Source organism: Portunus trituberculatus, chromosome 37 (assembly GCF_017591435.1).
Source record: "Portunus trituberculatus isolate SZX2019 chromosome 37, ASM1759143v1, whole genome shotgun sequence".
NCBI classification, from domain to species: Eukaryota; Metazoa; Arthropoda; class Malacostraca; order Decapoda; family Portunidae; genus Portunus; species Portunus trituberculatus.
In genome coordinates, this window is record NC_059291.1 from 19,092,706 (window position 1) to 19,201,817 (window position 109,112).

The following is a 109,112-nucleotide window of genomic DNA, read 5'->3' on the forward strand; positions in this document are numbered from 1 at the left end:
TGAACTTGGCGTGAAATAAAATGTGGCCAGAATGCGCGCATGACTTCCCAGGCTTCGCTGAAGATGACATCGGTGTGATCAGAAATGACAGTAAATCTGTGCCATAGGGCTGGCTTCGATGAAGTTGATGATGATGATGTTCAAGATCTTTTGGAAAGCCATACTGAATCTCTCTTAAATGATGAACTTATAGAGCTAGACAAGGCATCACAGGAGTCAGAAGAGGGAAACGAGGAAGAAAAACCTGTGCGTGGCCTGGACATCAAAACTCTTAGAGAATGTCTCGGTGGTATCGAAAAAGCTCTGGAAACTCTGAAGGAACGTGACCCAAATCCTGCCAGGAGTAGCAAAGTGGCTCATGACGTAGAGAAAAGTGTCAAGATTTATCAAGAAATCTATGATGAAAAAACAAGAAAAATTAAACAGTCCTCCATCTACTCGTTCTTCAAGCCAGTCAGACATGCCGTCCCAGTCACAGCTGCCGACCCTGCTACAGCTGGCCCTTCCTCAATATCCTCTTTCTTCAAACCATTGAAACGTGCCGATCCTGCTACAGCTGGCCCTTCTATATCTGCTTCCGACAGTGCAGACCACAACGTCTTGTCCTTGTCTGCCCACTCGGCGGAAGATGAGTAGGGGCTGAAATCCCTACTGTCCCTTAGCCTCGGGAAGGACATCATCTGATAGAATACATGGCGATTGAAAGGTAAATAAAAACATTTTCTGTTTATTTCTTTTGCGCAGTACTTTACTTTTTTATGATTATTTTCATGTATTTTCATTTCTGTAGGGGTAACTGAGTGATAGTGAATTACTAATGAAATACCGTGGTATTTCATTAGTAATTCACTATCACTCACTGCCACGGAGTCGAGGTTATCCTCATGGCATGAGCGTATATGAATACTAAGATATAATATCCATTATAGCAGACAATAGAGGAGTGGAAACAAATACCGTGGTGAAAGACAACACGCAAGCTAAAAGGGTCACAAGAAGAAGAAGCGGCCGAGTCGCCGCGAGTCTCCGCCTCGTCTGTGGGCGATCTCATCTCTGCTCTATTTTTTGTTATTCCATGTAAGATTTCACTTTATGCATTACAAAACAATCCTTTCTTGGGGGAAAGGTTTGTAAAAAGCTAATAGAAATGTTGTTTTGTGAACACAAATGCACATATAAGACAGTAACATTACCTGGAGAGGTGGGGTTACCAGCAACCTGAGAGCCATTTCACGGCAGGAGGTTGCTCTGACGTTATTAAAGTTTCTTGGATCCAGCTCCTGGCAGCCAATGAGCACTTTTAGGCAGGCTACCAACCTTCACCCGCCAACAGCAACGAATCTTTGTGGATATTATTTTACGAAGGTTGGTATGTGAGCAGGAGGTTAATATGGAGCTTGTCTGAACCAACATAGACAACCTGCTTCTTGGATCCGGCCTCAGAGCTCCCACCTATCGGCCAGCTGCAGAACTCTCTGGCACATAGTTTGAAATTGCGTATGGTGCTCAGTTTGAAAATGCGGTTGGGCTGAATCGCATATTAGCAAACGGATCGCGCAAATTGAACTAATTATATTTTTTTCGGTCGCATCATAACAAAAAACGCGTAAATCAAACACGCGCAAATCGAGTTACCTGTATATATATATATATATATATATATATATATATATATATATATATATATATATATATATATATATATATATATATATATATAATTATGGGAATGTGGAAAGCTATTTGGAACAATGTTAAATTTTCAGTGCATACAAAAGTAAAAATTTATAAGATTTAGGGCAATATTAATACTGTATATGGGCATGAATCTGGGTATAGTACAATAAATTCGGATAATAAATTTTTGGTGTTCAAGAATAAGGCCTTGGGAAGGATACTGGGATTTAATCGTGGCAAAAAGTTTCCAATGAGAGAATTAAGGAAATCATGAGAGTACAACCTGTGGATGAGTATATTAGAATATCACAATGGAAATGGTTAGGCCACGTCTTCTAAAAGGAAGGGATAGGATAACACATGGATGGGAGGCAATAGGAAGGAGAGTGAGAGGTATACCATGAGAAACGTGGCTAAGATCAATGAGACGATAGGTGGAAGAAGAATACTGGGAAGAGCTGGAGGAAATGGCTTAAGATAGATGCTGGTGGAGAAAATTCATAGAGGCCCTATGCATTCTGGTGGGTGCAACAGGAATAGATTGATTTGTAGCATTCACTCTAGCCAGGACATGGATGGATAAGTAAACCAAGGTTGTTTGTAGTCTGCTCTTTATTACAATACATGTCGAGGAGCAGTGGCAGGATGAGCTAACGTGTAGGCCACAGCCACCCATTGTTTCCTCTGAAATTCCCTACATCAATTTCTATGACAGCTTTCTAGCTGCTGCACATACCACTTTATGTATCTAATGCAGCATCTTTTCCACTCCTTACGTTTTTTCTTGCTGCACCTTTATCACTTTTTTCGTGATGATACATCCTCAAAGTATTTGGCAGAATATTCTACCAACTTATCTTTTGGTTTGCAAATGTTCAACACAGTTTGATTGGCCATACCATTCTCCTCACAAACACTCATAACACTAGCTTCTTTCTCTAATTTTCTTATTTTCTTCTTTTAAGTCACAACTACGGCCATTCACTTATTCCTAACACCCTAGGGAAACATGAATTAAGAGTTCTGAGATACTGAAAAATGCACAAACTCGCTTGCTGATACCAGACAATACACAGTGTTCATTTACGTTGACTGGACTTGGTTACAACAGCCTGCTGCAACGGCGCTGTCATCTGTTGGTCGTTTCTAGAAGTATGCGAGGTGCACATTATTTGAATTATTTGTTGGCCGTCTTAACTCAAATTATTAAGTTATTAATTGGACACTGTTTGGATTAACCAAAATCCGAATAAGTGAGGCTCAGATAAACAAGGGTCAAATATATATATATATATATATATATATATATATATATATATATATATATATATATATATATATATATATATATATATATATATATATATATATATATATATATATATATATATATATATATATATATATATATATATATATATATATATATATACAGTTGGAGCCAAAGGTACTGGCGGCAAAATCATGCACCAATATTTCTACATATGACGAATTGTTAAGGACCCTTTGTAGTCACCTAAGGGAAACGACAATGGTATTGGCATGTGAACATAAGACAGAGTGGGCAGAACGCTAGTTCCACAGAAAGAAAGGTCTCAGGTGCCCACTGTGTTTCATGGTGAACGCACCTTTTTCTTTTGTCACATGGCCCATGTGTTTTTTCTGACGTTTTTTGCAGTGTTTTTTTGCACATTGTGGGAAAATGGCATGAAGTCCAGAGCTGACAATGGAGTAAATTGCTGCAATATCATCACTCTGTGTGGCAGGAAAGTGCAACAATGATAACTCAATCCAGACTGGCATAGCACTATACACTGTCCAGAGATGGACAAAGAAATGTAGGGCTATGGGAGGTGATGACCTGCCACTTCAAGTCAAGAGGATTGGACTGGTTAAGAAGAGTCTAAGAGGACTCTTAATTAAGATGCTTCAGTGACTGGTGAAAGCTGAAGCTAGAATGACAGCTATGGAACTAAAAGAATCCTCAACTCCTGCAACAGGTATGTTAGGACAATCCAACACTGCCTCAAAGACGACCTTTGCTATAAGCATCGGGTGCCACGACATAAAACCATTTTAACATAGACACAGAAGCAAAAACATGTGCAATTTTTTAGGAAATATCTGAAGTGGGACAGTAAGAAGTGGAAGAGGTGTTGTGGAGTGACAAAGTTACATTTAATGTTACTGAAAACCACGGAGGTAAGGTGAGACTATGACCAAGTGCAGATCTGTACTATTCCCAAGTCACAGGGAACAGTCAAGTACCCTGATAGTGTCATGGTATGGGATGCCTTTATGTACCATGGTAGGAGTAAGCTAGTGGCATTGCCTGAAAACATTACAATCAATGAGGAATGTTATTTGGAACTGTTTTGTGACAACTGGAGGATTGTTTTGATACATGCAAAAGTGAGATGTTCATGCATGACAGTGTCCCCCAACACACAGCAAAATTAATCAAGGAATGGTTTGAGTTTGTTGGGGTGGACTACATACAGGATGGGCCTGGCAATAGTCCAGACTTTAATCCCATTGAAAATCTTTATGGAGACTGATAAATCAACGTCTACGAGTGTAACATCGCAACTGTGCCAAAGTTCGTTAAGGAGATTTAGAACATCTGGGACAACTTAGAACCCTCTATGCTGCAAAGACTTGCTGAATCTGTTTTTTTTTTTTTTTTATCCATGAAGAGAAAAGGATTCCTTAAAAAGTATTAGGGGCTACTAAGCACCCCGTAAATTATTTGTTAATTATTTATTTTTTAATGTTACAGAAGAAAAAGATACCGCGCCAATACCTACGATAACGGCTGTACATACATGCATGCATACATACATACATACATACATACATACATATATATATATATATATATATATATATATATATATATATATATATATATATATATATATATATATATATATATATATATATATATACAGTCAAAACCTCGTCGAACACGAATTCGCCGAACACGAATCCCTCGTATACACGAATCGGTAAAATATACCATATTTCGCCGAGCACGGCTTTGACTCGCGATTTGGTCTCCATTTGAATCTCCCGCTGGTCCTGTGTTATTGTCTTATATATGCATATATGTTCACAAAACAACATTTCTATTAGCTTTTTACAAGCCTTGCCCCCAAGAAAGGATTGTTTTGTAATGCATAAAGTGAAATCTTAATGGAATACCAAAAAATAAAGCAGAGATGAGATGAGCCACAGACAAAGCGGGAGACTCGCGGCCACTCGGCCGCTTCTTCTTCTTCTTGTGACCCTTGTAGCTTGCGTGTTAATTTCATCATGATATTTATGTTTCCACTCCTCTATTGCCTGCTATAATGGATATCATATCTTACTATTCATATACGCTCATGCCATGAGGATAACCTGGACTCCGTGGCAGTAAGTGATAGTGAATTACTAATGAAATACCGAGGTATTTCATAAGTAATCCACTATCACTTACTGCCACAGAGTCCAGGTTATCCTCATGGCATGAGCGTATACGATTACTAAGATATGATATCCATTATAGCAGGCAATAGAGGAGTGGAAACAAATGTAATATTATGGTGGTGAAAGAAAACACGCCAAGTTAAAAAGGTCACAAGAAGAAGAAGCGGCAAAGTCGCCGGAGTCTCCTCCGTCTGTGGCCGATCTCATCATCTCTGCATTATTTTTTGGTATTCCATGTAAGATTTCACTTTATGCATTACAAAACAATCCCTTCTTGGGCGCAAGGCTTGTAAAAAGCTAATAGAAATATATATATTTTGTTTTTTTACCCATGTGGTATGTTGAGGACCAGCCCAGAACGCATCCCCCTATTTCCATTATTTCCTATGGGAAAATTACGTCCGTTTAACGAATTTCCACTCTACGAACAGCTTTGACACCCCCTATCCTGTTCATTAAGCGGAGTATTACTGTACTAGTACTGTAGTTAAATAAAATGTGTGTTTGGTACTTCATTTATTGGTTTTTTTTTTTTTAGTCTTTTTGGTAAAAAAAAAATGTTTTTTGGGGAGGATCTGGGAATGTAACCCCTATTTTTCCATGGGGCCTATTATTTGCCCAACACGAATCTAGCCGTGCACGACGAGCTCAGGTACGTAACTGTCGTGTTGGGCGAGGTTTGACTGTGTGTATATATATATATATATATATATATATATATATATATATATATATATATATATATATATATATATATATATATATATATATATATATATATATATATATATATATATATATATATATATATATATATATATATACACACACATGGTGGAGACTCAATACTCGAACGTCTAAATAGTCGAACGCAAAAGTTTGACTTAATACTAAAAAAAAAATACCTATTAGTTGAACGTCCATCCACGTGGCTGTAAACAAAGGGTCTCTCCCTTCCCGCCGCCCCACTGGTCCACCGCTGCACCACAGCAGGGTTGCCAACTGGCAGTTTTCATTACCAGATTTACCACAATCTGGTAATAAAAAACGAGTTTGGTAATGAATTACTGTGTTTTGGCAATCTGGTAATGGGAGTGTAAAAATTTGGTAATAAGTGAATATGTAAAGAAATAGGAATATATATATATATATATATATATATATATATATATATATATATATATATATATATATAGATATATAGAGAGAGAGAGAGAGAGAGAGAGAGAGAGAGAGAGAGAGAGAGAGAGAGAGGCGCTAGACACGTTCAGTTCCAGTATGGGACGGGGCTCTTACAGGCCCACGGACAACACGCCTAACAGCGAGCCAGTCTTCATCCTGCCATCGTATGTGGTGCTTGTGATTTAGGTTTTGGAAGTATAACATTGGTGATACGACATGTCTAAATGGAAAGGCACGTATGACTCTACAAGAACTTATCACAGTGCATGGGAAAAGGAATACCCATGGGTTACTAAAGCAAAGGATGGATCGCAACATGCCTTTTGTAAAGTGTGTAATAAAAATCTGCAACCACGAAAGGCCACGCTTAAGGTGCACGAAGAATCGAAAGATCATAAACAACAGGTTAATGCTGTTTCATCAACAAGAGCAAATGTTTTTCAGACAAGTAGACAAAATCTTCAGAAAAGTGAATCTCTCAAGAAAACTGAGTTGCAGTTGGCAGTTGCAGTGAGTTGTCATGCTCCTGTTGTGTGTATAGATCACTTTAGTGAAATAATGAAGGAAAATAGTAGTGCTGGAAGTTTGTTTGCAAATTTAAGGCTTCACCGTACCAAATGTTCAATGCTAATTACCAATGTTGTTTCACCAAGCCTTGAAGAGGATTTACACAAGAGAGTGATACATGCAAAGTATTACTGCATTCTAGTTGATGAGTCCACTGACATATCTGCTGACAAGAACATCTGTGTGTGTTTAAGATTTTTTGATGAAACAGTAAATGAGGTAGTATCTGCTTTTTTGGGACTGGTACCCATTACTGAGGCCACAGGTGAAGCTTTATTTAAAGCAATTAGTGATCTTTTGCTCAAGTGTGGTATTGCCATTGAAAACTGCATTGGCTTCTCCAGTGATGGCGCCAGCAACATGATCGGAGAAAATAATTCCTTATGGTCTCGCATTAAGGTACAGGCTCCACATTGTATAAAAATGCAGTGCACTTGCCATAGTTTAGCTTTGTGCATACAAAAAGGATTTGATAAACTTCCCTCTAACCTTGGTTTCATGTTACAAGAAGTACCAAAGTGGTTCAGAAAAAGTACATTAAGGCGTGAGATGTACAAGATGCTGTTTGAGACCATGAATACTGGTGAAGAAAGGCATGGCATACCTCTTCCATTTCTAACCCTTTCCACAACACGATGGCTAGTCAGAGGAAAAGTGCTATTCAACATTTTAGTTAACTGGATGGAATTGAAAGCTTACTTTCATTGTGCCAGCATCCATGGAGCACAAGATGTAAGGTACAAGGCTCGTCTTTTGTGGGAAATGTTTTGCGACGACTCCAACTACTTGTACTTTGTCTTCAGTTCACCCTTGGTTACAGAATTTGAAAGAGTGAATGCACTCTTCCAGTCTAACAATGCCAGTCCATCCTCTTTGCTTCTTGAATTGGATATACATTATAAATCTCTTCACAACAGAATCTACAGTGAGCAAGGCACGTTACTACCACTGAATAAAACTGATTTTGGAGCCAAATTTTCCATGGAATGCAACAGATTTCTTTCCAGCAAAATATGGCCTCTCGTCTGGAAAGCATACAACAACGGTGCCAGGAAATGCTTGTTGAACTTGTGTCTCAAGTCAAGATGAGGCTACCAGAGAATAGAGGACTGTTTGACAAATTAAGCAAGTTATCCCACATAATGTCCTTACCCAGCTAAACAGACCAAAATTCAATGAACTTCCATTTCCTCACCTCCAAGAATCTCTTGAACTTTGTGAAGAACAATACAGAAAAATTCTTTATCATCCCTGGAATAATGAAGAGGTCTTCAGCTCTGGAATCCCAGAAGATCCATTTAACTTTTGGGCTTCAATAAAGAAATATGAAGAAGGTGGTAGAAAGCCATATGAAGCTCTGGCCAGATATGCTTTGGCAGCATTGACAACGCCAGTGAGCAACGCACTTGTTGAGAGGATTTTTCCCATGTTAATGCTGTGAAGACAAAAGTGCGAAATCGAATGAAACATAAGATGTTGGAGGCTATTTTGAGGATACGCACAACCTTGATTATGTCTGGAAAATGTTGTAAAGATCTAATAATTACTGAAAGCATGTTAGAGAAATTCAATGTTGGTATGTATGAACATACAAGAAGTCAAGATTGTCAGAGTAGTAAGGATGATGGCCTTAATGCTCTGTACGAATAACTCCCAACTCTTGCCTCTGGATCCACTCACCAGCTGATCTGTCCCATGGCATCTCTCACAGTAAGTTTATTTCTTATCACAGTTTTCTTATCCCAGTCAGTAGCATTATTCGTGTAACTTGTATGTACATTGGATTTATAATTAGCAATAATTAAAAAGTTTGGTAATGAAATGACGAATCTGGTAATAACTGGAGTCGAACTTGGTAATGCCTGTCGTACAAGAGTTGGCAACCCTGCGTGACCACAGCCAGTTTATCCTTTGCTGTCGTAAGAATAACATTGTTCTGTGCTTTCTCTTCATATTTTTTTTCTTTGCATTTAGAAGCTTACAATGGCACCGAAGAGGCTTGTTAGTGGTGAAAATAAGCATACAAGAAAGAATGTAGTGACAACAATTGAAAGGAAAAAGGAAATTATTGATAAATACGAGAAAGGAGGAAGAATAACCGATCTTACAGCTGAGTACTGTATGGCAAAATCTACAATAGCCACAATACTGAAGACGAGCTCATTAAAAGAGCTAATGTGGCGATTGGTGTGAAAAGGCAATTTAAGCAAAGAAATAGAAGAATTGTTGATTGGATAAACCAAAGGCAGATGGCTGGTGATTCTTTGTCAGAGGCTAGGCTGCTGGATCGTGCTTTTATTTCTGATACTACATCTGACTCCAATGATGATTTTAAAGCAAGTAAAGGGTGGTTTGTGAATTTCAAGAAAAGAACTGGAATTCAGGCATGGCGAGCCCCAAAAGTCAGGAGTAAACATAATGCTATACGTCACTGTGTCATCAACTCCCACGATGGATGGTGGGAGTGACAGTGATTTCAGTGCCCGATTCCGCCACCTCTCCTGCGCACCTTACTTCTACACCTCGAGTCTGTCGCAATGTTGCAGGGAGACAACTTTTGAATGAGAGTGGTATCAGAAGGGCTTTTGGAATTAACAGTTTATACATTAATAGAGAGCGACGATAGTGATGTTCTGGGTTCTAATACGGATATAGGAGGTTCAACCACCGAGGGGGGAGGACATTCCACCACCACCACCACCAGAAACTCCTATTGTATGTATTTTATATGATTTTGCAAAAAAATATACAAATTAGATCACTTTGCGAACATTTTGATTGAGAGAGAGAGAGAGAGAGAGAGAGAGAGAGAGAGAGAGATAGAAGGGCCTGTGTTCTATCGCTCTAGCCAAGGCCGCTGGACCCGATCGGACGCAAGGCCACATACACCATTGATACCATCTCATTCAACCTGTGAAAATTTGGTAACCATAGCATCTAGAGACTTCTGGTTTTTTGCATTGCAAAGAGGAAAAAATGCTTGTGGGCAGAACACCATTTGTTCTCACTCATTTATTGAATTTCCAAGTATAATCAGTATGTGAATTTAGGCTATTTTGTGTTTCTCGCCAAACCTCCCGAATTAGGGCGAGCTAAAAATCCCAACATCCCCTAGTTTTAGGGGTTAATTGTGATGACACTGGCCTGCTTTGGAAAGAGAAAAAAAAAAACTACCAAACATGATCTATAAAACAAAGAATGAGAAGTGTTTGCCAGGAAACAAGCTCATGAAAGACAGGTTAACCCTGCTTCTGTGTGCTTATGCTAGCGGCGACTACAAAATTAAACCGCTGCTTTTTTTCCAAACTTGTGTTTGGCAATGGCTGGAACGAATTACCTGATTTATAGGTATCAATAGTCGAAATTTTTAAAACTCGAATGGCCATTTGGAACGAATTAAGTTAGAGTATTGAGTCTCCACTGTGTGTGTGTGTGTGTGTGTGTTATATATATATATATATATATATATATATATATATATATATATATATATATATATATATATATATATATATATATATATATATATACACACATACAGGCAACCCCGTTCAATGAAGGTTCACACAACGAAATTTCGCTACAACGAAGGTTTTATTTACTATCATCTGCTCGTTTAACGAACACCAAACTCTCTTTAACGAAGTTTTATCCAGGTATTTTTTTTTTTTTTCCAAATTTGAAAGCCCTGCCGTATCATGCAAGCTGACAGGCTTTTGAATATACCAGGAGCTGCCGGTACTAAGGCCTACCTCAGGAGAAATCCTGGGACACCTGTAGAATAAAGATCAAGATCAAGATCAAGCCTCTCGTGGACAATACGCGCACCACTGCTGATCTGACGCTGCGAAGAGAGGACGTGTGTGACTCCGCTACTGCTTTTGAAGTTTTTTTTTTTCCTGGACTTCGCAAGAAGTAAGAACAAGAATGGCTCTGGATGACTGCAAGGTGTGTTTGGAGAGTGTTTCTGCTACGTGCAGTGGTGTGGTGTGCGAGGTGTGTGATCGGTGGCTTCACACAGCCTGTGTGGGGCTGCTGAAGGCGTCTTCCAAGATGCTCAACCAAAAGAACATTGTGTTTTTGTGCGACGAGTGTATAGAGCATGCCAAGGAGAGGATGAAGGACAGGAAGGAGGACAAGACTGATAGGGCAACACAAACGGGGGACAAGTGAGACCAGCAGCAAGGACACAGACCGAGGACGCCCAGGCTGGGGGCACTCAGACTGCACGCCCCGCAACCCCAGCAGGACAAGGTCATGCAGACGGAGAGAGTGAGAGAGCAGCAGCAGCAAAGAAGAGGACCGACTAAGATGATAGTGAAGAAGTCCCCAATCTGCATCATTGGGGACAGTATGATCAAGAATACTGGTGCCCACCTCAGGAGCAAGGTGAGCGGAGCCTCACAGGAGTGCCTGAAGGGAGCCAGGATCCAGGAGATCAAGAAGGTGCATGAGAAGACCCAGACAGTTGAAAACGGCCTGCTGGTGATCCAGGGCGGCGGCAACGACCTGGAGAGGGTCGGGGAAGAAGAGACTGTGAAGGAGATGGTGGAGGCAGTGAAGGCTGCTGAAGCCAAGAAGATGTGTGTGGCAGTGGTGGGTGTGATGCGACGGCCAAGAGAGGGAGAGAGGTATGAGCGGCTGAGAAGGAGGACGAATGCCAAGATTCAGGAAGAAGTGTTAAAGCTGAAGCGGGACTGGTTGAAGAAGAAGACGGGCAACATCAGCTTCATCGACCTGGACCCCGTCTTGAGGGAAGGCATGGACTTCCTGCCGGACGGGGTGCACCTCAATGAGGCCGGCAACAAGAGGATGTGCGGACGGCTGCGTGAGTGGGTGCGCGCAAGGTCTACGGTGTGTGTGGATGCAGCCTGAATGAGGAATGGACGTGCACCGAAGCAAGGAAGAGAGGACAACAAACAGGCAAGGTCATGTATGAAATTTGGTTGTTTGAATGTAAGAGGATGGGGCATTGGTAAATTTCAGGATGTATGCAAAGAGTTGAATGAATGGAGCCTAGATGTGGTAGGTGTTACTGAGACTCACCTGCGGGATGCGGTGCAGATGGAAGGTAATGAGTTTGTGATGTCAGGGAAAGGACGCAAGAAACAGAAGATAGGAGGAGGCGTAGCCTTGCTCCACAGAAAGGTGAGGAATCTGAGAGTGGAAGAGCTGGACATAGAGACAGTGCTGAGAGTGAGGACGTGTTAGCTGTTCGAGTGGAGGGTAGGAATGAGTGGCAGAGCTGAAAGGATAGTCGTAGTGGTAGTGTATATGACAGTGGAAGGTGATAGAGCAGTTAGGGAGAATAGTAGAAATTACAGTGTTTTGAAAAAGATTACAAGAGGTTATGCTGGAGAGAGAGTGATTGTTATGGGAGACATGAATGCTCACGTAGGTATGTTAGGTGAACAAATGAATAGGAATGGTGAGATGCTGGATGAGTTTGTGAATGAGATGAGCTTGGAGAATTTGAATGAGACCCTGGCTGAAGGACGAGTGACTTGGTGTGCGAGGAACCAGGAGTCTGCGATTGACTACATGCTAGTGAATGGGAGAATGCGTGAAATTGTTGACCGTATGTGGATAGATGAAGATGGGATGATTGACATAGTCTCAGACCATAACATGCTGGTGCTAGAATGTAAGTTGAATGGAAGAGACGGAACAAATGCCAAGGTCAAGAGGAAAAAGTGGAGGTTGAGAGATGCAGGATGGGAAAATTTCCAGGTGGACTTGAGCGAGAGAAGATGGGAGGATGAGAGCCTGAATGGTGTGGATGAACTGAATGACAGATTTGTAGAGAATGTGAAGAACGCAGCAGCCAGTCAGATAGGGTATGTAAGAACAAGTGCTAGAAAGCATAAAAGTAGGCCGTGGTGGAATGATGAGATTAGAGATGCTAGGAAGGAAAGGAAGAGACTGAATAGGGTGTGCAGACAGTTAAGAAAGAGGAGACATGAGAGTGAGGAGGCTGAAAGTGAGTACCTGAATGCATGGACAGCGTATGTGAGTCAGCAGCGAGTGACGAAGCGAAAGATAATGAATGCTAAAGTTAAATGTGAGAAAAGTGTGATTCAGTCCCTTAGAGAGAAAGGTGTGGAAGGTGGTCGTGAATGGTACAGATTCCTGAGGGGTGAGGGGATGCCTGACAGTGAGAATGTGGAGAGCCTGAAGGTGAATGGGGCAGAGGTGACTGATAAGGAAGAAATGAGAAGGGCAATAAAAGTTTTGGGAAGAGATTGGAGGTGTGGGTGAGGTCTTTGATGTGGGTGAAGGGCGTGTGACACTGGAGAGAAAGGATGCAGACGAGTTGAATGAAAGGATCAGCAGGGAGGAGGTGGAGAAATGTGTGAAGAAGCAGAAGAATGGGAAGGCAGCAGGGCCGGATGAGATACCTTATGAATTGTACAAAAATGGAGGAGAGGTTGTGATTGATAGGATGACTGAGTTGTTTAACCAGGTGTGGGAGGAGGAGAGAGTGCCGAGAATGTGGAATGAATGCAGGGTGACCTTGCTGCATAAGGGAGGGTACAAGAGTAAGAATGAGTTGAAAACTACAGGCCGATTGCGTTAGTTAACACAGTAGGAAAAGTGTTCAGTGCAGTTTTGAATGAAAGATTGTGTAAATGGATTGAGAGAGCTGGAGTGTTAGGTGAAGAGCAGAATGGATTCCGTGTGGACAGGAGAGCTGAAGACAATATGTTTGTGGTGAATGAATTGATTGAGAGAAAGAAGAAAGATGGTAGTAAGTTATACTTAGGTTTTCTAGACATAGAGAAAGCATATGATAGGGTGAACAGAGAAATGCTAGGTAGAGTCCTAGAAAAGATTGGGCTAAGTGCAAAGATAGTTAACATAAACTAGGAGATGTAGAGACAGATGGGTGAAAAGTGAAAGAGGAGTTAGGCAGGGTTGCATATTATCACAACCCTCTTTACCTTATATACAGAGGAACTGGCTGCTAGATTGAGGAGAATGAATGCAGGTGTAAATGTGGGTAATGATAAGATATGTGTGCTATTTATGCAGATGATGATGTTGTTATGAGTGAGTTGGCAGAAGAGCTTCAGAGTTTGTTTGATGTTGTAGATGGGTCAGAGGATGAAAGGAACTCAGTGTGGAGACTAGGTGAGTACGAGATGCAACAGACAGATGAATACAAGTACCTGGGGATGTGGATGAGTCCGGTTGGCTGCATGGAGACAAAGAATGAGAAGATAAGCATGGTGAGTCAGTGGGTAGGTCGGCTAGGAAGTGCAGCAAGGATGAGAGCGAGTAAATATGACGTGCTGCGAGAAGTTTGAAAGAGCGTGGCTGTTCCGAGGATCATGTATGGTATGGATGTGACTGCATGGAATGAGAGTGAACTAGAAAAGTTAGAAATAGGGCAGAATAGAGTTGCAAGAATGGCACTTAATGCACCTAGATATGCAGCAGTAGAGGCCCTTAGGGGAGACATGGGTTGGAGCACTTTTAGAGAAAGGTATGTAAAAGTGACCCTACGGTATAAGGCTAGGTTAGAGCGAATGAATGATGCTAGAATAGTGAAAAAAAAGTGTTTCTGTGGAATGTCAGGAGTAGCAAGTGGGAGAAAAAGTGTGTCAGGTTGGTGGTGAAGAGTGGTCTAATAGCTAGTTGGGCTTTTCAGCAGGTAGAAGGAAGGCACTTAGAGAATGACTGGAGTATGATTGTTAGAAATGGAGAGGGTAGAGAATGGGGTGGAAGTGGAGGAGTGAGATAGACAGAGTAGTGAAAGGTGTGGGACTGAGTGACTGGAGGAATAGGATTGAGCAAAAGAATACCTTGGAATGGTATAGAGAGAAAGAGGCCCCAATGTATGAAAAGTGGTATGATGGAAGCCTGGGTGGGGATCTTCTCTTCCGAGCTAGGGCACAGTGCATGGATGTGAATGCAAGGAATTATAGATAGTCTGAGTCCCGCAGCAAAGTGTGCCAGATGTGTGACATGGGAGAGGATGAGACGGTGGAGCATGTGGTGCTGGAGTGTGTGAAGTATGCCAGAGACAGGTATGAAATGATGCAAGTGGTGCTGAGGGAGCTGGGGCATGACAGAGTGGAGATGACAGGAAAGGAATGGATGGTGGTGCTGCTGGGACTCTGTGGGGAGACAAACGAAAGAATGATTGAGGCTGTAAAAGAGTTCCTGGAAAGAATGTGGCGTGCTAGATGCAGGAACTAGTGGTGTGAAAGATGGTGATTGTCCTCTTTGTTGTTTGTGTTTTTTCTTATTTTTCCTACAGGCGCTGCCGATACAAAGGCTTGACGCAAAAGAAATCCTGCGTCACCTGTAGCATCAAGATCAAGATCAAGATCACTCCCTAGTCAAAACATAACAGCGTCAGCAGCAGCTCGTCTTTCCCTAGCTCATCTTACCACCAAAACACCCTGCAATGTGGCCTAGCGTTCCTAAGAAGACCAGGAAGTCTCTTACTCTCGAAGTGAAGCTGGATATTATTCACAGACACGAGAGAGGCGAGAAAACTATAGCATTGCTCGCCACCATCTACTGTCTCTACTATTTTCAAGTCAGCAGACTCTATTAAGAAGGCTGGTGAGACTGTATCTTCCTTGCAAGCCAAAAGAACCACCTGAACTCGTGACTCTACAATGGATAAAATGGAAAGCCTTGTGGAAATGTGGTACATAAGTTTTGTATGCGGTACAATGATGCGCACTTTGTTTACATTCCACAGGTTGCCGGGTAGTGTCTTTCCCGTTTTACTCTCCCTCCCTTCATAAATTTAAGATCATCAACATTATAAAGTTATGTACATACATACATTAGTGTACATTATAATGACTTAAATTAAACTACATAAATGTTTAACTTCAGAATTTTTACTTTCATTAAACCTTTTACTGTACTATGATGCACTCTCGCTTTGCTTACTCTCAATGGAAGTTCAAGTCAGGGGTTAAACTTGTATAATCGGTTCGCTTAACGAAGTTTCACGTAACGAAGTGTTTTTTAGGAACGTAACCCCTTCGTTAAGGGGGTTTGCCTGTATATATATATATATATATATATATATATATATATATATATATATATATATATATATATATATATATATATATATACTGTTGACCCTCACTAACTTGGACGAATAGGGGAAAAAGTTGGTCCAACAAACACGAATGTCCAACTTATACGAATTCTTCCCCCTTCCCTTCCACACACACACACTAGAAAAAGTGCAGACTTAAGTGCAGGATTGATTTATTTAATTTTGTGGGGATTTAAAATTTTGGGATTACATTTGTCTCCAAAACCTTCAGGCCCTAAATTACCAGATGGTGTACTTAATTTTTTTTATAATTAAATACCCTTTCCACCAGGAAGCCATTTTTAAATATCTCATGTGGTTCCGTCATAGCCTGACCCACGCCCTACAAAGTACGTGCTCGGGTGTCAGAAATAACGTCCTTATAGGCATAAATTGACTAGGATTAGAATAAAAAACTTCAAGAGAAGACAACAAGAAACAAACAAACAAACGTATTATTGGGAGACAGCTGGACCATGAATCCTTGCCTCCCTTCTCCGATCCGTCATGCGTGTTATTTCCCCCTCCAAGACCCTAGCCTCGCCCCATGCCTCACTGTTACACTCCACCATCTCTCTATATCATAAGGCTGCTATGATCATTTCAAACACTGTTTTTTCTCACTACCTTCATCATCACAACTACACATCACATAACTTTCACAATAATACTACCACAAAAGATCATGCTGAGACAAAGGTATAAAGCTGGACCAGATGAGTAATAAATACTTCATTGAATCATTATCTCACTTTAACACACTAATATTGACTCAGAGTGTGTCCAGTTCAGTAGTAAAACAGCAGATTGCTGTTACGCTACTGATGGCTCCTTCCCAACTTTCACGTACAGTGAATAATATTATCTAGGGACGCAGGGATCTGATGTGCTATCATCTTATCATGCTCCAGGAAGTCCCTATTCTATACACAATCATGTGTGAAAATTTCATGTCAATAAGATGAATACAAATAGCAAAACAAGGACAAAATTATGAAAAATCTGTAGGAGCGAATATCTCAGTGTTTTTTACACTTAAAAAGTTTTCATAAAATTAGTATAAACTCTGATTGACTTTTGTTTGGTATCATTTTAAACAACTAAAATGCAATTTTTAGTTGTAATTAAATTTCTAAATAATGTCAATAGAAAACAAAATATAGGAAGGTGGGGAAAAAAAAAAAAAACTGGGCGGGCAGTTCAACTCAAGACTTTAGCCTCTGGGTCTATCAGACTCCAACTTATTGCAAAATCTGTGTTATCGGGGTCTGAATTATCTAGGTTCAACAGTATATATATATATATATATATATATATATATATATATATATATATATATATATATATATATATATATACACACACACACAATGGAGACTCAATACTCAAACTTAATTCGTTCCAAATGGCTGTTCGAGTATTAAAAAGTTCGACTATTGATACCTATAAATCAGATAATTCGATCTCATCTTAGCAAAACCTCAAGTTTATAAAAATTTCAATGTATTTTTATTTTCATAATTTTGATTTGTATATACCGTAAGTGAAGGCTGATGATAAATAACTTAAAAGAGAAGGGTGGGAAGGAGGGAGGGAGGTTGCCATAGGATGAGTCACCATCCATGGAAATGTCTTTGTAAAGTTTCTGGTGCGATTCCTGTGAATCCACAAATGGAGGGCTGTGGATCACTAACACTTGCACTCTCACCAGATTCCTTATTTTCACGACTAATAAATCTCTTTTGTGCCATCCTAAGTTTCTAAATGAAAACTACCGACAGAACGCAAAAGAATGTTGTTTTTTCTCAAGACTGCGGCAAGACTAAGGATGTGCACTGGCATTGGTACACCGGTTCTACAGTAATAGCAGTATTAACGATATTACCAGTAATATGGTATCAGAATGTTACAGTGGCGGCTGCGAGAAGGGAGATGACAAATGTGCAGCCATTTGATTACCAGATATTTTCACCACTAATAAGACTTTAGTGTTAATGTAAGTTTGTAAACTAAAAACTACAGATAGAATGCGGGAGAATGTTATTCTGATGACCACGTCACCACAAGTCACAACAGGCACAGAGAGAACGGGGATGCCAGGGAGCCTTTGTTTACAACCACGGTTGTGGATGTTCAACTATAAGTTTTTTTTTTTTTTTTTATTAAATAGAACTTCAGCGTTTGAGTATTGAAATTCAGCGTTTGAGTATTGAAAAGTTTGAGTATTTAGACATTCGAGTATGGAGTCTCCACTGTATATACACACACATACATGTGTGTGTGTGTGTGTGTGTGTGTGTGTTTACCTATTTGTGTATTACAGGGCCCAAGCTAAGCTCTCTGTGTCCTGTCTCATTGTCCATTCATGTCATATCTCTCTTTCATCTGATTGACACACACCGCGTCAACGACATCACTGCTCAGTTTATTCCACTTATCAATGCTACGATGCGGGAAACTGTACTTTCTCACGTCATTTAGACAGATGTCTTTTATTAGCTTTTTTCCATGTCCTCAGAGATGATTACTTGTGGTCATCTTTATCAACTCTCTGTCCAGTATGTCAATCTTGTTCACCAATTTATACATAGTTATCATGTCTCCTCTTGTTCTTCTCTCTTCTAATGTGGTCAGCCCCAGTTCCCTCAGTCTTTCCTCATAGTCTAACTCCCTGAGTCCAGGTACCATCCTTGTTGCCAGCCTCTGTAACCTTTCTACCTTCTTCACATTTTTCTTCATATGCGGTGACCAGACACAAGCTGCATATTCTAACTGGGGTCTTATTAAGGTACATAATATCTTCTTCATCATTCCTTCATCTAGGTAGTGGAATGCAAGGCCAATATTTTGAAGCATGTTATATGTTTTCCAAAAAAATCTTGTTAATGTGTTTCTCCGGTGACAAAGTGTTTTGCACGGTTACTCCTAAGTCTTTCTCCTCATTGGTCTCTTTAATTTTCTCATCACCCAGCCTGTAATCCCTGTTTGGTCTGTATCTACTTCTTCCCATTTTCATAACATGGCTCTTGTCTATATTAAATTCCATCTGCCACTCTTTACTCCACTCATATATTTTATCAAGATCTTCCTGTAACTTGTTACAATCTTCCACATTCTTTACTCTCCTCATAATTTTAGTATTGTCCGCAAACATGTTCATGTAACTGTCAATTCCTACTGGCATATCATTAACATAAATCAAAAACATGATGGGACCAAGCACTGACCCTTGTGGAACTCCACTGGTTACCTTCTTCCACTCGGACTTCCTTCCTCTCACCACTGTTCTCATTTCTCTTCCCACTAAGTAATTTTCCATCCATTTTGCTAGTTTATCATTTACTCCTCCAATCTTCTTTAGTTTCCACATCAGTCTATTGTGTGGTACTTTATCAAAGGCCTTTCTCAAGTCCAGATAGATAGAATCCACCCATCCCTCTCTATGTTGTAGTATGTCAGTCACTCTTGAATAAAAACATAATAAATTGGATACGCACGATCTTTCTTTTCACTCAGAATGTTTTCACTTTCTAGATACTCACTCCACTTAGCTTTAATTACTTCTTCACATACCTTGCACAATATACTAGTTCACGATACTGGTCTATAATTTAGCGGTTCCATCCTACTACCATTCTTATATATAGACACAATGTCAGCTCTTTTGCACTCTTTTGGGACTAATCCTGTTCGTATGGAGGTTTCCACAATATCAAATACGGGGTTCAACAATTGATCCTTACATTCATTTAGCAACCTCCCAGATATGCCATCAGGCTCCATTGATTTATTAATATCCAGATTGCTTATAATTTTCCTTACATCTTCCTTAGTAACCATGATGTCCTGCACTTGTTTTATTTCCGTAGGCCTTCCTCCCATAAAATGCTCCTCCTTTGTAAACACTTTGCAAAAGTTGTCGTTCAAAATTTCAGCTATATCTCCAGCATCCTCATATACTTCTTTCCCATTTTTTTACCTTTACTATTGCCTCCCTTATATTTAATTTTCCATTTATGAATTTGTAAAATATTTTGGGGTCACTATCACAGTTTTCCACCACCCTCTGTTCATATTCCTTCTGTGCTGTTCTCCTTACTTCAACATATCTATTCCTTGCTGTTTTGTAAACTTCTCTTGATAATACATCACTGTTTTTCTTAAGTTTCTTCCATGCCTTTTCTTTGTTCTTTTTTGCTTCTTCAGTTTCTATTAAACCACTGTTTATTATTTAAAGTCCTCTTTCTGTAATATGGCACAAACTTTTTCACAGCAAATATATACAAATCCATAAATTTATCGTATTTGAATTGCATATCCCTTTCCTGGTATACCATGGACCAGTCAATTTCATTAAAGAACTCCCTTATATGGTTATAATTTACCCTAATATAATTTAATTTTTCCTCCCTGCGTTCCACAATCTTATTCGTGCTTAATTCCATATCCAGCTCAAAGCTTAGGACATCATGATCACTTCTCCCCAAGGGACATTTATGTTCAATTTCCTCTTTTAGAGAGATGCCCCTGGTAAATACCAAATCCAACCTTGCTGCAACATCTTGTCCCCTGCACCTTGTTGGTGATCTCACCCACTGTGTCATCAAGTTATTTGTTGCTACCTTTAACAATTCCTCTGCCCACTCACCACCATTCACCACTTCGTAGTCTTCGTGTGTGCGTGGCAACCCCCGCTTAATGAAGGGGTTACATTCCTAAAAGACCCGTTAAGCGAAACTTCGTTAAGCGAACCGATTATAACAAGTTTAACCCCTGACTTGAACAACCATTGAGAGTAAACAAAGCGAGAGTGCATCATAGTACAGTGAAAGGTTTAATGAAAGTAAAAATTATGAAGTTAAACATTTAGGCAGTTTAATTTGTCATTATAATGCACATTAATGAATGTATGTACATAACTTTATAATGTTGATGATCTTAATTTATGAAGGGAGGGAGAGTGAAAAGGGAAAGACATTAACTGGCAACCTGTGGAATGTAAACAAAGGGCGCATCATTGTATCACATACAAAACTTATGTACTACATTTCCACAAGGCTTTCCATTTTATCCATTGTAGAGTCACGAGTTCAAGTGGTTCTTTTAGCTTGCAAGGAAGATACGGTCTCACCAGCCTTCTTAATAGAGTCTGCTGACTTGAAAATAGTAGAGACAGTAACTAGATGGAGTCAAAATGGTGGCGAGCAATGCTATTAGTTTTCTCGCCTCTCTCGTGTCTGTGAATAATATCCAGCTTCACTTTGAGAGTAAGAGACTTACTGGTCTTCTTAGCAATGCTAAGCGACATTGCAGGACGTTTTGGTAGTAAATTGAGCTGCAGCTGACGCTGTTATTGTTTTGAACAGGAGCAGTGAGTGGTGTGCGTTTTGTCCACGAGAGGTGTTGGTGTATTCAAAAACCTGTCGGCTTGTGTGATACGGCAGGGCTTTCAAACTTGGAAAAAATTACCTGGATAAAACTTCGTTAAAGTGAGTTTGGTGTTCATTAAACGAACAGATGGTAGTAAAATAAAACCTCCGTTGTATCAAAATTTCGTTGTGTGAACCTTCGTTAAGTGGGGTTTGCCTGTATATATATATATATATATATATATATATATATATATATATATATATATATATATATATATATATATATATATATATATATATACACACACACAGGCAAACCCCGCTTAACAAATGGGTTACGTTCCTAAAAAAACGTTCGTTAAGCAAATTTTTGTTAAGTGAACCAATTATAACAAGTTTAACCCCTGACTTGAACAACCATTGAGAGTAAACAAAGCGAGAGTGCATCATAGTACAGTGAAAGGTTTAATGAAAGTAAAAATTATGAAGCTAAACATTTAGGCAGTTTAATATAAGTCATTATAATGTACACTAATGTATGTATGTAAGTAACTTTATAATGTTGATGATCTTAAATTTATGAAGGGAGGAAGAATGAAGCAGGAAAGGCACTAGCTGGCAACCTGTGGAATGTAAACAAAGGGCGCATCATTGTACTGCATACAAAACTTATGTACCACATTTCCACAAGGCTTTCCATTTTATCCATTGCAGAGTCATGAGTTCAGGTGGTTCTTTTAGCTTGCAAGGAAGATACGGTCTCACCAGCCTTCTTAATAGAGTCTGCTGACTTGAAAATAGTAGACGGTAGATGGAGTCAAGCCATGGTGGCAAGCAATGCTATTAGTTTTCTTGCCTCTCTCTTGTCTGTGAATAATATCCAGCTTCATTTCGAGAGTAAGAGACTTCCTGGTCTTCTTAGCAACCCTAGATGACATTGCAGGGATGGTTGCAGGGTCGCTTAATGAAAATTTGCACAACGAAGTTTTTTTAGGAACATAACCCGTTCATTAAGCGGGGATTGCCTGTACACATACAAAAGAATAATGTTTACTTACATAACAATAGGGTTTCCTTTACTTAGCGATAATGTTTCCTTTATCAAATAAACCTAATAACACATAAAACCCCCAAAACAGGATGAAATATTGTACATGTTATGGTTTAACAACATAATAAATGCATATAAAAAAAATAAAACTCTCACCACTTGCAATTACAGATGATGAATAACTGGATGAGATGATGAAGGGTGTAACTGCATGGCATTAGGAGTCCAGTGCCTGGATTGAGGTTTAGGTAGAACAATAGGGGTAACACCAGGCTTCCTTGTGAAACACATTCTAATTGCCAACTGAGACCATTTCCTCTTCATGTCATCACCATCATTATTTGATATTTCAATTTTCTGAATGTTATGAATTATGTCTACTCACTCATTTTCCGTTGTGCGGGCTCATTTATCAAATTTTTAACCAATCACCAGAATATAAAGAAACCAAGCACACCGCGATAGCATCGCCACCCATGCTGAAGCCGCCACCCATCAACACTCATCATTGTTACAAGTAGAGATAATTAGTGAATAGGATTCTACTCTTTTTTTCTGCTTGTCTTTTGTTTGTCCTCTACAGGAACTGCCGATCCAATGTTCAAGGTTCCAGCATAGCCTTTGCAATGGCGGTGCTGGATAGAATTGTTGTTTCTTTCTTCACTCATAACAATTGGTTCTTTCATCTAAATGTTTTATTTTTCTTTCTTTGGCTGCAGATAATTATGCACTGTTGTATTTAGAAACTTTTTGTCTGAAAGCTGGAAAGCAATTTTTGAGCCACCTGTAGCATCAAGAGATCAGTCTTTCAGACTCGATGCTGAGTGGCACACGCTAACTTAACTGAATTTTAGTACATATGTTTGTACTGCTGGAAACTTGCGAATGTGTGAACCTCATAAAAGTGGAACTCGCAAATGTTGAGGGCCAACTGTACTTACATATAATGGTTGGACAGTGAGCTTGCAGAGGAAGTAAAAAATCATAATGCTTAGCAAACGTGAAATATGAAACCGTAATACATGCAAGCTGGAACAATGTGGTTGGACCAAACATAAAGACGGCATCTGTCTAACTGTTTTGTTGGTTCTTTGTTATGTAAAGTCTAATTTATATATTTTGACATTTGATTATTATTTTTATTGTTAAAACATAATTTCTTAATGTATTTTCATTTATTTTAATGGTTTTTGGCAGAAAACCTTTTTTAGCAAATATATTTTGTTCTCAAAAGTTTTTTTTGCCAAGTGCGCATAAAACCGGAAATGGCGCACAAAAAAGAGGACCTCTGTATAAAGCTGTGATGATAATTTCATTTATGCAAATATCTACATATTCTGTGATTTATTTATTGCACTTGTACATCACTTCTATCAATACAAATTACATATATCTAGAATCTGACTATGGAAAATAAATTGCATTTTTAATACCAGAAGATACACCAAAATGACAAAGCTAGTACACTTTCTATTTTGCTATCCATCTAAATCTGAAGGTTACTCCTAAGAGCTTCCCCAAAAAAGAAGGCTAAGGCAAAATAAATAGCTCATAAATTATATTCAAAAGTGTTTCTTTGATGCATAAATCCTATAAAATAATACATATAGTTCTCTTTATATATTCATCACCTTTAAATAATACATCACCTTACAAACTTTAAAAAATTTAGAGTCCTAAAAAATTTGCTAGCAAGAAGGCAAAACACAGAACAACAGTAGCAAGGATGGCAACAACCCATACTGGCAGCATTCCTGAAATGAGAAAGACAATCTTAGAAATGTTCACAGAATATCTTAATGACGATATAAATGGCAATAAACACACAATATTTAGAATATGGAATAAGATAAGTAAATAAATATTTGAATGAAAAAGATCAAAACATAGTTATTAAATAAGAGAGAACCCAAGCTCCAGTTACAGTTGTCACATTCACCAGATATCATAATATTTCACAGTAAATGCATATTGTATATTTTTAGATATTCTAGTATTACATAAGAAGATATCAAATACCTAAAGTATTTTTAAGCATGTATCTACATGAAAACTTTAATAGTAAAATCATGGTTATGTACATATGTCGTGTTTTTTTCATACTATCTTTATTTATGGAACAAAAAATATTTCATTCCTCAGTTGATAAATCAAAGTACAGTGAACACTTGGACTTGGAACAATTTGAACCTGCAATATAAATTTTAATAATTTTTACCCTCGGAGTTGGAACAAATTTTGGACTCGGAACAGCCTGAAGGCAGCCAAATCCAGCAAATCTGGGTGATGTTATCGCCATTGGTGGGAGATAAACATCAGTTCCCGCTTTGTTTTGATTCCTCGTTGTCCCTTTGCTCTTATTCCCAGCTGGGATCAGGGCATTTGACCAGTTTTTCATTCGACTATAGTTACTTAACCAGGTAGGATGGTTGAATATTATTTCATATAAGTACACCAACATTATAACTAACAAAAATATTTTTAACTATTGTAGTGACAAGGCATTACAGACATGAAACAAAGAATTCACATATGACTAACTGACCATGCTAATGGTAGTACTGCCACCACCCTGTATATTCTTAATACCTAGTTCAGCAAGACTTGCCAAGAAGGTCGCCACCAAAAGGTAAATAATATTGATTTTACATAGATCAATTTATATTTATTTAGGTCAAAATTTGGGGTCTTGGAATGGATTGAAATAATTTACATTGTTTCTTTTGGAGAAAATGGTTTTGGACTTAAAACAATTTGGACATGGAACAGCCTTCTGGAACGAATTATGTTTTAGGTTTAAGGATCCATTGTATATTTTCCTTCTTTTAGTCTAGAAAACTGACTACAAGAAACCATAAACATATGAAGCCCCATGAATGAGTTTATTTTCATAACTCAAAAATCAGTCTGATAGCATTCTTTGGTATAGATATTTTTTGGTGTCATTAAGAACTAATGATATCAACTAATAGATTTTAGATCATTATTAGCTCCCAGTATTTTGCATTTAAAAGCTTTAACATTTGCTAGTAGCATATGCACCAATCTTGTAAGATGTTTATGTAAACATGGCATATGGCATCAGCACTGACTCACTGTGAGAGACTACAGGCCTAATAATCATAATTTTTTTCTTGCATGTATGTAAGATAAGAATGTTAAATGATAAGTACAATTTTAATTGTGTGCAAGTGTGTCTTACCTCAAGGAGTAACAATGTAAAGAATGCAGAGTCTTGCCTGTGTCGGTTGCATTTTTTTTTTTTTTTTTGGTTCATGTGATGTATAGAAATTCTTCCTGACAATTATCATTCTATGTGAATTATCGGTAAGTATGACCTATTATATATTGTTACCTTGAAAGTAAGAGTTGTTTTGTGGTTTAGTACCAATCATAACTTTGTGTACATGTGCGAAGATGTCTGGGGTTTGAATTTATAGTCTCTGCTGCCATAGACTGACCACAAACCACTACCTCAATACTGAATACTGAACCTTGGCCTCATAGGATGTAGGAGCATTTCCTGAGACTTTTTTTGCGTCTTTTCAGCCATCAAATACGGTAACTTATGTGTGATAGTCATAGTCCAGTGTTTCAGTGGCACTGACGTGGTGAGTCAGACATACATGCATATTGAATGCAATTAGGCACATGCTGAGGGTAAATGCCATTTTTACTTTATAATGGTACAATCAAATTCGCATATCAATAATTTCAATGCATATTTTAAAAACAGTTGATAATTGATATTTTGGGAAATAAGCCACATATTGTGAGAAATGGATATTGCAAACATGCATATTAGGGGTACCCACTGTATATGAAAGAATTGTGTAGCAATGGACCAATCAATTTTGTGATGGCGAAGAGGCACCATAGAGATGTCACTGCACTGTCCTCACTGACGCTTCACTCAGCAACCAAGGGTTTTGTTCTTACACTAAATGTGCAGTCAGACATGGGTTTGCATACACTTACTGCTTGCTAACATTCAAGGAAGAGAAAATAATTTCCTTTTTCTTGCTGTTAGTTTACTATGGTATTTATTTATAGTTAATTGAGTTTGTACAAGAAACATCATTTTATGGAACAAAATATAGTCACCTGCTGTACCAAGCTCTTTCATTTAAAAAAACTTTGATAATGTAGCACAAAACCTTAACATACATTTCATTTCATCTCTGCAGAGGTTAATGCTTCACAATGAAAGTGAAGAGCAATTTTTGTTCGGTTTTCTTTATAAGGGAAAAGTAAATTTCTGGCCAAAACCAAAATAGCCCCAGGGTGTTGGAGTACTTTCATCACAATGTTTCTAAGCCGTGTCGTACTATACACTGAACATGGTAACTCATCAGGATGCCCACTATCTATTCTAAATGCATGGGAATCTTCAAATTCTCCAATTCATATTCAGAACTTAACCCTTAAAGTACAGGGAGCTGATTAATTTTACTTTCCATCTGTTAAAGCAGGGAAAAATCACACTTGTCAAAAATGCTGAAAGATTTTTTTCCTTATAAAAACATATTTCTCTGTGTTATTCTAAGTACAACGATGTAGTTTTCAACATGTTATGACCTCTGAGAGCAAAGTTATTGCATATCAAATAATTCTCCCAGAACCCGTGGCAGTACCCGCCGCTAAGAAATACCCACCAAGCTCTGATAACACAGCGTGCATGCTGGATCAAAGATTCTTTAACAACGTCAAAGCAACCTCCTGCCGCGAAATGGCATCCATAAACGCTTGGAGGGACGGTGATGGTGGTTTTTTTTTTTACGGTAAGGCCTATAACGCCTGTAGGCACACTTGAAAAGTGTATGGGAAGCGCTGTTCAGCTTCCGCCCATTAGTGGCGCAGGCAATTTTATTTATAGTGGTACCCATATTAGGGCCCATATCACTGCCCAAGCTCATCTTGAGTGTAACCACCTAGAACCTGGGTATCATGGTGATATGTAGGTAACTTTAAACCACTCGACAAATGGCAAAGTGTTTTAAGGCTGTACGTGGTGGGATTCGAACCTACGCGTGGATGTCTGCCCGATCCCACGCTCACCACCTTATCCACTATGCCACCACTATCAGGTTGCTCTGAGGTTGCTGGGAACACCACCTCTGGAGGTGATGTTACTGTCTTACATATGCATTTATGTTCACAAAACATTTCTATTAGCTTTGTACAAACCTTGCCCCAAGAAAGAATTGTTTTGTAATGCATAAAGTGAAATCTTACATGGAATATCAAAAAATAAAGCAGAGATGAGATTGCCCACAGACGAGGCGGAGATTCATGGCGACTCGGCTGCTTCTTCTTCTTCTTGTGATCATTTACCTTGCATGTTGTCTTTCACCACATTTATGTTTCCACTCCTCTATTGCCTGTTATAATGGATATCATATCTTAGTATTCATATACGCTCATGCCATGAGGATAACCTGGACTCCGTGGCACTGAGTGATAGTGATTTACTAATGAAATACCACGGTATTTCATTAGTAATTCACTATCACTCAGTGCCACAGAGTCGAGGTTATCCTCATGGCATGAGCGTATATGAATACTAAGATATGATATCCATTATAACAGGCAATAGAGGAGTGGAAACATAAATGTGGTGAAAGACAACATGCAAGGTAAAATGGTCACAAGAAGAAGAAGAAGAAGCGGCCGAGTCGCCGTGAGTCTCCGCCTCGTCTGTGGGCGATCTCATCTCTGCTTTATTTTTTGGTATTTCATGCAAGATTTCACTTTATGCATTACAAAACAATGCTTTCTTGGGGGCAAGGTTTGTAAAAACCAAACAAATATATATATTTTTTTTTTCAACCTATGTGGTATGTTGGGGGCCAGCCCAGAACGCATCCCCCTATTTCCATTATTTCCTATGGGAAAATTACATCTGCTTAACAAATTTTCGCTCTATGAACAGCTTTGACACCCCCTATCCTGTTCGTTACGCGGAGTATTGCTGTACTAATTACCCATATGTAATTACATATGCCAGATTCCCAAGTATAGGTGGGAGGGTGTAACAGAACCCCAAAGATAGCAGACACGATCTCCAAAATACCCAAAAACGGAAAAAATAACATATCCGTAAATCTTGCTGCTGACAACAAGAACGAAACTAAACCTGCATCAGTGAACAACCCTCAGTGCTGAAACTATCGGCCCAAGGGAAAAAGTATCTAAATACCTATGAGTAACATCCCTTAGGTAAAAGGAGGCAAAGGAGGTCATACTCTTCCACGTGCTAGCCTTGAGGACCCAGTCCAGACTCTTAACTTTTCTAAGGAGAACACTGGTCACAACAGCCCGAACCTCACGTGCGTTCACTTTCAAAAGGCGCAACTCCTCCTCCAGGACACTCACATAGGGCCTCTGAATTACCTGACAAATCCACTTAGACAAGGTATGAGGGTGGAGAGCTCGTCTGGGATCCAAAACTGTGACCAACAACCTAGAGCAGGATGGCCGACAATCCCTAGTCTTGCGAAGATACTAATGGACCGCCCGAACCAGACAAAATCAAGAAGAGCAGGAATTGTGAATTCGTCGAATGAATGCTGGCCCGGACACTGAGTCTTAGCCAGGAAATCGGGGGCAAAGGAAAAGGTCATGGACGTCCATCCCTTGGAGTGACGCACCTCAGCCGACAGGCCGTGAAGCCCCCTAACCCGACAAGCTGATGCGAGCGCCAGAAGAAACACATTCTTAAGCGAGACATCCCTCAGTGAGGCTGACCGCAAGGTTTCATAAGGAGGACGTAACAAGGATCGAAGGACCAGAGAAAGATCCCAGGCAGGTAACCGAGGCAAACAAGATGGACAAGAGACCACAAAGGAGCGGAACAGAGAAGTAAGGTCTGGATCGGTGGAAAGGCCTATGCCTGACTGACAAAGAACAGGAGCTAGGGCATAACGATAACCCCTAATTGCTGAGACTGACAGGCACTTTGACTCAAAAAGGAAAATGAAAAAGTCTGCCAGCTGCATTACAGAGGCAGAGCATGAATACAAACCCCTCGACTTACACCAACCACAAAAGACTCTCTACTTCGTCTAGTAAACTGAGGCGGAGGACTGCCTGACTGGTCGAGACATGAACTTAGCAGCGCTCGGAAGAGATGCTGGAGAGTCGCTACGCGTGAAGATGGAGCTTTTCGGAGAACCGTGGAAGAGGGGACGCTGAGGTTGTCGAAGGAGAGACCGCCACATGGGAAGAACCCAGGGACTGTCCACAAGCAGGTCCAGCAACAGGGGAAACCAGTCTCCCTGTCATATGCACAGCCTGCGACTCGCAAACCCTCACCAGAACACGGCGGATCAGAGCGAACGGTGGAAAGGCGTATAGATCCAGACCGTCACACGGAAAAGAGAACGCATCCTGTCGCCAGGCTCCCTGATCCGGAAGAGGAGAAACATACAGGGGCAGACGACGAATCAGTGCTGTGGCAAACAGATCTACCAGAGAAGACCCCCACACCTGGAACACTTTCCTGCAAATTTCAGGATGTAGGGTCCACTCTGAACCGACACACTCCCGACTGAGAACATCCACAATTACATTGCGGCATCCTGGAACAAAGACAGGGCACAGAGAGATGGACTGGCTCTCGCACCACCGGAGAACTGTCCCAGCTAAGGCCGACAGAGGTTCAGAACGAGTGTCCTCGGACCTCCTGATGTAGGCAACCACTGTTGAGTTGACGGACATCACAGACACCACCGATCCCGACAAGGCCTGCTGAAAACTCTGGAGAGCCTGAAAGACTGCCAAAAGCTCCAGATGATTTATGTGGAACCCCTGCTCCTCCACAGTCCAGACTCCCGAAGTCAGAGAATCTCCCAGGTGAGCTCCCCACCCAAGCTGGGAAGTATCTGAGAACAGGGTTTGTTCTGGGGGCAGCACTACAAATGGGGCGCTTTTCAGAAGCTGATCCGGAACCAACCACCAAGCAAGGTCTTGCAAACACTGATGACTTGGAGCCACTTGCCGCCAATCTGGGTCGGAAGCAGCCCGCCAATGCCTCTTTAGGCACCACTGCAGAGCCCGCATCTGCAGGAGCCCACCTGGCACTAACCGTGCTAGGGACGCAAGATGTCCCAGCAAAGACCTCCAGAGGGACACTGGTGGAGCCTTGGCTAGCAGAAACTGTTGGGCAACTGCCTTAACCCTTATGTTCCGGTGATTAAACTATTTTCCAATATCCCATGACGGATAAAAATGATAAACCTAGAAATTGTCAGAAGACTGTTTGAATACTAATAATTATTTTCTCTTTGTTATTCTGAATACAATGATGTACTTTCTAGCTCGATGTGACCTCTGAAAGTTTAGTTATTGCCTTATCAAGGATTCCTCCTCCGCCCACTGTGTGATCCGTCAAGCAGAAACAGCTCGGTGAGCGATGACACCGCGCAAACACACACACACACACACACACACACACAGTCTCTCTCTCTCTCTCTCATCTTGGAAGAGAAATTGTACACTTCCAATGAGAGAGAGAGAGAGAGAGAGAGAGAGAGAGAGAGAGAGAGAGAGAGAGAGTATTGTTTCACCCCTTTTCATATCAAGTTTCAAGCAAATAACATGTAGGTATCATATCTCTCTCTCTCTCTCTCTCTCTCTCTCTCTCTCTCTCTCACACACACACGCCCCCTTGATCGTCTTCCCAGAAAACGAGAGGCACGCCTGTGTCTCCGTGAGCCACTCTGGGTTCTCAATACAATGTTTGGAGTCTGTTCTCCATCACCACTATCTCTTGTTTTCTCTCTGTTCTGAGAAAACAGGTGGATCCTCTGAATCATTTTTCGAGTCTTCACTACTGCTGTCTTCGCTTTCTTCAGTTTCTTCCTCATAATCACTTTCACTGTAGTCAGGCTCAGAAGCACTAAATAAAAATGATCTGTCTTGTTCCATAGTGAGTTATGAACTGAGACGTCCCTTCACTCTTATCAGGGTGCTTTCGACATGACAGGTAGCTGGGGTTGCCAAGTGTCGCCCTCAGAATGGGAGAATAGCTTCGTTACCCCTAAATATACAGAGCTAGTGGCAACACTACGGGTGGAAAAAGAAGCCAGATACTTCCACTCGCCATCTGACTCGATAAACCGCGCTTGGAGCTCAAACATGAGGCGCGAAAATTCTTGATTACTGGAACGATCGACGTCGCTACGGACGCACTGATGCAATCGTTCATATACGATCGCCAGAACATAAGGGTTAAATCGGTTGACCCGATCTGGCAACAGAAAGACTCAGGCTCTGACGGTGTCGAGAACCATACCCAAAAACTGCTTCCTCTGGCTGGGAGACAGATCGGATTTGGCCCAGTTGACCTGAATCCCCACTCAAGAACACAGAAGCAGAAGAGACCGGACATTGTTGAGGCATGAAGCCCAAGAAGGACCATAAATCAGCCAATCGTCCAGATAATGACGTAAGGGTATGCTGAGGCGATGGGCCCAAGCCGACACGGGAGCCATCACCTTGGTAAAGACCTGAGGAGACATGGCAAGGCCGAAGCACAGAGTCCAAAACTGGTAAACTCTGCCCTGCCAGACGAACCGCATGTACTTGCGTGACCGGGGTTGGACAAGAACCTGATAGTAAGCATCCCGCAAGTCCAAGGACACTATCCACTCGTCCTCGGCCATTGACTCCAGCACTGACAAAATTGTCTCCATGTGGAAGTGGGTCACCACCAGGAAACGATTTACGACCAAAAGGTCGCATATCAGTCTCCAACATCCTGTGGACTTGGGCACAAGGAAGACGCGAGAATAAAACCCGGCCTGAAGGTCTACCACTGGTTCTATAGCTCCATAGCTGACCATCAAAAAGGTGGGGGCCAACAGGGGAAGACATCAATTGCCATCTCTCCCGATAACTGTAAGTAGTAGGGAGGTTTCTCACCACAGCCTGCCTACGTAACATCATCATCCTCAAATGGAGCATTTCACAGGGCTGCATAATATCTAAATTTGCCCTGGCAAGAGCTCCCAGGCAGTCCAAACCCCTCTGGGGGACAGCACTGGAAAGGCCAGCAAGGGCCCCCGGAACCTGATCTGTCCAGGAAGTGATATCAACCAGAGTACTCAAAATACCCTCTAACTGAGTAGCCATATGCCAGGGAAGACTCACAGACAGATCTTTACTCTCCACCACATGAAGCAGCTCATCATTGAGAGGAGGAGCCCCACAGGAATCTCCTTCTGGAGTGTACCACCTCTCTGCCCTTGAAGCCCACCTCCTGGGCAAGGCAAACTTGGCAGAAGCTGGATTAGAGATCCTCAGGAAAAAGCCCAGCTGGTCCTTGTGAACCTCCAGAGCCAGAGGAGAACGAGGCAGCACCAAGGGATTGGGACCAGGCCGAGAAGTCCCAGAGGTGCACTTAACCCCAGTCTGAAGAGTGGAGGCAAGAGAAAAGGGCATGGGGAGACCCAAGGACTCTCTCACTGAGGTAATAAGCTCATGAAAGGAGGATGCACCCTCCTCATCCGGAGAGCCAGCGTCCCCCCGAGGGAACGTCAAGACAAGACACACAGCGGGAATGCGGCTCTAAAGCCTCGCCCGGCAACCACCTCTTGCATCCAACACAACTCCGAGCGGCCATGGCAACTCAGGGAGAAGTAGAAAAAGAAGCGGCAAAGAAGCGGGCACAAAAGAAAGGCAGGAAGAAGCGAGAAGAGGCACAGGTGAACACCGTGCCGAGCACAGAAAGGATCTGAGGTAGGGTTGGCCAGCTGGGCTGGTGGTTCCCGGTACGCATGCGCACGGAGGTGACGTGGAACTTCTATAGGAACGATCTCTATATATAGAGGTGCTGGTTGATTTTCTGTGCTGAGTGTGGGAATAATGGCATATAGGAATCTGGCATATGTAATTACATATGGATAATTAGTATATGTAACAACAAAACTTGGATTACTAACAAAAAAATCATGCTTTTTGGCATCAGAGGACGAATTTTGCTTTGGAGTGCGAACAATAACAAACGCGGTCAACAGATTCCGCATAGCACTGCGCGATCAGCTGACTGCATGCTGGGGCACCATGCTGCCTCAGTGCCTCAGGAGAGTTGTTTACAGTTGTTTGGTTGTTGTTTCGTAGTGCCTGAGATAATAATATTGTGTTTTTAGTTATTAAGATCATTGCCTAGCGTAGTAGCACACATGGTCAAGAGACATACAGACAGACATATGGAAGATTCTAGAAGATCCGAGGGAAAAAGAGAGTATCCAGCTCATGAATTAAAAGCCTTAACCCTTATAGCCCATCAGGCACAATTGTGGTTTTTACGTTAGAGCCTTTCAGGCATGATCTTGGCGCTTTTCAGAAGCCACGCTCCTTTATGCCGCACAATTTGTTTATGCTTGAGGCTATCTGTCATATATCGAGGCCTATCATTGGCCCATTGTTTTCAAGATGGTGGAAACTTAGCCAATCATGTATCAGCTTTTACAAGGATATGTTTGTGTAGGTGTGAGGGCGCCAAGCGTGAGGATGGTGAGAACACTTATGTCAGTATGCTGCATTTTTATAATTTTTTTTATGTATTTCTTGGTGAGATATAAGATATACATGTATTTCCGTGGATAAGTAAGCAGTTCAGAAGCATATTATGATGCATGACAATATTGGAATTGTTATTGGTTTAGATAAGAGCGCGTAGTGCTGGCTTGATGGAGTCAGCTGAGGAGGATGTGTTGACGCTGGGTCATGGTCAAGACGGCCCCTGACCATGACAGCCCTCTACGACGGCCCCTCCCCAACGGCCCCATGTTTACCACAGCGGCCTCAGTTTGTTTTTTACCCATATGATGGTTTCAAATTATACTTGTTAATAGAGCATCTTATACTAAGACAGATTGTATTAATAAATCAGTCACTTCCCTCTCCCCCACCCCTCCCCATCCTTCCTCACCCAGTGATAGGTATTGTACCACGTAGTACCGTACGTGAATCCTTACTCTTAATCACCACAATAATGTTATCGTGTAATGTTTATCAGTAAATTGCATACTTGTTGATACAATCTGTCTTAAATGTAAGACTGCAAAACATAATATTAAAACATTCGGTATTTAGCCAAGTGGCACCTCTGGCTGCTGCAGCAAGCCAGCAACAGTCCTCGTCACCTCATAAAAAACACAATGGACTATCGCGCACCTCTCAGAAATTTTAAAATCATCTTACGGGTAAACAAAACCTTAAAATGCATATGTGTATATAACATTTTCTTCTTAGAAATGCATGTTCTCTTACCTCTTTCAACATTTACAGAAAGTCGTGTTACACCCTGGATACGTATATTGTATGCACTATATGCCCAAGGTACAGTACACCGGTGTACCAATATGTTATTGTTTATAACACTCCATACTACAAAACACTATCTCAGGAACGCTGAGTTGCCATCCGCGGTTAAAGTGTTAACATAATGAAAGAAATAAAGAGGACAATAATCTAAAATTTGGTGTGGGGTCATCATGGTAAACATGGAGCCGTCGGGGAGGGCTGTCATGGTCAAGGGCCGTCTTGACCAGGATACGTTGATGCTTGTTTCTGACGGCGAAGAAGTTGAATTTTCATATTACAATTTGCTTACTTCCCTGATTTATTTTCCATAATGAATGCAGTATATCAAAGAAAATGTTATTGGCTTATATAAGAGTGTGCGGTGCTGGCTTGATGGAGTCACATGAGGATGTGATGACGCTCGTTTCTGACCACGAGAAGTTGAATTTTCATTATATTACATTTTGCTTACTTTTCTGCTTTATTTTCCTATCTTTTATAGTCATAGCATAATAGCAGTAGTATATATAGTAATAGTATTCAAAAGGTAAGAAATTAGGTGGAAATAGGATTTTTTTGGTCTTGGGACGTGGTTTGGAACGAATTATAATTACTTCCATAAGAATACATGTATTTTGATGCTTTGGAGTAAGAATGTTTTAAAGTAAGAACAAAATTTTGAACGGATTAAGTTCGTATTCCAAGACACCACTGTATTTACCTAGTTGTAGTTTACGGGAGGGCAGCAAGCTCATATTGACCCGTCTTTATACCTTGTTTCGTCCACCTTAGCTTTGAAACTGTGAACACTGACTGCATTTATGATGTCTATATCAAATCCATTCCAGGTGTCCACAGTAAAGATGTACCGATGCATCGGTATCGGTATCGGAATCGGTGGTATCGGCCCATTTTTTGGGTATCGGTATTGGCTTATTTTATGCCGATAATTCCGATTCCTAAAAGGAATTTACTACTTAGTGATATATTCAATATAAGATATTGATGATACCAAATTAATATAATACGGCGTATTAAGTTTCGGTGGTGATTACCGTATGTCATAGAACACTGTTTTCTGTGGTAATAAGCCACAACCTCTAAATTGGACATGTATGAAACACGTATAGGCTGAATTCCAGCATCCTGTCACACGGTCGGTCATGAGTCACCACGCATTCTCACTGTCTCTCAGTCAGACGCTGCTCCTCCACCCACACAAAGTTCACACAGGTGAAAAGCTTATGTTTTTTTTAACTATAATCTAAGAATGTCAAACTTCAGATATTGAGAATCCAACAAAATGATTTGGTATATATATATATATATATATATATATATATATATATATATATATATATATATATATATATATATATATATATATATATATATATATATATATATATATATATATATATATATATATATATATATATATATATATATATACATAGTTAGGCATTTTGCATTATTGTAAATAACAGCATATTCTTATTTGATTTATAATTAACAGTGCTAGTGCTAGCATTTTCCAAGATATCATACTGGAATAGGTGGAAGCTTGAATTATATATGTATATTAATTTTAATGCAAGTTTAATTTTTGAGTTACTTGTGTTAACCTAAGGATGTAAATATTCCATAACTAAGAAAGTGACAATTCTGTTTTGTAATCATGTGCATTGTGTATAATTTGTTGCATATTAATTATTTAAGATCATAGCAATACACTAGAAATTTAGAATAAACTAAACTTTTTCTATTTAATTGAAAAGATTAGGTGAAAGCTCATTTTTCTGAATTGGTCTACTAATGTCTAATGAATTAATATCAAAGGATGTCAGATTTAATTAAAGAGAAACATACACAACAAAATGAGTTTCTTTTGCTAATATTTTGTGTCTGTTTTACAATTTTAATAATTTTAAAAATATTTTTGATCACCAAAATATCGTCAATAAAATTAATAATGAAAATTCAAAATGCACAAAACCAAATGGTCGCTAAAGGAGTAAGAAGTAAGAATTTAAAATAATTGACAAGAATCAGAAGACTGAGAAGATATTCATTCCAATTACTAAGTAATTTACCTTTGCAAATGGCTTCAAAAAGCTTCTAGAATTGCTCCTATTTCACAAACATTCTCAGAAAGACTTACAGCATCCCTCAAAACAAAGCCTCCCATCTGATAATGCTCGCCGTCCACCAACTCATCCTGGTGTCCAGTGCAGTAATCACTATAAGTAGTAGTATCGGTATCGGCCCAATTAGGTGGTATCGGTATCGGTGTCAAAATCGGCCAAAATTTTGGCATCAGAACATCTCTATTCCACAGCTCTATGAGGGAAACTGTACTTCTTAATGTCTCTTATACACTGCACCTTCTTCCATTTCTTCCTATGTCCCCTTGTAGTCCTCATTTCCCGGTTTAAAGTCACCATCCACTTTATCCAGGTTATTCACCATTTTATAAATACCTATCAAGTCTCCCTTTCTCTCCTACTTACAAGTGTTGGAATTTCCAGTTTTCTCAACCGCTCCTCATAAGTCAAATCCTTCAGTTCCGGTACTAACTTGGTGGCTGCCCTTTGCACCCTCTCCAATTTTCTAATATTCTTCTTAGTGTGAGGGGATCACACAATCGCCGCATACTCCAGTCTTGGTCTTATCATAGAACTAATTAACTTTTTCGTCATATCAGCATCAAATATGAGAAGGCCATTTTAATTCTCCTTTAGCAGATTTGTTACTTCTCCCGTGATTTTATTTATATGCCTGTCTGGGGCTAAGCCCTCTGTAATTGTCACCCCTAAATTCACTTCCTCTTTAGACCTTTCCAAACAAAAATTTTCCATTTTGTAATTACTTTTTCCAAATTCCATGACTTTCCACTTATTCAGATTGAATTCCATTTGCCAAGTTCTACTCCATCTACTAATTTCATCAAGGTCCTCTTGCAGTTTCATACAGTCATTTACATTTTTCACTCTCCTCATTATCTTGGCATCATCCGCAAACAAATTGATATGACTCTCAATTCCTTCATGCAGATCATTCACATAAATGCCAAACATGACTGGTCCCAACACTGACCCTTGAGGTACTCCACTAGTGACCTTTAGCCAGGAAGAACTACTATTTCTTATCACTGTTCTCATTTCCCTTCTCACTAAGGTAATCCTTCATCCATTCCAATAATTGTCCTCCAACTTCCCCATTGTTCTTAATCTTCCATAGTAGCCTTTTGTGTGGTACTTGTCAAAAGCTTGTTTTTTTAAATCTAAGTAGACACTGTCTACCCAACCATCCCTTTCCTGTACAGCATCTATTACTTTTGAATAAAACAACAACAAATTTGAGGAGCATGACCTTCCTCTTCTGAAACCAAACTGACAGTTTGTCAACACATTGCTGCTTTCTAGGTGTTCCATCCAGGCGTCTTCTTTAATAATTTTCTCACATAGCTTCCCCACTACACTCGTCAGTGACACTGGTCTATAATTTAAAGGGTCTTCCCTACTACCACCTTTATATATAGGTACAATGTTTGCTCTTTTCCAGTCCTTCGGTACTTTCCCTTGCAACAACGATGTCTTCACCAGGCTATGAATCTTCTCTGCCAACTGTTCCCAACATTCTTTCAGTATCCAATTTGAAATTCCATCTGGACCAGGTGCCTTATTTACATCTAGATTCTCCATCAGTCTCATAACATCCTCCTGATTTACCTCTGATCCAATTAGTTTATATCCATCCAATTCATTATCTGCTAAGTAGGAGTAGGCAGTAGTCACCTGCCGCCCGGTGGAATACTCCAGGAGAGGTACTTACGGGGATGTAGGCAGTGCTGCAGACTGAGTGATTCCCCGTGTCCTCTCTTCCCGGTTCCCTTTGTGGTCTCATTTATACAATTGAGCAGCTGCAGCCTGCCCTCTAAAGACAACTTCTACTACTTCCTACACTACACTACAACACCTTACACTTTTACACTCTCTTCAAATCAAAATTTAATAATGGCTTTACCACGCCCTGCCTCGGAGTCCCCTCTGGGAGGGACCATAAATGTCCCCAGGTCGGACTGCCCTCTGCTGTCGACCTTGGGTGTCTTGACACTTCATCTAATACTTTCACTATCAATTTCTGCAACATTCGTGGCCTTCGTTCTAATTTTCAATCTGTGGAACACCACCTCTCCTCTACTAAACCTCATCTTCTCTTCCTAACCGAAACACAGTTGTCTGTGACTACTGACAGCAGCCCTTTTCTGTTCCCTCCTACTTGCTCTATCCTCATTTTCAATCCAAAGCTGGATGTTGCGCATACGTGCGTAACGACACCACTTGCTCTCGTGCCCACAATCTTGAATCTTCAGAATTTTCTACCATCTGGCTAAGACTTCAATGTCACTCTCTAACTAAATTCATCTGTGCTGTATACCTCTCACCTAATTCCTCTGACTATGTAAAATTCTTTGACTATTTGACTTCCAAGGTGGAGCACATCTTATCTCACTTTCCTTTTGCTGAGATCTCCATTTTAGGGATTTCAATGTTCACCACCAGCTTTGGCTTTCATCTTCTTTCACTGACCAACCTGGTGAACAAACCTTCAACTTTGCTATCCTTCATGACCTAGAGCAGCTAGTGCAGTTCCCTACCCGTATTCCTGACCGCCTTGGAGACACGCCCAACATTCTTGATCTTTTCCTAACCTCCAACCCTTCTGCTTACTCTGTTAAACTTTCCTCTCCGTTGGGCTCCTCCGACCACAATCTAATTTCCGTTACCTGTTCTATCACTCCAGTGCAGCCTCAGGACCCGCCTAAGCGGAGGTGCTTCTGGCATTTTAACTCTGCTAAGTGGGAGGAACTAAGGCAGTACTATTCTGATTTCCTTGGGATGATTATTGTTTTCATGTCAGAGATCCTTCTCTTTGTGCCGAGCGCATAACAGAGGTGATTATCTCTGGCATGGAGCTATACATTCCTCATACTTTCTCTAACCCTAAAGCTAAAAAGCCTTGGTTTAACTCTGCTTGTTCTCGTGCTGTCAATGATAGAGAGGCGGCTCACAAACGGTTCCGTAGCCATCCAACTGCTGAAACTCATGCCCTATATATTTCTGCCCGTAATCATGCCAAATCTATTCTCCAACTTACTAAAAACTCTTTCATCAATAGAAAATGTCAAAGTCTTTCCAATTCTAACTCCTCTCGAGATTTCTGGCATCTAGCCAATAATATCTCTAACAACTTTACTTCTTCGTCTTTCCTCCTTTACTTCATCCAGATGGCTCTACAGCTGTCTCTTCTTTTCTAAAGCTGAACTCTTCGCTCAAACCTTTGCTACCAACTCAACTTTGGATGATTCTGGGCATATTCCTCCTACTCCTCCACCCTCTGACTACTTCATCCCTAAAATTAAAATTCTTTATAAAGACGTTTTCCTGGCCCTCTCTGGCCTTGATTCTCGGAAGGCTTACGGTCCGGATGGAGTCCCTCCTGTTGTTCTCAAAAACTGTGCTTCCGAACTCGCTCACTGCCTGGTCAAACTCTTTCATCTGTGTCTCTCTACTTCTATTTATCCTTCTTGCTGGAAGTTTGCTCACATTCAACCTGTCCCTAAAAAAGGTGACCACTCCAATCCTTCTAACTACCGCCCTATAGCTTTGATTTCCTGCCTTTCTAAAGCCTTTGAGTCTATCCTTAATAGGAAGATAATGAGGCATCTATCAGCTCACAACCTTCTCTCTGATTGCCAGTATGGTTTCCGTAAAGGCAGATCTACTGGTGATCTTCTTACTTTCCTAACTGAATCTTGGTCATCCTCTTTTAGGGACTTCGGTGAAACCTTTGCTGTCGGCCTTGACATATCGAAAGCCTTCGATAGAGTCTGGCACAAATCTTTAATTTCTAAACTACCCTCCTACGGATTCTATCCTTCTCTCTGTACCTTCATCTCCAGTTTCCTTTCCGATCGTTCTATTGCTGCTGTAGTAGACGGTCACTGTTCTTCCCTAAAACTATCAACAGTGGTGTTCCACAGGGTTCTGTCCTATCACCCACTCTCTTTCTATTATTCATCAATGATCTCCTAAATCTGACTCAATGCCCTATCCACTCCTATGCTGATGATACCACCTGCATTATTCAACAGCGTTCAACAGACGCCCAACCCAACAACAATTAAATGACTCAAGGCGAGATGCTATAGGACGCCTAACTTCTGATCTTTCACTTGTTTCTGATTGGGGCAGAGAAAACCTGGTTTTGTTCAATGCCTCAAAAACTCAATTTCTACAACTATCTACTCGACATAACCTTCCAGACAACTATCCTCTCTTCTTCAATAACACTCAACTTCCCCTCTCCTCTACATTAAACACACTCGGTCTATCCTTCACTAAAAATCTAAACTGGAAATTTCACATCTCTACTCTTGCTAAATCAGCTTCCAAGAAGTTAGGTGTCCTGTGGCGTCTTCGTCCATTTTTCTCTCCCTCCCAGCTGCTTGCTCTGTACAAGGGCCTTATCCGCCCGTGTATGGAGTATGGCTCTCATGTCTGGGGATCCACACACAGCTTTACTAAACAAGGTGGAATCTAAAGCTTTTCGTCTTATCAACTCTTCTCCTCTAACTGACTGTCTTGATTCTTTAAGTCACCGCCGCAATGTTGCATCTTTATCTGTCTTCTACCGCTGTTTTCATGCTGTCTGCTCTTCTGAACTTGCTAACTGCATGCCTTCCCCTCCTGCGGCCTCGCTGCACAAGACTCTCTACTTCTTCTCATCCCTATTCTGTCCATCTTCCTAATGCAAGAGTTAACCAGTATCTTCACTCCTTCATTCCCTACACTGGTAAACTCTGGAACTCTCTACCTGTGTCTGTATTTCCACCTGCCTATGACTTAAACTCTTTCAAAAGAGGAGTGTCAAGACACCTCTTACGTTAACTGGACCCTCCTTTTAGATTTTTTGTTTTTCTTTCTCCTACTTTCCTCTTAACAGGGCCTGGCAACCAGCGGGATTTTTTTTTCCAACACTTTGTTTTCCCTTGGCCAGTGCCCTTGTAATGTAAAAAAAAAAAAAAAAAAAAAAAAATAAGTCAAAATCTCCTTCTTCAGTAAAGACTGTTTGAAACCTTTCATTCATCACCTCAGCTTTTTCTTGTACTTCTTCATATAGTTTTCCATCAACCCTCAGGCCAGTTATACCCTCTCGTTTCTTCATTTTTCCATTTATATGTCTATAAAACAGTTTTGGTTACTTTTACATTTGTCCATTATATTCTTCTAATAGTTCTGTTTTTCAACCCTCATAATCCTCACACATTCATTTCTAGCATCGACATAATCTTTCCATCTACTTTGCATTCGCATTTTCCTCCATCTATTCTATGCATTAGCCTTGCACTGTTTAGGCCTTTCACATATAGCATTGTACCACTCCTTCACTTTTTGACAGTTTACTCTTCCCTTTGGTAAATACTTCTCCACTGCAATATTATATATCTTGATAAACTTATTCCATTTCTCCTGCAAATCCTGTGTGAGTGTGTGTGTGTGTAATTCACCTTGGTCGTCTGCTGGTCACCCAGCCAGTCTTCCCCATTACGGAGCGAGCTCAGAGCTCATAGACCGATCTTCGGGTAGGACTGAGACCACAACACACTCCACACACCGGGAAAGCGAGGTCACAACCCCTCGAGTTACATCCCGTACTTATTTACTGCTAGGTGAACAGGGGCCACACATTAAAAGGCTTACCTTTTGCCTCGCCGGGACTCGAACCCGGCCTCTCGATTGTGAGTCTAGCGTGCTAACCACTACACTGTGTGTGTGTGTGTGTGTGTGTGTGTGTGTGTGTGTGTGTGTGTGTGTGTGTGTGTGTGTGTGTGTGTGTGTGTGTGTGTATTTACCTAATTGTATTTACCTAATTGTAACATACGGAAAAGAGCTATGCTCGTGTTGTCCCGTCTCCATATCTATTAATGTCCAGCTTTTTCTTAAAATCATGAATATTCCTTGCGTTGACCACTTCCACGTCTAAACTATTCCATGCTTCCACCCTTCTATGAGGGAAGCTATATTTTTCACATCTCTCCTATAAGTGGCCATTTTAGTTTTTCCCATGCCCTCTCGACATTCTTCCATTCCACATACACAGATCTTCCCTATCCATTTTTCCATGCCAATCATCACTCTGTATATTGCTATCAGGTCTCCCCTTTCTCTTCTGTTTTCCAGGGTTGGAAGTTGCATTCTTTTCAGTCTGTCTTCATAAGTCAAATCTCTTAAGTCAGGCACCATTTTGTTGCAGCCCTCTGTACTTTCTCTAGTTTCCTTATGTGTTTCTTTAAGTTCGAGCCCACTGTATTGTTGCATATTCAAGCCTCGGTCTTATCATTGCAGTAATTATTTTCTTCATCATTTCTTCATCTAGATATACGAACGCCACTCTTATGTTCCTCAATAAGTTCAATACTTCTCCAATTATTTTGTTTATATGTCTCTCTGGCGATAGGTCATTGGTAATTGTCACCCCAAGGTCTTTTTCTTCATGACTGGTTTTATGTCTTCATTTCCTATCTTGTACATACTCCTGATTCTTCTTTCACTCTTGCCAAACTCTATTTTCTTGCATTTTGTCGTGTTGAACTCCATTTGCCATGTACAGCTCCATTTCCATATTCTGTCCAAGTCTTCCTGGAGTAGTTCGCAATCTTTGTCACATCTCACTTTTCGTAACAATTTTGCATCGTCTGCAAATAGGCTCACATAACTGGACACCCCATCCACCATGTCATTTATGTAGACTGCGAACATTACTGGTGCCAACACTGATCCCTGTGGAACTCCACTCTCCACCAATCCCCATTCTGATGGTCTGTCCTTAATTATTGTTCTCATTTCTCTTCCTACCAAAAAGTCTTCCATCCATTTTAGTAAACTGCCATGCACTCCTCCTACCATTTCAAGTTTCCAGATCAGTCTCTGGTGTGGTACCTTATCAAAGGCCTTTTTTAAATCCAGATATATTCCATCAGCCCAACCATCTCTTTCCTGTATTACATCTATCACCCTCGAATAGTAACATATCAGGTTTGTCGTGCATGAACGCCCTTTCCTAAAACCAAATTGACACTCACAAAGTATGTCATTTTTCTCCAAGAAGTCTGTCCATCTAGTCTTCACCACCCTCTCACACATCTTAGCTACCACACTTGTAAGTGACACTGGTCTATAGTTCAATGGGTCTCTCTTGTTACCTGATTTATAGATTGGGACAATGTTAGCTCTTTTCCAGTCTTGGGGCACTACGCCTTCCCTTAATGAGGCATCAATTACTTCACAAACTTTTTCTGCCAATTGCTCCTGCATTCTCTTAAAATCCATCCTGATACCCCATCAGGTCCCACAGCTTTTCTCACTTCTAAACTCCCCATCATGTTCTTGATCTCCTCCACCGTTACTTGAAACTCCTTCATAATCCCTTTCTGTTCCATTACCAGTGGTTTGTCAAAAGCAGTCTCCTTTGTGAATACCTTCCGAAAGCATCCATTCATAGCCTCTGCCATTTCCTGGGATCTTCACTGTATACTCCATTTACTTCTAAACTTTCAATACTTTCTCTATTTTTGATGTTGTTGTTCACATGTCTGTAAAAAAGCCTTGGTTGGTCTTTACATTTATCAATTATATCCTTTTCTTGTTTCTTCCTTTCTTCTCTTCTAATCAACACATATTCATTTCTTGCTCTTTTGTAACTTTCCCACTGCTTAATCCGTCTTTTCCTTCTCCACCTCTTCCATGCATCCTCTTTTCTTGTTCTAGCCTTTTCACATCTATCGTTAAACCAGTCCTGCTTTCCAACTTCTCTGTTGTCTTATTGGTACAAATTTTTCTCACCTTCTTTGTGTGTGTGTATATATATATATATATATATATATATATATATATATATATATATATATATATATATATATATATATATATATATATAATATAATGTAACGTTTCTCATTACTTTATACAATAACTGTATTTGCAAGTGATATTTCATGATTTTTTGGGGTCTTAGGGGCACATGTAACGGTCTTGGAATACATTACCATTTTTCTTGTTTGTTATTAAGTTGACTATGCAATTATTCATTTTGCAACTGGATTTTCAGAAACTAATTACAATCATATATCAGGGAATATCCATATATATTCTGCGCCTATTGTTTCTTTACCACCACTCAGACCTATCAACTCTACAACCTCAACACTACCAACATGATAGGCAACTCTTCCTGAACCATAGGATGGCATGTGTATTTAATAAATCAATATGGACAGTTCATGGTTTGGTGCCTGATATTTGGATTATGATTCCAATGCTTATCTCCTGAATGTTTAATAATCAGCAAATAGGTACTTTCTCCATGAGAAGCAGATATCTGCTGCAGGCTGTGATGCATACAATAATTAGTAAATGCTTGCAACCACACTACCAATAAAGTTTACTGCACTGTGGGAACGGTCACCATCATCAAATTCCTGCACTTCTTGAACAAATTGTGGGTTTCATCTTTAATTCTCTAAAGGATATATGGTAGAAAAACTAACATACCTGGTCGAGGAATGTGGTGTATTTTGAGGGAGTTATCACATGAAATGGAGAGGACAGATGCATCAGAGTATCCACGCACCATCTGTGATACTTTGTTCTGTGTTGGCAGCCATTCTAGGCCTGTTATAAACATGCTATGGGCTTCCTCTACCACAAGGAGTTGCTGAAATGCAGTACACATTGTAACAGCATGCAACAGAGTAAAACACATATATGAAAACTTCCTATGATTTATATATTTGAATTGTCTGCATAAAAACAAAGTATTTTTATAATTATTGCAATGGCTGAAAATCACTTTCAAATAATGTCAATATCTTCAGTAATCTTCATAAAATATTCATATACCACAGCTTGAAATAATAAATCTGCAATAAAAATGAGTAGTATCTTTATCTGTTAATAACTTTTTTTTTATGTAGGAGGGGAACTGGCCAAGGGCAACAAGAAAAGATTGAATAGAGTTAAAAAGAGTTAGCCAAATGTACAAGATAAAAGTCTTGAAATCTCCCTCTTAAAAGAGTTGAAGTCATAGGAAGATGGAAATACAGCAGGCAGAAGTTCCACAGTCTACCAAAGAAATGGATGAATGACTGACATTACCGGTTAATTCTTGCATTAGAGATCTGGGCAAAACAGGATATGATAGGCTGTGAGAGTAGGGGAGGTATGCAGTTAGCAAGATCAGAAGAGCAGCTAACATGAAAATAGTGGTAGAAGATGCAACACAGCCAAAAGGGGCTGTAGACAGTCAGTCAGAGGTGAAAGTTGATAAGACAAAAAAAATGCTTTTGATTGACTGAGTGAAGCATGAAGAATACTCCACACATAAACAAATAAAGCTTCAGTACAGCTCCTGTACAGAGTTATCAGTTTGTGGAGGAGAAAAACTGGTGGAAACAACCTAGAACCCTTAACTTTCTAGAAGCTGTGCTATCTGGAGATGAGAAGTGAAATTTCCAGTTTAGATTATAAGTACAGGACAGATCAAGAATATTCAGTGTAGAAGAGCGGGGATAGTTGTGTCATTAAAGAAGAGGGGACAGTTGTCAGTAAGAATGTTTCAAGTTAATACATTGAGGAATTGAGTTTTGGAGGCACTGAACAACAATAAGTTTGCTCTGCCCCAATCAGAAATTTAGGAGAGATCAGAAGTCTGTGACATGATATGTTTACTTCCTGAAGGGTTGGTTGTCTATGAAAAGGCATGGAAAAATGCAGTGGTACCATCAGTGTAGGAATGGATAGCACAAGTAGTTTGGTTTAAATCATTGATGACTAATAGGAAGAGTGAGAGACAACAGAACTCTGAGGAACACCACTGTTAATAGATTTAGTAGGACAGAGACCATCAACCACAGTAGTAATAAAACACTGAAAAGAAACTTGACATGAAAAGTATTTTTCAGTAGTGGCACAGCTGGTGACAAATGGACTCAAACGGAGTCAAATTATAGCAAAAACTTCCAAACACTTCTCCCAAATGTTTGCTTTGCCTTTGCTTCCATTTGGCAAAAGTTTTCCAGGCAATCAGCGTGTAGCAACCCAATCAAACCCGACAAATAACATCAGAAAGGAGTTACATTTCAACTAAAACTGAATAATGAGATGTTTTAGAGTATGGAAGTGGGCACTATTTATAAAGATTTAAGTTTACATATTGTGTGGTACACTGAAAAGAACCAGTATCAAACACACGGTGTGAAATAAATGAATTAACTAGTGGTAGGTAGTGACATATTGCATCTATCCGTCCTTGATGTGGGTGTTGCCTGATTTCATGCTTTTAATCGTGACTTTGTTACAATAGTGGAATTATTTTCTATTATTAAGTGAATAAAATGACGAAATTGTTGCAAATCCTTATAAAGAGGTCCTCTTTTAGTGTGCAACTCAGTTAATGCATTTTTGGCTTTATATGCACCTTCACTTTGCTTCCATCACTCATACAATGTGCAAAATTTCTGACTTTATGTGCAAAATTTCTAACTTTATGTGCACTTGGTGAAAGAAACTTTCATTTGAGAACAAAATATATTTGTTGAAGAATGATTTATTTCTGCTCAAAACAATAAAATAAATTAAAAATAATTAAGAAATGAGATTTTAATAAGAATAATAATTGTCAAAATATATAAATTAAACATTACATAACAAAGAACCAAGGAGACTGTTCAACACCATATTTATGTTCTGGTTCAGCCACACTGTTCTAGCTTGTGTGTGTTGCGGTTTCATATTTCACGTTTGCTAAGCATTATATTTTTTACCTTTGTAGGTTGGTGATACATAATATTTGTAATCTTTCTAGGTTTAAGAATATGGATCCTTCCAAAAATACAAAAGAGAAGGGTGTTACAGGTATAGTGAAGGACAGTAAGCTTATCAAGAAAGCTAAAAGATTTTTGCTTAAAAAGAAACTAGACATCATAGCCTAGGTTGAGGCAGGGGAGAACCTCCGTGAAGGAAGTAGACAGATTTTACTCTGATACTGAATCCACAGTGCAAAACATGGTGAAATGTAAAGATGACATAAAGAATGCAGTGTAGCAGGCATTGCCTCATGCAAGGGATAATATTGTGACGCTGGCTCATGACCCCCAACTTGCCCTGCAAGCTCACTGTTCAGCCACTATAATATGTAAGTAAGAGCTTTATTGGATGTGGAATATAGGCTTTTTTTAATGTAAAATCCATTTTCATCTACATACTTTCCCATAATTATTAATTATTGTTTAAAACCCATTCCCACAGCAAACTTACACCATGTCTAACAGCTTGAAAAAAGAAACTAAAGAAATATTTGAGGTGCCCTTTTTTGTTTTCTTTGAGAAGACACCTATTTTCTACTCCCACGTACCACCCATCAGGCTGATTCCCTCATTTGACTCTAGACTAAAAGGTTATAGAGGGAGGGAGGAAGGGAAACTCAATTATAATCAATAATTATGGGTAAGTATGTACAGTAAGCCCCTCCACTTGGCGGATTAATTAGTCTGGCAAAACTACTGCCAAATGCGAATTTCACCAAGCACAAGTTCTTTATACAATACAAATTGCCTAAAAAATGCCTCAATCAGTCTTTGGTCATTGCCAGAGTCCATCTTTGGACCCCTAAAATACCATCTTTCAAGCTAAAATAAAATCTTTTGCCTTCACATATTAGAACACATGTACAAAACAGACCAATAAACAAAAAATAAAGCTAATAAGACATGATATAAAGGCTATAACTCCCGTTTTCCCACCCGTTTCCCTCACCCACTTTCATCCTTGCCGCCACCACCATTGTCCTTACCCCCACCAGTGCCACCTGTTGTACTGGTAGAGGCCATGTTGGCGGTAAATTGCCAGAATTCGTTCCCACACTAGCAGAACAGAGGGTAGCACAAACAAAATGGTTGAAGGGGACTCTCACACTGCATTCTGATAGGTTTAGAGAGAGGTCTGACGTTACCAGGGAGCCGCGTGGTTCGCCGTGCAGTCGCCAAGTTTGAATTCAAATTGATAAGCATGCACTCGGTGGTCCATGGCCACTTTACCACCAAAAGTGAATTTCGCCAAGCTGAGATTCGCCAAGTGCGGGAGCTTACTGTAGATATAAATGGATTTTACATAAAAAAAAAACCTATTCATTATTACATATACAGGTAACTCGATTTACGTGTGTTTAATTTATGCATTTTGTTATTACATAACCGAAAAAATATTATAATTAATTTAATCTACGCGATCAGTTTGCTTATACGAAATTTGGCTCAACTGCATTTTCAAACTGAGCACCAGACGCAATTTCAAACTGCGTGCCAGAGAGTTGCGCAGCTGGCCGATAGGTGGGAGCTCCGCTCTTTTCGTCCTTCATTTGCAGCCTGCCAGCACTGAGTACAGATGGAATCTCTTTAATCTGCCTATAATTCACCAAGATGGCCCTAAAACGTCCTCCATCTTCTTTTGCATGTAGGGTTATTTTTGATAAGTGGATTTTTGATAAAGTGGAAAAGCTTAGAGGAAGATGGTGACTGACTGGTGTGAGTGGTGAAGGCAGTGACACAGTGAGTGTTGGGTTTATGTATTCTTTGTTTTGTTGTTTTCTCTTATTATTTTTTGCTTTCTTTTATTATTTCTTGCTTTTCCCTTTACTTTAAACACACTTATAGTATTTAGAATGGTAAATAATAAAAACATGTTAATTTAGCCAAATAAATAGAGTATTTTGTACAAATTCTTTTGGACCACATCCCACATCCCCTATTATCTATTGTTTCTTGTGAGAATTACATGTTTGTTTTACACGAATTTTGATATACGCGATGCCTCTTGGAACGCATCTATCGCATAAATCAAGTTACCTGTACTACCACCCATAATTATTAATTATTACTTAAGAACTGAATCCCAAGTATAGGAGGAAAGATGACCTCACCCCTAAAAACAACTTTCATTCCCCAAAACTTACAAGGCGAAGGCCATATCCTGAGGTGGGTGCAGCACTCGCATCCAGAGGAGTGAGAGCATCACAAATCTCGCCACGAGAACAGTCCAATGACCCTGAACCCCACACAGAACATACCTAGAACCATATGTATAAGAAACCCAAAAGAAAAATTATTGAATTACCCTGAGAGCCGACACAACAGGGTCCAGAGTAAAGGTATCCAAATACTGATGAGTAATATCCCTAAGATAAAAAGAAGCAAAAGTGGACATACTCTTCCAGGTTCCTGCCCGAAGAATAGCAGGAATACTATGAATCTTCTAGAACAAGGCACTCGTTGCCACTGCTCTAACTTCATGTGCCTTCACCCGAACCAAGCGCATGTCCTCCTCAGGAACATCCTCATGTGCACGTTGGATAACCTGACATATCCAGTAAGAAACAGTATGAGGGTGCACCACACATTGAGGCTCAGGAACTGTCACAAAAAGGCAGGAGCATGTAGAAAGACAATCTCTGGTCCGACGAAGGTACTCCCTGATGGCTCTGACTGGGCATAAAAGCCTGTCCCTTTCTGAGTTGCCAATGTACTCTGTAAGAGCAGGAATGGTGAAGTTGGAATGAGATTCATCACCTGGGAGTTGAGTCTTTACTAGAAAATCTGGGGCTAGAGATGTCATAGAAGCCCAACCCTTAGAGTAACGAACTTCCGCTTAAACCCCATGCAGTTGCTAACTTGGCAAGCAGATGCTAAAGCTAAAAGAAAAGACTTTAGTGCAACATCCCTCAATGAAGCCAAACAAAGAGGCTCATAAGAGGACTTCATTAGTGAACGTAAAACTAAAGACAAATTCCACACAGGAATGCATGGTGAACGGGGAGGAGCCAACTTGGCAAAACCCCCGAAACAAAGCTGACAGATCCCAATCCTGTGAGATATCCAAGCCAGCCTGCCAGAAAATAGGAGCCAAAGCTGAACAATACTCACCAATGGACGGAGAGGACAAATGCTTTGTGTCCCCAAAGAAAAAGAAAAAAAAAGTCCATTAACCCTTTTCTTTCGGTGCTTAAACTATTTTCCCATTTGCTATGACAGCTAAAAATGGTAAACCTAGAAATTGTCAGAAAACTGTTTGAATACTAATAATTATTTTCTCTTTGTTATTCTGAATACAATGATGTACTTTGTAGCTCAATGTGACCTCTGAAAGTTCAGTTTATGCCTTATCAAGGATTCCTCCTCTTCTCGCTGTGTGATCCGTCTTCCAGAAACAGCCCGGAGAGCGATGACACCGTGCGCACACACACACTCTCTCTCTCTCTCTCTCTCTCTCTCTCTCTCTCTCTCTCTCTCTCTCTCTCTCTCTCATCTTGGATGGGAAATTGTACACTTCAATGAGAGAGAGAGAGAGAGAGAGAGAGAGAGAGAGAGAGAGAGAGAGAGAGAGAGAGAGAGAGAGAGAGAGAGAGAGAGAGAGAGAGATTTCATCCCTTTTCATATCAAGTTTCAGGCAAATAACATTATCTCTCTCTCTCTCTCTCTCTCTCTCTCTCTCACACACACACACACACACACACACACACACGCACATGCACACGCACACGCACACGTGTGTGTGATCGGTCTATGAGCTCTGAGCTCGCTCCGTAATGGGGAAGACTGGCTGGGTGACCAGCAGGCGACCGAGGCAAATAACATTATCTCTCTCTCTCTCTCTCTCTCTCTCTCTCTCTCTCTCTCTCTCTCTCTCTCTCTCTCTCTCTCTCTCTCTCTCTCTCACACACACACACACACACACACACACACACACACACACACGCACACACACACGTAATGGGGAAGACTGGCTGGGTGACCAGCAGCAACTGAGGTGAATTACACACACTTTCATGCGCCAACCTGTTAGTTGATCTCTCTCTCTCTCTCTCTCTCTCTCTCTCTCTCTCTCTCTCTCTCTCTCTGACAAGTTACCTTCTACCATTTTATTATAAAATCGAAGATAATGAAAAAATTAACATGAAAGAATGATAGGTAATATTTTTTTTCACTTTCCGAGTCCTCACTAATGTCTTCGCTTTCTTCAGTTTCTTCTTCTAAATATTCACTGTCACTGTCTTCAAACTCAGAAGCACTGCTAAATACATATGTTCTGTCCTGCTCCATGGTGAGTTATGATCTGAGATCCTACGCTCTTATCAGGATGTCTCTTCGCACATATCATGGTGCTTTCCACCCGGCAGGTCGCTGGGGTTGCCAAGTGTCGCCCGGAGAAAGGGAAAATAGCTTAATTACCGATAAATTTCCAGAGCTATAGTGACAACACTACATGTGGAAACATGCCAGACACTTCCACTCACCATCTAACTCAAGAAACCGCACTTGGAGCTCAAAATTGAGGCGCGAAAATTCTTGATTATGGGTATGATCGCCGTCGCTACGGACGCATTGATGCAATCGTATATATACGATTGCCAGAAGGAAAGGGTTAAGTCCATTACAGAGGCCAAGAGAGGATGACAACCCCTCGACTCACACCACACAAAAGACAGACCACTTTGCCTGATAAACTCTGGCAGAGGATTGTCTGACCAGACAGGCTATAAATCTAGCAACCTTCCACGAAAAGTCTCCACGTGTGAAGGTGAAGTGCTCCGGGAAACTTGTGAAAGAGGTGGCGATGAGGCTGGCAGAGCAGAGAGACCCATGGAGGCAACACTCGAGGATGGGGCCACTGGCAGACTCAGCAGCAGAGGAAATCAGTTTGCCTGATGCCACCACGGGGCAATCAGAGTCACATGAACACAAGCGGACTCTCTGATTTGAACCAGCACTCACCTAATCAGAGCGAAGGGAAGAAAGGTGTACAGATCCAAGCCCTCCCATGGAAAGGCAAATCTTTCCAAGCTCCTGGGTCTGGCAGGGGAGACACATACAGAGGTAACCAGTGATTTAAGGCAGTTGCAAACAGATCCACCTGTGGTGCACCCTACACCTGGAAGACCTGCCTGCACAATAGTGGATGTAGGGTCCACTCTGACCCCACACACTCAAGAATGAGAACGTCTGCCACTACATTACGCTGTCCTGGCATGAACCTCGGGGCAAAGAGAGATCGAGTTGTCGTCGCACCACCAGACCCGACAGAGACTCAGGCCGAGTGCCCCCGAGTTCCGTAAATAGGCCACCACTGTCCAGTTGTCTGACATAAGAGAAACGACTGTGCCCGACAATTCCTGCTGAAAGGGCTGCAGAGCCCAGAAAACATCCATCATCTCCAGGTGGTTGATATGAAACCTCTGCTCCTGTGGAAACCAGAACCCCGAGATGAGAGTCACCCAGATGAGCACCCTAACCGTGAAGGGACCATCACAAAGAGAGCTCCCTTGAGCAAATGACACGGATCCATCCACCAGGAGAGGTCCGCTAGACACAGCTGGGAAGGAGGAACCCACCACCAGGCTCGGTTCAACGCTGCCTTCCAAAGTTTCTTCAGGCACCACTGAAGGGACCAAGCCACAAAACAGCCTCGATGACACCTATGCACACCTGAAGAGTGGGCCTTGTGACCAAACAATCATACAAGTAATGGCGCAGGGAGATATCATGTCGATGAGGCCATGAAGGCACTGACACCATCACCTTGATAAAGACCTGCAGGGCAGTGGTGAGGTCAAGACAAAGAACTTTGAACAGAAAAACCTTGCCTCACCAAATGAACTGCAGGTACTTGCGGGAATGTGGGTGAATTGGAACTTGGAAATAAGCGTCCCTCAGATCCAGACGTTCATGAACTCCAAAACTGACACCACCATCTCCATCTGGAAGGGGCTGACCACTAAGAAACTTGTTCAGAACCAAAAGGTCGAACACGGGTCTCCAATCGCCAGTTACCTTGGGAACAAGGAACAGATGGGCATAAAACCCTTCTAGCTTGCCCACCACAAGCCCTATAGCCCCTTTGGCCAACATGTCCTGCACCACTAAGTCCAAGGACATATGACGATTTGACCCCTGTGCATAACTCACAAACTCTGTGGATCTGGCAGACAAAAGAGGGGGACACAGAAGAGGGAGAACATACCCATAATGCAGAGTCTTCAGCACCCATTTTCCTATTCCAACCTCCATCCATTCTCTCCTGTGCCGCTGCAGGCAAGCGCCCACAAGCACAGGAGAGCAAACTACAGGCAACCCCCGCTTAACAAACGAGTTACATTCCTAAACCGTTCATTGCACGAATTTTCGTTAAGCTAACCAATTACAACAAGTCTGACCCCTGACTTGAATTTCCATTGAGAGTAAATAAAGCGAGAGTTCATCATAGTACAGGGGATCCTCATGATTCGACCGTTCGCAGTTCGAATTATCGCCAATTCAAACTCCGTTAATTAATACCCAATCCTCAAGGTTCGACCGACTGACTCGCCAATTCGACATTCATATCTTGAGCACCACCCACCCGGTCAAATCCACCGCCACCTCAAATTCGCGCAAACCCGCCAAGCGGAAGTGTAAACCGACGCTACCCTGTGCGCCGTTTAAGGCTGTGTCACACTAATACTTTTCTGTCACCTTTTTTCTATCAACTTTCTGAAGAGTGTCAACTTTTGTCGACGCTGGTCGTCACACACAAGCTCGCTTCCGCCTTTGTCACGTTTGTCAACTGTAAACAAACATGGCGGCCCCTTCACCCCCAGCAAGCTGTTGCTATTTTTGGCCTTTAATGATTTCTATGAGAAACTCTACAGACAGCTTTGTCCACTCAAACATCAGAGCTGCTCCTCTTGGCCAGTTGTTCCTTGGAAGTTCTGCCTCGGAACGTCGCAGTCCCAGACAGATGTAAACAAGATTCTATTGATTTGAGATTATAGCATCATTCTAATTAACAAGAAAATTAATTTTGTTATAAAAGTATTAATTAGAAACTATAGATCTTAATTTGACTATTTATTTCCAAAAATGTACTGCATAGCACCCTAATGCGTTTAATAAAAAAGTTAGATGTAAACGAAACCTTTAATATTACTGATTTAGTTTAAGTTAGTGCTTTTAGAGGTTATAGTGATGTTTTGAGGGGATCTAGGCTGGAGGTTGGTCCCTATCCCCCCTAATTCTTAAGTATCTTATGTGAAAAATTGCTTCACGATTCGAATAAATGCTGATTCAACCAATGAAAAACCGCCCAAGAACCGTCGAATTGCGAGGATCCCCTGTACAGTGAAAGGTTTAATGAAAATAAAAATTATGAAGTTAAACATTTAACCCGTACAGTGTCAGCAGATCTAAGACTTTGTGATTTCGCCAGTGCTGGCCACCTCAGGGATTTTTTTTTTGTTAAACCAGTCTTAAATGATGTGAAACAAATGGAAATGACAGTCATTCCTCCCAGAACTGACTGGAAGTGGTATTAATTGGTGCAAGATGTTTTGCGCTAAGGTTAGCGACTTAGCAAAGCCTTATGTGACTAGTTTATTCGCTTCCTCGTTTCTCACCAGTCGATCTCCGAGTTGGACACATGCATAATATCGTTTCTGAGTTGAAAGAAAAACATGTCATGTTTTGCTTCAATAAATTATAAAATAATGAAAACAAAAAAAGGAAACTTTCCCCATTTTTTGGTTACAAATACTTTCTTCCCCTTTTTGCTGCTGTCTGATTGGAATTTGAATATGCTTTGATGACTGTGTAATTTATTTTTTTCATGTAGTTTTCCTAGTATAGTATTGTCCTGCTTAAATATGTTGCATATCATGATACAATGGTTTGTCTGATGTCATAAAATAACTGTATCCCACACACACACACACACACACACACACACACACACACACACACACACACTTATTTATTCATTTATTATCAAGCAAGGAGTGGAGCAGTGAAGACATGCTCATGCAGATTGTGTGGGGAAATACTTGAGTGCAGGTCCTTTCATAGTAAGAGAGAGAGAGAGAGAGAGAGAGAGAGAGAGAGAGAGAGAGAGAGAGAGAGAGAGAGAGAGAGATATTGGGAGTGTTTGTGGCTGAAAATAGACACGAGATATCGCAAGGGAGTGTTGCCTTTCGCGGTGCAAATATTTTCCTAGTAATATGTACTTGTTGTTCCTTATAACAAAGTGATTGGGAAATTCTTATTTATGTCATACAAAGTTTTCACTACCACAATATAACAGTTATCAAAAACATCTGAAATGTTGAGAGTAAGTAATGGAAATTACGCTGCATTCATATTAGCGGAGTTGAGGCGTCAGTTTTCCGCTACACCGAGCTGACCGCAGCAGAAACTGCTAAAGTTCAGATATGTAATAAATAAATACAGGAAGCATTCATGTTAGCAGGGACGAGGAGGCAGTATGAGCAATGTCTACAGTGCATGATGGCAGTATAATGGTAGGTTTTGAGGACGCAATACCTCCGAAAACATGAGGAAGCTCGCCGACGTATCTCATATGTCTCTGACGCGTGGTTCACTCAGAGTAGCCGACGTATCTCGTACGTCTCTGACACTGTACGGGTTAAGCAGTTTAATTCAAGTCATTATAATGAACACTCATGTATGTATGTACATAACTTTATAATGTTGGTGATCTTAAATTTATGAAGGGAGGGAGAGTGAAACGGGAAACACACTAACAGGCAACCTGTGAAATGTAAGCAAAGGGCGCATCATTGTACCGCATACAAAACTTATGTACCACATTTCCACAAGACTTTCCATTTTATCCATCGTAGAGTCAAGTTCAGGTGGTTCTTTTAGCTTGCAAGGAAGATACGGTCTCACCAGCCTTCTTAATAGAGTCTACTGACTTAAAAATAGTAGAGACAGTAGATGGAGTACAGCCATGGTGGCGAGCAGTGCTATTAGTTTTCTCGCCTCTCTCGTGACTGTGAATATCCAGCTTCACTTCCAGAGTAAGAGATTTCCTGGTAATTTTAGCAATGCTAGGCGACATTGCAGGGGTGGTTGCAGGGTGTTTTGGTGGCATTTTGAGTGAGGGAAGACGAGCTGCTGCTGGACGCTGTTATTGTTTTGAACTAAGAGCGGGAAAGGGTAGGGGAGTGAGTGGTGTGCATTTTGTCCACGAGAGGCGCTGGTGCATTCAAAAGCCTGTCGGCTTGAGTGATATGGCGGGGCTTTCAAACTTGGAAAAAAAATTACCTGGATAAAATTTCATTACAGCGAGTTTGGTGTTCGTTATACGAGTAGATGGTAGTAAAAGGAAATGTTCGTTGTAGGGAATTTTCTTTATGTGAATGTTCGTTAACACTTTCCTTCCGGCAATCGTATATATACGATTGCATCAATGCGTCCGTAGCAACGGTGATCATACCCGTAATGAAGAATTTTCGCGCCTCAATTTTGAGCTCCAAGCGCGGTTTCTCAAGTCAGATGGTGAGTGGAAGTGTCTGGCATGTTTCCACATGTAGTGTTTTCACTATAGCTCTGGAAATTTAGCGGTAACTAAGCTATTTTCCCTTTCTCCGGGCGACACTTAGCAACCCCAGCGACCCGCTGGGTGGAAAGCACCATGATAAGTGCGAAGAGACATCCTGATAAGAGCGAAGGATCTCAGATCATAACTCACCACGGAGCAGGAGAGAACATATGTATTTAGCAGTGCTTCTGAGTTTGAAGACAGTGACAGTGAATATTTAGAAGAAGAAACTGAAGAAAGCGAAGACATTAGTGAGGACTAGGAAAGTGAAAAAAATATTACCTATCATTCTTTCATGTTAATTTTTTCATTATCTTCGATTTTATAATAAAATGGTAGAAGGTAACTTGTCAGAGAGAGAGAGAGAGAGAGAGAGAGAGAGAGAGAGAGAGAGAGAGAGAGAGAATCAACTAACAGGTTGGCACATGAAAGCGTGTGTAATTCACCTCGGTCGCCTGCTGATCACCCAGCCAGTCTTCCTCATTACGTGTGCGTGTGAGAGAGAGAGAGAGAGAGAGAGAGAGAGAGAGAGAGAGAGAGAGAGAGAGAGAGAGAGAGAGAGAGAGAGAGAGAGAGAGAGAGTTGAGAGATGAAAGTGTATTTCACCTCGGTCGCCTGCTGGTCACCCAGCCAGTCTTCCTCATTACGTGTGTGTGTGTGTGTGTGTGTGTGTGTGTGTGTGTGTGTGTGTGTGTGTGTGTGTGAGAGAGAGAGAGAGAGAGAGAGAGAGTATTAATGTTGTTTGTGTGTGTGTGTGTGTGTGTGTGTGTGTGTGTGTGTGTGTGTGTGTGTGTGTGTGTGTGTGTGTGTGTATTTACCTAATTGTATTTACCTAATTGTAACATACGGAAAAGAGCTATGCTCGTGTTGTCCCGTCTCCATATCTATTAATGTCCAGCTTTTTCTTAAAATCATGAATATTCCTTGCGTTGACCACTTCCACGTCTAAACTATTCCATGCTTCCACCCTTCTATGAGGGAAGCTATATTTTTCACATCTCTCCTATAAGTGGCCATTTTAGTTTTTTCCCATGCCCTCTCGACATTCTTCCATTCCACATACACAGATCTTCCCTATCCATTTTTCCATGCCAATCATCACTCTGTATATTGCTATCAGGTCTCCCTTTCTCTTCTGTTTTCCAGGGTTGGAAGTTGCATTCTTTTCAGTCTGTCTTCATAAGTCAAATCTCTTAAGTCAGGCACCATTTTGTTGCAGCCCTCTGTACTTTCTCTAGTTTCCTTATGTGTTTCTTTAAGTTCGAGCCCACTGTATTGTTGCATATTCAAGCCTCGGTCTTATCATTGCAGTAATTATTTTCTTCATCATTTCTTCATCTAGATATACGAACGCCACTCTTATGTTCCTCAATAAGTTCAATACTTCTCCAATTATTTTGTTTATATGTCTCTCTGGCGATAGGTCATTGGTAATTGTCACCCCAAGGTCTTTTTCTTCATGACTGGTTTTATGTCTTCATTTCCTATCTTGTACATACTCCTGATTCTTCTTTCACTCTTGCCAAACTCTATTTTCTTGCATTTTGTCGTGTTGAACTCCATTTGCCATGTACAGCTCCATTTCCATATTCTGTCCAAGTCTTCCTGGAGTAGTTCGCAATCTTTGTCACATCTCACTTTTCTTAACAATTTTGCATCGTCTGCAAATAGGCTCACATAACTGGACACCCCATCCACCATGTCATTTATGTAGACTGCGAACATTACTGGTGCCAACACTGATCCCTGTGGAACTCCACTCTCCACCAATCCCCATTCTGATGGTCTGTCCTTAATTATTGTTCTCATTTCTCTTCCTACCAAAAGTCTTCCATCCATTTTAGTAAACTGCCATGCACTCCTCCTACCATTTCAAGTTTCCAGATCAGTCTCTGGTGTGGTACCTTATCAAAGGCCTTTTTTAAATCCAGATATATTCCATCAGCCCAACCATCTCTTTCCTGTATTACATCTATCACCCTCGAATAGTAACATATCAGGTTTGTCGTGCATGAACGCCCTTTCCTAAAACCAAATTGACACTCACAAAGTATGTCATTTTTCTCCAAGAAGTCTGTCCATCTATTCTTCACCACCCTCTCACACATCTTAGCTACCACACTTGTAAGTGACACTGGTCTATAGTTCAATGGGTCTCTCTTGTTACCTGATTTATAGATTGGGACAATGTTAGCTCTTTTCCAGTCTTGGGGCACTACACCTTCCCTTAATGAGGCATCAATTACTTCACAAACTTTTTCTGCCAATTGCTCCCTGCATTCTCTTAAAATCCATCCTGATACCCCATCAGGTCCCACAGCTTTTCTCACTTCTAAACTCCCCATCATGTTCTTGATCTCCTCCACAGTTACTTGAAACTCCTTCATAATCCCTTTCTGTTCCATTACCAGTGGTTTGTCAAAAGCAGTCTCCTTTGTGAATACCTTCCGAAAGCATCCATTCATAGCCTCTGCCATTTCCCTGGGATCTTCACTGTATACTCCATTTACTTCTAAACTTTCAATACTTTCTCTATTTTTGATGTTGTTGTTCACATGTCTGTAAAAAGCCTTGGTTGGTCTTTACATTTATCAATTATATCCTTTTCTTGTTTCTTTCTTTCTTCTCTTCTAATCAACACATATTCATTTCTTGCTCTTTTGTAACTTTCCCACTGCTTAATCCGTCTTTTCCTTCTCCACCTCTTCCATGCATCCTCTTTTCTTGTTCTAGCCTTTTCACATCTATCGTTAAACCAGTCCTGCTTTCCAACTTCTCTATGTTGTCTTATTGGTACAAATTTTTCTCACCTTCTTTGTATATTTTTATAAATTCCTTCCACTTTTCATTTGCTCCTTAGCACTCTTGAATTTCATCCAATTTGTCTCTTGAAAGAATTTCTTTAGGTTTCCAAAATCTGTCTTGGCATAATTCCATCTTCCCACTTTATATTCTTCATTTCTTCTAGATTTCTCTTCGTCTATCACCTTGAACTCCAAAACTGCATGATCACTCTTTGCTAAAGGGCACTCCACCCTCATCTCCTCAATGACCATTGGCTCTGTACTAAAGACCAAGTCCAGTCTTGACGATGCTCCCTCTCCTCCAAACCTAGTATCTTCTTTGACCCACTGAGTTAACACATTTTCCATTGCCAGTGTCAATAGTGTATTTCCCCATGTTGTCTCTGATCCTTCCATTGACCAGTCCTCCCAACACACCTCTTTACAATTAAAATCTCCCATCATTATAGTTCGTTCACAGCCACCCAACATTTCTTCCAGACATGTTCCTGTATCACTTATCATTTCTTCATATTCCTGTACTGACCATGCATTTGTCTTAGGTGGTACGTACACCACTATGTAGTGCCTCTTTTTCCTTCATTAGTTTCTGCTCTGATCTTTAGCACTTCTGCCTTTCCCATACCTTTTTTCACTTGATCCACCTTTATATCTTTTTTAACCAGCAACATCACTCCTCCTCCCATCTTACCTACTCTATTTCTTTTCCAAACGTTATATTTCCTTCTCCAACCTTCATCAGGTCTTCTCCTCTCTCAGTTTTGTTTCAGTAAGACCCACAATATCTGGGTTCTTGTCCCTCAAGTAATCGTTGAGTTCTAAAATCCCCGATATCACTCCATTTATGTTGGAATACATTACATTTCGCTCATATGTAAGTTTCTTTAGTCCTTTCTTGCTGTACTTTTCTGGGTTATGAACCACTTCCTCAGTCTCATATCCAAGATTCTCCAGAAAACTCTTTCTTCTCCTCTTCTGTCCTCTCTTCATTTTTTTTCAAAGCCTCCTTTCTCAACTCATTGTGTGTTTCTCTTTCCTTTTCACCGAGATCTCTTCTCAACCAAATTGTATTTACCTAATTGTAACATACGGAAAAGAGCTATGCTCGTGTTGTCCCGCTCCATATCTATTAATGTCCAGCTTTTTCTTAAAATCATGAATATTCCTTGCGTTGACCACTTCCACGCCTAAACTATTCCATGCTTCCACCCTTCTATGAGGGAAGCTATATTTTTCACATCTCTCCTATAAGTGGCCATTTTAGTTTTTTCCCATGCCCTCTCGACATTCTTTCATTCCACATACACAGATCTTCCCTATCCATTTTTCCATGCCAATCATCACTCTGTATATTGCTATCAGGTCTCCCTTTCTTCTGTTTTCCAGGGTCGGAAGTTGCATTCTTTTCAGTCTGTCTTCATAAGTCAAATCTCTTAAGTCAGGCACCATTTTTGTTGCAGCCCTCTGTACTTTCTCTAGTTTCCTTATGTGTTTCTTTAAGTTCGAGCCCACTGTATTGTTGCATATTCAAGCCTCGGTCTTATCATTGCAGTAATTATTTTCTTCATCATTTCTTCATCTAAATATACGAACGCCACTCTTATGTTCCTCAATAAGTTCAATACTTCTCCAATTATTTTGTTTATATGTCTCTCTGGCGATAGGTCATTGGTAATTGTCACCCCAAGGTCTTTTTCTTCATGACTGGTTTTATGTCTTCATTTCCTATCTTGTACATACTCCTGATTCTTCTTTCACTCTTGCCAAACTCTATTTTCTTGCATTTTGTCGTGTTGAACTCCATTTGCCATGTACAGCTCCATTTCCATATTCTGTCCAAGTCTTCCTGGAGTAGTTCGCAATCTTTGTCACATCTCACTTTTCTTAACAATTTTGCATCGCCTGCAAATAGGCTCACATAACTGGACACCCCATCCACCATGTCATTTATGTAGACCGCGAACATTACTGGTGCCAACACTGATCCCTGTGGAACTCCACTCTCCACCAAGCCCCATTCTGATGGTCTGTCCTTAATTATTGTTCTCATTTCTCTTCCTACCAAAAGTCTTCCATCCATTTTAGTAAACTGCCATGCACTCCTCCTACCATTTCAAGTTTCCAGATCAGTCTCCGGTGTGGTACCTTATCAAAGGCCTTTTTTAAATCCAGATATATTCCATCAGCCCAACCATCTCTTTCCTGTATTACATCTATCACCCTCGAATAGTAACATATCAGGTTTGTCGTGCATGAACGCCCTTTTCTAAAACCAAATTGACACTCACAAAGTATGTCATTTTTCTCCAAGAAGTCTGTCCATCTATTCTTCACCACCCTCTCACACATCTTAGCTACCACACTTGTAAGTGACACTGGTCTATAGTTCAATGGGTCTCTCTTGTTACCTGATTTATAGATTGGGACAATGTTAGCTCTTTTCCAGTCTTGGGGCACTACACCTTCCCTTAATGAGGCATCAATTACTTCACAAACTTTTTCTGCCAGTTGCTCCTGCATTCTCTTAAAATCCATCCTGATACCCCATCAGGTCCCACAGCTTTTCTCACTTCTAAACTCCCCATCATATTCTTGATCTCCTCCACAGTTACTTGAAACTCCTTCATAATCCCTTTCTGTTCCATTACCAGTGGTTTGTCAAAAGCAGTCTCCTTTGTGAATACCTTCCGAAAGCATCCATTCATAGCCTCTGCCATTTCCTGGGATCTTCACTGCATACTCCATTTACTTCTAAACTTTCAATACTTTCTATTTTTGATGTTGTTGTTCACATGTCTGTAAAAAGCCTTGGTTGGTCTTTACATTTATCAATTATATCCTTTTCTTGTTTCTTTCTTTCTTCTCTTCTAATCAACACATATTCATTTCTTGCTCTTTTGTAACTTTCCCACTGCTTAATCCGTCTTTTCCTTCTCCACCTCTTCCATGCATCCTCTTTTCTTGTTCTAGCCTTTTCACATCTATCGTTAAACCAGTCCTGCTTTCCAACTTCTATGTTGTCTTATTGGTACAAATTTTTCTCACCTTCTTTGTATATTTTATAAATTCCTTCCACTTTTCATTTGCTCCTTAGCACTCTTGAATTTCATCCAATTTGTCTCTTGAAAGAATTTCTTTAGGTTTCCAAAATCTGTCTTGGCATAATTCCATCTTCCCACTTTATATTCTTCATTTCTTCTAGATTTCTCTTCATCTATCACCTTGAACTCCAAAACTGCATGATCACTCTTTGCTAAAGGGCACTCCACCCTCATCTCCTCAATGACCATTGGCTCTGTACTAAAGACCAAGTCCAGTCTTGACGATGCTCCTCTCCTCCAAACCTAGTATCTTCTTTGACCCACTGAGTTAACACATTTTCCATTGCCAGTGTCAATAGTGTATTTCCCATGTTGTCTCTGATCCTTCCATTGACCAGTCCTCCCAACACACCTCTTTACAATTAAAATCTCCCATCATTATAGTTCGTTCACAGCCACCCAACATTTCTTCCAGACATGTTCCTGTATCACTTATCATTTCTTCATATTCCTGTACTGACCATGCATTTGTCTTAGGTGGTACGTACACCACTATGTAGTGCCTCTTTTTCCTTCATTAGTTTCTGCTCTGATCTTTAGCACTTCTGCCTTTCCCATACCTTCTTTCACTTGATCCACCTTTATATCTTTTTAACCAGCAACATCACTCCTCCTCCCATCTTACCTACTCTATTTCTTTTCCAAACATTATATTTCCCTTCTCCAACCATCATCAGGTCTTCTCCCTCTCTCAGTTTTGTTTCAGTAAGACCCACAATATCTGGGTTCTTGTCCCTCAAGTAATCGTTGAGTTCTAAAATCCCCGATATCACTCCATTTATGTTGGAATACATTACATTCCGCTCATACGTAAGTGTGTGTGTGTGTGTGCGCGCGCGGTGTCATCGCTCTCCGGGCTGTTTCTGGAAGACAGATCACACAGCAGGAGGAGGAGGAATCCTTGATAAGGCATAAACTGAACTTTCAGAGGTCACATCGAGCTATAAAGTACATCATTGTATTCAGAATAACAAAGAGAAAATAATTATTAGTATTTAAACAGTTTTCTGACAATTTCTAGGTTTACCATTTTTAGTCGTCACAGCAAACGGGAAAATAGTTTAAGCGCCGGAAGGAAAGGGTTAATCGGGGGTTGCCTGTATAGCTCAACATACGTACATCCTTATGAGCGAATACAGACACACTCCCCCCTGATATACTAATCACGAAGTTCGCACCTTACTCGTGGTACTCTAACTCTTGATAACCATCTAAGCAACACACGCTTGGCTGGCTCTTGCTCTTCCTCTTCTCCGTCTTTTGTGTCACCCTCATCACCTATGTCAGCTTGGCTCCATAGCTCGACAAGTAGCTCCTCGCCATCGCTCCTGGTAGCGACTGTCTCAGTCACTGGTTGGTGTTATGTGACAAGGTGAAGATCTTTGACATGACGGGGCACCCCATCAACTTCAACAGCCTGTTCGGAGATGACATTGGTGACTGTACCTTTTTTATGGCATTCATCACACCAAGCATTTGGTGCCTCTAGCTCTCCATCCTCACAGGGGTCCACCCCACAAACTCTAACAGGATATCGAAACAGCATGTTGGCAAGGGCAGTCGATGGCGTGCACTCATCCTGAGGCCTCGCATTGTATAGATGCACCACCTCTTCTATGGAACAGCCCTTCCTCGCTGCGATGACCTTCACAGTGCGATGACACCTTTCAATAATACCATTTCCAGATGGCACATGGGCGCATCGGAAATGGAGGCGGACACACTACCGCGTTGCAAATTTCCTAAACAACTTGCTGTGGAAGGTGGCATCATTGTCAGTTAACAGCTTTACTGGAGCCCCATGTTCATAAAACACTGCCAATACACTGTTCATGATCAATGAAGGGATCGACAGCAAAGACTGCCAGCAGTGCCTCTTTTATCTTCTTAGTGGATTTATGGTCCTCCTCAGACAGCTGCAGGTACACAGCAAAGGCACCACCAATCAGGCAAAGAGGGATGACGCTCGCCACATCCTTGATATCTCAAAATTTGCACACTAGCTCCAACTTCTCAAGCCACTCAACAACAGATTGAGTGGTGCTGCTGTCGTATTCAGGAATCAGCTTCAGGTCAAAGTAGCTTTCCCCCACACTGCCTAGATACATAATATTATATAGTTATTTTTATTTATTTTAATGTTTTTAATATTTTAGAATGTTCTAGTATAGAAAAAAATGGGAATTTTACTTGCATTATCCAAATCGATTTTGGATAATCCACTTTCAGATAATCAGGGGTTTACTGTACATCATTTCGGCACACAGGATCACTAAGATCATATATAGCACATTATTCTCTTACTAAATTGACTAGAACGTCTACAAGTATGGTGCTTACTCCTTGGCTGAATTGCCTTGACTAATGAAAAACGGAACCAAACCAATCATTGATTCTGAATCGGCATGAATCAGCATGATTTGAATTGACTCAATCTGCCTGGTGTCAACGGTTACATTGAAACTAATGTGGCAAATCAACACCATTCATGAATCGTGTTGATTCATCATGAATTGAATCAATTCAATTTGCTTGGTGTAAATGCAACCTAAGTCAACTGAAGCATCAAGAAACAAACCCACTGCAATCCCAGTGCCACCCACACTCCACTGGCCATCCATAGAAACTAAATCCTGCTCTTTGTTCAGTTGAGTTTAGTTCCTCAGATCATCTACAGCAGCAGTGTTTGTGTTCTTATATATTCCATATTCATTGTTGGTACGTGGAATACTGTACAGGCTTTCAATCTACCTGCAACAACTAGTGGTGCTTAAGTAAATGCCAAAAGACCAAGAAAAAGCTTCTCATTGAGGGGCTAACTCCATTACCAGATTCCTGCAATTGCCCCAATCTACTGTCTTAAGAATCATCAAACAAGCATCCACTGTAAAGAAAGCAGGTGAAATTGTTTCTACATTAATGGCAAAGACGTTTGTGAGGCAGAGTGACCCGATAATGGAGGATATGGAAAAACCGTTGAGGCTGTGGATAGACGACCACTCACAGCCACATCTCTCTACCTCCACCATGATGATGAAAGCTCTATTGACTTATGCTGATCTACAGAGGAAGGACTATGAAGTGAAGAAGGGGTCAATATTCAGTGCTAATAAGGGCTGGTTCAATCACTTCAAAGCTTGAGCACCATTACGCAATATAAAAGTGACTGGTGAGGCTGTTAGCTGTGATGAGCCTGCTGCTGTAGCTTTCAAACCAGCCCTGAATAAACACATTAAAGAGTGTGGCTACAGTGCTAAGCAGGTCTTAAATTATAATGAAACATGCCTGTATTGGAAGAAAATATCATCGAGAACCTTCATTGCTAAGGAGATTAATCTAAAGCATCACAAGGCAAGATAACATGATGTTGGGTGGAAGTGCAGCTGGGACCTGATGCTGAAACCATTAATCATCTGCCACTGTGAAAACCCAAGGGCACTTAAAGGCTACATAAAAGAATATCTACCAGTAATATGCACCATATATGATGGCTCATAAGATGCACCTTTTCTACCAAAAAAATTCTCAGGATATGAGCCTAAGTCCTATAAGGCCAAGATTCAGTATTGAGGCAGTGGTTGGTGGTCAGTCTATGGCAACAGAGGCTATAAAATCAAACCCGACATCTTCCCACATGTAAACAAAGTGATGATATGTACTACACCATAAAACAACTCTTTCTTTAAAAGGTAACAATATATAATAGGTCATACTGACCGGTAATTCACATAGAATGACACCAGTCAGGAAGAATCTCCATATATCACATGAACCAAAATAAAGAAAGTGATCAGCGATCTTGATCTTGGATGGGCAAGACTCACTGCATTCTTTACAGTATTGCTTTTTGAGGTAAGACATACTTTCGCACACTTAAAATTGCACCTATCATTTAACATTCTTACTTACATGTATAAAAAAAGATTATGAAAAAAATATATATCATTAGGACTATAGTCTGTCAGTGCTGACGCCATATGCCAGGTACATGTTTTCATCTCACAAGATTGGTACATAGGGTACCAACAAATATTAAGGTTTTTAAATGCAAAATACTGTGATCTAAGAATGATTTAAATACATGTGAGTCTTCAAATGTCAGGTGAATTCCTTCCATTCATATTCTGCTTTTACTTTTTTTTTTTTTTTTTTTTTCATTTCAATGTCTGCCACAATTGGATGTGTCTTATGAGCCCATGCATTATATGAACCATCTAATATGGTAGATCCAACAAAAAAGCTATGATGATATCGTTTGTGAATCAACATTATGTTGCCATTTATTTGTCTCCTGCACTGCGAGCTTATTCAGCCAAACATTGCCAACTATTTCCTCCTGCTCCTGGTTGAAAATGCCCCAAGCCACCCAATGACCATTGAAAATTGAGCAGACAACATGTAAGTTGTTTCTACCTAAAACTATGTCAGTGCTATCCAGTCCATGAAGGTGTGATTGCCACTTTCAGGGGTTTTTACCAGTTGTGCACAATGAATCAGCTAATGAACATGGCTAACAGAACAAACAAGCCCCATAATCAAGCAGTTCTGGGCCTATTATAACTTCAAGATGGCCATTGACAACATTGATGCAGCATGGAGGGAAGTGATTGAAAGAACAATGAATGGCTGGTGGAAAAAAAACTGTGGGCTAAGTGTGTTAAACCAATTGATGACTTCATAAGATTTAATGAAGTGGAACCCATTCAAAAGGACATCGTCAGGATCTCAAATTTGGTTGGCTTCAAGAAGGTAGATAATTATGATGTTAATTAATTACTACAGTCACATGGTGAGTCCCTCTGCAATGAAAGTCTGATGGAGTTAGATTAAGAACGAACCCTCAATGATGATGATGAAGTACCCCAGAAAGGCCTTGATATCAAAACACTTTGTGAGGTAATCATTGACCTGAACATACTTCTAGATAAAGCAAAGGAAAGGGACCCAAACTTGCAAGGATTATTGGTCTATTAATTGGCCTTTACTCTGGGACTGAGTGCTGTGAAGTGTGGATGGGTTGTGTCCAGTTTCTGGGTTGTGTCCAGTTTCTTTCCTGTGAATGTGGGAGTGAGGCAGGAATGCGTGCTTGCTTCATCACTTTTCAACACTTGCATGGACTAGGTACTAGGCAGAGTTGTAGACCAAAGTCATTGTGGAACATCTGTCAGCAATACTGAGATTACAGATCTTGTTTTTGCCGATGATGCAGTAATCTTTGCTGTCACTGGAGGTTCTGGTAGTGGCTCTAGAGGCACTATAGGAGGAGGCGAAGCCCTTGGGACTCCAGCTTTTCTGGCCCAATACCAAGGTTCAGGTGTTTGGAGGTTTGCTGGATGAAACAGTACAGTTCGTCCATGTGCATGGTGAAGACATTGAGATCTTGGAAAACTTCACATACCTTGGTAGTGTAGTGTGTAACGACAGTCGGCGAAGCCAGGAAGTTGTATGGTGGATGGCCTGGCCCACAGCATTATGGACTCACTCAACACGAATATTTGGCGTTATTGATACCTGTCCAGACGGACAAAGATTCGGATCTTCAAGTCACTGGTGACCTACCTTACTCTATGGTTGTGAGACATGGACACTGAACACCGATCTGAAGAGGTGAATTGATGTCCTTGGTACTAAATGCCTTCGCAGGATCATGGGTAAACACTGGTATGACTGTGTCAAATCAACAATTGCTCCAGGAGACTGATTCGAGACCGATTACCAGAATAGTCAGTCAATGCCAACTGCAACTATATGGGCATGTGGCACGCTACCCAGAAGCCAATCCTGCATATCAACCAATCACTGATTCTAAATCGTCATAAATTGGCATGATTTGAATTGACTCAATTCACCTGGTTACATTGAAACTAATGTGGCAAATCAACACATTTCATGAATCGTATTGATTCTTCATGAATTGAATCAATTCGATTCACTTGGTGTAAATGCACCCATATTATCATTAGTATCAAAAGCTGTTCCTAGTCACAGCCAATAAACCTATGTTGTGGTCTGCAAGTTTAGAAAAGCAAAGAAAATCCCTGTAAACTAATAAATGGCCCCATATTAACTTGGGAATCCACTGACTCTGAAGTGATCACATCACCTGCCACAGCAAGATCAAAATCAGCAACATGGCAAGCTTGAGGCAGATGGGTATGCAGCCCCCCCAGGTGCACCACGTGACAACTACTGTGATGCAGCAGGAGGGTTACATTGTTCACCTCGGCCTCCACATCACCATGGTGCTACTGTCTCTCAAAAAACATTGAGTATCTGTTCACCTTCTTAACCAAACTGGTGAAAAACACAACCTTATTTTGTGGCTGGGCGTGCCGTAGCTGGATCTGTACAGGAACGTTAAAGTCGCTTGTTCGCCATCAGGAAAGCACCTGATGACCAGGTATATATCGCCCTCTGGGAAAGAAACAATACTGGCATGTCAACAAAAACAGTGATTGACGGCTATGTCATACAAGACATACAAAATAGGGTAGGATATGTAAATTTAAAAGGAAGATAGAAGTAAATTCCCATAATACATACCACCCTGGAGAGGGATTTTAGGAGTAAATGAGATGCCGATGATCAAATGATCACCTGTGGGTGACACCACACTAATTTTCTTTGCACATTGCACTATTACGCTTCTGTGCACGTCTTGTTGAACAGAAAAACAGACAGAAAACTGCTATGTCCTCCGCACCCCATTAAGTGGCCACAGTGCAGAAAAAGCGACCACAGAGAGCTACCATATAGAAACACAACATAAACACCAACTCCATTGAGGCAGCTGTTGCAAGTGGCCACACACCTGAACCCCAGAAGCATCTACCGTGTTCTGAGCCTTGGTACCAGCACACTGAAAGCACACTGTACATGATGTCACGCTGTTGGACAGTGCAGCCAATCAGGAACTTTGAAGCTTCAAGAGCATGGGCATGAGTACAATGTAAGTCATTGAGCACATAGACACAACATCCAACTTCGGAAAGAAAACGAGGATAGAGAAAGTAGAAAGGAATAGAAAAGAGCTACTGTAAGTTGCCTTGGACACTTGTGTTTCAGTGAGGAAAAGGTGATGAGGTTTAGTAAAGGAAAAATGGTATTCTAAAGATTGAAAATTACATCTAAGATTGCAAATACTGCAAAAGTTAATGAAGAAAAAAGTTGATGCAGAATGTCAAGACATTTAGGGTTGATACCTGTAGAGCAATCCAACTGGGGGACACTTATGATCCACTCCCTAGAAAGGGACAGCAAGGCTTGAGTAAGTGTTGACATACATATTCTTAAATATTGAGTGAAGGGTATGTGTTTATGCATGTAGTTTTGTGTGAAGGAAGAGAATTGTCTTTCGAGGGCCGGATGTGACTGCCCCTTGTGTTCTGAGACAAAAAAAAAGGAAATGTTCAGTGAAGTCATACATGGTGTTTGATCTGTTTGATCTGCTGCAGTCTCTGACGAGACAGCCAGACGTTACCCTACGGAACAAGCTCAGAGCTCATTATTTCCGATGTATTTACCTATTTGTATTTACCTATTTGTATTTATTACAGGGCCCGAGCTAAGCAGACACTCTGTGACCTGTCTCCTTGTCCATTCCTGTCATTCCTGTCATATCTCTTTCATCTGATTGACACACACCTCGTCAACGACATCACTGCTCAGTTTATTCCACTTATCAATGCTACGATGCGGAAACTGTATTTTCTCACGTCATTTAGACAGATGTCCTTTATTAGCTTTTTCCATGTCCTCGGAGATGATTACTTGTGGTCACCTTTATCAACTCTCTGTCCAGTATGTCAATCTTGTTCACCAATTTATACATAGTTATCATGTCTCCTCTTGTTCTTCTCTCTTCTAATGTGGTCAGCCCCAGCTTCCTCAGTCTTTCCTCATAGTCTAACTCCCTGAGTCCTGGTACCATCCTTGTTGCCAGCCTCTGTACCCTTTCCACCTTCTTCACATTTTTCTTCATATGTGGTGACCAGACACAAGCTGCATATTCTAACTGGGGTCTTATTAAGGTACATAATATCTTCTTCATCATTCCTTCATCTAGGTAGTGGAATGCAAGGCCAATATTTTGAAGCATGTTATATGTTTTCCAAAAAATCTTGTTAATGTGTTTCTCCGGTGACAAAGTGTTTTGCACGGTTACTCCTAAGTCTTTCTCCTCATTGGTCTCTTTAATTTTCTCATCACCCAGCCTGTAATCCCTGTTTGGTCTGTATCTACTTCTTCCCATTTTCATAACATGGGTCTTGTCTATATTAAATTCCATCTGCCACTCCTTACTCCACTCATATATTTTATCAAGATCTTCCTGTAACTTGTTACAATCTTCCACATTCTTTACTCTCCTCATAATTTTAGTATCGTCCGCAAACATGTTCATGTAACTGTCAATTCCTACTGGCATATCATTAACATAAATCAAAAACATGATGGGACCAAGCACTGACCCTTGTGGAACTCCACTGGTTACCTTCTTCCACTCGGACTTCCTTCCTCTCACCACTGTTCTCATTTCTCTTCCCACTAAGTAATTTTCCATCCATTTTGCTAGTTTATCATTTACTCCTCCAATCATCTTTAGTTTCCACATCAGTCTATTGTGTGGTACTTTATCAAAGGCCTTTCTCAAGTCCAGGTAGATAGCATCCACCCATCCCTCTCTATGTTGTAGTATGTCAGTCACTCTTGAATAAAAACATAATAAATTGGATACACACGATCTTCCTTTTCTGAAACCAAACTGTCTTTCACTCAGAATGTTTTCACTTTCTAGATACTCACTCCACTTAGCTTTAATTACTTCTTCACATACCTTGCACAATATACTAGTCAACGATACTGGTCTATAATTTAGCGGTTCCATTCTACTACCATTCTTATATATAGGCACAATGTCAGCTCTTTTCCACTCTTTCGGGACTAATCCTGTTCGTATGGAGGTTTCCACAATATCAAATACGGGTTCAACAATTGATCCTTACATTCATTTAGCAACCTCCCAGATATGCCATCAGGCCCCATTGATTTATTAATATCCAGATTGCTTATAATTTTCCTTACATCTTCCTTAGTAACCATGATGTCCTGCATTTGCTTTATTTCCGTAGGCCTTCCTCCCATAAAATGCTCCTCCTTTGTAAACACTTTGCAAAAGTTGTCGTTCAAAATTTCAGCTATATCTCCAGCATCCTCATATACTTCTTCCCATTTTTACCTTTTCTATTGCCTCCCTTATATTTAGTTTTCCATTTATGAATTTGTAAAACATTTTGGGTCACTATCACAGTTTTCCACCACCCTCTGTTCATATTCCTTCTGTGCTGTTCTCCTTACTTCAACATATCTATTCCTTGCTGTTTTGTAAACTTCTCTTGATAATACATCACTGTTTTTCTTAAGTTTCTTCCATGCCTTTTCTTTGTTCTTTTTGCTTCTTCACAATTTCTATTAAACCACTGTTTATTATTTAAAGTCCTCTTTCTGTAATATGGCACAAACTTTTCACAGCAGAGTTATACAAATCCATAAATTTATCGTATTTCAATTGCATATCCCTTTCCTGGTATACCACGGACCAGTCAATTTCATTAAAGAACTCCCTTATATGGTTATAATTTGCCCTAATATAATTTAATTTTTCCTCCTGTGTTCCACAATCTTATTCGTGCTTAATTCCGTATCCAGCTCAAAGCTTAGGACATCATGATCGCTTTTCCCAAGGGACATTTATGTTCAATTTCCTCTTTTAGAGATGCCCTGGTAAATACCAAATCCAACCTTGCTGCAACATCTTGTCCCCTGCACCTTGTTGGTGATCTCACCCACTGTGTCATCAAGTTATTTGTTGCTACCTTTAACAATTCCTCTGCCCACTCACCACCGTTCACCACTTCGTAGTCTTCCCACACTATTTCTTTACAATTAAAGTCTCCAACTATCATCACTCTATCCTTTCTGATGAGTTCTTGCTTCATTCTGTCTAGAGTATTTCTCATCACCATTTGGTACTGTTCATATTCCCAAGCACTGGTTCTGGGTGGTATGTATACTGTTATAATATTAATGTCCCTCTTGCCATCTGTTATAAGCATACTTATCACTTCCTCATTTCTCTTACTATAGTTCACCTCCTTCACTATCAGATCTTCCTTAGTAAGAACCATTATACCACCACCTCCTTTATTTTTCTATCATTTCTCCATACTTTGTAGTGTTTTACAACAAACCAGTCTAGCTTTATTTCGGCCTTAGCTTTGTTTCCACTACACACATTATGTCCGGTTCATTATTTCTTAGGTAATCCATACATTCTAGCCTCTTAAGACAGAAATCCATCTATATTCATGTAAGTAACTTGTATTCCATTCCTAGTCTCTTTCTTCCATGTAATGTCTATTCCGTCTGTTTTATCCACCACTTCTTTAGCCTCCCATTTCTCATCCTCCAAAAAAACTTGGTCTTTTCCTCTTCTGTTCTTTCGTCATTCCTCTCTTTCACTTCAGTTACAAGCTCTTTCATTTTCATTCGCTCATGCTGTGACATATTTCTTCTTATTTAAATTGTTTTGGTTTCCTCAGAGTCCTTAAGTTTCCAAGCCCTCCTCAACAAGGCCTCAGCTGCCACCTGAGACTTTAATTTCAATTTTAATGGTCTATTCTTGCCTTCCTCAAAAGCTCCCAATCTCACACTTTCTTCTACCTCAGCATATAGGTCCTCTTCCTCCACAGAGATTTTATTCAGTAAAGACTTAATCCTGTCATTTTTCTTATCCCTCCTATCCTGCCAGTTTCTGTTAGTTTCCTCCCTCAATCCTGTTAAGATCACACATTTTTTCTTTTCAGCAATATTGCTCACCACATACTCATTTTCCTTTAGTGCCTTTACCATTTCACTCTGCATAATCACTTTATTTTCCTCTTCCTGCTTTTTCACTATCTCCCTAAAGGACCTTTGTACCTACTGATGTTTATGGTTCACTTCTTTCATCCTGGCATCAATTATATTAAGACATTCCTCCTTCCTCAAGTCCCCTTCGGATATTTTCATCTCCATTTCTAGGAGTTTAGCCTTCATCTCTTCACATTGTTTCCTTAGTTGTTGGTTTTCTTTCTTCATCTCTACTTTTTCCTTCAATAGCTCTTTATTCGCTATCGTTAACAAATAGATCTCTTTTTTGAACGAATCATTCTCGGCTATAACTCTATCCAGTTTTTCTTCTATGGACAAAATGTTTATGAACTTACTTTCCAGTGCCTGGATTCTTGCATCCATTTCTAATTTCTCCAGTCCTCTTGGAGTAGTTACAAAACCTTCAAAATCCTTAGGTTGTCTAGGAGTAGCCGCCATGTTTGTTAACAATCACCGCCCACACTCTCATCTCAGGGACCACTCTCCATATCCCTCACTTTCAACACTATGCGACAGTAGGACATCAACAGGACACTAACTTAGAGGTACCCAGGCCCTGTAACACCATAGGTATTTTCACTTCTTCCCGTCCGCAGCCGGAGACGAGCTGTGTGTGTGTGTGTGTGTGTGTGTGTGTGTGTGTGTGTGTGTGTGTGTGTGTGTGTGTGTGTGTGTGTGTGTGTGTGTGTGTGTGTGTATTTACCTAGTTTACCTAGTTGTAGTTTTACAGGGCCTGGGCTTTATGCTCGTGTGGCCCCGTCTCCATATCTACACTTATCCAATCTTACTTTAAAAGTGTGCACACTCTTTGCAGACACTACTTCTTCATCTAAACTGTTCCACGTCTCAATACATCTCTGGAAACTATATTTTTAATATCTCTCAGACATCTTCCCTTTCTCAGCTTTTTACTATGCGATCTTGTGCTTGGATGTCATATTCTTCTCTCAGGATCAGTTTCTCATTATCCACTTGGTCCATTCCGTTGATCAATTTATAGACTTGTATCAGGTCTCCTCTCTCCTTCTTTGTTCCAAGGTTGGTAGATCCATAGCCTTTAGTCTCTCCTCATATGTCATCCCTTCAAGTTCTGGGACCATTCTTGTAGCCATTTTTGTAGCCTCTCCAATTTTCTTATGTGTTTCTTTTATGAGGGGTCCACACTACTCCTGCATATTCCAATCTGGGTCTTATTATAGTATTTATCAATTTCTTCATCATTTCTTTGTCCATGTAGTGAAATGCTACTCCAATATTCCTTAGCAAATTATATGTTTCTCTAAAAATTCTATCAATATGGCTTACTGGTTGATTGTTTTCTTCCATCGTCACTCCTAAGTCCTTTTCCTTTTGACTTTCTCCAGTTCTACTCCATCTCCCATCTTATAGATTCCCACAGGTCGTCTTTCACTCTTTCCCATTTCCATGACATGGCTTTTGTTCACATTGAATTCCATTTCCACTTCTTACTCCATTCCCAGATCTTATTTAGGTCTTCTTGCAGTATTTCACAATCCTCCTTTTGCTTTATAACTCTGCACAGTTTCGTATCATCCATAAACAAATTTATGTAGCTGTTCACTCCTTCTGGCATGTCGTTAATATAAATGAGGAAAAGTATTGGTGCCAATACTGACCCCTGTGGCACTCCGCTTTCTACTGCTCTCCACTTGGACTTCATATCTTTAACTACCGTCCTTATTTCTCTCCCCTCAAATAATTTTCTATCCATCTCAATGTGCTTCCTTTTAAGCCACCCTTCTCCTCTAACTTCCACAGTAATCTTGCATGTGGCACTTTGTCAAACGCCTTTTTAAATCCAAATAGATGCAGTCAACCCATCCTCTCTCTCTTGTACTCTATCAACTATTCTAGAATAGAAACTCAATAAATTAGTTACACAAGACCGTCCTTTTCTAAAACCAAATTGGCTATTTGATATTAATTTGTTGTCTTCAAGGAACTCGATCCATTGTTTCTTTATTATTCTTTCACACATCTTGCATATTACACTAGTTAGTGATACCGGTCTGTAATTTAAAGGTTCTTCTTTCCTTCCACTCTTATATATGGGAACCACCTCAGCTCTTTTCCATTCTACTGGCACTGTTCCATTTTCTATTGAGCATTTTATGATGTTGTATATAGGACTTGCTAGTTCTTCCCTACATTCTTTCAGTATTCTGCCTGAGACTTCATCCGGTCCCATTGCCTTCTCTTCATCCAGTTCCTTCATTAACTCTTTTATTTCAAGCTTGGTTACTTTAATCTCTTTCATATAGATTGTCTCTCTATTACCCTGTGGCCTCTCAAATTTGGATTCTTTAGTAAAGACCTCCTGGAATTTTTATTTAATAGTTCTGCCATACTTTTGGGTCTTCCACCATCCCGTTCTCTCCTTTTAACCTTTCTATTGTTTCTTTTTGCCTAATTTTTCCATTTATGAATCTATAGAACAATTTTGGTTGCTCCTTACATTTTTCGACAATATCTTTTTCAAGTTCTTTTCCTCTTCCTTCCTCACCTTAACATATTCATTTCTCGCTGCCTTGAAGTTTTCCTTGTTTGTTGGATTCCTATTTCTCCTCCACCTTTTCCATGCTCCATCTCTTTTCTCCTTTGCCCTAGCACACCTTGCATTAAACCAATCTTTCTTTCCTTCTTCTTTTGGTCTATATTTTGGGACATATTCCTGACTCCTGTTTTGTATATTTCCAAAAATAAGTTATATTTGTCTTGCATTGTCTCTGAGTTTTCCATCTCCTCCCAGTCTACGTTTTAAAATAGTTCTTGAGATTCTCAATATCAGCCTTTCTGTAATTTAATCGGTCTCCTTTGTATGAATCGTCTCTATCTTCCTTTCCTTCTTCTATATCTATTTCTAATATTGCATGGTCACTCTTTCCCAATGGGCACTTATATCTTATATCATCATTCATTTGTATACCCCTTGTAAAAACTAGGTCCAATCTCGCTCGTCGTTTCCTCTGAATCTTGTGCATTCCTTTACTCTCTGGTCCATCATATTGTCTATCATTAGGTTCAAGAATCTTTCTCCCCAGGCTTCTTCCCCCATACCACTTTCATAATTTTCCCAGTCCACTTCTTTACAGTTGAAATCTCCTACTAATATCACTTTTCTCCTTTCTTTAACGATTCTCATTAGACTCCTTATTGTGTCATCTATCATGTCTTTATATTCTTGATTGGTCCATGAATTTGTTTTGGTGGCACATATGTTACAATGATTGTTATCTCTTTTTATTAATATGCATCTTAATATACAATACTTCTGCTTTTCCTTCCCACATTCCACTTGATTGATCACTATCTCCTTCCTTAACATTATCATGACTCCTCCTCCTCCTTTACCCACTCTGTCTCTTCTCCATACATTATACCTATTATCCAAGACTATTTTGATTTCCTCATTTAGTTTTGTTTCAGCCAGGCATACAATATCTGGATTTTCTTTCCTTATGTAATCTCTTAATTCTAATTTACTTGATAAAACCCGTCTATGTTCGTATACATCATTTTTAGTCTTTTGCCTTTATCATTTTAGTTAAACTTGTTCCACTTTTTCTCTTCCTTCTCGTTTATATACCATTTCCTTATCCTGTCTCCTAGAATTCTCCAAAAAAATGCCTTCTTCTCCTCTTCTGACCTTTCATTATTCTTTTCCCTTACTGCTGCTGCCAGTTCATTGTATCTCTTCCTTTCTTCCTCATTTCTATTTTTCTTTATATAGATATCCTTGCAGCCTTCTGTTTCTCTAAGTTTTGTTGTTCTATATAATATTTCTTCTGTTGCTGCTTGTGATTTTAGTAATATTTTAATTGGTCTCGTTTTCCTTCTTGATATGGTCCCATTCTGTTTATTTCTTCTACTTCCTCTTCCAAGTTCTGCCTATCTTCGTCATTAAGATTCTTCAGTAGGTCTTTGACTGATTTCATTTCTTCTTTTCTCTTTTTGGTCTATATTTTATATTTTTTCTTTTATTCCAAATACGACTACACTCTTCTTTTTTCTGCAATTTCTCTAACTAGATTTTCTTTTGTCTTGAGGACTCCTATCATTTTGTTTGTCATATTTTCTTCTTTTCTTTAAGTTGTTCTTGAATCACCTCCTGAAAATCGGCCTTATCTTTCTTATCTTGGACTCTCCATGCTTGTACTTCTTTTTTAATCACGTTCTGTACTCTTTCCTCTTCCTTGTTTACTAGATCTTTCAGCTTCTCCTTTTCTTTCTCGGCTTTACCGAGTCCTTCTTCCATCTGCTTCTTGTAGTTAGCTACTTCCTTTTTTAGTTCTTCGTTTTCCGCTCTTAGCCTAGCTTCATTTTCTTCCACTTTTCTTATCCTTTCTCTCAGTCTTATAAACTCCATTTCCTGTTCTTTATTCTCTTTCATTTCCATCTTCTCCTTTATCAGTTTATCTAGTTTACATTCAATATTTGACACTCTCTTAAGTAGTGAAGTTGTCGTCATATCGAACCCTTCGAATACGCGTTTTCCCTCACCGTCATAGTCATCATCAGCCCTTCTCTATCCTCATGTCTGCATTTGGATGGAATATCTTTTTCACTCATTATTCTTTAATAATTGATTTCATGGAGAGAAAAAAAAAAATGAGTCCACACTACCTGCCCAGGCCACTGTAAATACTATACAACAGGTGTAGTGAAGATCAGCTGATCGTCGGAACTGCGCCAGTGCGTCCGCCCACAACCGTGTCTCTTGAGTGTGTGTGTGTGTGTGTGTGTGTGTGTGTGTGTGTGTGTGTGTGTGTGTGTGTGTGTGTGTGTGTGTGTGTGTGTGTGTGTGTGTGTGTGTGTGTGTGTGTGTGTGTGTGTGTAGTTTTGTGTGAAGGAAGAGAGTTATCTTTATAGGGCAGGATGTGACTGCCTCTTGTGCTGTGAGACACAAAGGGAAACATTCAGTGAGGTCACACAGTGTTTAATGTTCACAGTCTCCCCTGAACCAGTGCTTGAGGCCTCACTGGGTGTAATTAATGTTTTGGCAGGTGTACTGATGTACATATTATTCAATCATGATAGTTACTTGTAAACTGAAGGCAATGAGAATGTAGATAGAACCACCCATGGTTCCAGTAGCCAAATACTGGCCATTGTCACTCAGAGCAAGGCTGCTCAAAGTTCCTGCCAAACATTTTGTTCGCTCTTGTTTATACGTTTTCCCACACCATTTTGCCACAATGGCTGGATTTTTAGTTCCTCCAACTGGATTGCTGATTGTGAAGAGTCTTGCCTTCTGTATGCTTCCCTCAACAATGCCATACCTGCAAGGCATAGACTTTTGAAGAAAGGAATATGACTGCCATACAGTGCATAAGAAAATTAGAAATGATATGTTAACCTTACATAATGCTACTTTACATACTAAGTAAGCAAATCTGTTGAACGACACATGTTAGAATGGATCTGGATCTATCTTTGTAAGAGAAAAAATAATGCCAACTGGTGTAAATGCATTTCATAGAAGAAAACAGAGGAAGATGCATACTTGGCACGGAAGCATCTGTATCTGACTCCATTAGTCTGCAGTACCACATGTGTTAGTTTGCTTCCATCTTTTAGGTTCCACACAGAACACTCATAGGTTGGCTTACAAACAGAGACAACCTGCAAGAGAAAAGGATATATTTGATCTTAAGAACGATAAAAAAATTAAAACTTTGAGAATGTGAATAAAAACTTGATGTGACCATCTCATACATTTCAAGAAATATGGAAAAGTACCTGTTTACAGTCTGGTTTGATGTCAAGGACATCAACTTCCTTTTCATGAGCTTTTATCTGCCTTTCTTTTTTCATATCTGGCAAACTCCAAACTCTCAAATAACCATCTGTTCCCCCAGTAATCAAGAATTTGTAGTCTGGAGATATTCCACAACACTTCTGGTAAATCTCCTCCCCTAATGCATTTCTGGAAATAAATACAGGCAGATTTATCTAAGATGCATATATACGAATTTCACATCAATTTGATATAAATATCAAGAACAAATTTCAAATACAGTAAAAGTCTATTGATCCGAACACCAATAATCCAAATTTCCTAAAAGTTCAATTCTTTTAAGGTGGAGTAAAAAAATTATGGCCATAATTAGATCCCTGTGCCAGGAGCATCTCAGAGGCAAGTGATGAAAGTAAATGCTGCCATCAATGCTTCTGCACAACAGTAGTTGAGTAGGAACCAATAACTCAAGTATTCAAGGAACTGGTTCTTTGGGCTGGCAAAACCATTAGAATTGAACCAGTTCTGCTTGGACTCGGGAGAGTGCAGCTGGTGAATAGTGAATATCAGAATCTCGGAACTGCCACTGTGCTGCTTGGTAATCACCAAGCACATTAGTGGTTCCAAAACTGGTATTCACCAGGCTGCAGAACCAGTTCCATGAGGAATCAATAGAGCATGAATGGTAAATATAGTGGTCCCTTGTGATAACAGACTTTGCAATAATGGATTCCACTCAATAATGGACTGGTCAGATACTAACCAAATTTTTTTAAGACCATAATGGCATTTTTTTTTTCATGAATCCATAGTTATCATGAGGCTCCACTGATGAATACACATGACAAGATAAATAAAGCAAAACAGGCCCCTGTTTTATCTGCTGCATGCTAGATACCACTGTGACTTGTTTTGTTCATCTACAAGTTACAAAACTGGTAATAAGGTGGAGACTGGTGACTGCTTGCCTGTCAGGTCACTGGATTGGCACTCATGGCAAATTGGGGTCCCGGACTGGTTGGACCCATGGCCTGCCAGTGTGAATTGCTAGTTATGCATTTGTTTGAATGTTATTGAGAGAGAGAGAGAGAGAGAGAGAGAGAGAGAGAGAGAGAGAGAGAGAGAGAGAGAGAGAGAGAGAGAGAGAGAGAGAGAGAGAGAGAGAGAGAGAGAGAGAGAGAGAGTGTGTGTGTGTGTGTGTGTGTGTGTGTGTGTGTGTGTGTGTGTGTGTGTGTGTGTGTGTGTGTGTGTGTGAGGGATGGGGTAAGCATTATCAGGAGTGCATACAAAAGTGTGCTATAATCCGTCTATTCTAAAGTGGCTCCTGGGTCTTGGTCTGAATGGTGTCCCAGAGGATTACGTGGTTGCCAGATCTTGAGGAAAACCATAAGCTATTCTTGTGATATGTGTGTTGTTGAACAGAAAACATCTATTAATCACATAAAATCAATTATATTATCAAAAAGCTATAATATGTTTTGAAGAGTAACCTAACTAAATTGATACTGTAACAGAGGAAAGCAGAAACATGACACATTTTTTTCCAACATTGCTGTGAGGTGGAATGAAGGATTTACTTACTACATGTCAGACCTTTGGTTGGCAAGTACAGGCAACCCCCGCTTAACGAAGGGATTACGTTCGTAAAAAACCTTTGTTAAGTGAACCAATTATAACAAGTTTAACCTGACTTGAACTTCCATTGAGAGTAAACAAAGCGAGATTGCATCATAGTAGTACAGTGTTACAAAATCATGAGTAAGGAAGAGATTCCATCTAAATGCAGGTATGAGACACGGGAAAGAATTGAAAGCTGATGATGACTATGTTGGTGAAGGTGAAAGAGCATTTGAAGGCTTTGATACGGCACATACTTCGCTATTTAATAGAGTGATATCTATTGAACGAAAATTAGATAAATGGATAAAAGAGAGTATGGGAATGAAAGAGAATGAAGAACAGGAAAAAGAGCTCCAGAAATTGAAAGAAAGGATAAAAAGAGTGGAAGAAAATGAAACTAGGCTAAGAATGGAAAATGAAGAATTAAAAAAGAAAGTAGCAAACTACAAGAAATTGATGGAAGAAGGATTCAGTAAAGCTAAGAAAGAAAAAGAAAAGCTGAAAGATCTAGTTAACAAAGAAGAGGAAAGAGTACAAGACGTGATAAAAAAAGAAGTACAGGAATTGAGAATCCAAGATAAGAAAGACAAGGAATCATTTCAGGAAGTATTTCAAGAACAGTTAAAAGAAAGAGATGAAAATATGACAAACAAAATGATAGGAGTCCTGAAGAAAAAAGAAAATTTAGTAAGAGAAATTGGGGGGAAAAAAAAATGTAATTATTTTTGGCCTGAAAAAAAAAAAAAAAAATGTTAAATATAGACCAAGAAGGGAATAGGACGAAATAAAATCAGTAAAAGACCTACTAAAACATCTAAATGATGAGGATAGACAGAACCTAGAAGAGGAAGTAGAAGAAATCCTAGAATGGGACCTTATCAAGAAGGAACAGTGAGACCAATTAAGATATTACTAAAATCACAAGTGGCGACAGAAGAAATATTATATAGAAAAACAAAACTCAGAGAAAAAGAAGGTTGCAAAGATATATATATATATATATATATATATATATATATATATATATATATATATATATATATATATATATATATATAAAGAAAGATAGAAACGAAGAGGAAAGGAAGAGACACAACGAACTGGTGGCAGAAGCAAAAGAAAAAAATAATGAAAGGTCAGAGGAGGAAAAGAAGGCATTTTTTGGAGAATTATAGGAGACAGGATAAGGAAATGGTATATAAAAGAGAAGGAAGAGAAAAAAATGGAGCAAGTTTAACTAAAAATGATAAGAACAAGAGATTAAAAATTATGTATACGAACATAGATGGGGTTTTATCAAGTAAATTAGAATTAAGACATTACATAAAGAAAGAAGAACCAGATATTGTATGCCTGGTGGAAACTAAGTTAAATGAGGCAATAAAAATAGACATAGATAAAAGGTATAATATATGGAGGAGAAACACAGTGGGTAAAGGAGGAGGAGGAGTCATGATGATGTTAAGGAAGGAGATAGTGGTATATCAAGTGGAGTTTGGGGAAGGAAAATCAGAAATACTGTATATTAAGATACATATTAATAAAAAGGAGTTAACAATCATTGGAACATATGTGCCACCAAAAACAAATTCATGGACCAAACTCAAGAATATAAAGACATGATAGATGACATAATAAGGAGTCTTACAAGAATCATTAAAGAAAGGAGAAAAGTTATATTAGTAGGAGATTTCAACTGTAAGGAGGTGGACTGGGAAAATTATGAAAGTGATATGGGGGAAGAAGCCTGGGGAGATAGATTCCTGAGCCTAATGATAGATAATATGATGGTCCAAAAAGTAAAGGAAAACACAAGACTTAGAGGAAACGATGAGCCGGCGAGATTCGACCTAGTTTTTACAAGGGATATACAAATGAATGACGATACAAGACATAAGTGCCCATTGGGAAAGAGTGACCATGTAATATTAGAAATGGATATAGAAGAGGGAAAGGAAGATAGAGACGAATCATACAAAGGAGACCGATTAAATTACAGAAAGGCTGATATTGAGAACCTCAAGGGCTATATTAAAAACGTAAACTGGGAGATGGAAAATTCAGAGACAGTGCAAGAGAAGAATAACCTATTTTTGGAAATATACAAAACAAGACTCAGGGAATATGTCCCAAAATATAGACCTAAAGAACAAGGACAGAAAGATTGGTTTAATGCAAGGTGTGCTAGGGCAAAGGAGAAAAGAGATGGAGCATGGAAAAGGTGGAGAAGAAACAAAAATCCAGAAAATAAGGAAAGCTTCAAAACAGCAAGAAATGAATATGCTAAGGTGAGAAAGGAAGAAGAAAGGAACGATGAAAAGGACATTGTCAAAAAATGTAAAAAACTACCGAAATTGTTTTACAGATTCATAAATGGAAAAAAAAGGCAAAAAGAAACAATAGAAAGGTTAAAAGTAGAGAACAGGATGGTGGAAGACCCAAAAAGTATGGCAGAACTGTTAAATAGTAAATTTCAGGAAGTCTTCACTAAGGAATCCAAATTTGAAAGACCACAGGGAAATACAGAGACTGTCCATATGAAAAAGATTAAAGTAATCAAGCTTGAAATAAAAGAGTTGATGACAGAATTAGATGAAGAGAAGGCAATGGGACTAGATCAGGGTTCTCAACCTGGGGTTCGCGAACCCCCAGGGGTTCAAAACCAGATTTCAAGGGGTACTTAGATGGTTGACGAAAAATTTTTTTTTAGATAGTTACATCTGCTCAGAGAGAGAGAGAGAGAGAGAGAGAGAGAGAGAGAGAGAGAGAGAGAGAGAGAGAGAGAGAGAGTGTGTGTGTGTGTGTGTGTGTGTGTGGACGGGGCGCGCCATATCGTGTCGGTTTAATTTCAAACAGCAACGTGAGTGAGGGTGGGGGACGGTTACGTGGACACTGGACACTGTGGACAGTCAGCTCACTCAGCTAGCCAACAGACACTGATGCACATCGTAGTTGTTGCTCCTGTCTCCAACGCCTTTTGTTTGCTTAAATGAGGTTAGTTCGTGTTTTTTTTTTATTCTGTATTGAATATTCTTTTATCATTGGCAATATTATACATGCATTTCACAGTATACTCGTACGTGTATATAGCTTTGGTTATAAAAAAGTTCCTCTTCTACAATTCCAGATATCGTTATGGCCTCATCAGCGAAGAAACGGTAGTATGATGAAAGCTGCATTCAGTATGGATTCACTGCTATCAACAAAAGTGGGATTGAATTTCCACAGTGTGTATTATGCCACAAAGTTTTGTCACTGGAGTGCATGAAGCCTAGCTTTCTCAAACGCCATCTAAACAGCTGTCATCCAAGTTTTATAAGCAAGAATGCTGCTTTCTTCAAGCAAAAGGAAGAGGGATTGAAGCGAGCACGCTTCGATCGTTCGGGACATTTCAGGCAACAAAATGAAGCTGGTTTGCGTGCATCCTACATGGTATCACTGAGAATTGCACAAGAAAAGAAACCTCACAACATTGCAGAAAAGTTGATAGTTCCTTGCTGCAAAGATATAATACGTTGTGTTATTGGTTGTGATGCTGAGCAGAAGGTCACATCAGTACCTCTCTCAAATGATACTGTTCATCGACGAATAGTAGATATGTCTGAGGATGTCAAACAACAAGTAATTGCTGAATTAAAGGAAGCCTCTTTAGGAAAATTTGCAATCCAGCTTGACGAGTCGATTGACGTGGCTGCTTGTGCACAACTCCTGGTGTTTGTGCGATACGTCACTGGTCAAGATTTCAAGGAAGAGTTTTTGTTCTGTGACTTCTGTCATACCTTGAATACGACTACTAGAGGTGAAGACATTTTCAATGAAGTCTCATTGTTTTTTGAGAAAGAAGGACTGTCTTGGAATAATGTATGTGCATGCACAACTGACGGAGCACCAGCAATGCTTGGTCGTCGATCAGGATTTCGAGGAAGAGTGAATCAGGTGAATCCTGAAACCAAGCATCTTCATTGCATGCTTCATAGATATGCCCTGGCATCCAAAACTCTCCCACCTGATTTAAAATTAGTCCTGGATGATGTTGTGCACATGGTAAATGCCATCAAGTCAAGCGCCCTAAATACAAGACTGTTTTCCCTTCTGTGCCAAGAGTTTGGAAGTGATGAAGAAGTGTTGCTCCTTCACACTGAGGTTCGCTGGCTGTCGAGGGGGAATGTGGTATCAAGAGTAGAATCACTAAAGGAGGAGCTCACTGAATTCTTCAAATGTGACAACAAGGCAAAGTCACTTGAGTTCACCAAGAAATTGTCAGACAGCCAGTGGCTTCAGAAGCTGGCCTACCTGAGTGACATATTCTTACGCCTCAACTCATTTAACTTATCCCTCCAAGGCCGTTTTGCCACAGTGAGTGATTTCATGGACAAACTTAGGTCACTGACCATGAAGCTGGAGCTTTGGGAAGGGAAGGTCAAAGATGGAAATCTTAGCATGTTTGAACACCTTGGTGAGGCACTTGATAAAAGTCAAAACACTGGAAAACAAGATGTGATGCAACTTGTGCAATCACATCTAGCTTCTCTGCGGATGGAGCTGCAGTCTTACTTCCCGAATTGAGTGAATTGGAATCAAAATTGATTAGAAACCCTTTCATTGTGAATGTGCACCTTCTCCCAGATAACATGCAAGAGGAGTTCTTAGAGTTGGTGAACGACTCTGTTGCAAAAGATGCATTTGAAACACTTTCCCTAACCAAGTTCTGGGCTAAAATGAGTGAGATTTACCCTGTTGTATCTAAAGTAGTTCTGAACTCTTTGTTGATGTTCCTAGTACTTATCTGTGTGAGCAAGGATTTTCAACGCTGTTGAACATGAAAACCAAACATCGATCACGGCTTAATGTGGAACATGACCTACGATTGTGCCTGTCTAATACTGCTCCTCGAATTGAGAAACTTGTTTGTAACAGACAGGCACAGCCTTCACACTGAAATTCAGTAATGGTTGATAAAGGAAATATTGTTTCATTTCTGCATGTGTAGTATCACTGTAAAATACTTGGAATATTCATGTTTCATCTCAATAAAGTAATAAAAATTTGAATAATTTCATAATATCCTATGTTGTACCATTGTACATTGAGTTAGTTACTAAATTACCATTTTGTTCGATGTCAGATTACCGGGGGGTACTGGTAAATGGTCTTATATCTCAGGGGGTACTTGACGGGAAAAAGGTTGAGAACCCCTGGACTAGATGAAGTCTCAGGCAGAATATTAAAAGAATGTAGAGAAGAACTAGCAAGTCCTATATACATCATAAAACGCTCAATAGAAAATGGAACAGTAACAGTAGAATGGAAAAGAGCTGAGGTGGTTCCCATATATAAGAGTGGAAAGAAGAACCTTTAAATTACAGACTGGTATCACTAACTAGTGTAATATGCAAGATGTGTGAAAGAGTAATAAAGAAACAATGGATTGAGTTTCTTGAAGACAACAAATTATTATCAAATAGCCAATTTGGTTTTAGAAAAGGTCGGTCGTGTGTAACAAATTTATTGAGTTTCTACTCTAGAATAGTTGATAAAGTACAAGAGAGAGAGGGTTGGATTGACTGTATTTATTTAGATTTAAAAAAAGGCGTTTGATAAAGTGCCACATGAAAGACTACTTTGGAAGTTAGAGGAGAAGCTTGGCTTAAAAGGAAGCACATTGAGATGGATGGAAAATTACTTGAGGGGGAGAGAAATAAGGACGGTAGTTAAAGATATGAAGTCCAAGTGGAGAGCAGTAGACAGCGGAGTGCCACAGGGGTCAGTATTGGCGCCAATACTTTTTCTTGTATATATAAACGACATGCCAGAGGGAGTTAACAGCTACATAAATCTGTTTGCGGACAATGCGAAACTGTGCAGTCATAAAACAAAAAGAGAATTGTGAAGTACTTCAGTAAGACTTAAACAAGATCTGGAAATGGAGTAAAAAATGGGAGATGGAATTCAATGTGGACAAAAGCCATGTCATGGAAATGGGAAAAAGTGAAAGACGACCAATGGGAATCTGTAAGATGGGAGATGGAGTAGAACTAGAAAAAGTAAAGAAGGAAAAGGACTTGGGAGTGACGATGGAAGAAAACAATCAACCGGTAAGCCATATTGATAGAATTTTCAGAGACATATAATTTGCTAAGGAATATTGGATTAGCATTTCACTTAACCTAACCTACACTATATGGACAAAGAAATGATGAAGAAATTGATAAGTACTAAAATAAGACCTAGATTGGAATATGCAGGAGTTGTGTGGACCCCCCATAAAAAGAAACACATAAGGAAATTGGAGAGACTACAAAAAATGGCAACAAGAATGGTTCCAGAATTTAAAGGGATGACATGAGGAGAGACTAAAAGCTATGGATCTACCAACCCTGGAACAGAGAGGAGAGAGAGGGGATCTGATACAAGTTTATAAATTGATTAACGGAATGGACCAAGTGGATAATGAGAAACTAATCCGGAGAGAAGAATATGACATTAGAAGCACAAGATCGCATAGTAAGAAACTAAGGAAGGGACGATGTCTGAGAGATGTTAAAAAATATAGTTTCCCGCAAAGATGTGTTGAGACTTGGAACAGTTTGAGTGAGGAAGTGGTGTCAGCAACGAGTGTGCATAGTTTTAAAGAGAAATTGGATAAGTGTAGATATGGAGACGGGACCACACGAGCATAAAGCCCAGGCTCTGTAAAACTACAACTAGGTAAATACACACACACACCTTCACACCACCAATGCTTTGTTTTCCACACAGTGTAAGTGCTTCTTTGTTTAGTGACAGTGACAGACCACTGTATATTATTTATCATTGTTATCTGTCAAAAAAAATTACTTTAATTTTCCATAAAATATTATGTTTGTTGACTTTTATATTGTTATTTTTCAGGTATGGAATGGATTAATTGGATTTCCATTATTCTAAATAGAGAAATTTGTTTCGAGATATGAGTTTTTCAGGATACAAACTATGTTATGGAAAAAATTTAATTCGTAATCTGAGATGTGACAGTGTAACACTGTTTTCAAGGGCACATCCCGATAATCTGACAAAACCTATAATCTGACACATTCCTGGTCCTCTGCTCGTCGGATAAACAGACTTTTACTGTACAAGCAAATTACATACTTAAAGACTGTCTCTGTAGAGCTCAGCTTTTCCACATCAAATGTAAAATACTTAGTTCCTCGAAGAGTTGTATTGATGGATCGCCGTCTCTTTTTCTCTTCTGATACTACTTCTTTTTCTGTTGATCCTTCTTCTGCACTCTTCTCACTTACTCTTCTTTTTCTCAGGAAGCTTCCTGCATGGCCTGGAGAAAAGCATACAAAAAAAGACATGCTTTGCATTCTTATCATTATTCTTAAATTCCTCTAACAGTTTATCCTTGAAATAAAGATTAACACAAAACTACATGTTCAACACTTGTATAGTGGACAGTGAAGATCTGGAAATAATTTTTACTTATTCTTTTATGTAGAAATGATTTCCTAAAAGTTAGAGAGAGAGAGAGAGAGAGAGAGAGAGAGAGAGAGAGAGAGAGAGAGAGAGAGAGAGAGAGAGAGAGAGAGAGAGAGAGAGAGAGAGAGAGAGAGAGAGAGAGAGAGAGAGAGAGACTTCAGAGTTTAAGGAAACATATTCATTGCTGGATTCAGAGCTAAAATAAGAGAGGCATGATGTATGCAGCAAACCCACATTGTATGTATCTTCCATTCAAAGTTAACTTCAGCAACTGTAAATTTACTGGCTATCATGTTTTTCAAGAACATAATCTTATGTCACACAAATTTGATATTCCTTTGAGCCAAGAATACAGTCAGCCTTTTTAAAATTGTGTATATATATATATATATATATATATATATATATATATATATATATATATATATATATATATATATATATATATATATCTAGGTCACCTTTATCTTTTACTTTTGAAGACTGTTGCAATGTTATTTCTTCCTTCTTCACTGTTCTAAGAGTTGGCTTCAGCTTCATAATGACACATTTCTCCTCTAAACCCATAGCCAGTGTGATGACGGGTGCAGTCTTTACTGTGGTGGCAGCTGTGATGGCACCAGGCCATGCCACCATGTTAGTGATACAGTAATCACCAACTTCATATGAAAGAACTCTTTCTCCAACTGTTTGGTTTCCATTGTGGTAAAGCTCAAATACATCCTGCAAAGTAGACATGAGATATATATATATATATATATATATATATATATATATATATATATATATATATATATATATATATATATATATATATATATATATATATATATATATATATATATATATATATATATATATATATATATATATATATATATATATATATATATATATATACATATATATACAGTAAAGTCCCGGTTACGCCGGTCTCAAGTTACGCCAAACTCGTAGTTACGTCAGTCCACTATAAGGCAATTTAAGATTAAAAATTGAAAATTTATAAATCGTAAAGCGCAGGATTTATTGTTATTGTTGGCCGCCAGGCGTCACTAGTGGTTATCCGCCACACCGCCCGCCTCACGCTTGAATATAATAACACCCTGCCTCAGTTCCACCACACCGTCGCCCCTGGCAAGAGTGTTATCCTACTTCTGCTTACTGAATCAAGTTCTTAGTATCTTGCTCAATGGCACCAAAGAGAAAACTTAGTGACAGCAGTGATGCTAAGAAAAGGAAAACCATTACGCTACAAGAAAAAGAGGACATAATTAAAAGACATGAGAAGGGAGGCAGCAGCTGTGTATGAGGGAGGGAAGAAGAAAATGGGAAGCCCGTTACCATGACAACGGGGAGGTTGACGACCTTGAGGGCTCGCACACCCATCACAACAATAACAACTCCGGAGCCTTCACCTGGGCCACACGACACTCGCAGCTGACTTGCACCGTCTGCGCCTGTCGGCTGATCCCTATTGCCCTTTCCTATTGCATTTCTTGCCCCGCTGCCCACGCTTCTACTCCCACCGCACTGCACTACGCTCCCAGCTGTCCACCCTGGGCGTCACAACATTCAACCTGCCCCACCCTTCTGGCGGCCTCAGGCGTCCACCCCTATCTGGAACCTGCAGTCCTTCGCGTTCGTGGCCCTAATCAACAACAAAAACAAGCTTGTGTTTCATATTCCTACATAGTTGTAAATAATATAACAATATAACCTTTAACTTACCTGAATGCCCATAAACAATGATTGGTTGAAAACTCCACAATATGCTTTGAAATGTACGGAAACTCGAGTTACGTACAAAACCGACTTACGTCATGTTTCAGGAACGCAACTCTGACGTAAACCAAAACCTTACTGTATATATATATATATATATATATATATATATATATATATATATATATTTTTTTTTTTTTTTTTTTTTTTACGGCGGCGCCTATAGCACCTGTAGGCACACTTGAAGAGTCTATGGGAAGCGCTGTTCAGCTTCCGCCCATTAGTGGCGCAGGCAATTTTATTTATAGTGGTACCCATATTAGGGCCCATATCACCGCCCAAGCTCATCTTAAGTGTAGCCACCTAGAACCTGGATATCATGGTGATATGTAGGTAACTTTAAACCATTCGACAAATGGCAAAGTGTTTTAAGGCTGTACGTGGTGGGATTCGAACCTACGTGTGGACGCCTGCCCGATCCCACGCTCACCACCTTATCCACTATGCCACAGCCTCCCTAAATATATATATATATATATATATATATATATATATATATATATATATATATATATATATATATATATATATATATACAGTAAAGTCCTGGGTTACGTCGGTCTCGAGTTACGTCAAACTTGTAGTTACGTCAGTCCACTATAAGGCAATTTAAGATTTAAAAAATTGAAAATTCATAAATCGTACAGTGCGGGATTTATTGTTATTGTTGGTGGTTGCACGCTACACCGCCCGCCTCACGCTTGAATACAATAACACCCTGCCTCAGTTCCACCACACCATCACCCCTGGCAAGAGTGTTATCCTACTTCTGCATTTACTGATTCAAGTTCTTAGTATCTTGCTCAATGGCACCAAAGAGAAAACTCCTTAATGACAGCAGTGATGCTAAGAAAAGGAAAACCATTACGCTACAAGAAAAAGAGGACATAATTAAAAGACATGAGAAGGGAGGCAGCAGCTGTGTGTGAGGGAGGGAAGAAGAAAATGGGAAGCCCGTTACCATGACAACGGGGAGGTTGACGACCTTTAGGGCTCGCACACCCACCACAACAATAACAACTCCGGAGCCTTCGCCTGGGCCACACGACACTCGCAGCTGACTTGCACCGTCTGCGCCTGTCTGCTGATCCCTATTGCCCTTTCCTATTGAATTTCCTGCCCCGCTGCCCACGCTTCTACTCCCACCGCACTGCACTACGCTCCCAGCTGTCTGCCCTGGGCGTCACAACATTCGACCTGCCCACCCTCCTGGCGGCCTCAGGGCCACCCCTCTCGGCAACCTGCAGTCCTTCGCGTTCGTGGCCCTAATCAACAACAAAAACAAGCTTGTGTTTCATATTCCTACATAGTTGTAAATAATATAACAATATAATCTTTAACTTACCTGAATGACCATAAACAATGATTGGTTGAAAACTCGATAATATGCTTTGAAATGTACGGAAACTCGAGTTACGTACAAAATCGACTTACGTCATGTTTCAGGAACGTAACTCTGACGTAAACCGAGACGTTACTATATATATATATATATATATATATATATATATATATATATATATATATATATATATATATATATATATATAGTAAAACCTCGCTTGACGAACATCTCTAAGGACGAACAATTCGTGAGACGACCAAAAATTTTTTTAATATATCGATCCAGGGGGTGAACGATATTTCGGGGACGAACGCAGTTAAATGGCTCGCTGGCAGGTGAGCAGTTTGTGTGATAGCCAACCCGGATATCACACAACAAAACAAAACACAAGCACAAAGGAAAATAGAAACAGGAACATACGAAAAATATTACATAACATAATCTACGTGCCACCACGATTTTCTCCTTTTTTCCTGTGCATAGTGGCACTGACATGTGACGCTACACAGTTGTTGTGTAGCTCTGGCATGCTGTGCACATCCAAAGTCCTCTCTCATGACTGTCTTCTCGAATTTTGTCTGTCTTCCTCCCCATCATCCTCTCCTCCTTTCCATCATGCCATCAACGTCCAGTCTCTCAAGTAAATAACCTATTCTTTTTTATTCATTTTATTATCATTTTGATAGCATTTAGGTAAGTAAAACAATTTAGGCTTTCTATAATTATTTCGTTCATGTCATGCATACATTAAAGGCCTATTCTGAATGGGTTTTATGGACAAAAATAAGATTTTTGGGGTCTATATATATATATATATATATATATATATATATATATATATATATATATATATATATATATATATATATATATATATATATATATATATATATATATATATATATATATATATATATATATATATATATATATATATATATATATATATATATATATATATATATATATATATATATATATATATATATATATATATATATATATATATATATATATATATATATATATATATATATATATATATATATATATATATATATATATATATATATATATATATATATATATATATATATATATATATATATATATATATATATATATATATATATATATATATATATATATATATATATATATATATATATATATATATATATATATATATATATATATATATATATATATATATATATATATATATATATATATATATATATATATATATATATATATATATATATATATATATATATATATATATATATATATATATATATACATATATAAACTCTGGAACTCTCTACCTGTGTCTGTATTTCCACCTGCCTATGACTTAAACTCTTTCAAAAGAGGAGTGTCAAGACACCTCACGTTAACTGGACCCTCCTTTAGATTTTTTTTTTTTCTTTCTACTTTCTTCTTAACAGGGCCTATAGCATTTTTTTTCCAACACTTTGTTTGCCCTTGGCCAGTGCCCTTGTATTGTAATGTATATATATATATATATATATATATATATATATATATATATATATATATATATATATATATATATATATATATATATATATATATATATATATATATATATATATATATATATATATATATATATATATATATATATATATATATATATATATATATATATATATATATATATATATATATATATATATATATATATATATATATATATATATATATATATACACTTAACCATCAGCTATCGCGCCCAATTGGGGCCAAAATACCCGCACTATAGCCGAAAACACAATAGCCGAATTGAACAACTAATGGTGAAAATTGTTATTGGTACCACAACCACAAATTTTACTCCTAATATCCCTCATTTTTACTTCTTTTTATATTACTGTATAATCCATTGGTACCAATTAAAACATGTCAAGGTTATAACATAAAAAAGTTACATCAGCTCATTGTATTTACTAGAAATATACCGATGCATCGGTTTCGGTATCGGAATCGGCAGTATCGGCCCATTTTTTGGGTATCGGTATCGGCTTATTTTATGCCGATACTTACGATACCTAAAAGGAATTTACTACTTAGTGATATACAGGCAACCCCCGCTTAACGAAGGTTCACACAACGAAAAATCGCTACAACGAAGGTTTCATTTTACTACCATCTGCTCGTTTAACGAACACCAAACTCGCTTTAACGAAATTTTATCCAGGTAATTTTTTCCAAGTTTGAAAGCCCTGCCGTATCACGCAAGCCGACAGATTTTTTAATACACCAGCGCCTCTCATGGACAAAACGCGCACCACTCATTGCCCCTGTTCAAAACAATAACAGCATTAGCACCAGCTCGTCTTCCCTTGCTCAATTTACCTCCAAAACGCCCTGGAATGTCATCTAGCGTTGCTAAGAAGATCAGGAAGTCTCTTACTCTCGAAGTGAAGCTGGATATTATTCACAGACACGAGAGAGGCCAGAAAACTAATAGCATTGCTTGCCACCATCTTGACTGCATCTACTGTCTCTACTATTTTCAAGTCAGCAGACTCTATTAAGAAGGCTAGTGAGTCCGTATCTTTCTTGCAAGGTAAAAGAACCACCTGAACTCGTGACTACAGTGGATAAAATGGAAAGCCTTGTGGAAATGTGATGCATAAGTTTTGTAAGTGATACAATGATGCACCCTTTGTTTACATTCCACAGGTTGCCGGTTAGTGTCTTTCCCGTTTCACTCTCCCTCCCTTCATAAATTTAAGATCATTAACATTATAAAGTTATGTCCATACATACATACATTAGTGTACATTATAATGACTTAAATTAAACTGCCTAAATGTTTAACTTCATAATTTTTACTTTCATTAAACCTTTCACTGTACTATGATGCACTCTCGCTTTGTTTACTCTCAATGGAAGTTTGTTAGGGGTTAAACTTGTTATAATGGGTTCACTTAACGAAGTTTCGCTTAACGAAGAGTTTTTTAGGAACGTAATCCCTTCGTTAAGCGGGGGGTTGCCTGTATATATATATATATATATATATATATATATATATATATATATATATATATATATATATATATATATATATAATCCATATTTCATAAACTGTAATGGGTATTCAGACAATTATTTAGTGTTTGAAATAAAAAAAAAAAAAAATATTCCCCTACATATTGTAAATAAACTCTCTAGTTTCCCTTGCAAATTGCCATTTTCCCCGTAGGCATCCCCTACCCCCTACATTAGGCTAAAATCACCTACTGTAGAGGATTTCCCCTATGAGTGGCACAGGGTAGCGTTGGTTTACACTTCCGCCAGGCAGGTTGGCAGCAAATTTGGGCTGGAGGCGGATCTGACCGGGTGGGTGGCGCAAGGAATATGAATGTCGAATTGGCAAGTCAGTCGGTTGAACCTTGAGGATTGGGTATTAATTAACTGAGTTCTAATTGGCAATAATTCGAACTGCGAATGGTCAAATCACAAGGATCCCCTGTACTCTACGGACCACGTGTTATTGTACCTGCAGCGCTCTGCAAGATGGTCCTCACGCGTCTGCATGACAACCACCAAGGAATCGAAGCCATCAAGCTCCGTGCTAAACAGAGTCTTCTGGCCAGGCATACAGAACACAAAATACATACAGAATGTTGTGACTTCCTGTGACGCCTGCCAGACACTACTCTCAAGCCAACGACAAGAGGAATACCACAACAATGACCGACCGACCCACCCTTTTGAATCTGTATCTGCTGACTGTTTCACTGTAGCTAGGAAGGCCTTTCTCGTCATAGCAGACAGGTTCTCAGGATGGCCGGTTGTCTTCTCATGCGGCAGGGACACAACCGCTGCTGCTACCATTCGACAGTTTAGCAAGTTCTTCACAAGCTCAGGAGTTCCCGTACACCTCAGGACTGACGGAGGGCCCCAGTTAATGAGCCAAGAATTTGCTGACTTCTTGCAGCATTGGAGAGTCTGGCATATGATCCCCTCACCCCACTACCCACAAGCCAACGGTCACGCCGAGGCATCTGTCAAGGTTGTGAAGCAAATCGTCATGAAGGCTGCTCCCTCAGGCAACATTGACTGTGAGGTCTTCAACCGCAGACTACTGGAGCTGAGGAACACACCAAACCAAACTGGACGCTCTCCTGCACAACTGCTCTACGGTCATCCCCTCCGCACTTATGTACCAGCCCACCCAGCAGCCTACAAGATGGAGTGGCAACCCGATAAAGAGGACTGTGACCTACGTGCAACACAGCGGGGGCAGGACGTTGCTTCCCACTACAACCAGCATGCCCGCTTGTTGCCTGCCCTTGCTGTTAAGGCGGTGTCACACTAGCACTTTTTCTGTCGATTAATGCGATTTCCGTCTAGTTTTCAACGTTCCGCATGAACTTATCGCATGAATTTGTCAGACGATAGGGATCGTTTCCATCTGCAAATTTTCCGCCTTTGTTTACATACCAAGACCAAGACCACAAGACTTGCCGCATCTCCTCATCCTGCTTCTACGTGCATTGGTTCTACCACTAACCATGAACGCATCCATGCACGCTTTTTGGCTTGTTTAGCTCGTCTAAGTTTCGTAATACACAGTATTACATTCAGTGCAGCATATCTTTGCCGCAGCGTGGCCTCCATGTTTGTTTACATTGTTGGTCTGTGTGACGACGAAACACCGTTTGTGTGTGACAGGCCGCAGCCAAAATATTGTCAATTTTCTGAAAAACGAGGGAAAAAGTAGACGGAAAAAGTGCTAGTGTGACACCGCCTTTAATCAGCAGGTTCGCCTCCAGAATCCCGGGACAAAGTGCTGGGATGAGGTTGGCACAGTGACAGCATATCATGAACCGCGTCAGTATGACGTTCGCCTGCCATGTGACCGAGTCCTGCATAGGAAGCGTTGCTTCTTACGTCCAGACATCGCCCCTATGGACCCCTTGAGAGACGCCCCTGGGACCCCAGACCCACCACCACTTCGACACTCTAGGCGCCTACGTAATGTACAAGATGGTATTCGCTGAGTCAGTTCAAGATTTCGCTATGAACTTGGTGGGGGGAGGGAGGTTTAGGAATATTACTTAGATATAAGATAGGGAAACACAACACTTTACTAATACAAATATTCTAAACTCATACATCCGGCATCTACACCTACCTACAATCCTGAGAAGGTTTGCACCCAGACCGAGGAGAAAACACACAAGCGCAAGTTAGCCAGGATTGTTTTGTCCCCTGTAGCCTGATGAAGAACAATACACGTGTTGACTGTCTCCTGGACTTTACTTCAAGCCCTGTGATACTGACAGCTCCACTAACACATGCAGATTTTTATATAGGGCTCTGTGAGATCCCATCTGCATGGCCCAGAACATGGCACAGTGAATGACCCAGAGCTACCTTACTATCTAAGTAATATTCCTACATAAACAAAGTCACACTTAGGTTCGTGCTGTCCTGCCTCTGTTTCTTTTAGCATCCAACTTTGTCTTAAATTCATGGATTATTTTTGGACATACAGTTCCATTATGAAGTTCCTTCCAAGCTATTAGAGTTATTTGTGGAAAACTATATTTCTTCAAGTCTCTTCTGCATGCACTCCTTTTTAGTTTCCTGGTACAGTAGGGTGGTGGGAGGATAGGGTGGTGAGTGGATTCTATCCAAATGAGAAGTAAGTGGCCTCTACCTCCCATAGGTCAGTCCCACTTCTGTTTCTGCTGTCTTTGCCTCCCTCTCTGTCTTTTTCTTGGGCAGCCAGGTTTGTTTTTTCCCTCAGGGATACCAGTGTCCCTGCCTAAGGCTGACCTAACTGGATGGGGTAGGGCTGGCAACCCCTCCCTGTAAAAATGTCAACAACCGCCACCAGAGTTGGAGGCAGAGGTTGGGGTCGAGGCTCTAGGTGTGGCCAAGCCTCTAACCATGACCCCGATCCGGTTTTGCTAGGGGGTCCAAACGTGCAGACCCCTCGAGTGCCAAGGCACCAGAAGGGCATGCCTGCCCATATGACTGATGCAGAGGGAAGCTTGCAAGACCCTTGTGTCCCAAGAGGGACGGAAGGATCCCCTCACCCTATTTTTAACTTTGGGGGTGCCAGTGGGGTTGCAGACATGGTGCCTGCCTGTCAGACCATTCATGGGATAAACCTTCGGAGGACTCTATGTGTGGGCTCCTGGAACGTCCTGAGCCTCTCAGAGAATACCACTTTGCAATGGAGGCAAGACAAGGCTTTAGAGAGGCGGTAGCATTGTGGATAAGGTGGTGAGTGTAAGATCGGACAGACGTCCATGCGTAAGTTCGAATCCCACCACATACCGCTTTGAAGCTATGCCATTTTTTTAGTGGTTTAAAGTTACCTACATGTCACTTTGATATCCAGGTTCTAGGTGGTTAAACTAAAGATGCACCAGTTGGGTGGTGATATGGGCCCTAATATGGGTACCATAATAAATAAAATTACCTGCGCCACTAATGGGCGGAAGCTTAACAGCACTTACCACATATACTCTTCAAGTATGCCTACAAGCGCTATAGCCCATAACATTATAAGAAAAAAAATAAATAAACAAAAATAATCTTACCACAAAGTTAAGTTATCTTGCGCGCCAGAATGATTACGTGTAAGATGACCGCAAGGTGTGGCATAGCTATGACATCATATCAACAAGTGTTAATGGCAAAAGCGTGGCTTATTTTACATAACTATCCCTGAGGGGAGTTGTCAAGGCTGCATCCCCCCACACTAGGAATTTTGGATAATAGAAATAAAATCTAATAAATTTTGTTTACAAATCATGTAAATATCAAAGGATTTTCCATAGATGTCTAGGAAAAAATTCCAAGCCATACTAATAGTCTATAGCCTATATTTATCATCAATTTTGCCAGTTTGCCTCCCCACATGAAAACCATGCATTTCCCTGTCCCCAGGATTTTGGGGAAAATTGGATTATGACATAATTCTAAAAATTCATCAATTCAGTTATTAAGAAACCTAAAATGATAAGGTCATGTAGAATTGAGAGGTCAACCCAACCATGTTAAAGTTAGATTGTATAAAGGAGTTTAACTCTATTCAGTACAGAAAAGAACTAAGCTGCACTCTTAGATAAGGTAATTATTTATATGTTAAATAAAATTAAGCTTGCAGAATATCTTGCAATGTACCTATATCAACTTCCAAACACTTGTTAGAATAAAAAATGAATAAGACAAGAGGTTGCTAAAAAAAAAAAAAATTGAAAATCATGCATCCATGCCATTCTTGCTGTAATGTCCATCATGTTTTTTACCTTGATCTTGCTGCAAGTATCTTTACCTAAATAAAACTTACCTATGTGAAACTTCTTGACTGTTTAGATTTATTAGGTTAGGATACTACCGGCATGATGAAGCTTAACCCTTTCCTTACGGCAATCGTATATATACAATTGCATCAATGCGTCCGTAGCTACGGCGATCATACCCGCAATCAAGAATTTTCACACCTCAATTTTGAGCTCCAAGCGCGGTTTCTCAAGTCAGATGGTGAGTGGAAGTGTCTGGAATGTTTCCACATGTAGTGTTGTCACTAGCTCTGGAAATTTAGCGGTAACTAAGCTATTTTCCTTTCTCTGGGCAACACTTGGCAACCCCAGCGACCCGCCAGGTGGAAAGCACCATGATAAGTGCGAAGAGACATCCTGATAAGAGCGAAGGATCTCAGATCATAACTCACCATGGAGCAGGACAGAACATATGTATTTCGCAGTGCTTCTGAGTTTGAAGACAGTGACAGTGAATATTTAGAAGAAGAAACTGAAGAAAGCGAAGACATTAGTGAGGACTCGGAGAGTGCAAAAAAATATTACCTATCATTCTTTCATGTTAATTTTTTCATTGTCTTCGATTTTATAATAAAATGGTAGCAGGTAACTTGTCAGAGAGAGAGAGAGAGAGAGAGAGAGAGAGAGAGAGAGAGAGAGAGAGAGAGAGAGAGAGAGAGAGAGAGAGATCAACTAACAGGTTGGCACATGAAAGCGTGTGTGTGTGTGTGTGTGTGTGTGTGTGTGTATTTACCTATTTGTATTTACCTATTTGTGTATTACAGAGCCCGAGCTAAGCTCTCTGTGTCCTGTCTCCTTGTCCACTCCTGTCATATCTCTCTTTCATCTGATTGACACACACCGCATCAACGACATCACTGCTCAGTTTATTCCACTTATCAATACTACGATGCGGGAAACTGTACTTTCTCACGTCATTTAGACAGATGTCCTTTATTAGTTTTTTTCCATGTCCTCGGAGGTAATTACTTGCGGTCACCTTTATTAATTCCTTGTTCAGTATGTCAATCTTGTTCACCAATTTACACATAGTTATCATGTCTCCTCTTGTTCTTCTCTCTTCTAATGTGGTCAGCCCCAGCTTCCTCAGTCTTTCCTCATAGTCTAACTCCCTGAGTCCTGGTACCATCCTTGTTGCCAGCCTCTGTACCCTTTCCACCTTCTTCACATTTTTCTTCATATGCGGTGACCAGACGCAAGCTGCATATTCTAACTGGGGTCTTATTAAGGTGCATAATATCTTCTTCATCATTCCTTCATCTAGGTAGTGGAATGCAAGGCCAATATTTTGGAGCATGTTATATGTTTTCCAAAATATCTTGTTAATGTGTTTCTCCGGTGACAAAGTGTTTTGCACGGTCTCTTCAATCTTCTCACCACCCAGCCTGTAATCCCTGTTTGGTCTGTATCTACTTCTTCCCATTTTCATAACATGGCTCTTGTTTATATTGAATTCCATCTGCCACTCTTTACTCCACTCATATATTTTGTCAAGATCTTCCTGTAGCTTGTTACAATCTTCCACATTCTTTACTCTCCGCATAATTTTGGTATCCTCCGCAAACATATTCATGTAACTGTCAATTCCTACTGGCATATCATTAACATAAATCAAAAACATGATGGGACCAAGCACTGACCCTTGTGGAACTCCACTGGTTACCTTCTTCCACTCGGACTTCCTTCCTTTCACCACTATTCGCATTTCTCTTCCCACTAAGTAATTTTTCATCCATTTTGCTAGTTTATCACTTACTCCTCCAATTTTCTTTAGTTTCCACATCAGTCTATTGTGTGGCACTTTATCAAAGGCCTTTCTCAAGTCCAGGTAAATAGCATCCACCCATCCCTCTCTATGTTGTAGTATGTCAGTCACTCTTGAATAAAAACATAATAAATTGGATACGCACGATCTTCCTTTTCTGAAACCAAACTGTCTTTCACTCAGAATGTTTTCACTTTCTAGATACTCACTCCACTTAGCTTTAATTACTTCTTCACATACCTTGCACAATATACTAGTCAACGATACTGGTCTGTAATTTAACGGTTCCATTCTACTACCACTTTTATATATAGGCACAATGTCAGCTCTTTTCCACTCTTTCGGGACTATTCCTGTTCGTATGGAGGTTTCACAATATCAAATACAGGGTTCAACAATAATTGATCCTTACATTCTTTTAGCAACCGTCCAGATATGCCATCAGGCCCCATTGATTTAGTAATATCCAAATTGCTTATAATTTTCCTTACATCTTCTTTAGTAACCATGATGTCCTGCATTTGCTTTATCTCCGTTGGCCCTTCTCCTATAAAATACTCCTCCTTTGTAAACACTTTGCAAAAGCTGTCGTTCAAAATTTCAGCTATATTTCTAGCATCCTCATATACTTCTTCCCCATTTTTTACCTTTTCTATTGCCTCCCTTTTATTTAGTTTTCCATTTATGAATTTGTAAAACATTTTAGGGTCACTATCACAGTTTTCCACCACTCTCTGTTCATATTCTTTTTGTGCTGTTCTCCTTACTTCAACATATCTATTCCTTGCTGTTTTGTAAACTTCTCTTGATAACATATCACTGTTTTTCTTAAGTTTCTTCCATGCCTTTTCTTTGTTCTTTTTTTGCTTCTTCACAGTTTCTATTAAACCACCGTGTGTGTGTGTGTGTGTGTGTGTGTGTGTGTGTGTGTGTGTGTGTGTGTGTGTGTGTGTGTGTGTGTGAGAGAGAGAGAGAGAGAGAGAGAGAGAGAGAGAGAGAGAGAGAGAGAGAGAGAGAGAGAGAGAGAGAGAGAGAGAGAGAGAGAGAGAGAGAGAGAGAGAGAGAGAGTGTGTGCCCGCGGTGTCATCGCTCTCCAGGCTGTTTCTGGAAGACGGATCACACAGCAGGAGGAGGAGGAATCCTTGATAAGGTATAAACTGAACTTTCAGAAGTCACATCGAGCTACAAAGTACATCATTGTATTCAGAATAACAAAGAGAAAATAATTATTAGTATTCAAACAGTTTTCTGACAATTTCTAGGTTTACCATTTTTAGCCGTCATAGCAAATGGGAAAATAGTTTAAGCGCCGGAAGGAAAAGGTTAAGGAAATGAACACCATTACAAGAAGAGCAATGTTGCACACCATTTTTTAATAATGTTGACCTGTGCTTCTAGTTGTGTGTCTTTCTTGCAGCTTACGATGTTACCACTTTGGGCTTTTATCATCCTAATTTAAGTAAATGTAGCCAAACTTAACCCAATCTAACCAAACCTAACTAAACTTAACCTTACTAGACTGGTAAATGAACTTAAAAAAGAATAAGTAAATGTCACAAATTGGTGATTTCTTAAAATCTTATTGGCTCTCTTTCAGTTAATTTGGTTAACAGTTTAATTATGGAAGGTTAAGTTTAATTATATTAAGTTCTTAAAGCTTTAAAACCTTACAGGTTGTGGTTAGGTTAGACTTAGTTGGCTAGGTTTAGTTAGGTTAGGATGCTAGCAACAAGAACAAGTTCAATATATTCTGCAACCTCACCTGATGTATTAACATTGCAAGAAAAATGCAGGTCACTTTATAGTTTCACCCAACCAACTATTTCCTGATGTGGTTTATCTTTTTCTGGAGAGTTTCTAAGTTATGACTTTTTTCAACTTATGCCCACCACTTATCCCCCAATGATCTTGGAGGACCTGTGGGAAAATTGGGATTTTTGGGTGAGAGCATTAAATCAGGAAATGCGTGTTGCAAAAGTTATGAAATCAACAAAATCACACAGAAAAATCTTTGAAAATACATAAATTATGCCTTAGATGTTGACAGTGCAATGAGCATTGTTTTTTTACTGGTAAGCAGCAGTGTTCTCAACAATCAATGGTTACTAATTTTAACCTCCTAGCCATGGGGTCTGAACCCCAATGGACTATGACCAAACATAATAACCTTAGCTTAACTTTCTTCCTCATAAAAAAAAACTCATATCTGACAGGTCTCCTAAGATCATTAGGGATGAGGGGTTAGCAGTAATTGAAAAAGTCATAGCTTAAAAACTATACATTTGCAACAGAAATGAAAAAGAGCATCAATCAATTCACTACATGTCTCCTAAAAAAAAACAGGCCACAACTGAAAATCGTTGATCCAGTGAAACTATATCATTCAAAATGCAGAACTAGCAATTCAGACCTACCAGAATCGGGCAAGACACCTAATACTGCTCAATCCCAATAACAAGTACATGTCCGAAGGGCCACAGAGGTCAAACTTACAAATTGGTTTTTGACGCCCGTCTTTGCCGAGCCGCCGCCGCCGCCCACCACCACATGCCGTCCTCCCACTGCCACCACGGCGTAACTGGGGCAGTTCAGATTGGCCACTGCTTCACATTTCTTCTGGTTAGACATGCTGGACTACGAATCACCACTTGATGCTGCAACCATGAGATACTGCGAGGCTATCCCAGGAGCGGCAGTTGGTTAGCTTTCTTGAGAAAAGCACATGCAAGGAATTTTTGGTGTTATTAGGTCAAATGAGGCGAGGTTCTGGGTCAAGAAATGTAACAAGACAGGAGTGAAAGGATGGAGTACTACAACGTTTGCGGTAGAAGCTGTCTGCTGTCAGCTCACTGCCGAATGTTGACAGTTTGGCACACGTCACACCAACGAGCATATAAATCCATGCTTCGCACTCATATATACAAGCTCACATGCTGGAGGCGGTTTGCCGCTCAATATCACATCAAAAACTATTGCTTTAAAACAGATTCTCATAATGTATCACAATATAATATGATACTCCAAGTAATATGATCTATACTCAAAAATGTTTACTATTACATAACCTTGATATAAAATTTCGTTTTTTTTTTTTTTTTTTCGTGTGTACTACGGTGCATTGAAATGACTACTAAATACTCGGTCTCTCATAATCATCCTTGGTACAATGCATACTGCAGTTATGTAATCTACATTGACACACCTCCCTATGCTCCATATAATGAGTACCATATATTATTAAGGTGACCAACCTTAAAATACGGAATCATAATGAAGAGTGAAATGTTTCTTTAACAAATACAGTATGTGTAATGCGGGTATATATATATATATATATATATATATATATATATATATATATATATATATATATATATATATATAGGAAAACAATTATGAAACTTTTAAATAAATTTGGAAGCTTTATTTTTAACAATATGGTAGCTGTAGCTGGTCTTAAAAGCACCGGTTTAATTTTGAATGGTTGTTACAAGAATAAAGATTCACCAAAACTTTTCAATAAATTTAATTAGAAAAAAATAAATAAATAAACAAATTAATGGAATAATACCGAGTGTAATTTTCCTCTCCACAATCATGTACTTTCGACTTACAACCCAGTTCACCGGAAAAGAATACACCACTCACCACAAAGTAAATACAAGAAAAAATAATTACATAGTATAATCCACTGCTTCACACAAAGTTAATGTACTTTTAACTTTTCACCCGCGCAGCTCGTACCTATTCACTCACGAACATTAATTAGCTTAACTTGGTTTGTGGGGCTCAGTACAGTGTTTATGGGAGAAATGTGCTGGAGGGTGACGCTTCCACAAGCAAATTCATTTAACCTTGTCTTTGGGGGCCTCGTTACACCGTTTGGGTGGGGGGGGGGAGGACGTGCAGTGGTTGGTGATAGTCCCCCTCCCCCACTTCACTTTACCCAACACCGCCGCCAACAAAATAACTTAACATTTCTCTGTTCACAAAAGATATCCTATATAAAACACACACACACACACACACACATATACGTGGATTTCACGAGCACAGAGAGAAGGTATTCGCTGCTATCTGCTCGGAGTAGAAGCTAGTGGAGCCAGACTGAGTAAGCAATTTAATAATTATATAAATAAGCACTGTCTTATATGTTACAAAGTACGCGACTGACCTGCTAGAAGTAGAAGTAGAGCCAGACTGCATGTGAGTGCATGAGAACGAATGTCAGGGCTTCCACGAGTTGATGAATTCTTACCCTAGATTTTTGTCGATTTTACCGTAGATTCGAGTGTTTTACCCTAGATTGTCGAAGTTGCCCATTAATTGTTGATTAATGCACTCTTATCATACATGAGTTTAAATATTGCCCTCCCCACCCCCAAACACACACACATGACAAAACACTACAGCCACTACTGCGGCTGCTCTGTGTGGACTCGTCATCGCAAGTGACTGACTCTGTGTGTGAACTGTGATCTAACCGTCCGAAGGTCAAAAACGTGTACACGTAGTAGACGGGTGAGTGGAGACTGGGGAGAAAGGGGTTGGGGTGGGGGGGGTGAAGGGATGATACAAGTCACGGGGATGATTGTGTACATGAATCGAACATGAAAGAGAACCAGTCTGCCACCAGATTGGCACCATTCCAAGCACACCTATCCATAGGACGGCAGATTACCCTAAAATTACCCTAACATAACATAACATAAATAATAGGATAACAAAGGGCCACCAGGGCCCATCTAGGTTATCCTGTATCAGTCGCACAGCGACCTCGTCATCAGTACTTAAAGATACACTTACAAGTACACAATACATTATATACTAATTCTAAATATTTGGCCCATTAACAGGGGTAAGTCCTGCAGCGAAATCCTCTACAATTTGTGGTCCCCATACATGGGGATCATGTCTTGTTTAACTTTAGTAAATTTCTTATAAAAACTATCATGCAGCACTATACATAATTATAAATCTAATAAATTTAAGTGCTTATCTAATCTGTTTTAAACATTGTCAAACTAGTGCTATTTACAACCGTCTCTGGCAATGCATTCCAGAAGTCTACCGCCCTATGACTAAAGAAATATTTTCTTATATCTAACCTGCAGCCTTGCTTTCTAATCTTCCTGCCATGATTTCTAGTCCTACTTCCCTCCTCTAAGGTAAAGAAAGATCTCACATCTATGTAGTTTGTATCTGAGAACATTTTAAATAACTCTATCATATCCCCTCTTATACATCTCTCAAATGAAAACATGTTTAATTCCTTTAATCTATCTCTATACTCCAGGCACTTCAAAGCTGGTATCATCCTAGTTGCTCTTCTCTGAACTGCTTCTAACATGTTGATATCCTGCCTATAGTGGGGTGACCAGGCCTGTATGCAATACTCTAAATGGGGCCTAACATAGGAATTATATAAGCTACGCACCACTTCCTTACTTTTATAACTAACATTTCTATTTATAAAACCCAGGATCCTATTTGCCCTATTTCTTGCTTCTAAACATTGCTTTGAAAATTTCATAGTCCTGTCTATCACTACTCCTAAATCCTTTCCTTCCTCTACTGCCTCTAGCCAACATCCCTCCATCTCATAGTTAAAGTTTGTGTTGTCTTTACCTAAATGCATAACCTGACACTTTTTAGAATTAAACTCCATCTGCCACCTGTCTGCCCATGCTATCAGCCTGTCCAGGTCTCGTTGTATTCTGTAATTGTCCTTTTCACCCTGTACTGCACATGCTATCTTAGTATCATCTGCAAACTTTGATACTTTGCTACTAATTCCTATATCTAAATCGTTAATGTACACCAAGAAAAGAAGAGGTCCTAGCACTGATCCTTGGGGTACCCCACTAACCACTTCCTTCCACTCAGACATTGCCCCATTTAATACTACTCTCTGTTTCCTATCAGAAAGCCATTCACTAATCCAATCAACTAACCTACCCCTATCCCATGTAGTCTCAATTTGTACACTAGCCTCCTATGCGGTACCTTATCAAACGCCTTGCTAAAATCTAGATATATAACATCTATGCTATTTCCATCATCTAACTCCTTGGTAATATATTCTAAGATATCGAGCAAATTTGTAAGACAGGACCTCCTGATCTAAAGCCATGTTGGGTACCTCTAATTAATCTATTCTCATTTAAATGCTCCCAAATACTACCCTTAATGATTTTCTCTAGTATCTTACATACTATACTAGTTAAACTGATCGGTCTATAATTATTCGCATCATCCTTCCTACCTTTTTTAAATATTGGAGTAACATTAGCTAACTTCCAGTCCTGTGGTATCTCAGCAAACCTAAGTGATCTTTCAAAGATTAACTTAAGTGCTTCAGAAATACTGTCTACACCCTCCCTAAGTACTCTGGCATGTAGCTCATCAGGACCACTACCCTAGTTTATGCATTACCCTAAACACTACCCTAAGAAGGGTCCAATTACCCTAGTTTAGGGTATTTTACCCTAAAATGGAAGCACTGACGAATGTACTATATATATATATATATATATATAGCCCGTTCTCACAGTCGAGCCCCTTGGCTGGCCTTGTTTGCCCCCCTCCCAAAATTATTGGCAGTTATCACAATAGGACTGGCACAGACGTAATTAAAAATGGTTTGATTAGCATTACTATTGAGATTACATTAATGAAAGACACTTTTCCGAACAGCTCAGTTCTCCGTCTGCCGATTGAAGTGAAAAATTCATGTTAAACTTCTGATTACGTAGCGACTGAATTTAATGTTTTTAATTCACAGCTGGCTGGCTACTCCCTCTCTCTCTTTCTGAACGGTCAGCTTACCGTCTGTCTGTGACATGATAGTTCCAATACTGTCTCTGATATCCCAAGCAAGATGTATTAGACTAATACATTTTGATCCCAAGTGTCGTAACATTTTTAACCTTAATAATTAATAACTTAATACTATTGTTCCCAGCACTACATATGGAGCGCCATTTATTATATATTTGGTTCCATTAGCAACGACCATACAAATAATTCAGTGACATTATCATATTTAATGATTCTTTTTAACATAAGAACATACGAAAAAAGAGAAGCTGCAAGGGATGGCTTGTAGAGGCCGCCACAGGCCTACACGTGGCAGCTCCTGTATGAGCAAAGTTTGGTACTAATTTCATATGTAATGTGGGGAAGTAAGAAGAATAAATATAATGCGGGAAAGTAAGAAGAATAAGTGAAAACAAATACTAATGATGAAAAAGGAAAGATTATGAAAATCCTGTAACTTTATTTTTTACAAAATGATAGTAGTAACTGAATCAAGGCACTGGTTAAGTTTTTAAATGGTTCATACAAGAATATAAATTAACAAAACTTTGCAATACACTGATGGAATAATATCAAGTGAACTTTCTCCCCACAATCAAGTTCATCTTCGCTTACAGTCCAGCTCACCGAGGGGAGGATATCTCACTCACCACAAAATAAAATACACACAAAAAAAATACGTAGCATAATTCACTACACAGCCTCACTACAATTAACTTGCGGTGGTATGCGTGACTCAATCACTTCGTAGTTCCTTTTCTCAATAACAATCCCTTAGCTTGGTCTGTGGGATGAATAGGCTACACTGTGTTTTGGGAGAAATGTACCAGATGGTGACACTCCCCTGAAAACCTTACCGCAAATCGAAATTACCGTATACTGAACCCATTTTAACATGTAATAATTGGGAATGCGTTCCAGCACATCAAGTCACCCCTCCAGAAATTAAAATATATGAAAATAGTCATAAAAAAAAAAATTAAAGAACGTACTGCACAAAAGATATAAACAAAATGTTTTTGTAACCTTCCAATCACCATGTATTCTATCAGATGATGTCCCTCCAGAGGCTAAGGGACAGTAGGGATTTCAGCCCTTACTGACTCTTTGTATCAGGGTTTGCTTTCTACAATTGTAGAATTTGTCACTTGTGGGAGGATGCCTACCCAGGCACCTGCCAGTCCCCCTCCTACTTATGC

The 109,112-nt window shown here is 39.8% G+C and overlaps 1 protein-coding gene across 4 annotated transcripts; it reads right to left on the bottom strand.

The window, feature by feature from the left end:
• Nucleotides 1-23,723: 23,723 nt before the first annotated feature.
• Nucleotides 23,724-105,458, bottom strand: LOC123513881 (prolactin regulatory element-binding protein-like). Of its 4 annotated transcripts, XM_045271327.1 has the most exons (9): nt 103,588-103,714; nt 102,857-103,011; nt 89,324-89,585; nt 88,530-88,713; nt 79,781-79,967; nt 79,545-79,663; nt 79,083-79,320; nt 45,316-45,478; nt 23,724-24,144 (listed from the first exon to the last, which is right to left on the bottom strand). In XM_045271327.1, exons 2-9 carry the CDS (start codon nt 102,869-102,871, stop codon nt 24,059-24,061), a joined length of 1,254 nt encoding a protein of 417 aa, XP_045127262.1. In that variant the 5' UTR covers nt 102,872-103,011; nt 103,588-103,714; the 3' UTR covers nt 23,724-24,058. The 4 variants fall into 4 exon arrangements, with proteins under 4 accessions (XP_045127262.1, XP_045127265.1, XP_045127261.1 ...); XM_045271330.1 differs by lacking the exons at nt 102,857-103,011; nt 103,588-103,714 and adding an exon at nt 105,269-105,458; XM_045271326.1 differs by lacking the exon at nt 102,857-103,011 and having other exon boundaries at nt 103,588-104,011.
• Between the last annotated feature and the right edge of the window lie 3,654 nt (nt 105,459-109,112).

Coding starts and splice junctions, on each gene's coding strand:
- LOC123513881 (XM_045271326.1), bottom strand. CDS start 103,722: ATGTCTAACCAGAAGAAATGTGAAGCAGTGGCCAATCTGAACTGCCCC. Junction 89,586..103,587: donor CGGGCGTCAAAAACCAATTT/GTAAGTTTGACC, acceptor TCTACTTTGCAG/GATGTATTTGAGCTTTACCA. Junction 45,479..79,082: donor TCATTGCCTTCAGTTTACAA/GTAACTATCATG, acceptor ACTGCATTTCAG/CAACTCCTTGTGGTAGAGGA.